The 144,179-nt window shown below is 38.3% G+C and overlaps 1 long non-coding RNA gene across 1 annotated transcript; it reads right to left on the reverse strand.

The window, feature by feature from the left end:
- Positions 1 to 2,005: 2,005 nt before the first annotated feature.
- On the reverse strand, positions 2,006 to 61,257 carry LOC148054797 (uncharacterized). The gene is made up of 4 exons (XR_015706676.1): positions 61,161 to 61,257; positions 17,459 to 17,523; positions 13,899 to 13,963; positions 2,006 to 3,281 (listed from the first exon to the last, which is right to left on the reverse strand). It is a non-coding gene; the product is annotated as an uncharacterized LOC148054797 (long non-coding RNA).
- Positions 61,258 to 144,179: the final 82,922 nt, after the last annotated feature.

Genomic DNA, 144,179 nt, shown 5'->3' on the forward strand with positions numbered 1-144,179 from the left:
ATAATCCAGTTAAAAAAAGTTCAGAACATTAACTGCAATACCACATCACTTAATTCTGGTTCAGAAAAGGTCATATTCATACCTGAGCAATAGTGCATTTAATATTGCTACACTGTGCAAGGACTTTGTGGACCTACACCACAGGGTAACGTGCCTCTGCCATGCTGTTGTGGGGAAATGCAGTGACACACTGTCAGGCAGTCATGGTAAACATAACACTTTGAAAAGTTACTTTCTTCAGCAAGTAGCTTGCCACTAAGCAGTATCCTATTTACCTGGATTTTAAAATTCCATTTTGGCATATATCTGGTTGAAATATTCTGTAGCAGAAAGAGTTACTTATGTGGAACTGTTCTTTAACTGAAATGGAAAGTTTTTTTTCCCCAGGGACAGTAAATATTTACTCAAGGTGGGGGGTGGCAATAAAAAAACAAACAAAAAACCCACAAACAAACAAAAAACCACACAACAAAGAATTTCTCATTTTCCCCCACATTCTAGAAGTATTTTGTCCTGATACATTTTATTTGATAGTCATTTAGAAATGATTCAAGTCTGACATTACAAAAACAAAAGTTATTCCATACTATAAACTATCTTGGGAGGGCAGGTGGGAAAAGAGGATATCATCATGTCTTTGAAAGACACAGCTTATCATTCTAAATGGGAATGAAAACACAACAACAACAAAAAGAGTTCTCAGAATAACAATTTTGCCCTGACTGATAATTAGCTTTTAAGGCCTCTGCGTTTTTTGCTCCATGACTGATCTGCTGAATGGCCTTGTACAAGTCACTTATCCTCTTTATGCCTCAGAGCACATCCAGCTGAGAGAGAGATACACTAGCTATAACCATATGTCATTATGCCAGTGTAACGCAGTGTGTCAACAAGAGTATTATCTTATTCTACCTACATGGAGTACATCCATGCAGATTTTGCTTACCTAGACAAGTCTCTCATTTGCAATTTGTAATAAATGGGGTAAGGAACATTTACTGTAACTGGCCAAAGTTTAGAGGAATAACCCCTCGCTCCCTCCCCCAAACAGCTATCATCATCTTTCGCTCCCTGCCTATATCTCCCATGACTCTGACTCTTGGAGCCAGAGCTGTACACATGCTGCTAAAGGCAAAGGGTAGTTGTTTTCAAATATCCGAGGTACTGCTTTCAGCTGCATAGGATGTGATCTCCTGGTCTGAGACAGCAAGAAAATTCAATACCTGTTTTTATGCAATAGCAGAGAGTTGTGATTGAAATGGCAAATATGCTCTAAAAAAGAACAACCACTTCCTAGGAGGGCAGGGTGCACGAGTATGTGGGCAGCAGCCTCAGGGGGTAGGGGTCTGAGTGGCAAGACCACGTAAATAATGTTTTCAGGTGTATTATTTTCAGCTGCCTCTGAGATTGTGAAGTTGCTACAGCTCTAGTCACTGCAGCTAAAACACACCCTCTAGTTACGATGCTTCCCTTCTGGGGAAGCTGCAGGCTTAGATGAGCTTTCCCGCTTGACTGAAGACCTTTCCTGTTAACTAAAGATCTACATATGCGGTATCAATTGCACCACCCTGGAAGCACTTCATCTATTAACACCAAAGTGTTAGACGATATTACTGTACACAAATGCAAAGTCAGAAAGATTATATTAAGCACACATTAGGATACCTGACATTAACTACGGCATGTTTACACAGTGTATCTTCCCACAGCTTGCCTGCTTTAAATACCTTTGCTGAAGTGGCAGGTTTCCATTCCACAGCTACCTGATAGAGATGTGAGCGGAAAGAGACTCTTGAAGCTGCAGCTCTGTGCTAGCCATATGCTACTTGCAGATGCAGAAGACTTACCTATTAAAATTCAGAGCAGCTGTGTTCAATGATAAAATGATAACTAGTATCAGCTCTTTCTCCTGGGAGCTGAGCCACCATCATCTGTATAAGGGAAAAACAGTGAACTGAATGGAAAGTCATAGGCAGCCAGAGGAAGGACACAGAATCCCAGGAACTGGTTTTGTTTGCAATATTTATTCAGGTCAGCTCAAAAGGTGAGGAATCCTTGAAGGACTTGCTCGCTCCACAAAATCAGACTTATTCTAATAGATCTTCAGCACTTTCTTCACTCTGTGTGCATGGAAAGCTCCCTTTTAAAAGTTGCCATTCCTCTTGGAAGCGCTTTTATAATCTTATCCCTTCCAGCTTCAGCCTCAGCTCAGCACCCACTATTTAACTGGCAGCTGATCCTCTGCAGCTGTATGAGCAGCCAACAAAGGTCTTCCTGCTTTTCTTCTGCTACTTTTTATTACAACTGGAGCTGGAAAATGAGATGAGCCTTCAAAAGATTCTGGCCTGGATTTCAAATCTCTTAGTATTCAGGGTGTTGTTGATTTGCTGGTTTTGGATTCAGACCACTTTAAAAAGTCAGTAGCCAACAGCTCATTTCACATCTGGATTTCAAGTTCCCTCACCCAAACTCCCAGTATGTTTGGATACACAGTCCTTATCCATTTTACTCAGAATCAGCTCTTACACGCTGCCCCTCACCATGATGACAGGTCTCTGGTAGCTTTTGATAGTGACTTCCAGTATTTGCCCTTGCTTTGCTCTCACAATTGCTATTGCCCTTTCCACCGTGGCAACAAGAGGGTGTTGCGTGAGCCAGCTGACCCCTTCATGCTGGGCTGCACATGCTCCACTCCTGATCCATCTTCTCTTGGGTGATACTGTTTTCACTTAGGATTCAAATCCATTAGTGCAAAGAGGCTAGGGACATAATGCATCTTCAACATGTTTCTTTTTGTGAACACTTATTTCCCTCCCCTCTTGTAATCCTTCCATTTACTTTAATTAAGCCCTGAAACAAAAACACTCAGGCTTACTCAGCAAGTGTGACTGGTGTTCCCAAGCTGAATCCTCCCACCAATAAAGCTACTAGCATCCATCCTGGTGGGCTGCCAGGGTTTGATGGGCACGCAAGAAACTCCTTTTTCATGCCACTGCACACAGGCGGCTGAATGCTGTGCTCTCCCCTCTAAGAATTTTAGTGATTCCTTTACTCCTGCTCCTCTTGGGCAGTGAGTCCAGAGTGGGGTAGCAAGAAGGCAGAATGAGTCCTCATTCTTTGTCCCTGCTTTGGGCACAGTAGTCTACATGATCCCAATGTGCAGAGCAGCTCCATCTAGTTTTCTCCAAGATCTATGCTCTTCTGCTGTGGGATGTCTCTGCTGCTCTTGGTTCACTGTGAACTCCAAAAATGCTTCAAACTACACAGCAAGGGATGAATGGCTGCAGTGGAGACAAGACCATTCCCACAAATATATTATAAATGCAGGGCTATTGCTTTTTAAAAATCTCTTCTCCTGTCAGGAGATCAGACTCACAACCCTTACTTCTTTAAAATATGTATTGTTGCCACAGGACTTCTAGAAGACAACCTAGGCCTTCCCCAAATGATATTACCACTCTGACCAAAATATGAAGGTGCCACACCATCCTCTGCATCTCTTTATACAATGATATTTGACATTCATTAGTTTTAGATGAAAGCTGATGTGGCCAGAAACGTTGCTTCATTTTTTGGTCAGTGCCTACTAGTAACTGAGTAGTAATTGGCAACTGGGAATAAACCAACTGACCCAAGCTCTGTGTAGTCCTTGGAATTCACCAAGACAGCAGTCAGCAAGTCATAGCCATCACAAGCAGGTGCATGCTGGAAACTCTACCAGAGCACCCAACGTTCTTGCAATTGCTAGCTCTTAGCAATTTGTATCTTTGATGACAGTTCAAGCATCCTAATAATGTCAGGTTTGTGCTAGAGTTTGCTAACATTTTGTGGCTGTCATCATGAAGAGCAACAACTGCTCCTCCAGTTTATACCTTTAAACTATTCTCCACTCCTACTATCTTTAGTTTCCTCAAGAGCTAGGAGTCAATTATACTACTTTTTCTGCTCTGGAGATTTACATCCCTGGTTTTCATTCATGTAACTGCTCTCTCAGAGTTATCCAGTCCCCTCAGATGTTTCCAACCTACATACCATTTCATTTATTTCCCTCCCCGCCTTGTAAATCAGGAATGTTTTCTGAAGCCTGTCTCTCTTATATGGTCCTGTGCCAACACACAACCTGACTATGTAAACTCCATGGCTTTTTGGTTTTCACAACAAGCTTTATCACTTCACTCTGGCCTTACCAAACAAACAAGCAATGCAAGAAAAGCTTCATTTGTGCCTTCTGAACCAGGGTCCAGTATTGTTGTGCATACAATGAGTCACTATCTGTTCAGAGAAGCCATGGAAAAAAAGAGCAAGACAGAAGAGTTGAAGGGACCAAAATGTGCATTTAAAACCAAGGGAGCAATGAAAAGGCCAACTGAGTGAGTAGTTAGGACTACTCAATACAGAGCCTGACTCATGTTTGTATTCAACACGTATTTAGTGTACTATTCAGGAAAAAAACCCCATCAATTTCTAATGGCCTGAGAAAACTCCACTAACTGTTAAATATTATGTTCACTAGGTCTTTTGCTTTGCAGATTTAGTAATGTTACCTTCTCTTTGGAACACTGAAATCTAAAACCTGACAAATATCAAATTTTTACATACTAACGAATCACTTCAGAGGCAGAAGCACAACGCTTCTCACAACCAAACAAAGCTGTAATAGTTAGAACAAACTGAACACACTTTAAGATTAATAACTGCAAGAGTAGATTACAGTAAACTGTATTTTTTTTTTTAACTAAAATCAGGTTCCATGTAGAAGAATTCCTATTTTCTTTTGAGGCACAGCTAATCTGAAAGTGAAATTTAGAGGCTACAAATTGGGAGGGAAGATGGGACACTAGCCTTACTCCCAGACGATAGTTACACAGAAGAAAGAAGACAGAGAAATATGAAACTCAGTGATTATTTCTGTTTGCTTTTTCTTGTGTTGTACTATTGCTCAGGGACAATCATAGCAGACAATGCTGGAGATAGATACATTTTTAAAAATGATAAACATAAGGTGCAATGAGGCAGCAACCTCACAGTTGCAGAATATAATCACACAGAACAAGGAAAATACATTTTTAAAAATGATAAACATAAGGTGCAATGAGGCAGCAACCTCACAGTTACAGAATATAATCACACAAAACAAGGAAAACACAAATCTAATATAAATTGTCATGTAATCAGTGAAAATGGAAAAGATTAAAATCGTAAATGGGGCAAAGAGTGAAAGAACACAGATTACTAAAGCATTAATGTGTAGTAAACCTGTAGTTAATTACTAGTTTCTGAAGGTGTTTTCACATCAGTTAAACCAAAAGTTGAATGTCTTCAATTGTCATTCTGGTTTTGGGTGTAGATTGGCTAACAGTAGCAATGGCTGCTTTTGAAAAAAACCAAACAAACAAAACCCAAACACAACAAAAACCCAAAACCAAAAAGCCCCCACCCCTCAAAAAAACCCATAAAACTATTTTAGCATGATCCTGTAAAATACAGTCAACTTCTGTAATTGGAAATATGGCCCTTTTGATTATGGTTTCTTTTCTATCTTATAAAGCGTATAGAAAACACTCAAAGTCTTTGGGGAGGAGAGAAAAAGGAGTCAAGTGTTTTCATGATCAGAGAGTTCTGGACATAGTTAAAAGATCTGGCAGTTCAGGCACAGAAGAGTTTGGAGGCGAATGTTTTATTTGCTCCTGGAGATAGTCTGGATTTATTTGCTCCTGGAGATAGTCTGGATTGTTCAGAAGCAGAAATTTAGTACTGGCACAGAGAGGACGCAGCTGATTTTCCATTATCCACTATTACTGGGCAGTGGAGCCACAAGGACATAAAAGCATTCAGGTCTGCCAGATCTCAGGCAAGTTAACCTCAACCTGAGTGCCCAGAATTGCAAACCCTTGAAAAAGATCAACAGCCTCGTGGCTTCACCTAGCCCTGCACCTCCATTTCCTTTCTCAAGCGTCAAGGGCAATAATGAAACAATGCTTCCTTATCACGCAGGGTAAGGAACAGAGGGTGAGGCTTGGCTACAGAGTAGGAAGGGAGACCTGTTTTATGAAATTGTGAAGCCACACACAATGAGCAAAGGATGCAGCATGACTGACTTTGTTTTCCTTTTAAGAAGGAACAAAATTCTTTTGTAAAGAATGTTTGTATCAGCCAGCAGTAATAAACTCACAGAAGGCCCTGATGGATCACCAACACTGCCCTTATTCTCTTAAACAATGGGGCGCACTGCAGACCCTCAGTTGAAAGCAGATCGGATTTGGAGAAAGGCACATGAGCCAGTATCAGGTTCCAAGGCAGTGGTCAGACTCTCAAATCCCAGCCAAATCACATATGTCTGGCTTTTCAGATCTCAGATCTCACTCAGCCAGAAGACTCCCTTCTTCTAGACATCTAGCACTAGCAAAAATAAATCTCCTCCAGACTTAAAGTGAAAGACTAAAGGAATTCTATGCCACCAAACTTCAGCATAGCAAGGAAAAAAACAAAGAAAAACAACAAAAAAAGGTAAGGAAAAACCCCACCACAGGTGAACCTTGGCAACCTGTGTTTTACCCCGGCAGGACTCTAGGTCCCAGTCCTGGCCAACCACCCTGTGATGAGTGCAGGGGAGTCAGTTAACTCACAGCAGCTGACCCAACCCAACAGTTGGTAACCACATGCCAGTTAGTCCTTGTGCGGCTCACAGAGACCATGGTAACTCCTTCCTTGTCAGCTTATGGTCGGAAAACATTATGTCTCACATGGACTTTGCAGCATGTAATTAAATCATTTTTTGAGAGCTTTATTCAATCAGAGATACCTTGCTCAGTAAAATATTGTGGAAGAAGTACCTTAAATTCCAGTTTCTCTGCCATTTGTATTTGATGTTAGTTCAGTGCACTGGCTGAACAGTAGCCTACGTTTGCATTAAATGTGATTGGCAGTTATGTTTGGATTGTCTTGTGCCTCTCTTTGCACAAATTACAGAGCATATAGCCAACCGTTCATTTACCTGACTATGCAGATAGATGCTGTCAGTCACTGAGAAAGTTTTTATTGATTCAGAAATGGATGTATTAACTTACATGACAAAGCCTACGCACACAGCAAAAGATACTAAGGCAACTGACATGTGTCCAGGCAGCAGAGAAAGCACAGAGAGCTCTGTTCCCTAAATAGATGGCTCTAAGTCACAAGTTTGATGTTCCACAGTTCCCAACCTATAATAACATCAATTGCCAAACAGACTAGCTTTACAAGCTTAGAAAGGAGAATTTTAGTTATGAGGAAGTAAAGGGACACTGATATAATTGAAACCCTAAAGGCACACAAGATTAATTTTACTCTTGTATGCAACACCAAAGTTTCTGTAAATTGCAGTTTGCACTAGTGAAATTCATCTTGTACCACAGCAGAACGGTTTGAACTGGTGGGCACAGACTCCAGGTTAACATGTGCACTGATGTGCACAGGTGCAGCAGAACTGCTCCATGAGCACTGCAGGTCAACATCTGCAAAAGGTGAGGCTAATACTGAGTTTTGCTAGCTCTGGGAAAAGGTTGTATATCTGAATTATAGCAACCGTAAGGCTGAACATCAGCTGAAGATGCAATAGCAGTAACATAGCCCTCATTCTATGAGTTCTGGACTCTCTTTTGCACCATCAGTCCTTATGGCGCAAGGTCTGGACAGCTGTACCACCCCAGTGCTCACTCTTACAGACATATCCTGAAGACAGGATGCAAGACTAGCTCCCATCAGGATTAGTACTGTATAACTCAGCACTATACCAGCAAACACTTTTTCATATCTATATTTCAGCTTCTAACATTATTAAAGGTATGAAATCACCGATAAAAAAACAACGAGGTTTAATTTATTTATAACTAAGCATTTAGCCAGTCTTAGGTAAATCTATAGTTAACGGGTTTTTTTCACCCACTTATGGTATCACTTGCTTTACACATCCTACACTGACAGAGCACATGGTGGTTCTGCTGATGTCAGTAAGGATCTCAATGGAGAACAAGAATACATGCAATAAAAGTCTACACATCAGACCTTTGCCTCTCACAGAAAGAGTTCACATCTATTCCCATTGAAATGCATCCACCTAAGAGGGGGCAAACAGCAGCTGTTCAACAAGCAGCTGTTCAAAGCTAAGCAACAGTTTAAGATGAGAAGAGGCTGATTTTCTACCACTTTCCAGTTTACTCAGCCTGATTTCTCTTGTGCTTGAACAAAAAAGGCATATGACAACACAAAGTATTCTACAATAAGTATCACAGCCAAATATATCACCAGTCCTACTGGAAGGGCACCAAATAAAGCAACTGATACAAACAGTGTGATAAGAGATAGAAATCGGATTACTTACAGCCCTAGCAGCTTTCCATCTTCTTCTACAGCACAGTGGTTTCCAATTAAAGTTATATATTTTAGTAAAGTTTGTTGTTTGTGTTAAAAAAAAAAAAAAAGCACAGAAATCTGTTTAGGATTAACCCCTACCCTCAGGGTTGTGGTGACTAAAGTATTCCAATGCCCTGCCTAACACTACAGGGCTCTGAAGAGCAAATGAGCTGTGTCATCTCTCTCACATGCAGGGTAAATTCGCAACATCTGGCTAAGCAATAAGATATTCTCCCACCAGAACCTCATCATGCAAAGCTCTTGCAATTAAGGCAACCTGTTTTACCTCAACACTGCTGTAGCTCAGCCCAACTGTTATAAACCTTTGTGTGGCTCTTTTTTATACAATGTAAATATACATTTTATAGTCAATGAGTACAGCTATTTTTTGAGAAGGGATTAGAACAGTTTCAGATAGCAACAAAAACATGTGAAATGAGCACAGAGGCTGAAAAATTGAAATTACATGTCAAAGCATACATTAGAAAGGCATCCTCAAGGTTGTAAAGCTAAGTACTTGAAAAGTTACAAAATACTAAAATTAAATTTGTTTACGTAACGTTTTTTTCAGTCCTCTTGTGGATATATGGTATGATAAAGTCTTTCATTACATGATCACATACAATTTTCTCTCCTGGACTCCTGTCCCTTTCACTGCATAAAATAAACAATGTTCACTTAACAAGAAGCTGTTCAACCTTATGGTTTTTTTTTTTGCATTACTCAGTATCTGGCCCATGCCTTACAGCACAATAGTATAGCCCTGCAGTAAGGACAGAATTATTCATTTTCTCCTGGGCTGTTCTATCTTGCTTATTATACTGGCATCCAGATATCCCACTGGCAAAGAGGATTTTAATTTTACAACATGCCCCTGGTGTGAGAATGAATGAGTGAGACTGCAGATGCAAAAGTGGGTCAAGAATTGGTAAAGTACAAAATACCCCACACTTTCTGGTGTTTGGTTCAAGATTCGTATATTCTGATTTTTTTTCATTCCCTTCTCTCAATGACTGTTTATACATATTAAAACAGAAGATGATAAGCACAGAAGTCCATTTAGCCGTCTGAATATTGAAAGTGAAGTTTCAAACGAGTTAAATGTTACTGTTGCACCACCCTTATTTTGCAAACACAGAAAGCAAGGTTACATGCCAATTTACATAAACTAGTGCAAACTCCTATGTGGACGTCACCACAGTGGTAAAGTGGCCCACAGTATTTGTACTACTTCTGCAACAGTCAATATAACGTTCTTTGGCATTCACACCTCAGCTTTTATTTCAGACCACAGTAAGGAAAGTTCAAATTGTTGTAAGGATTTCCATAACCAAAATACATTTTTAAAAAATATTGCATAATTGAGCTAGATTGATGTGACTTTGTGTACCCCCTGCAAGACCATTTACTTTCAGAAGTCTCCACTTAGATCATTTACTAGGTTCCCACAAAGTACTCAGACAAAGCTGTTCCACTTCTAGCTTTGATCGTTACTGCCCTATTCAAATCTACATGAGCCTGTAGTTTCTTTATTCTCCTCTTAAAACCAGTTTCTGATATAAGACTGTTGCCAATATATCAGTCACAGTGTTGCTGTTCCAAGTGCTTTTGGAGTAGATGTCATTGGAAGCTCCAGTCTCATGGGATCAGAAGCTCAGTTCGGCATTGCATTATATACCTGCAGACTACTACAGTTCAGCCAAACTGTTTAAGACTTGTGTTTGACACAGCCCTTGATAAATAGGTGGCTGCCAGAAACAGCACAGTGAAAATCAGAACACTGGATGAACACAAAAACTGCTAGTAAGGTAGGAGATTGCAGAGGTTTCTGGGGATATTTTCCAAATGAAATATTTTCATGTCCTCTATGAATTTGGCTCACCTCCCTATCACAGAAGATGGAGACTGGCTTTAGTCATCAGTGAGTTATGTGGTTTTATATTGATCCAAAATCAGTGGCCTGGAGCTTTTCCTTAAAGATCATTTAAGTACCACAACAATGTTTTAATCTCTGCCTTCAGTCCTAGTTCTCACACAGACAGTAACAGCTTTCAAGAAAATGTCCTTTGGGTAATGGAAAAAAGAGGAAATATCCTCTGTTATTAGGGATGGTACAGTTTCAAAGTTGACGATGAATAAAGGAGCTTATCCAATACTTTGAAACCAAAAGATGCTTTGTCTTTTGACCTTGCATGCTTACCTAGGCACCATCTTGATTCAGATACATTTTATTTATTTATTTTTAACTGAAGCAACTGAGCCATGAGAAGTATAATGCGCAAGTATATTGCTAAAGCAGAAGGAATGGTAGGTAGATGAAGCACACGACAAGGGCTCAGGAAACAAAACTGCTGTCTTGCCACGCGCTTCCCAACTATGGGCATGCCACTTCCCCTTCCCTGCTGCTTCCTTTCACATCTCTTGTTTGTCCCAGTCCCTGAGTCTGAATGTTCATTTCAAAGTCAACTGATGCTGGACTCTGATGCAGTTGAAAATGTTTTGGATCCAGCACTTGAGGAATAAACTGCATTTAGGCAAGGTATAATCAGGGATAACTCCATGTAAGCCCACTGTAATTACAGATGAACTTAACTCAGCCAGTTGTCTTTAATTTAATTAATTATGGGCATAAAATGTGAAGTCATGCAATTTCCAGTGCACTGGTTTATTAACAAAGGCAAGCAAGTCAAAGTCCACTAAATGTCATAACAGCTTATTGTTTTAAATATCAAGTGGCAACATCCGCATCCCTCATGGATTCCACATCTGTGTTCAAGTCCTTATATGGTAGTAAGATAAAGCTTATGAGTAGGATTTTAAGAAAACCGTTTAAAGCTGCTAGACTCTGGGAGCTAAACTAGCAAAGAAAATTCACTGATTCTCAGCACAACTTGTTATACAATTAATTTGATCTAGAAACAGAGTATTTACAGGGTAATTTGCAATACATAAACTGTTAAGCACAAAATGGCACTCTAAGTCATTAAACACAATTCACCTTCATTACAGGCACAGTTGGGATCCAGGGATTTCTTTTTTGTGAGTATGAGCAGGAAAAAAGGTTGTTGTCAGGAAGATGACTTCTGTAGAATTTAATCAAGTCTAATACCAACTATAAGTGATCAAAATGATGTTTGATCAACACAACTCACAAAATCCTTCTTCTCAACAAGACTCTGATATAAAGTAAGCTTATTAATGCACCCAGGAATTCACCTTTAAAGTGTAACTCTAGGAGCATAAAGCAGTTAATGTGATCACAGTCAAATAGCAATTAGGTTTCATCAAGACTGATATAATGGTATTTTCCTTCATGCAAGATAAACTGTTAGTTAAGGGACTATATCATTGTTTCACATGCTGTCTGGTTTTAATAAGCATACAGACTTGAAAAAGCCCAGTAGTGGCTGCTTTTTAGCATGTTTTAATCAGCCCAAGTAGTAATTTCTAAACTGAAGTCTAAGGCTACATACAGATTTAACTGTTTCACTGCATGGTTTTAAAGATTTAAATTAAGTTTTGATACCTCTGATTTATATACCTATAAAAGCAAACATTTTCCTAAGGACCCTGGACCCAATTAAGTATAAATTGTCTTCCCTCTTGTGACATCCATGCTGATTTCTACCAGCAGAAAGTCTGGATGCAAGTATCAAACAGTACAGTTTTGCCTATAACTTTGAAAAGGTACACAGGCCAATGGGCAGGTTCATTTGTGTGTGCAGTTTCCAAGAGAGCTCTGCCAGACTGGATAATTGCAACCTATGCATGTGATTTCCTGTCTCTGTCCATGATCTAAAGACTAAATTCAATGTCCCTATGATACTTGTTTTGTACAAGCAATAGAAACAACCCTGGTGTCAGGACTTTTCTAAAGACGGTAGGCCTGAGAGTCCTACTCACGTGGATGACAAGAAGTTTCCAACTACAGGAAACCCTCAAAAACCAGGTCAAGTCAGCCTCCTGTAAGAACTCAAGAGACTTTCACTCAGAAGTGTGAAAGGTGTAATGAGAAAGCAGAATTTCCTTTTCCTGATAAATGTGAAGATGAAGTCACCACTGTCTTACCTTCTTATTTGGAGCAAATATGATCTAGTGAACCTAGAGCAAACAACTCTGACTCAAAAATCATTATTAAACAAAACATTATTTGCAAAAAGAGAGAACTGAAAACTGTCAGCAACTGTGATTAAGTAAAGATGAAGAAATAACTTATTATTTCCCAGCATCCAAGTGAAATACAATTCTTTGCTCCTGGACTTTAAGAAATAACAGTAAGTATTTTGGTATCTTTCTTGTGGGTTTTTTTTTTTTTGTTGTTTTTAATTTTACTTGAAGTAGTCTAACTTCATGATTATGGCAAGAGAGTTTTTAAAAAGTTTTTGTATCCTAGCTTATGGAGTTATTCATGTCTCTAAGATTTTCATTTGATGTATAAAAAATTAATAGAATGACCCAGATTTTTTTTAGAGTTCCATGTAAATTAAAATCACAGAAACACAGGACTAGAAGGGATCTCAAGAGAACATTTAGTCAAACTCCCTGCATGAAAGAAGAATCAAGAATACTTAAATCATCCCTAACATATTAAACAGTTCCTAAAATTGCTGTTTAAAGAGTTTACCAGAATGTTGCTATGTAGTCCATTGCAATTTCTGAACACCCAGAATTCAGAAGTTAAGCATATTTATTTTTGCCATCATTGCAGGCCATTGAGCATAATTATTCTCAACTTAAAAATATCTGGATAATATTTGAAAGATCTGTATTTCCTGTAAGTCTGTTTCTGTGATAATTAAGCAGTGTTTATTCAAACTTTCCTCATATGCTATGCTTCCTAAACCTCTTATCATTGTTGCTGCTTCCCTTACTATTTTTTCTAAATGTATACATCTTTTGTAGAGTGTGGTGTCCAGAATTACATACCAGCTGAAGCCTCAGCCATGCTTATCAGAGCAGTACAGACATCTCTTATTTCTAATGTGACACTTCTAATATACCCCAAAATAAGGGCTGTCTTTTTTTTGCAACAACATCACATTCCTTGCTTATAATTTAGACTGTAATCCATTATAACTCCTATCATGTTTTCTGAACTTTGTAACTGCTCTGTTTTTGGCTTCACCTATTGTTTTTAGTCTTGTTGACACCAAGCCATTTCTCCAATTTATCAAGATGGGTTTGAATTACAATTGTCTCTCAAAGTGCTTGCAGCCAAACTCTTGTGTTTTGGTGTCATCCACAAATGATGTAACTATATTCTATATTTCGTTGTCCAAGATACTAGTGAAAATAACAGAAGAGCTGAGTGTAGAACAGGTCCCTGTAGAGATCCACTTGAAATTCCCTAGTATTTGAGAGAATCTTTTAACAAGCTGTGCATTCCCATTATAGTCATCATATCAGGCCTACAATTTTCCAATACCCTTTGAGAAAGCAATGCTAGAAAATACCAGATTCTTTATGACAGATATATTCCATCTACCACTTTCCTCTGAATCACTTACCACAGTCTGACCAAGAAGAGAATTGGATTGGTTTGATACAACTTCTTTCCCATGTGCACATCCACCTGGAGAAGAGAAGGCTCCTGTGAGACCTTATAGCAGCCTTCCAGTACCTGAAGGGGACCTACAAGAAAGCTGGAGATGGACTTTTTACAAGGGAGCATAGTGATAGGATGAGAGGTAATGGCTACAAACTGAAAGAGGGTAGATTTAGATTAGATATAAGGAAGAAGTTCTTCACTGTGAGGGTGGTGAGGCACTGGAACAGGTTGCCCAGAGAAGTTGTGGATGCCTCCTCCCTGGGAATGTTCAAGGCCAGGTTGGATGGGGCTTTGAGCAACCTGGTCTAGGGGAAGGTGTCTCTGCTCATGGCAGGGGACTTGGAACTAGATGATCTTTAAGGTCCCTTCCAACCCAAATCATTCTATGATTCTATGATCCTATATTTTAATCATATTATTGTCTTCCATGAAGAAAATATGTCCTTATAAATAGATCACTTTAGAATATTTGTGGGGATTGAAGCATCTATAATTACTCATATCTTCATTTTTCCACTTTTCATTTTTGAAAGGGAGGTTCTGTGTTCATTCTTTACTAGTTAGTCTTCCACAAGTTTGCAAAACTACTCGGGGATTATTTGGCAAGTTTCCTTAAGTACTCTAGAATGAACATCCTCTGTTGACTTGAATCTTGCCTAAATAATGTTTAAAGTGCTTGGTCTCTTCTGCTTCTCATATTAAAATGATTTTGTTAAAAATCTGGTCAGAACAGACCTCAGAGAAGATGGAAAAGGTGGTACTGAAGGTTTTACTTGCCTATGCCATTAGCTATTCGCTTTCCTGTTCTGTTAAAGATGTATCTTTCCTTTCTCTTCCAGTTCTCTTTTTTACCTAATACTTTTTAGGCCACTTTCTTTTTACCTTTTAGATCTTTTAAAATTTACATTCATGCTAACAAGTTAATGAATAACACAGGCAGTTCTTCATAAATAGCATTTGCTATTTTCAGGATGCATTGGAGAACTTTTCTTAATGCTAATCTTACTTTCCCCTTGTCTGGTTTTGAATGATTCCTCCTTCCTACAGTTTATATCAAGGCATTTTATAAGATTTCAATTTCTGGTGATGTGCTTTAACTGACTAAACCGAAGAAGCCTAGCTAACTCACACTGTTCCATAGCTCATGGCTCCTTGATCTCAGCTCTGCATCATGCAGTTGCAGTAATATAAGCACTGGTGGGTTTACATACACTGTGTAATACATAGCATTTGTCTTGAAGCCTTATACTCTGCAAGCTAGTGAATATGAGGGCATCTTTTTGTTTTCAGTTATAACACAAATGTTTTGCCCTCTCTGGTTCTGTAGAAAATCACAGTGTAAATAAATATGAAATGGCAAATTTTTCAATACTTACATAGTTTTATATATTTACACTAATGGCTTGTGTGAAGTGATGTAGGAACTCAGGAAAAATATTACTCTTCACTTACTACTGTAGTAATGGAACACTACTTGTCTGGGGGTGAGAGCTAGTTAAAAGAAACTTAAACTAGAAGTCAGGATGACAGACAGTGTAGAACAAAAAAAAGTGTAGATTGTTCTTGCTTTTGCACTGCAGTAAGAGTGAAATTGAAATTTTAAAACATTATTAGTTTTAAGTCCAGTTAATTATTTACTAGCAATAAAAATAGTTTCAGTTGATACATATATGTTTTTGGTCTGCAACCATACTTTTGTTCTCTGTTTAAAAATAGTTTTGTCCTCCTTGCCCCTCTCTCCCCATATTGGACCACAGGGAGTATACTAACTGACTGAACAGGGAGGAAAAAAAGGGGGGGAAATTTGTCATACAGCAGTTGTAAGGAATCTCTTTTTTAACAGCAAACTAGAAACTTCATTAAAAACTGGAAGAACAAGTCTTCTGGTACCATTCCCACTTGCAAAAATTCCCATGGAAATTTCTGGGCTTTCAGTTAAAGGAAAACTATTTTCATTCCTCATGCTTTTTCTCCTGGAAATATATCCTTGATAACTGAAAGTTTAGTCTGAATGTTACAGTATTTCTAAGTGTTACAATGTCCCTTTATTTAAAGACAGCTGAAGTCCCAGAATTTCTCTGTCCGATGAGAAGAGTACAGTGTGCATGAGTAATGAGTGGACTATTTTGTACAAAGAGATTTCTAGAAAGTGGAGGGGATGGAGGAGGAAAGGCAGGGATGATAAGAGGATGGACTGACACTCTCTGCGTTGTGCAGAATGAAAAGAAATAAAACTGCCCCCTTCTTCCTCTCAAAACTACCCCAAACTAACAATAAAATCAGAGACAAAGAAACACTGCCATAAGTGTTTACTAGCAGTTTTTAGTACTTTTTCCAAAAATTATCTGTTCACTTCTTACATATCTGATTCAACAGTCTCTTCTTATACAGTAAACAACATATGTTTAAATTTAGGCCCATATGTAAGGCCTAGTGATATCAAGGAGCTTAAGCTTTTTGCAAAATTGTAGTCATACTACATACACAATATTTTTTTCCAGAGGTTTTCAATTAGGGATGCTTTTTCAAAGTAACCAGCAACTGTTAGCATTTGTCATTAACTGTTAGCATTTTCCACAGCCATAAATATACAGAGTTTAAAGGTCTAATTCCTCATCTACTCAGATGGTCATTCCAGTCATATAATAGCTTGTTGTCCTAGCCCAAACCAAGTCTGTGTAAGCATAAAGTGTGTCTGGCCACATATTCCCTGAAGTTATGAATGGCATGTCCCTGCTTCCAGCCCTGAACTCCTGTGTGATTGGCCATAAAATGGCAAGTTTCACAAACCTAGAAGTGGCTATATTTCAGAGGAAAAAAGTAATATAAATGTAATTCTGTAGGGAAAGTTGGGATCTTGGGAGTACAGAAAGGGATATCAACATTAGGAATGATTTTGAGAGCTAAAGTCACAGTATCACAGACATTGTAGACACTGCAGACTTTATAAATGATTACAACTTCAAAAACCTCTAAATATTTCATGAACTAAATTGTATAATCTGGCCAACATTTACTGTAAACCAAATAAGTAACTAAGCTGCCCATTAATTCAGAGAGCAGAGTGTGATAATAAAAATGCTCTTAAAAATGGGAGTCGTTGTGAATGACTGCTTTTAATGTTTTAATAAGCATCATTAACTTCATATGAAAGGTTTATAAACATTTACTTTGCAAAACTTCTCTACTAGCAATAGCATAGATTTCATTGCTTGTTCTTATAGAGGTTTCTTTCTTAAATAGTGAACTGAAAGTAGGCAATGTGTAGCCCAAAATTCACTGTAAACCTTCAGACTCTATGAAATATTATAAACCTTCTCCCATTCCTGGGATCTAGTTCCAACACATGCCATAAGATTTTCACTTATATTCAATAGAGATCGCTTTGCTTTGGATATTTTCCTTTTTTGTCTGTTGCACATTAGGCAAAACCTTCCTTCTCCCCTTATTTAATGGGATAAACCTATTAGCAGTCAATCATTAACTCCTAGGGGCTCAATTCAGTAAAGGAAAAATTACCTGCACAGTTGCCTGCGGTGAGATCTCCTGATGGCTCTACAGCTGAAGAGTCTGATCAAAATAGCCTATGTGGAATTAATAAAAGGAATACATTGCAGTTATGTCACACTCTTTTACTTTAGAATCTTCAAATATTAATTAATGAAACTTCACAACACCTGACTGAAAGCAGGTAAAGACCATGAACGCTTCATGAAAGGATAACCGAGGTATACAGAGTTGAAAAGCGCTTCCAAGGGAAAACTGTAAATTGTTGCCAGACCTGGGATTAAAGTTACTCAGGAAGTGATTTGGTCTGTCTATGCAGTTTCTGACATGGCACGGCATTTCTGCAGTCAAAGGGTTTAATCATACACAATTCCCCTTTTCTTTTCTGCATGATGAACCTGAGTTCTTCACTACGCTTTCCTATGCCCCTCACCTGCCCACATCTACCTCAGGGTGGACTCAAAGTGCACTGCCCATGAGCAGAGGAATGTCAGCGAGTAGATTTGGCATAGAAGTCTATAGACCATATACCCAGTGTTTCCTGATGAGTGTTATGGAAACAGGAAAATTTCAAGGAACACTGAGTGCTTTGTGTGCTGGCCTGGACTGGAAACAATACAACTAAGTTTACTGTCACAGAATTTCTAATTAAGTCATTGCCTTTATTTGTTCTCTACAGCATGGTCTGTTGCTGCTGGGAAGCCATTTTTATCTGCTAATGAAAATTAGACCAGGAGTGCATTTTTGCCAGTACCAAGGACACGATCCTTTAAGAGATTTAAGAAATACTGGCAGAAGTCTTAGTGCAGACAAACCAGTATCAAATTAAAGGTACTTTTGTCAGTATTGCTTATTTTGCTCACAAACCCCTGTATCAATTACACTGTCAAACCCACTTTTTTTAGCCTGGTTTCTAAGGAAAAAAATAACGCAATCGTGTCACCAGCCTGTCTGTCAGTCCTGACCCTAATGATCTTGAACCTGCCAGCCAATTTCAACCACATCTGACAATGCCTTCAGGATAGAGATCTCAAAAATCTTCCTCTCCTAGGAGTTTAATGAAAATCAGGAGCTGGTAAAGGGGAGAAAATGACCGTATTAATCCTTTCTCTGAGGAAAAGACACGGAGAAAGGAGGCTTTCTTCATTCAGTTGGCAGGAGCTAGCTGGGTAGTCGCATGTGTGTGTGGACTGCCTGATCAGCACAGCTTGCCAGTCAGCACAAATACGCATACTCCAGACTCGTCACAGCAGAAAGCCAAAATGTATATAGAGGGAGGACAGAGAGAGGGTGGGAGGGGTTGCAGAACTGCAGGGAGTAAAGGAAGAACGTGTGGCATCACAATAGGGAGTGATTTTAGGAGCAGGAGATGTGGGGACAGGGATTCTGGAAACGGGGGGGGAATTGTAAGCATCTTGGGGAGAGAGGGAGGAAATGGGGCACTGGGTTTATGGGGGAGACCTGCAGATACTGTAGTCAGAGCTGTCATGGGCTGGCTTACTGAGTGGAGGAGATGTAGGTTAATTAATCCTGCTGCTTCTGGAATCATTTATTAAATTACATGCAGTTTCCGTACTAGAAAGGTTGGCTGGTATATGCCTGGATAGCATATTGTGTAGGACAGGCTTTACACAGGAGTGGCTTTGAAATACAAGAGGGGCATTAAAGGACCTTGCTTTTTTTCTTTTTTTCATGGTGGGCAAATAGGCAATGAGTCTGTTCAGCTAAGGGGAATGATTTAGTGATTGATCTAAGTGTCAGGTTTGAAATCACTGCTGTAGACTCCTTGAAACTACAAGGTCATCTCAGCCCTTCATTGTTCCAAGGAAGAAAAATTAAGTGCCATGCAGTTACCACATCTGGTCCTTTGACTGAAGCCTTTAAAAATGAAGGCCTATTTGTTCTACATGGATTTGAAAGAATCTGAGGTACCTGCTCACGTTTTCACACCCTCTAGTTTTATGTAGCAACCTGCACAACACAGATTTGTGTATTTACCTACATCCAACTGATAAAATATATTACAGATAGATAAAATATATATAGATATATATTACAGTAATATATATGTTACAATATGAATGAGCACATGATTTGCACTGGAAAATGAGACACTGTTAATACCAGTGCTAAACATTAGTTCTCTACACTGTATGTGAATAGATTTTTAGATCATTGACCTGCCCTGATACACACGATATTCCTTCTCTTGCTTCTTTACTAGTACTCAGAGTAACAGTATAATGTTCAAGTCAAATATCAGAATAAACCTACGACAAGCTCTGTGCCACAATGGCCATCATTTCTGAAGTTCATCCAAACCCACACATTTAGCTTTTAATGAACTGCCATGTTCAGAGAGAATACCTTGACTGAAAACACCCAAACAGCATTTGTTCATCAGCTCTGCGCTGACTCTCTGTGTCAAGGTGAGCTGCACACTGGCCAAACGTGGAGTCTAAACAAGTCTCTTATTGCGGAAGGCTACCTCACCACTGTCTATTCTTGCTTTTTGTCTGTACGGTACACAGGGTACAATGGGGTCCTTCTCCATGGGTGAGGTTACAACGTACTGCAGGAACTTTACCTGCACTACGGTACTAATAATAACCATTGGCCTCCGGAATTATCAGTGCATCAGCTTTCCACCCCAGTGGTACATTCACTATTGTCAGATTCTCATTTTAGAGAAAGAAGTCAGGTTCAACCATTTCACACCGAAAACTAATAAAAAAGAAATAACCCAAACTGGAAAAATTAATTTTATGCCACTTAAAAAATAAACTTAACAGAAGAGAGAGTAAAACAAGTAATAGCTACTTGTTGTGTTTTCTGTAAGCTACTTTGACAAGAAATCAAAGCAAGTCAGGGAAGCATGTTTCTCCAATATTGAGAATGTAGCTATAATAACTGTTACATTAGCCAACACAAATTGAGAAAGCCTCAAAATCTGTGACTTGTCTCCACATGTCAAAAGGAGCATCTGGTCCTGTGATTTGCTAAGAATGAAAAATACCGCATATTGTAGGGGGAGGGTTGTAAGTGAATTATGAACAAAGGACACAGCTATCTGAGTGCAGAAGGTGTCTGGTTTAAGTTCAGTTTAATCTTTGCTCTTGTGCCTTCTTTGTTTGAATGTATCCCTGCAGATGGGGGGAGGGGGAAAGAAAGTCTAAAAGAAAGGAACATCAGGTACTGTTGAAACTCATTTAAATTGCAATCTGCAATGGGTATGGACTTAGATTGCTGACACAGTTATAGCATCTGAGGCTCACATAGAGAGGAGCCTTAGCAAAAATGTGTGTGCTTTCAGTCCCAGATAAGGCTTAACTTTTTTTTTCTTACATGGTCTGTACTCTGTATGAAGGCATTGCTCCTGAAAGAGATATACTAATAACAACGAGTTGAGCAAGGCACAGAGCAGACAGGGAATGTGCAAATTCCTCCCCCCCCCCCCCCCCAGCCCCCCAGCCCTACAAGAAACCTGCACTGCTCCTGCTCTTCTAACCCAAAGGCTTATAGAGCTGGTCTGAGCTTCCCAGCTCTCCCTCTAAGGAGATGCATAATAAATACCCTGTGAGAATGTTCACATGGAGATTTACTCTTGAACAGCTAATATGCTTCAAGGTATTGCCAGTTTATCCACAGTTTGCTTATCCTAAAACACATTAGAATTATCTCTCTGGTTTTCAAAACTCATCTTGAACTATCTCTACATCTCCTTTCCAGCTTTGTATCACTTCAAGACTACACGTTAGTGTTGACCTATAATTTCTTTGCCATAGGACTCCCATGGTTCGTGGTTCTTGCTTGCTCTCATCTTGTTTTTTTCACTTATCTGCAAAACACCTTCTCACCTTCCTACTCCAGACCACTGAGCTAGTTCTCATGTAAAACTTTCCTGTTTGCTTCAACCAATGACTGACTGACCCTATTGTATTTCCTTTCCCTTTCCTTTAAACTAGGTTCCAAAAACCCTGCTTGCTTGCATTTTTTGCTATTTGAAATGTTAGTTCTTCTTTCCTTATCCTTGGCTCAAGGATTCTTTTGAGATCTTTCTTTACTTGTGCAAAGTTGAGCTTTGCTGTACCCAGCTCTGCAGAAGCATTTTTATTCATTCACTTACTCTGTGAAGGAATGAGAGATCTCTGTCCCTTACAAAGTTCGTGGGATAAAAGGTGAAAAGCAAGGGAAATGTAGTAACATCCTATATGGAATATGAAGGAGGAACACACTTTGCAAGAAAAGGAGTCTGGAGAGTCTCTACCAAGAAATCAGAACATGTTCAAAGGGCTAAAAAGATAGATGCAGTTGGTTTCTTTAAAAAAGAACACCTTCAGTTTTACAAACATGGACTCTTCTCATGCTATTTTCTAGGAGGGGACAAAAAGGAAAAATGGAGAAAGACATGTCCTTATTAATTTTCAAAAACTTTCAAAAACCTCTTAAAATACAGCTACGTTAAAGCACACAACTCCCTGTCCCTGCATTTCCCAGCATATCCAGTCTTTTCTATTTTGATGTGTTTTTGACTCAAAACTAATGTACAAATAAAATAAATGTATGCATTTCTTTTTTGCTGTCCTCATCTGTCTGGCTGTACTTTTTCACAGGCTCTTAGAGGTCAAACGTCAAGACTTCAACGTTTAGCTGCAGCCTGGCTTCTGATACGTACTTATTCCCTGCAGGATGTGTAAGGGCTAATACTGAAATGCTTTTAGACTGAAAGAGACTTCGAAGAAATTAGAAAGCCTTCAGTGATTTGTACGTATTGTTTTACTCAACTTTGCTCCCAGTATCCATGTTCTTAAATATGCAACTACCTTTATTTAAAAGTGTTTCTGTATTGTTTATCCACGTAGTAATTCATACTGATTTCAAGCAAGAGACTATCCAAAAAAGGGGAGGGAAAGCAATACACCTCAAATCTTTAGCTGATGTATATAGCTATTGCTTTACTGAAGCTTTATGGAAGCTGACAAAGCCACGCTAATTTACTCCACATGAGGATCTAGACCAAAACCATGCTCAGCATTCTCAAGCTGAATGGCACTGAAATCCAGGTGTTTCTGGATGTGCTTTGACATGGATAGGAAACTATTTTATGTGCAGTGCAGTGAAGATATCATGACTTGAGCAAAAAGCACACATACTGCTTTTGAGTTTAGATATGAAACTACTCTGTGGCCTCATTTAGTTAGATTTATTTCACTGCTGCCTCCCTTCCTGTACATTCAATCTAATACTATAAAAATCAAACCCATCTTATTGAAAGAGTTGATGTCCTCCAAAAATACCTGAAAAGATATATGATTAAAAAGATCTCCCCTCCTCCTAAAGCAAAATAGTAAATGGAGCTTATTTTTTAAAATTATTTTTCAGTCAGCTCTACTGGTTGTTTTTATAGCATCCTTTGTGGATAGTAAATTTTATAACAACAGACGGTCGTTAGCCCATGTCTGTTTTAAGGAGAAAAGATAGTGCGATCTAACTACCAGTAGGTTAGTAAACATTACTATGCAGAGAAATAAGACAATGGAAAGTAGACAAATTCAATGGAGTGATGCTTCTTTATGCATTTTAGATATGTATTACTTTGTCTATACATTCATTGCCTTGAAACAGGGCACGAACAATTATCCTAAATATAAGGCACTATGAGTAGTTAATCTTCTTACATGAGCATTTTATTAAGATGTTGATGTAATTTAGAAATAAGGCTATTTCTTCAGATATAGTCCTTTCTTTCTGATACTGCCTGGACAAGGAGCCTCTCACCCAAACAAGTGACCATTGAATAAGCAGTGTCACCGCTCCAATAAAAAGTGCAACGAGCCAGGTTCTTCCAAAATGCAATAGGATATTATACGTGCACCACAAAGTGTTGTTCAGGCTGGGCACAGCTGGTCAGAGCCATGGGAGTCCAGACATCCGAAAGCATCCAAGTGTGACAGAGACCTAAAATAGAGGATTACTCCCCACCCCAGGTACTTGAGCCCTATGTTCCTCGCAGTAATTAGGCACAGAATTATACATTCAGGTGAAATGTCTCTCTTGTCTTGAAGCCAGTGTACGTTTTGCCATTCCCTGAGTAAGAACAATGTTTCACCTTGAAGTATACTTGAAGATTAGTAGATATGGAAACATTTTGCTGAATCCTTGCCTTTTTAGGCAAATATGAATGATGCTTTTTGGATTTTTTCTTCTTTTTTTTTTTTTTTTTTTTTTTTCTTCCCAATAGGAGATCTATTTCTGCAGCCTCACTGTCATGATACTGCTTTTCTCATTTTCAGGAGATAGTTCACATTTATCTGGAAAATAGCTAGCACTGGGACTAATGAGAAACATCTGAGAAATGCTGCTTTCTTATTGCAGTAGTGCCAAAAAACCTGAAAATAAACTAGCTCCTTTTTTGGGTATGGAGTATTCTCCTTTGTAGGAACTGTTTCACATTTTATGTGTTGAATGGAGCCAGTCAAAAAATCAAAACAGATAATTTTCTGCTTTTCTATATATCTCATTATTTGTCATTTGTGAGACATTCAGTTAACTGCTGGTTTATTTGAGATGATCTTGGTAAACCTACCAATATAATTTATTATATAATATAATATAATTTAATTTATTCTAAGTAAGTAATCATTCAAAAATTGGTCCTAAAAATGGCGTAAGAGCTATTTCATCTTTCCTTAATCAGTAACACAGTGTTTAAAATGAGTGATCAAATCAGAAACTAGAAACACAAAACATTTTGACTTATAAGACCAACCAAAAAGAGAAATTTATAAATCACCCCGAGGTAGAAATAAGCTTTATGACCTGCTTAATAAATATAAATAATAAACATATAGAACATAAGATATTTGTTAGAAGTAGAGAGAGCTAGTTTAATATAATAATTTATTTGTAAGCAGTAGTTCAAACACAATGTAAAGAATGCTGATGACAATAAACTTTTTCTTCATTAACCCATTTGATAAATTGAGAGTGAGCTAGTAACAACTGTTTAAATAAGCAAGTAAAAAGCAAAAAAAATTCATACGGGTAGTCACTGTAGCCACCACATTGCCAGAGCAACAAAATCTAATTAAACCTCTAAAATAATGGAAGTTAAAAAAATAAGAAAAATACTATTTTTCTTTGATATTTTAGCACGAGACCTACTGAGATGAATTTAGAAATTAGAATATCTTACAATGGAAAACAGGTTATTTTAAAAGAACAAGGGAAAATATAAGGAAGATACTAAACACTTCCTGATGATAACAGGATCACACTTTACTATTTCCAACCCGCATATTCCTGTTACCTCAGATCAATTCCTGTATCCTTTAATTCCAACAAAGAACATCATTAAGCCATTCCCATACAATTATGATGCTCCAATTATTCTTTTAAAACTGAAGTTCCGCTAGAGCACATCTCAAAATAACCTTCTTAGCCAACAGTGACCCAATGGGATCTTGGAGGCTTGGGTAGACCTGTGCTCCATTCCAGAGGACGGCCAGACCTGCACAGCCTTGCCGTACATTTGAAATGCCAGTGAGGGAGCTGACACACCCCAGTGCAGCAGCAGCAGCACCCTCCTTCCCTGCTCCCCAGCCCCGGGGAGAGTTTGCACACCATGGCTGGGCACAAGGAGGTCTCTGGACTGCACAGGAAGTGGGCAGGAGGAGGCACAGTGTTTCCCCAGCCACCATGTGCCTGTGGCCCCAGTTCCCAGCAGGGGTGAGGACTCCACCCTGGCTTCCTACTCGTTCCCTTTTACTCCTAACTTGGCCACTACAGAACCTGTGCCTTTCATTGTACCAACACTGGTCTGATCTTCTCTGGCAGATTTGTGACATTGTTTATTAATTAGTGAATCATCAGATTCAATATTTTGAGTGGAAGCACTAAATACTTAACGTAGAGGGATCTTTACTGATGTGTACTCAGCATCATTTTCAAATAGGTTTTCAGACATTTACTTTTGTTATTCTAATGAAGAATTTGTATTTTTATATCGTATGCTTTTATTTACACCTCAAAACTGCTCCTGTTCTCAAACCAGTTAATGCTAAAAATAGATGAATTAGGAAAAGCTCAGTGAGCTGTGCTCTGCAGTTTTTAGTGCAAAACCAATGAGGTTCCTACTGAGTTCAGCAGAGATAGTTCTTGCCAGCCTACAAAACTTGTCCTGTGCTAGCGAGTTGTCTTTACATTATAGCCAAGAACAAAGATTGCTCTTTGAAAAAGTCTTAATTTTAGAAAATGTCCAAGATTTTGAAATTATTTATGGGTTTTTTATACTTATTATTAAATTTTTATGTTTATAAAACCCAGCCTTTTTCCCCTCACCCTAGGTTCAAAGGACTCTATCCCACACCATGCATATATGAGCCTAAAGGCTTCCTCCTGAGCATAGCCTGAGGCCATTGCCGTCTATACAGTTGACTGAAGTCAATCAGAGGTTGCGTGATTCCCATTTTTCCATTTTTTCAGTAACTGTATTTAATTTATCTGGAAAACAACAAAGATTTTTATTTTATATCGTCACTCTGCTGCCATTGATTTGTCAGTAGAATGGAATGGAAAATGCTATCAAGCTCTGGCGGCTGAACTGCAGTGGTGATGAAACGTTGCCCTGCTTTTACTCTTTATTGCACCACTCACTACCTTTCCAATGATGATTTGTCTGCACTATCATTTTTACTAGCTGTGGTGCAAAACACAAGAATTCTGTTCTCAGGTTATAGCTGAAGTGGAGAAAAAAGTAATCCTTTCGTTTCCGTCAAGGAGTTTCCATATTAAAACTAGCTGAAAAGGAAAATCCTCCCAATTTAATTTCTATGGAATCTCTTGTCTTGCTATACAGCGCTTAAAATATAAATGATGGCCAAGGTTATGGTTAAATTAAGCAAGCTGAAAACTAGAGACACAGACAGACAAAGGTTAGAGAGAAAAAAAAAATCTATTCACCGTGTTTTTATCAAGATGTTCTGTGCATAAACATTGGGACTATCCCTTAAAACCTGATCGATTTTCAGTAAAATAAAGCTGACATATCCTGAAACTCTCAGTGGTAGAACATATGTTTATATATATTTTTCATACAACAGTAGCAAGAGAAAGAGTTGCGAAATCATTCATAGATGTTGCAAGTAGTCCACGTCCGTAGGGATCAGTAATAGTCTCACTGCCTAGAGCCTGAGCCAAAGCTGCTCTTTATTTCATTCTGCATATCCTCCAGATCGGAGCCTCTTACTGAGCAACTGAGGAACGTAACAAAGACATAGATTTTGGATTGAATTTGTAGTCTAAAATTGCTTCCAACTCTGAAAAGGTCTTTATTTCTTACTATATTTATGGGCTTTTGGGGAGCAGACACTCAGTACGAGAAGGAGGAAAGATGGAAGAAAAGTGTGGCACAGGTATTAACAAAGCGCTCTGTTCTGTTTCATATGCTTGAAACTATGGGTCTGTTGCCTGGGTATTTACTCATGCTGTGAAATAAAGGTATACACATGTGGGTTTAAGGTCTACTAGGCTAACACAGATAAAGGACTCAGTCTTGTCAGGATGAACTCATGGGAATTTTTACTCAGGAGAGCAATCCCAGTAAATGCAATGGACCTGCACAGAGGAGTAAAGCTACCACAACACTGTTGCTGTGATCAGACTCATACAGCAACAAGACTCCCACGTAAAATAGCTGATAGGACAGAGGTGCACGTGCCAAGCAACAACTGATAGTGCTTAACGAATACCATGTGTATTAGTAGGCCTGAGCACAGGAAATGAGAGATTTCCCCCTGCTCTTCTGATGATGTCTAAGAGTGAGTTCTGTGTATAGAAATATTTCTTCAGGAAATAGCTGACTGACTGGAATCCTTAAGAAATAAGGGACAGATTTCCATTACTTTTTTCTTGGATTAGAGGCAGTCTTGGTTTCTGCTGCCTTCCCAGATTTCTTAAAATTGTTTTCCAGACATTCCCACGATGCTAACGTGAGACCAATATCTAATAACTTTTTCCTGAACTGCTTGTATTCTAACACAATATCTTTCAGTTCAAAGGGCATAAACCAGTTATGTTATTCTCCCAGCCAACACTCAGGACATACAGAAAAGCCTTCCTGCTTCTGACTAGTAGCAGATACAGGTCTTATAATGGATTGAGACAAAAGTTTCCAAATGCTAACAAGCTTTCGTGATACGTTACTGATATATATGTTTAAGGTACAGAGCCTAATCCGTACAATACATCTATAATGTAAATTCATGAGCAGTCCAGGTTTGGTAGTACAGAAAATTGTTTGTCACTATTTGCAATTAATTATCGAACAGAAGCTGCAATATTTATTCTTGTAGAATTGTCTATTTTCACAAGTGAAACTTCAAGCATAGTCATAATTTTTTACTATTATTGTTTTATTGCACTATCAACATAACCTGATTTTCTTGAGATGTGTCATTGCCCTACCAGGCATTAGATACAATTACATGAGGAAAAAAAAGCAAGTTATTCCCAACAGCTTGTTTATTAGACGACACATTAACTTTCACTAGTAAATAAGACAACTTATTTTGGTTAAGCAAGGCTGTGTACAATATTTATAACCCTACTACATATGCAATTTTAGCATACCTACTAATAAAGAGATCTTGAGGGAATCCAAAAGCTTGTGTAGCACATTCTTGTATGTAAGTGCCATCTATCTTGGAGTACCATTATCTGCATTAAGATAAAGTCTGATATTTGTTGTCTGCCTTTCATACCACATTAATCAATGTATTTCTAAGAGGTCCAAGAATTTAATATACAATCCCAGCCTAAATCAGGAGTAATGTGGCTTGCTCTTCAAATCATTTTTATGGCTCTTTATACTTTACCTGTTTAATAGTTTGCAAATGATATGAGCCAATTTCTGTGAAAATACCATCCTATCACATGACTTCATAGAACTCAAATTGTAAACTCAACTGCTCATTAAACAAGATGTTTTACGTTATTTTCAGGAGTTAGAATAGATATAAAATGTGTGTAGCAAAACTGACAGAATGCAGTTTATTTTATAATCTGTTAAAAAGCTAATAACTGTCACAAAGAAAAGCTATATCAAATATGGTGATCTTCAATTTTCTGTTGCCAGCCTTTAGAAAAACAAATATAAAAAAAAATCTGAATATTCCTGTAGAACACAGTGATATTTGAACAAAACTACTTAGACCAGCACTCACATAACTGATTCCCAAAGCAGTTTTGAGGCTACTCCATTCAAGTATCTGGCCATGCCAGCTTCAGTCTATATTGCTATGCAAAGTTCCTAATAGCACTTGGCTTGTGTGATCTTGATGCTAGCCCAAATAAATGGTTGCTCAAATGTATTACAGTTATTAATCTGATTTTTCTTCCCTTCATTAAGAGGAGTTTCTGGCCCTTTCTTGATATCTTATCTTCTACATTAGCTCCAGATCTGGGCAGGAAGATATCCAGCTTTCTTTGTAAAAGTGAACCTTCAGAAGCATGCAGATTTGCTCTTTGCTGGACAAATCACTATTTACTTATTTATTAGTTTCAAAAAAAAACATTTAATATGGAATGGCTTGTTGAAATACTGTTTCAAAACCAGTGTTTTCTTAAGAAAAGAAATATTTTTGTCCAATCTTCTTTCCTTTAGTGTGGATCCCCCCCCCCCAATTTCTGAACAGTGGCAGTTTATGCCACTAACAGGAGGACCTCCTCATTTTTGGGACGTTGTTGCCAGATATGGCCAGCTGTTGTTGAACTGTTCACCAGCATGATTCCCAGGTGGATCCTAGAGGAATTTCTTCAGAAAGATTTATGCAATGTGTTCCAAGACTTTTGGAGCTGTTCCTGGAAGTGGGCAAGGCTGGAATAAGCAAAGCCCCAGTTTTCCTGGGTATGATCTTGTAGCCTATCCTCATATTTCTACAAGACTTTAAAAGCATAATAATGCAATAGGTAACATGATCAAAAAAGATGACATGTTTAGTTCAATATATACACACTTTCACTTGAAGGTTCAAAAATAATGCCTTTTTTTAATTTCCTTTTTTAACATTTTTGCAGTTCAGTTACAGCAACTGTTTTAATGTTTTGAAGATACTATGGAAATGACAATACTTTGCTGTGGTCAAAAATCTGTGTTTTCAGTAAAATAAGGACTTCTATGATCATTTTGCTAGCAATGGCATATGATTTCAACTAAGATATCAAAAGAATGCCTATAGAACCTTTTTTTGGTTGATGTTTTTTAGTGAAGATATTCAGTTCTGAATACGAAAATATTTTTTAATGGAAAATGTTTTATTTAAAGTACTACAATTGATTTTCATGACCACTATTTATACACATAAATAGGCCCAAATCTAACATAAAGCAAAATCTCTGTCTTTCCTTTAATTTCAATAGCAAATGGTTTGGATTTTTCATACCTCTCAGAAAAGTCTCCAAATTTTTTAAAGAAAATCTTACCAAGTAAGGCAGGCAGATAGACAGCATCACTGTACCCCTACAATGGGGAAAACCTGTGCATTTTGACACATATTTTTGTGGTAGATTAAACCTGGGTGGCTGAAGTATCAAAATGCTTCCCCCTGCTACTCCCACTGCTTTTCTGGAGCATGCTGGCTCAAAAACTGGGGGTGGGGGGGGAAGATCTGCCCTCGCATCCTGCCTGGTGCTGTGCTGCTTCTCAGGGAGGCTGCGGGCCTCGGTGGGGCACCTCAAAGTGTAACGCAGTGGGATCAATCATTAGATACTTTTGCCAGGGTCACACAGGGCTGGGGAAATCAAAATAATTTTTATTTCAGGAGGCTGGCAGTTTTGTATTTTATAATGCCCACATCAGGCTTCAAACAAATACTTGCCTGTGTTCTTAAAGCAGTTGTAGTGTTCAGTCTAGCAGCAGGCATGAGCTTGTAGCCTGGATTTCAGGAGTAGTTTTAAGAAGTTTAGATCAATTTATGTGTTCACAGTAAGGAGAAAAAACACCCCAAGAATTGTGATTATTGTTATGTCTTTGGAATTACTGGCATCATCATAAATTCTCTACTCAAACTGAGAACATTAATGTTTAAATTAAAATACACCCTAATCCTAATACCGCAATTAAATAAAGAATGACTTTGTTTATGAGAGCTAGAATCAAAGAGCCACTGCAGTTTTTCAGATGGTTTTGCCAAGTGTGATCCTATGGCATAGAACACATAAGATGGTCTGAACACAAAGACTCACAGCTGTGGAGAAATGGGAAAAATACGTAAGTTATGTGTCTGATTTTCTTCCAATGGTCACAATGCTTCCTCATTTCATGTAAATTATTTCATCCGTGCTTGAAAAGGGCATTGAAGGTCATAAATGGAGATTGCAAGGGAGGAGAAATGTTGATTTCCTAATGGGTATTTCCCAGTCTTTTGCTCTCTTCATACCTGCTTAAACTGTAATTTCCTTTTATAGTGAATGTTCCTAACTGCAATCTAGACAGAGAAAATTACTTCAAAGTATGTTTGTTACCTAGAGTATAATCTGCTGAAATGTTCTGGAATTTTTAGTTGTTTTTAAAGCATCCAAGGTTAAACCTCCTGAACAGTCTCTCAGATTCAACTTTCTAACAAGTTATTTATACCACTTATATTCGCATTCTGATTTCTTTAAAAAGTTTAATGAGGTTTGGATAGTTTTATGTGGACTTTTTTTGTTTTTCCTGCACAGGACACATCTCTGGATTTATCTTCTGCAGTGTCCTGGTCTATAACTGAGCAAGCAACTGCAGGTCTAAGTCTGATCACACAGCCCTGTCATTGGGCCCAACTGCAGAAGCTGGTGCAGACAGCGTGTGGGCGAATTGGCTTTAGATGATGCAAAAAGAACGACCAAGGCTTCCTTAATGTAGAAGTGACACATTTTTTCAAATTTCCTAGGTGTCAGACACGTGTATATGTACATACACACACACTAGGGACCCAACAAAGATAATGAGACAGCAGCAGCCCAGAAGTTGCATCTGTCTGTGTCATTTCATTTGCTCTTACTCCAGCTCTGGAGATCTGGCCTGTTCCTCAAACCCATCACAGACCAGAAGGTTACTCTGGGCAGACAGGTGTAATACCTGGAGGCAGCAGGAAGGAAAAGAGTGCCTCCTTCCACACAAAGCCCCCAGCTCTCCTCCATGAGGGTCAGTGCCCTCAGACAGGGCTTTGCAGAGAGTCAGAGGCTGACGCCTTTCAAAATCCTTCATCTCTTAGTCATTTTATTGTAAGAAAACCCAAATAATCTTCAACACGAGGCAGTTCAGCAATTAGCTCACAACCTCATCTAAAGTACAGACAGTTAGTGAAGGAAACCTTTAGGGGCTTCTTCGTTTCTAAATGAGAAAATAGAAGGTATGTAGAAATATTCAGCAGGTTGAAATCAATTTGTACTTTTGCAGAGTAAGTGGAAAAAAAAAGCATCCTCAGATCACCTCCTACACAGGCAATAGAGCTCACGTAAAGCCCTTGGCAGACAAATACTGACGCAGCATGGAAGCAGCAAGGAAGGGCCTTGGGATACTAGGTGCCAGGGAGAATGATTTTCAAGTTTAGATCTCAAGAAATCATCCACTGTTTTTTGGGTGGATGATACTGTCCAGCCTGAAAAATTAAAAACCAGGGCATTCACTGGAAAAAAGGTAATTGCATATAAAACCAGAGAAACTAATGAGAAACAATATGAACTATACCATGTTTGACATGCAAACACTACGATAAAATCACTTAAAGCTGTAGGCCACAGCTCAGCTTCATACCACCAAGTGTTTTGCTCTAGCAAAAAGGCAGAGTAAAGGGTGCACAGAGTAGACAGGAATCTAACACCTACGAATGCCCTGGCATAGGGCAATTTTGATGCTCGCATTTGGGACCTGCCTCCCACAGTCTACACCCACTTCCAAGTGAGCAGCTAACTGAGGAGAGACACACCTTTTTGCCACTTTACACTTCTGAAAGGACCCAAAGGACCACAGAGTTGAGCGGACAATATTTTAGTTGACGCTTCACCCTGTACAGAAGTTTCTCCTGAAATGCCAATCAGCCGGGCTTGTTCCAGGTGCCAGGAGCGGCACGGGCAAAGGAACCCTCGCACCTCGCTGCAGTGGTGTGGTGCATTTTCATATAATTTTCCAGGTATGGCTGCAACAGTAGAAAAGGAAGCAGAACATGCACCTGCACATGTGCCATTGCAAAGCCCAGCAGCTCAGGGTTAGCCTACGACAGCCAGCATTCTCAGCTGAGACGCTGGACTTCCTATTGAAGAGTTAAAATGTGGGCACTAAATTCCTGCTGCTGAAAGTAAAAAGAAGTATCAGGTAGAGAAGCAGACTATATAACTGAGGTCAATATACCTTAAAGTTCCTTGGCAAGATCTCTGAAAGCTTATTGCCAGAGCTAAAGCTAGTCGTATGGCAGCAAGTCATAGAGCTACCTAAAATTCACCTCTAGCGTGTTATTTGTACACTGACTCCATTAATTAAAAACGCAACCCTACCTCCAGTAGGATGCAATGCTCAGAATTAAAACAAGAATATCTGTGATGATATCTGTTTACAATGAGGAAAATTAGTATCATTATGAGTAGTTCAAGAAAGGAATATTAAAAAAATAAAATTGAAAATGTGTTTTCCTGTCAGAAGAATTACATCCTAATATCACCTAGCATTATCACAACAAACTAACATCCAGCTGACATCCTTACACCAACCCTAAACTTCTCATATTCTTCCATATGAACTATAGAATGAACATCAATAATTTTTAAGAAAAAAACCCACAGTATTTCCTAGGATTATACTTAGAAGATACAATCAATATCCTGCAAATTTATACTTCTTTACTGCTTAATAATGTCACACCCTGTAGAGCAAGTACTGTTTCTTATGTACAAAGTCCATCTCTCCTATCAGAGGCAAGATATCTTTATGAGTAGTTTTGAATGCAGTTTTCTTTTTTGCAGGACAAACTACTCTGAATTTATGTGGGGTTTATATGTTTTAAGCAAGCAGACCTTGCTTAAATATGAAACCTTTCACTTTGTTATGGTTCTAAACTAATTAATCAGGCTTCTTAGCCAAAAAAGTATATTTTCAATGATGTTTCAGATTAAGGCAGCCTGTTGTTTGAAAGTGAGCCTGGAAGAGAGCCTGACGTTACTTATTTGCAAGTAACCATTAAATGTAACAACCAGCATCCTAGACGCTTGCCTGCAAGTGAATTTGCCTGTACAGCTGAATGGAAAGTATTATTTGTTCTAACTGCTGCTTGCAGATGCTTTCTTTGTGGTTTCACAGCCTGGTCATAAGGCAAGCCTTTTCAATTTTTATTTTTTTATTTTTACAGCTGTTTAATTGGGACAGTCCCCGCTCTGGTATTTATTTGTGATGTTTGTTTACACAGAAGGTTTGCAAAGGCAGGGTTTTGCTGGTTGGAGGGGCCAGGTAGAGTGTTTGTGCAGCTGGTCACCAGGTAACCCTCCCAAACACTGCTGGAGACCACTAGAACCAAGTGCAAGGATCAGAAATGGTGCTCTCCCTGCGACTATTTGCATTCCAGCACAAGCTCAGATGTTTGCTCAATTTTTTTTTTTTATGTCAGGCAGAATCATAATTCTACTTTGAAAAGATAAAAACTGTGAAGCGGCAATTAACTCTCTTCACTAAGAACATTTTAAGTAGAAGAAAATTAACTGTTTTATTGCTCAGTGTGGCTGGGGAAAACCATGATGGTTTATTAATAAAATTTCAGTGTATGATTGATCCTATGCAGCCAAAAATCCCAAGTCAGATGCCAAATATCAAGAGGCTTAAAAAAGTTTAAAAAAAAAAAAAATCACATTCATTCTCAAATAATGAACCTGAAACTCCTTCTTTGCTATGATTTTAGAGACTTTAGGCTTAAATTACACCATGTTTTTGAGTTTTTCTCTCTCTGGTTGAGGCAGTTAAGAACATGGGCCTGATTCTCAGCACAAAATTTGCCTCCTCTTCCCCAGGATTAGACACAGTATGTGTGTAATCAGCAGCCAGCTCTGTCTGAAAAGTGAAGTCCTACTGTAAAGCAAGGCTTGCTGGTGCTGGCAGAGCTGGAGGAGCCCTTCTGGAAGGCACTGCTTTAGTCCAAGTACCACTGGCTGTTGATAAAGACCTCTAAGGCTGTTTCATTATGCACTTTCTGTGAATATTTGCTTTAATTCTAGTCTGCATGGTTTTAAAATGACTTCAAAAGCTGAAAAAAAAGCTCACGTGGAAAGGACAAGTTCCACCAGTCCTGCTTTTAAAATTTACCAAATGTACCTTACATGTAATTTCAGAAGCAACATTGCAAATCAGCTGAGGCTGCCCTAAAAGTTAATCAAAGTTAGCAATTCCTCCTGAAAATCTGAGATGAAAGAATGTCTAAAAAAAGAGGAAGACCACCTAGATGCATGTATTTGGAGACAGAGATATATATAATGCAAATGAATACACATGCATTTCACACTGCTGATAGAGAAAAACAACTACTGTTTAAAATGTGCACATGAACATCACAGAGTACTTAGTACACATGGTATATATAAAACAGGGTTCTGCAGTTTCATTTAAATTGCAGGCTGTCTAGGACAAATCTTATCTCTTAAAAGTGGGGTTGTTACAAGAGCTGCATTGTCAGGGATTCCCCAATGTCTGATTTCTCCTAAGCATTTCTCACGGTATGTTTTAGATCATGGACTGAGGAAGAAAAGCAGCAAGTCAATGCAGACCAGGAGAGGTGTTAGGATGATGCTGTGGGAGGACAGCCATAGAGTTTTTCTTTGACACTTGTTACTTGCTCAGTCTTGTAAAGAAGATTTTGGGTTCTGTGCCTTTTTGTTTTAAAGGCAAAAAAACGCTTCATAAGTGGCACTTAATCAGAGACTTAAAAAGAAAAATCATATACATTCACATAAGTGCCTTAAAAATAATCTATAATGTAAATATGAAATTCACCTTCTTTGTTCCCTCCTTTGAGCCTGTTAGAATGCGTTCACTCCCAGAATTGCTTCGGGGGTATGTGTGTGCGTGTGTGGTGTTAAAGAAAAATTCTTGAGATTTTCAGGTACTCATGTGCTTTCAGGAGCTGCAAATTTAAAAAAAATATCTCTCACCCTGGTCACCTCTAAAGTAGGTTGGAAATTGGTCAAGCAACAGGTTTATTTGGAATCACAGGGAAGAAAAATAAATGGAAATAATATTTCCTTTTGTGCCTTACAACAACCAAGAAATATCAAGATAGTACAATGCACATTATCAGGTCTCTTATTTTTAACTTCTATATGATTCTGCATTTCATTGTGCTTGACGTGTTTACGTTTTGTACTGCATCTGTAGTATTTCTAGTCATCCCTCTCTGAAATCTGAATTGTCATAATCACACTGCAATTCTGCATTAAGTGCAAGATAACCATTCTGCATATGGAAAACTGATTTAGAACAGTCTTAGTCTTATATGAAATATACTCTATAGAACACGTTTGTGTGCATGTGTGCACTCCCCCCAAGGCAATGAAACAGCAGAAAGACCCTGTCCTTAAGGACTGTGTCAGTTGCACCCCTCACCCTGAATAACCTAGATAGTGAATGCTATTGGGTCTAAATTTTTATTTTCCTTTACCTGGATCAATCACTGTGAGCATTTTTCCCTTTTATCTTACAGTTACCTTCTGTGCTTTCATCCAGATATAACTTCAAATAGTGGTTTCCACCAGGGATTTTTTCCTTTCTCCTTTTCAATGTAGAGAAAGAAGTTAAACAAGAAAAAAGGGTTCTGGGCAAATCAATGAAGCTGAGGTTAGTGGCTTTTAAAAACAACCCCCCCTGTAGTACTGATACTAGTGGGTAATGGTAACTTACCAATTTGTTTCCATTCCCTTAGAAACTATTCTAAGTACCATGGTAACAAACCTAAACAAACATAAATATTATCTTTCCTTCTGGTCCCAAAATTTTCACATTTAATGCTATCCTAATAAATAGCTACAGCAGCAGTTCCCCAGCTATTCACAAAAACATGCTACAGTAAATAGATTCTCAGTGTGCCCACCAGAACATGCAAGCAGTTGCAGTGCTTAATAAATGTGATTATACATACATAATTGATTTTATTTAGCAATATAGGTACATGTAACAGCAAGTAGCATATGTCAATGAAACAGCATGTTAAGTAAGACGGGATTGGTGAACTTACTGGCATGGCTTATCAGTTTGTTTGACAGTCTGAAAAACTAGAGCTATTTTCCACGTTCATAATACCTGTCAGAAGCATATTATGTGATTAACTTATGATTGTAAGGAAAATAGATGCCTTTAAAGATTATTATTCTAGTGGAAACTCATCTCAGAGCTCAGGTAGGCACTTGGCTCTTTTATTCTTGATCTGTTTCACAGTGTTATATACTTTACTATTTACCCACAGTTCAATTTTTGTTTGGTAGTTTGATCGTGTCAAATCTTAGTTTTCTAATACAAATATACCCTGCTTCTATCTGCCAACTGAGCTTTCCAGTATATATATCCTAAAGGCTTTGCGAGCAGATAGAGCTCCTGCCTCGGGAGGCCAGTCTTTACCATACGGTGACCAAGTGAGGATTATCCACTCTGCTGTGACCAAGCCTCAGGCTACTCTTAGCAGCCAAACTGTCTCCAAGCAGTGCCTCACCTGGGGGTGCTGCATTGTCCTTCTCAAAGGACGTGGATCAGCACTGCCAACTTTAGGTAGCTGTCAGCATATTACAGATGCAGCTCATCTCACATGCATATTTTGCACAGGATTCTGACCATACAACTTGCCTTTTAAATAAAGAAGGCACCCCAAAATAGTGATTCTTTAGAAAAGCAGTTTGAATGCAATAGTTCTCTCTCTCACGCATCTTTCTCTTAGAGATTCAGTCAGTCTAACTGCGTTCAAAAAGATAGGGATATACCCTGTTTTATGAAGCTGCTGGAATATCTCCACTATAAAACAGTAAAATTGTCCTCCAGAGGTGGGAGGCTCTTGCCCTTTTGTCATGTAACAGTCTGCCATCATGCAGGCTTGCTCAGCATCTCAAAGCAAGCACAGACCTGAGTGCACAACCTTGTTCATAGGTGACGTCTTCCTATACATATTTGTTTTCCAAGGTAAGATCTTGTCTATTCTTCAACTTATTTAAGGGGTAGCTGTCAACTCAACGTCATGAGTTTTCTGTCTCTGGCCTTTAGTATTCCATCACAGAGATAAAACAAAGAGCTGAATATTCACAGTGGAGTGTGGGATCTGATTAAAACACATGCAGAGACCTCATAGGCTCAGACAGATTTACACTCACTGAGGAAAATAGTTCCAAACCTGCACAAAGGGAAAGGGCAGAAAAGACTAGCTAAAGTATATAAGTGCAGGCTCATGTCTGCAATGTTTCCAACAGGATAGCTGAAGCTACACAAACACATTGGCCCTTGACCCTAGGCTTGTTTGAGTTGGAGGTCTAACGCAAAAGCTGTTCTCAGCTCTAGTCAGCTGCTCCTTGGCTTTGGGCATGACCACAGCTTTGCATGACCTCATTTCATCTGGAAAACACTGAGTTCTGGACAAAAACAGTTAGTCTTGAAATGATAGATTTTCTGCTTTAGATTTATACACTTTTTGCAATGTCTGGTTCACCAAATGTCAGCAGGGCTACCCAGGAGAGCTGAACTTGTTGCCTGTCTTGCTTGAGACAGTTCAAAGCTATTGGAGTTGCAATGGGAAATAAATTTCCAGTGAGGCAAACTATTATTTTTGCATAACGTTAGCAAAAAACTGTTTACTGATAGTCAATAGTTAACGGTTGGACTCGATGATCTTAAGGGTCTTTTCCAACCTTAACGATTCTATGATTCTAGTCGGTGGTGCTCACAAACACAAGAGGCAATGGGCACAAACTGATACACATGGATTTCCATCTAATTAAAAAAACAACCAAACAACCCACATTTTTACTCTGAGGATGGAACAGGTTGTCCAGAGTGGTTGTAGAATCTCCATCATTGGAGATACTCAGAACCTGACTGGACAGAGTCATGGGCAACCTGCTCTAGGTGACCCTGCTTGAGCAGGGGTGTTGGACCAATGATCTCAAAAGGTCCTTGCCAAACTCAACTATTCTGTGGTTCCTATTCCTATGCTAGATACTGTGCGAAGGTAAACCAGGGAAGGAGTGATCAACCTTCAGAGAGACTTTCTCTCTTTAATTTTCTGAGGTCAAAAGCCAGCTAAAATCCCTGTTATTTGGTGAGTCACAGAGTAGCACTTCTCAATCCTATTCTCAATTTGTTGATAGAGAAGCCAAAATCCACTGACTTCCAAGACAGATATTTGCACTGAAAAGCATACGAGCATCTCTAGACAATTATTTTTCTTTCAAAAGATTCTTAACTCCCCCCACCAAAAGACAGGTATCGTCACCAAAAACATCTGCTCTTTGCAGATGTTTTCAGACTTAGAACCATAAATTACATCTGGAATGTCAAAATTTCTCAAGAGTGGGTTCCATCCCACAGGGATACAACTGGAGGTTCTATTTGCTTTTCTTTGAAGCCTGATGCTCAGTTACTTCAGCAATACAACTTAGATTGCATTTGGGAAACTTTCCCTTAGTTTGTCAGCTTTTGTTTTTATTACCATTTGTCTTTGTTGGTCTTTGTCAGCTAACACCTCAAGAAAGTTTCAACATCTAAACATAAAATAAAATTTACCTTTTCTCAAATCCAAGTTAATAGGTGTGAAGATAAAATCCTAGACAGACCAGCAGATAGTTGATGTTCAATCCATATACACATTTGAATAATTCATAACCCTTTTTTCCTTTAATCTAGAAATTAAGAAAATTATTTTCAAGTGCCTTAGCTAAGGTCTCCAGATATTTGGCAGAAAAACGCATGTGTTTGATTTGTCTCTAATGCAAGCAGTCTTGTTTTTCTGGATTCTAGACTACACACACGCTCAAGAGAGTGCTCTGAGGAGCACAAAGACAGGAACTGAATTATTTGTTTAACAAAATGCTTTAAAATAAACAAGGAAATCTGACATACATGTGCAGAAGTTTGTTCTCCAAGTTTATCTTTCAGACTCGTAAAGAACAGAAATCTCGTTACAAAGGTGTTTAAGTGTCCGTATCTGCAGTTTGAAGGAAAGAAGAGTGTCTTTTATGGAGTGGGACACTCCAAAGAATTAAAAGTATTTTATTTCATTCTGCAAATGAAGAACAATCCACATTTTACACAACTTGGCCATAAAGAATTAATTTTTATTAGACTCTAATGTACTGTCACATCAGTTAAGTGCAGTCTGTTCTGGTGATTTTACTAGGACTAAGTTGCTACTAAAACTATGAAACTAAAAACCTAATCTGAAAAACTTCCTGTCAACTGATGCTGGCAGACAGCACTAACTACAGCAGCTACTGTTTAATTTGCAAATCCCTGACCAAATTCACATTGTTTTGAGCCAGCAAGAAGTGGAAGGACCAGTTCTGCTCAGGCTGCAAGTGTGTGATGGAGAGAAAAGGGCCCCACGGTTCTAAAGCCTTATAGCTCGAAAACTGTACAATCAATAATCCTGTAACTCCCAGACAATGCCTCAGATTATCTTATTTTTCTTAATAGCCTGGTGAACATATTAGAGCCAGCTTTGAGCAATGTACCCCACCATTTACTATCTTTGTACTATCTCTTTCTATTAGCCATTAATATTCTCACCTAAACTGTGTGATATCAGAAAAATCATTAACCATCCTCAAAAATAATAATAAATGTGAAACTGAGATGAAATTCACAAATTGTACTTCATAAAAAGCTCAGACATTAAAGAATTAAGGTATTTTGAACAAAGAGAACTTGAGAGTAAGTAAGACTTACTTACTTATGGTGGTTTGTATTTTATGTACAAATATGTACCCACCATACTACTGAGAACTAAAAGAACTGTACTCTCTCTTACCCAGAACTGGATGTACAAGAAGAATCCTGTTAGTGGGAGCAGGATGCACGAAGCTTGTTTCTGCTGACAAGGTACAAGGTATTACAGTCTGACCCCTCATAGAAACACATTTCTACAGCAAATACACAAACTGTTTACAATGGCAGTGACAAAGCGTTTTATGCTCTTGTCTCCTGCCTTCCTGCTTAGACCAGCAGCCAAGAGAAAAGCTGAGGCTCCTGGATATTGTGATAGTCTGGAAAAAACAGACTGTAGTAGGCAGAGGTCCACTTTAATAAACTGACTCAAAGGCTGGGTTGGAAATTTTTGTCTTGTCAAACTTGTACTTCGTAATAGTTAGGGGATTTGAGATATACTGGTATGTATTTATTCGTGGTGATCGCTGCATTCATTCTAATTAGTGCTGCTGGAGAGGGGCAGAAAGCAGCAGCAGCTACATGAGGGATAGTTTCATTGCAGGAGGCACGATGACAAGCACAGAGCGAGAGCAAGCTCTGCCTCGAAGATCTAGCCAGACAGGTCTGGGAATGAGCATGCTGAAGCACAGAGAAAGATAGCAATTTGCCTAAGGTGAGCTAAACATACAGCCTTGTAAACAGTGAATAAGACAAGGGATAACATAAGCTCTGATAGCAGCTCTCTCTGCTGCTCATGCAGCAGCCACAGGTCTACATTTACATGTCTGTTACTTGCATGAAGGCAAAGGAAAAAGTAATTTTCATAATTATGAGGCAAACTCTCCCACTCAGTTAGCGGCCTCATCTCATCCTGGCACAGTACCCCACTTATCACATCAATAAATACAAAAAAATGGAACAGTAGATGTAGCTGAACATATTCATATATATTGGAAACTTTTAGCTTTGCTTTTTTTTTTTTCCCTATTTTACATTGCTGCAACAACTCACATCCCTGCTGGGCTTTGATTGCAGCTTTAGCTAATTATATTAGTCGAGACATTTTGTCATACAGTGAATCAGATCCTCAACTAATTTAAATGAATGCAGCTGCACTGATGTTAGTGGAGATTTGCCTGTTCTTACCAATTATTCATTATCTCCCCAAAAATGAAAATGCAAACTGCCATACCCTAAAATACAGTTTTTAAAGCAAAGGGATATGCCTTTACTAGCTCTTTCGAATTTATTTCCTAGAACACATTGAAAACTCCATTTGCACTCTAGAAAACACAAAGAAAGTGTGCTGGCTAACAAAGAAAAAATGAACTGTGCCTTCAGTACATTCTCCAGATGTATCTTCCCATAGAAATAAAACCTCAAGACTATTGTTACATCCAAATCTATTACATATATCCAAGAAACCAACAAGCATGGAAGACTACTAGATGACTGTTCTTATATATAGGATAAGAGAAACCAGAACAGAGAAGATTGCCTCACAGTTATGCTCCAGACTAGAATTCATCATGGATTGTCACATAGGAACAACTGTAAAAATACTATTTTTCTTTGTCTTATACCAGTTCTATTTGGTCTGGAAATGGTCATAAGTTCTGGCATATCAAAACATTTACAAAGCTAATGAATAAATCCAGCTAGAAGCAAACTAGCTTTGAAAGGCTCCAGTGTTCTGCAGCTATTGGTGTTTAGCGCACTGGATTTGCTTTTTCAAATACTGTGGCACAAGATAAAAGCAGATGACTTTCCTCAACCAGCTACAGATTTTCTCAGTCTTTTTGCACAGATGACTGTACAAATTCTTTAGCCATCAGCACCTAAACATTCAAATTCTTTCTGGCAACATTAACTCAGGTTAAATTTCAGCTGTCACTCTGACTTGTCCCTGATGCCTAGAGATGCATCTTTATAGACCCACTCATTTTCCATAGCGTTAAACCTTTTGGGGAGGAAAAAAAAAAAAAAAAAAAAGGCAGCCTAACAGAGGTTTATTTCTGCTTTGGCATGTAGCTTAAACTTCATATATCAGATATTTAATGACTTGTTTTCCACAGCATTGCTGGCACCAGTCTTGCTGCTGCTGTTTCTGTGTTTGTGCAGAGGTTCCTTAGAAATGCATGGCTGCTTTGTAACTGGCAAAGTTGCAGGAGGCGGCATGTGAATCTTGCAGAAGGAACACAACTCCCACCCTGCATGCAGCCCAAGCCTGGCCCGGGGCTGCTCTTGGCATGAACACAGGCTCAGCGTGTGTGTTCTCCCCCTGGGAGCACAGAAACAGCTCAGAGAGATGCTGTGGCTTTTACAGTCCTGGCATGGACACTACAGTTTGCTCGTGCGTGCTGCCGCTGCCCGCTGTTTTGGAGAGGAATCTCTTGGCCCTCACCTTTAGTGGGAGGGAGAGCAGCCCCTTCAGCAGCCCAGGCTCCTCACCCCGCGGGGTCTGCAAGAGCACAGGAGTGGGCGACGTCTCTGTCACAGGGGCCTTATAACTTGGGAGGGACAGGAGGCTGCACCTGCTGCTCCAGTTACTGCTTCATTAGCACAAAAAATTGTCAAATGTTTGGGAATGAATCCTTCTGCCTGTGCTGGCTCTGGCTCTTTCTAGATACAAATAAAAAAACTGCAAATTATTCAGGTGACTAGTACACTTTTCTTCCCTTTCCTTTCAATTTTGTCTATCCCAGTGTTCACAGCCCTTCTCAGGCACAACAAATAAATTAATGACAACCCATAATAGCCATCTATACCTTTTCCGCAACTTTTCCCTTTCTCAAGGGAAACCATTAAAACCAATCCTTCCTACTGTATCTAAGCCGAGAAAATGTTTTCCTCTATTCTTTCCTCTGACATTCTTACACTCTTATCCCCCACTGAGGAAGACTACATTTATGAGACTGCTATTTTTTTTAATGGTGATTTTGCTGATTTTTTCACCATAAATGCAAATGATTTTGAACAGTGCAGTGTTCAATTGCCTGATTGTGAAGCTCTAATGTTAATAGGATTATTCATGCAAGCACTCTCTGTATTATGCAACAATTGCATAATCACTGTCTGAATATTGCCTTAGGTTCCAGCTCCAGAGTCTCCAGATCTCATCCTCCCACCCTGTTACAAGTTTTTGTGCTGCATGCACCTAAGGCAAAAATTCCCTCCAATAAGTACTGGAGATAAAGCATTTAAATGTGGATTCTCCCAACTTTCTAATGCACTTCTTAACACTAGAGCCCTAGAAACCGCTTGACGGAATTTTGGGGGTTTTCTCATTTGGTTGTGTGGTTGGTTTTGTTTGGTTTTTTGTTGTTGTTGCTTGCTGAAAGGAACAGAAATGGCAAAGAAAAAACAGTTTCCCCCAGTTTCTTCTTGCAAGTGAAACAGTTTTGTTTTATAGCAAACACAAATGGAAGTGCAGCTGTTCAAAATGAATTTCTAGACTTTGCCATTCTGAAGTGGAAAGAGGAAAACAAGGTGATCGTTGCTGCCTTTTCTTTGCTTCTCACTCTCAGACTTTCCTTTTAGCCACTGCTCTAATCATTTTACTACTCTTCTAATAATTACATTGTTTCTACGGTCAAAAGGTGAATAAAAATGTTCAGCGTTTGGAAGGCATATTGCTCTGTAGGGACCAAGACTCATCATCCATACTAGAAACAGTAGTAAAATTAGAGACCATCTGGCCTATTTACCTGCTCATGGAGAAGCAACAGTCCCCAGGCCAGCTGGAGCTGTGTTTGCCAGCATTTTGGAAGTCCCCAAAGCTGAAATTAATGACCAGATGTTAGTGGAAGCTCAGCATCACCACCTCCACTTCACATGCCCTACACCTTTTTGTCACAGTTTCAGTTGCCTTTGGGTGCATGGAGCATGGAAGAACTGGCCTTAGATACTCTTTGAGCCCCGTTTCAAGTCAACTTAGAATAAGCTGATTTTGCACAGTGGTAGGGAAGGGATGGAGTGTGTCCATGAAACAATATCTGTGACAGTAAATCCAATCTGAACCTCATAAATATGCTTGGTACTTTGAGAGCTGCATGTTTGAAAAGATGATCAAAATTCATATGCTGTATACTCTCAGGCTCTATCAGTACTAACATATTTTCAGTTTTTCCATACAGTATCGGTAGCAAGTGTCCTGAGCCTAGGCTCTCCTGTTTCTTTATACTGCTATGTCTGGCTCCCCCCCCCCCCTTTTTTTTTTTTCTTCTGTCATCTATATCACGGAGCTAGGAAAATACAGAGGATTTCAGTGTATGCAGTCACTATATGCTGGCTCAGTGACACAGATTCCTTCAAGGGACAATAATATCAAACATATTATAGCACTTTGAGAATGCACTTGGCATACAGTACAAGCTGTTGAGATGGGGACCTTGAAGCAGGGCTTGAATGTACCTGATGCTGGAACCAAACCCCTCAAATCTGCTGATCTTTGGCAAACAGGATGGTAATCGTTGCCTGATGTATCAGAAGGCTGCAACTACCAAATGTACAATTACGGGGAATCTTCATGGCACAGACAGAATTGGAAGCTGCATGGTATTGCCTTCCCCCAGTCAGCCTCTTCTGCCACCTGACATCTGGGTAAAGGCTAAGGAAAATTAGACTGTTAACAGGTACTGCAGACATTAACATGGACTACAGATTTACATTACAGATGTTTTCCATATTATTTTCTGAACAAACTGTACACTTCAAATATCCAGTAATGTTAATTTGAACTCTTTGCAGAATTTTTTTCTCTTATATCCTCATTAAAGTCAGGATAAAAGACATCCATTTCTTTCCTAGTCCACAGAACCAGTTATTTCATTCTAGTAGGCATACTGCTAGATTGGTCAGGCACAGTTTGCCCTTGGTAAATCTATTCTGGCTGTTCCCAGTCATCATCTTGTCCTAGATGGAACTGAAGATGGAAAATGCAAAATGGTATACTGGTGACAGACTGCAGCCCACACAGATTCCTGAGGACTGTACATAATTATTACAATGACAAGGGTAAAGACGACAAATGCAAGATATGAAATTACAAGTATAACACTCCTGGGGTCCATTAACTTCCCCCAACACACTCAAATCCCAGGAAATTGTCAGTATGCATGCCTTTTTTGTACATGTAGAATAATACAGATGATCATATATTTCCTATAGCAACCACTGTTTGTTAGAGTAATACGTTCCCAATCTCAGAAATTCCATCCTAATATAAACCAGACCATATCAGTAAATGCCAATAGAAACCCCGCCTTCTCTCCATTTCAATTACTTCCAAATGTGCACAGTTTATCTGAAGGTACAAGGGGCATCTCTGCATGTCCCCATTTGGTAGTGCTTATGCAAGAAAAACATGAAATGCTGGCAGCTGCATCGTTTTAATAGGGAAAATGCATTAGTAACTCCAGAGCAGCTTGTCTGTGTTTAAGTCTTGACTTTACTCCTTTCTCAATACTTACAGCTTCCTTTGCTCAGGCACATTTCTTGATTTAAAATGAAGAGTGAGGTATTTCAGAAGCTGGCCAGTAACTCAGCAAATTAAAAAGGATTCTATGTATCAAGTCATATTGCCCTTTTTTCTTCATAATTGAGCTGGTAGGTTTTTAAAAATATTAAAGCTGGTGGTTGGGCTTACCTAAGGACTGATCGAAAGCTCTTTAGAATCAGTGGGAAGGATCCCATCAACAGGCATAGGACTAAGCCCCTCCTGCTCAAGCAGTGACTTCTGTGCATTGCAGGGTTTAGGCATACCTCAACTGTGGGTGTTAAAGTTATAGATCTTCTAACACAGAAATGTCTGCAAAACCTTCAACTGGCTAAAACAGAGGGACCCCATGTGGAAAGAAAGTCTGTAACGGGGTAGATGAATGGCTTTTTCCCCATCTTCTTACCCCCTACTCCAGAAGAAGAAAAAAAAAAAAAAAAGTATGTGGTCCCCATAAAGAGATGTGGGTTTTATTCTCTGCATGTTAAGAAGCTCTTAAAGGTATTTTCCTCTCTTACTGGTTTTGCATCTCCTAGAACTGTTCCTCTCTATACTTGGTCAAAGGGGCTCTGTTCTAAAGAGACTTCAGTTCTGGAAAAAAAATAACATGCTGAACTGGAAAAGTGAAGGAGGACAGCAAAAATTAGAGAGAAAAAAATCATGGTTATAACTATAAGGGGAACTAGTGAAAAAGTAGTTTCCAGTTTCCAGGAAACATGCCTGTTCTAGAGTTTGGGTTTGGACATATTTGAGTTGACAGCAAGAGGTTTCCAAAAACATGTTGTTTCCGTAGAAAAAAAGTTCTCAGGACCCGGCAGTTGCAACAACTGACTCATTTACTCTAAGCTCTGCGATTCTCAAAACTGATGGATTCTAGACAGACCTGCTGGGAGGTCAGCCCTGAAGTCACAGGTGCTGGACAACTATTCCCATGTTTTCAAGTCTTCACCTCTGCTTTGCAGTGGGAATCTGCACAGTGGTGGAGTTAGGTGCACTGACCACTAGCCGCCATGCCATGGGGTTGAACCTGCTGGGACTGCCGTGGGGGCTTCCCACTCTGGACAGAGCTTGGAGTTTCTGCCATGGCGTCCTCAGAGACAAATCTTGCAGGCCTATGCCCAACCTCGGACAAATCTGCCTAGACTCCAAAGACTTCACTTTTGGGGCAAAATCGTAGGACAGCCAGTTTTCCAAAGGTAAGTATCAAGTCCTTTAAAGATTGTTGGTTCTGGGGTAACCTGGATGGGATGCCCCTGGCTTCTGTGGTCCTAGCTTCAGAAAGGTTTCATTGGACTCACAATCAACTGGGCAACCTTTGTGAACATGGGAAGTATTTTGGTTTCCACAAACTCTCTTTTGGCATTTGTATGTGTAAGAAAACTCCTTTTGCCTGAAACACCTCTAGCTTTATTTCTTACTTTCCTCCATGAACCAGGTATAAATAAGGTAAAGCTTTACCCATCATCCTTGTCAGCTGACGGATCACAAGCAAAAGCCACATACATCTAATTTAAGATCTATTCCATCAGTTCTAGTACAATTGTTTTGTCTTTTATGTATGTATTGTACTGCATTTATATTAAATTTATTTCAGTTCATGAAATGAATTTATAAGACATCTACTGAATGGCTATGCTTTGCTCCCAAGATTTAATTAAGACCCGATCAGATAGCAGGTTGCACCTTCCACACAAATATAACTACTGACCAGCAAACTAATTTATGAATATAAATGCGTCTTTCTACTAAAATGTGTTCTTTCTAACAGGTACTACTGTGGTCTCTGAAACCCAGTTAATAAATATGCCACTAGATTCTATCTCCACTTTACACATACAAGTACGTGACAGTACTCTTGTGTATTAGTAGCAAAGCCATAAAAGCAGGGCATAGGAAAGTTTATACATGAATTAAATGCTTTACCAGGAACAGATGAGAAAATGGAGTCAAAGGGAAAGTTTTCAGTAATAAGAAAATGCTTAGAGGAAAAACATTTTATGTAGAATGTTTAATTATTTCTTCTGAGTAAAGATTTGGTCCTGTGCTCACCTGTGCAAAACATATGGTATGTACTGTAAATAATTATTCAGAAGTGTAGAAATTTGTTCAGTTTCTCAAAATTTAACCTCTGGTGCTTGTTCCTTATTTTCAGTTTACACCAAAAACCATTATGAATTTTACAATGGGTGAAACCTTAAGTTCTGTCTCATTATGATAGTCCATTCCTAGAATAAATCCAAGTATAAAATTTCTATAGGCTATAAAAGCTTTAATGAAGCTGTTCTAGTGCTAGTATGTTTGTTTCAGACATACATACTGAGATTATTCTCCAACTAAACAAAGCTGAAAACATGGATGAAAAAGACTAGAAGCCTTTGAAACAGCACTGGTCTACTGAAGTGACCAGGGCATCACACCATTGTAGAACTGAGATTTTTCTGAAGTATGCTGCAAAATTTGTACAACTTTCAATAATGCTAATAGATACTATGTGGCTACAAGCTCCATTTGTCACTCAAAAAGCCTGAGTTTGTCTCAAGATTCTTACTTTATTTTTAAAATAAATGTTTTTAATTCTTTTAAAATCTAAAAGAAGGCAAAGGCAAAACACACCTATTCCTATTTTCAAACCATTATTTTCTGTTCATTACTATTTCTTTTTTTCAGAATTGCATAAAACAAAGTCCATAATATAGTCACAGCTACTTTTCTTAGTCTCTGCAACTGGGACGAGAGCACAGAGAAGACAGATGAAATACCGCAGCACTGAGGCTGACTGCATTCCCCACCTATGGCATAGTTCAGAGTAGTTTACAAGCTGCTTTAACACCACTGATTGAAAGACCTCAAACTACTGCCTGCCTCCTAACAGTATACAGCTGAGGGTTTGTTTATAGCAATGGATATCTCAGATAAGATTCGATCTGTTTTTTTACTATAAAGGACCTAGAGAATCTGATCCATTGTCTTTCCATTGTAAAGACAAATTTAATTGGTAGCTATTCTGCCAAAGCTAAACACTCAGAGTTTTACTTTGAATTGATAATTTGGACTAGATGTGTTAGTATTCCCTTGTTGTCACTCATCTGAAACCTCTAGGAGGAATATAATAGTTCCAGCTCTGTCTTTCTTCAACCATCAAACTAGCCAAACTATCAACTATTGGTGCAAGTTAATGATCTGACAAACATATCCATAGTGTACACAGTTGTCCACAGAAAAATGGATTGAAATTCAGCTTTGTCACATAGGTCATCATGTATTCAACAGTTTCTATCTAATTACAAAAAACAGCCAGAGAAGAGCCTGAAGATTAAAAGTTCTGATGTGCCTCATTTTGAGGTCTGTGTACTTATATCCAATACTCAGCATTTGTCGTGGCACCTGAAAGCTGCAGCTTATTCTGACATATGTACTATCTTAGAAGATGGCCAGTCTGGACAAGAAAGGTCTGTTCATTTCTTTAAGTAAATAAATAGAAAAAACAGTAGATTGACTTTAGAGCAATGGAGCCATGATATACAGTTATCTACAGAAAGTTAGTGAACCTGGTAAATGCTTGGTCACTAAGAGGATGGGCATTAAAAATTGCACCATATAGACAAAATGAAATAACAAAGCTTTTACTTTTAATGGAATACCCTTTTGCCAATTATATAAGTGAGGTCAGCATGTAATGGGATAAAACCCTAGATACACAGGAAAGAATAAAATTTTTACCATCAGGATAACAGTTACCTACTTCAATTTAATAAAATTGAATGAATGCTTAAAGTCTAATTCTGACCTTCTTAGAGTGTAGCCACTATTGACTTCAACCCACAGTATTTGGGTGGTAAAATGCTTTTTTCCTTTATACACACCTGGTTTTGCTGTATGTATATACTCTGCCTGGGTTTGCAGTGACATACTGCGGGTACTACAATAGCGTTACACATGGATTACGGAACTGCACTGGAATTCCTGTTTTCTCTGCTGCAGGTACTAACAGAATTTTTTCTCTTATGTATGCCAGGCATTTTCTTCTATTCATGCAGTGATTGATATGCAGCTCAATTATCTGATTCAATGGTAAAACTTGAGAAGTCTCTTTCTAAAAAGAGAAAAAAATCTGGATATCCTCCAGAAAATACATTATCCTCTTTTCTGTTCATCAAGATCTTATTCCTCACCAACACTCTTACAATTCATTGTTGTACTGTTTAGCATCTCTGAAAGAAGTGTCTAAACCTTTGTGTTTATATATCACAGGAAAGATCTGTACCTTTCTGTATCCTTTTTTTTTTTTTTTTTTTCAGTTTGTAAAGCTAGAATGAATTGGTTTGAGGTTGAAATGTTTCAACCTCATTGTCATTTACATTTTCTTGACCCTAAACAAAACAAACCCAAAAAACAAATGGTTTCCAGTTTAGATCCCTTCAAAGGGAGAAAGAAGAACCTCATTAAGTTTACAAAGTTTAACCTCCTTGCTTTAAAGAACCATGCAATAGTTTCTTGAGATTTGTTACAAGGACTTTACAAAGATGTGTTAATTATCTGATCTAAGTCTACATTTGTTTTATCTTCATTTTGTGCAGACTGTAGCATATTCATTTCATGCTGTCTCCTTAAAAATGGTTATTAAAGCTGCAGTTGAGTTTCAAACCAACTCAAGTCAACTTTACACTGAACACATGCATCAATAGCATAGCACTGTCCAGCATACTCCATATGAAGGAAAAACGAGCCCAATGACAAAGAAGGAGAAAGAAAATAATTCATCCAATCTTGGAGATTCCTTTTAGAGTAATTGCTAATATCTGTCTGCAATAATTGTCTAAGGAGAGAATTTTCTACGGAGTACAAATCTTGTTGATTTTCAGTAAGATCTATGTGTATAGCTCCCTGGGGTGTTTTGAAAGTTATCCATTTCGGTGCCAACAAAAATCTTTGTACATTTTCTGTTAGCTTAAATAGCAAGCTATGAGTTTGTTTAAAGGGGTATTGGGCTTAACAGAAATTTAGAGAGATCGTACTTGTACTCCCAGCATCCAGACGTTACAGTACCACAGAAGGCAAGTGGCCATGTCAGCAGGTTTTCGGGTATTAGTCTACCTCTGAGAAAAATTATTGCATTGCAGGAGGCTAGAGACAGCTGCGAATGTTTTCCTTCATATGAGGTAAGGACAACTGAGGAAAATGGATGAGATTTTTCTTCATTTCTGTCAAAGTCCATACACAAAGAAAACATTTCATTTCTGAACAGGGTATGAAGCAACCTGTCTAAAATAAACAAGTCTGGCTTAAAAAAAAAAATCAGGTATGAGATGGCAAGGACTGCTGCTAGCATCTATAAGAAATGACTCCACAGAGTGGGTAAGGTACATTTGAAACGACAGGACAAGATAAATATAGCTGTGTGTTACCAACTTCCACTGACTCACAGAATATGAAATCCAAGTGTAATGTTTTCTTCTGCTGCAGTTGGTCTAAAACAAGCCCTTCTATGACCAAATATTTAGAGGAAAGGGCTTGGAAAAGGTATAATTCTACTTATGAATAACTCACTTGTTTTTCAACCCTGGTGATCTCAATTAAAATTCCTGCCTTATGAAGGAGTTAATTGTTTTAACTTTCCTGACCAACAAACCTGACCTGTGCTTTAATATTTCTATGGCAGGGAACCCTTATTTCAGGGTTAATGGAAAATATACGCACAAATAAGTTCCCTTTGCACATCAGGAGGACAGTAGATTCCAGAACGACCCTTCTAGGGATACTTGGTGTGTTGTTGCAGATACGCACCCCCTCACGAAACCGGTGTTTTTGTTGTATCTGGACTTCGCATTCTGTCAACGCTGAACATTTTGCTCATTTTCAACAGTAGCTCATATCTGAATGCCGTCAGCTATGACCTGGGGCTCTGCAGCTCAAAAGCAGCCTCTAGGCACAAAATCTACTTTTGGGGTAGTGAATCACCTAGGCTAAGAGCTCATTGGTGGCACAATGAAATTCCGGTTCTATCTCCCTATACCACATCCAAATGTAAAGAGCTTATGAAGAGGAACAAACCTGATAATTAGCTATAGAAGTATTATCAATATTAACTTGTAATACCCTTCTATTTTATGGACCACGCCAGAAACTTGTGAAGATGAACTAAAGAAGTTTCAGCTCACAAGGATTTTCCAGGTGGATATTCCAAAGTGCTTGAAATTCCAGGTTTAGGCATGGAGTTCAGAAAACTGAGAAGGTGAGTAAATCGAGGTTTGTATGTACCTACACAGGTAAAAGGCTCTCTGATGCAACAAACAAAAGCACAATAAAATCCACTGCAAGATATGCTGGGGCAGAGTCTCACTTGTGGTAAAATAGCATGCATTTCCCACAAAGGTGGCAAAAATGAAGGTACTGAAACAGATGTCATGAGAAGACTCTTCTGACAGATTGCACCAGCTTCAGACTAACAACAACTAAATGGAAAGGGATGCTACAATTTGAGGCTCTTTTCTAAATAGTAATCTATGAAATATCTATGAACCAAATCCTTATTTATTCCAAACTTGAGGGTGACTGGCTTTGTACAGGAGTTGCTCTGAAGTCTGTGGAGCCTGTGAACAACTTGTTTGAAATAGCACAATAATCTGAGGGGACAGCTCACATCTGGAAAAGAAATGACAAGGAATCTGTGGAGAAGTTGTTCCATGAGCACTGGAGCTATCTACATCTCATTTCCACTGGACTCATATCTTGTAGTTGGTTGCTTTTTTAGCTGAATATTACTGCAGTTTAAGCTCACCCTAATTAAATATCCAGTAGGTGTTAGTTGGGGAAAAAAAAAAAATCTTCTATTGCTCCTTGTTTGAAAATAGATAATTCACACAGGAAAGAAGCTTTAGTTGAGGAGGGGATTCTCTAATGTCTGAAATAGCAAAAACTCCACAAGATGCTTCTTTTTTTCCAAGCAGTTAAGCATTCATAAAGTGGTAGCCTGTGTAAATTTTTTACTTTAGTAAGAACTTAAATTGAACTTATTTTTCCACTCTGTCCAGTAGGTGTACTAATAGGATATTTGCTTTCCAGGAGAGCTTTCTTCATTACTTATTAGGAATTTAATATGATTAAGAACTGTATTCACAAACATGTCTGGTTCAAAAAGGGAAGATAGGTAAAGATGCTTACATAAACCTTATTTCCTTAGGAAATCAGGATTCAAATAATTCAGATATGCATAGAGGTGAAAATAACCTGAGGAACTGGGTAAACTTGGAATTCACAGTGGTTTCCCAGCTGATTAGTGAATCTTATTTCAACATTCCTCTCGGTGGAAGAATGATTGTCCTGGGACAATCCAAATATTATTTGTGATTACCACACCACCATCTACTCCTTAAGGAGTCTGTGATCCATGTGAACAAAGAAGGGAGGAAATATTATTTCTATTTTACAAACAGGCAATTTTGACACTGTTGTTGCCATTTATGGTACAGATTTCTCTCCATGTTTGGGCACATGTGGCTTAATTTCCGAGCTTAGATTTCTAGATCTCCATGCTAATGCCTTAAGCACAGAACCATTTTTCCTCCTGGACATACTCAGGGATATGCAAACTCTTCCATGTGAGTAATCTCAGCAGGGAAAGGTGATGCACCTGTGCAGTGGAACATAGTATCTGGCAGACTGCCAGCAAATCCAGCACTGGGGATTCTGGATGTTGTTTATAAGAGAGAAGTTAGGCTGCCTGGTTAGGTTCCAGATTTTTCTTATTGTGGACTGCAATGAGATAGAGAGACTAAGCAAAGACACTGCTATGCAGAAATTGGGAATATTGGGTGAAAGATAAAAGCACAATTACTCTTTGCATGATTGAAACACTGCTCCACTACATCGATAATAACAATGAAAAACTATTGGCAGGAAAATTTTGCTATATTCATGTTTTAATTTAAGGAACTGTCAACAGAATAAACTTAAGGCTTTACTATGGGCGTATTCACAGGAGTACCAATGTGCTTTTTTTTTTTTTTTACATGCGTAACAACTACTGTGATCTATTTTAGAGAATGACTCAGCTTTAAGATAAAGTGAGAGCGTGCCTTCTAATAGTTGCCACTCTTTTCAAGTGAAAACCTTTTTTATATACCTCTTCAGTAGAGATTCCTGGCCATGTAGTATTTCCACTAAACTTGGGTTCTTTCTTTTTTACCAACTCGCAAGTGGGTTTGTTTCTTTTAAAATAAGTACAAGTGCTAAATCTACAATGAAACTATAAAGTCTACTAGAAAGACTTCCACTGATTTCAAAGGGATCCAAATCAGACCCTGTTTGACTATCAGGCAAAAGGTACTTTGCTATTTACACCAGAGAATACAAATTAAAAATGACTAACCAGTAGAGAAGAATGAAAGTGTTTCCTGTCCTGCCTTTTATACAGTCAGAGATATGTGTAAACAGAACAGAAAAAGGAAGGTGGTGTTTCATTCTGAACAGAAAAAAGCAGAATTAACTCAGGGTGGCTCCACTAATTATCTGCTTCAAAAGGAGTGGGAATTATGTAGCCCTAGGAATTTTCCAAGGTATGAGCCCTAGAAAAAACTACAGTAGTTAATTAGCCAGCCCCATAAGCTGCAACCAACAATCAGTTAGGAGGGACACTAAATTTAACGTTAATAGCTTATTTTGTTGCCTCTGTATTTTTATCACTTAATTGCATTAACCTTAACCTGTTTTTAAGTAAACACCTCCTAAAAATATCATCTGTGGCTTAAATGGCTTCTAAATGATCTATCCCAGCACAGTATATCCCAGTTCCACCAGGCAGCTGGAGAGGGAGTAGCTCCACCCTTCCAGTGCTCTGCATCCTGACACAAGGTACAGGGAAGAGGGAAGGGCAACTCCGTATTCTTCAAAGCTTCATTGGCAGCTTTGGAGATTACAGACAATACTGGACATTAGCTTGGGACTGCCCTTTGGGTGGTGGCGAGGAAACTTGCCAATAATCACAAGCACAATCCAAATGGCACGAAAACACCAGTGCAGTGCCTTCATCTTCACCTATGTGGCGATAAGCTGCTTTTCCAGGTTATCAAGCCAGTGTAAAAGCAGTCCCCCTCTTTCCCAGTACTGCTGTTGTGATTGGAAGCAGGAAACTTATTATTACAAAATAGTATCGATTATAGAGAGCACATGCAGGAATTTAAGAACGGTAGCTCTCATAGCATAGGGAACAAGGAATATGCAAGGAAGTCACTCTTACTCCTAGTCCCAATTATAGGGTACTTTCTTCCCACTTTTTCTCCAGTGAGAAATGTCTTCCTTAGTTCCTACAGTTTTATGCAGAATGAGTGCAATTTTCAAAAAAATTATTAAGAATTGTATGAAGAGATAACAGATATTCAAACACTACCTTTGGTCCTTAAATCTGTTACTTTGTAATGGGGGAAGAGTGAAAACAGACAGTTGGCCCTATTAAGACCACCAGTGGAGACTGCAGAGCAGAAATGAAGAAAATCCTTTATCTGCTTTTTCCATTTTTGAAGCGGCATTGGCCAGCTTCCATCACATTAGTAACAGCAAAAAGTGATGTCATTTTGCACTGTCTCCACCCTTCTATCCCAGCCTTCAGGGAGGATGCTCTGCTACTGGGAATTCACAGATCAGTTTTAGAAACCTGCCATCCCCAAGAGCTGAAAACCACAATTTTCTATTTTTATCTCTTTTGTGTCTGGAAGAGGAGGAAGATGCAGATGCCCTCTATAGTTAAAAAAGTCTTTTCCATGCAGTCTGTCAAAGCTTCTCTAGGGACCCACTCCCTGACACAAATAACTTCCATAGGTACAGAAGGAAGCTGATGCACGTTTTCTGTCTGTTCCACACAATCCTTGCAACAGCTGCTGTTTTCCAGTGGAAACAAAAAGCTATTAGGTGTCTCTAAGTAAAATAGACAGGGAAATCCCAGAGCCAATCTTTAACAAGATGCATTAGACACAGTTAATCATGCTCTCTGGAAGCTATATAAGCAAGTAAATATATGCAGAACAGGCTGAGCATTTGATCCTCACTCTGTGCATCTGCTTTTACACATTTTAGGGAAAACTCCAGAAAAGATCTCCGTGAGTCACAGTCCTGAATCCTTTCTGCCTTCTTAGGACAGTATCCTGATCTTGAATATGTTTTTACTCAGTTTTAGAGGATCCTAAAAGAAATTACAATTTTATGGCGCCACTGTGCAATACAGAGTCAACACTGTGGCACTTGGTCCAAGCACGAGCATAAGAACCGGCAATTCATTTGTAAACTTGGTGAACCCAATTAAAACCTCTAATGCAAGTCCTTTCTTTGCAGTCACACCTAGGACACATTATTTCTATTAGTGATGCATTCTGGGACATAGGTTTCCACAAAGACATCCATTTTTAGGCCCGTCTGAACGGCTGTCTGTCCTTTTTAAACAAGATCTTCTCACTCCTGATTCAGGACGAGTGCCACCTACCGACGGCAAGGGCTGTTCTATTTGCTTAGTTAAATTCATCAAGAATTCTAACCTGAGTTGCTGTTGTTTCAGGCAGCTTTGCTTCAAGTCCTGATGGTGAAAATAGGCCTCAAAGAAAATGGAATGTTTCAAAAATCTGGAATGGTACGTGCCAGATTCTCATGAAAGCCTGCCTGCCCATGATGCTGCTGACTGATGAAGAATTCCCTAGCACCACCACCACCAGTCACTCTACTAACATTTTCTGCAAAAAAAAAAAAGCAAGTCAGACAAAGATATTCACCCTCTATGGATAATCACATATTGAATTCAAAAGGTGAATTAGAAAGAAAAGAAATCAAACACAGGAGCCAAAAATCTCTAGAAATATGTCTAAATTTGGACAAAACCAACAAACCTCTATATAAAGAAAACTGAGTGTTACAGGATGAATAAAAATACCACTGCATTGTAAAAAGTCAGCTGCATGGCTTCATCAAAAAGTCTTCTGGAAAAGATTTACTATAAATTACACCTCTGCTCTATATACAAGCTTCATAAATGAAGTATAGGATTTTAAGAGACATTTTCTCTTTCTTTTGTCAGGTCTGGAGTCATTAAACAGAGATTAGCTGGATAAATAGAGGAAGTGATTTTTAAACTGTTTGCAAACTTAATGTGAAGAGCCCAGCCTTGCAAATTATCACATCTAATCAGAGATGCACGCTTCACTGCTCCAGTAATTGTACTAGTATTAGTCAAATTCTTGTTGTCTCCTCATTAGCCATGAAAAGGAGACTCAAGATGTACTTCATTAGAGTATCCTGAATATAAATTGTTAGGGTAAGGAGGAAGAGATGTATTACATACTGTACTGTCTATAGAAAGAAAAATATTAAGATCATAAAACATATTGAATCATTCTGGAGTTACACTGAACATATGACTTTAACAACCAAACCCCTCTTCTCCCTTTTTGTTTTTACTGTCTCGATCCCCTCTTTTATTTGCAGTGAGAGCATAGTACTTGAAAATGTAATTTACAACCAATGCCATAAAAAAAAAAAAAGCGGTGTATTATGCAGCCGTTCCTATTTCCACAGCCAGAATAACACAGCTTAATCAAGAACTGTATCTTTAATAGAGACACTTGGTAAATTCTTGGCTACTGGATAACAGGTAAAGGTGATCTAACTCGCATTAAATGTAGATCAAATCAAAAGGTTTGTTCCTTTGATCAGCAAAGCATTTAAGCACATGCTCATGCCCTTCTTTATTCAGCAATGCCCTTAAGTACATGCCTCTAAATCAAGAGAATTTAAACACATGCCTAACATATGAAGCATGTGCTTAAGGGAATTGGGGTTTGAAAAATCCAGCTTGAATAGGATTTCCAAACAGGTCTATTAGAAGGGTAAAAGTAAAAACATTTCCAAGAATTTCAGTAGAAGCAGAAGCAAAGCAAATTTTCATGTTTGTTTTTTTCATAGCTATTTTTGTTGGTGTTAATCCGAGTTTGAAATATTTGCATTACTCAACAACAGTCAAGGGAAGCCGCAAATGAACTAGGCAGGTCACCAAAATGCTACCAAATGTCTTCTACCTCTCTACTTTATCACATATTAAAAAGAACCAAAAAGCAAATAACATGCAAAAACATACCCTCTCACCCCTTGAACTACAACACCAAATCATCCTGAAATCAAATGTCTGAAGACTAAAATCCATGCCAAATCTGGTCTAGCATTTGTTTGTGTGGAAGACTTGGTGTGAGGGCAGTAACTAATTCAAGAGGGGAGTTAAGTCCATACTGTATTCCAGGTACTCTGCTTACTGCAAGAAAATGAACTGGATTTCTAGGCCTGAGGTTTGATCCCCATTCAGTTGCATCCTCTCAGAACACAGCAATATCCTCACCCAACTTCAGCTCTATCCCTCAATAAAAGACTAGAATCTTCATTTTATTATTTACTATAATTTACACATCATGCAGGAGCTCATCATGGAAAGGACCCCATCTTGCTTGGTCAAGATATCCTGGACAACAAAAAAAAATATTTCTGAAATACTTCCTGGTGCCTCTTTGAACAATATTAAAAACACTTCAGCAACCTTTCATACAGAATTAATTAACATAAAAACCAGCCTCCACAATGCAGCAGAGCCCTAAAGTGGTTTCTGGAATTTAATTAGGCTAACCTTCTTTTCTCTACATTGGTACCACTCTATAATAAGTGCAAATCATTATTAATTCCTTTGGTGTTCACTGTAATAACATTAATCATGATGAACTCTTTTGGTAGTAAAGAGTATGTAATATGTAATTCCATAATAATTTAGCATTAACTTGAAATTAATTTATAAAATACACTATTTGTCACCACACACTTAACATTTATAAAATTCCTCCTCATCATTAGCATTAGGGTAACTTGCATAAAAAAATACATTGGCTACAGACTTAAAAAGTTCATAAATACATTTGAGAAATTGAGTGGGAGATGTTAATGATCATTTATTTAGCAACTTTTCCTTTAAAAACTATAGTAGGGTCATTTTAAGAAGTAATAAAATATCATCTATTGTGGAACACACTTGAATCCTTTTTCGTTACTAATATTTGTGCAACACAGATTCTAGTTTAAAGCTGATTAAAGTCTGGAATTTAAAAAGAGAGTTCAACGATGTGTAGTAAAGGACAACTTAGCCAATTAAACGATAAGAGAAACACAGATAGAAAGAATTTTAACTGTAATTTGGATGTGTTGAAACAACTAAGTGACATGCAAGCATACTGCTCTGTACCCAAGAACTGACCAGATAATTTACGATAGTGGGAGACAACAGAGTTTGAATTTGTTAGCTTTGAGTAAATTATTCTTAGTTTATGGAGTGACCATGAGATTGAGAGTTGGTTTGTTTCATCAGGAAACATTAGCAACATGGTGTTACAGGCCAGATCACACCTTGTTGAAGTTAATAGCTTTGATCACTCTCTTTCACCAAAGATATTACAACTTAGATCCCTGTCTCAAAGCAAGAACAAATAGGAAGCTGTCCACTGCTTAAAATTATCTGTATAGAATAGTTTGGTTATACATAATTTTGGGAAGAGTTGTGGAGAAGAGGCACTTCAGTGCAGCAAACAGAAAATGAAAGCAAGGTCAAGCCCAGTCAGAGTGATTGTTGGTATTGGATCTCCAAAAGAGCTGTAATACGGAGTTTTTTGGTTCAGTACTAGTTGAAAAATCTGATTATTTGAAGCAAGAAAATTGTTTCCCAATTTCTTTGATTGCTCTGGAATTTAAAATAAATCCAGAACTTGTGTATTGTTTGTAAATAAACAATTTTGCAACAGAGAACTTCACTTGATCATCAATTCTCTTTCCCTATCAGACTAGCCTAAAGGACACTAAATTTTAGCCAGTGTCCTCAGGCAGGGATTTCTATGATTGCTTGAAAAATACAGCATGACAATTTCCAATAGATGGGCTTTGGAGCTTGCAAAAAAAGGAGAGGAAGATACAAAACAAAAGTGCTTGTCAAGTGACATATCTTGTTGCTACAAATGGCAAAGTGATTAAGTTTAAGATGCAATCAGACACTGAACGTGTACAAACATCCACAGTGAGTGATACTAATGGAAGAACAGTTTTGTCTTTCCACAGATGATTTGTTTTCATCACTGGACAATGCAAAATCTCTGTATTAAAAATTCACAAAGGATGCATTTGGAATCCTTTTATCTGTCTGTCTTAAGTATTTCTAAGGTGCCAATCACTATATTATCTAAATACATTAACAGAGTAGCTGTCTTTTACTAAATATAAAAAGAGATTCCAAAAGAATTCAAGATCGAAACACCTTCTTACCCAGCCACAGAAAACCCTTCTCAGTGCTGGGAAAGGCTTTGTACAACAGCTCTGAGGAGCTCTCTGGGACAGAGTCTAGAGGCAAGTGACACTTGCATGCCATTTGCAGGGCCCAGCAGCCGATGGAATACATTTACTTACACAGTCTACAGCTCTGCATACATTCTGAAATTACTTACATTATAGTTTTTGGACTATACTATAGCTGATATAAACTGTGTGTGGTAGTGAAGCAACAGAACATGTAAGCATATGCTATAAGTGGGAATGAATTTAAGCATGTGTTTATACGTTTGGCTGAATCAGGCCCCTCATCACTTGGGCAGATCTTCAGTTTATTTTATATCAGCATTACCTCAGCAGAGTCGCCTCTCCTTTAAATTGGTACCAGTAAAAAGCAAGAATTATGCCCCATAAATTTTAGATGTATTGACAGGTCTTTCCCACCTTAAATGAAAAATACTGGGCATGTCTTTTACTCTATGTAATTACTTTTCCATAATACTAGGTATTCATTGTGAAAAACGGTTATTTAAACAATTTCTTCTAGCTTAATATTTAAAACTGTATTTTGCTCTTAAAAATGTATTAACTTAATTTACACAAAAAGAGACTCTGCTTTGGAAAAAGTCAAGGATCTTTTGTCTCAGCTATTTCCTGCAATGATTTAATGTTGGATAAAATAGAGAAGAAGGATCTGATCTGCTCCTGGTATAAATCGCTAGCTGCAGACCTTGTATCATAAATATCTTCCTCTTTTATATTATCGTTAATGTTAATTACAGTAGACCAAGAAGTTACTTCTTAAAGAAGTATCAGTCATGATCTTGTGGTTCAGCCTGCACTAAGATTTGTATTTAAAAATGTACATTCAGCTATTTAGTTATGTACAATGAATTCAGTTTATTTCTCCCCAAATATTAACATTTATTTTTTGAATGCAGAAAGAATTTTTAATAACACATATTCATACCCAAATGGCTTACATTTCAGAAGTCTCCTCAGGCCTGCTGTTTAAAGTTGGAACTTGACTGAATTCCATTTATGTTCAGTGTCAGTGATAATTTGGTGATAATTCACCATATGCTGGAAAAAAAAGAAAAAACTTACAGCTTGGAAACATTATTTAAATATCAAATATACAAGGAGAAGAATATAAGTGTTTTCCTAGTAATACAAGAGAGCTCTTTCTCATTCTGCACTTCTCTGTGTGTTTCCTTCATCAGTACTGGAATTTAACCATTGGAATTGGAGAGGGACAAATTTCAATTAGTCTGACCGTCATTGCAAGAGCTATCAGGGTTCTTTTGTGAACTGCCACAGCTCAGCACTGGCCTAATTCCAACACTGCTTCTTATGCTTTTTCTTTTGCTTGCTCTGCTCTTTCTCTTAATCTCATTCTCCATTTTTCACGTGCTCTTTTCTGTATCATTTTTCCCCTCGCAATTTGCATCATTTTTGTATCCTCCCTCTATCCTTTTCTTTCCTCCTGGATCCAGTATCTAGCCTTCAAACCTCACTTCTTTTTTTTTCCCCTCCCTTTTATTTTTCTTTTCTCTTCAAGTTTTCCTCTTTGATGAAGACCCTTCTTGTTCTATCAATCAGCACTTAAAAAAGAAACCCCGGCAAATTTTGTCTCTGTACAAACTGAGACTTTCTTTAAAGAGACCATTTTTTATTGCAACTCAAAATATGCTCCCACTGATACTACAACTTCTCTCAACTCAAGGTCAGAAAAAGCTTATATATTTTACCAACCTAGTGATTTTAAGTGTTTATTCTCAACAGATGTGAGCCTGAATTAAAATTTCCAGCACATGCTAGAAATCACAGGTATTGCTCCAAACAAATTACTACTCAAACAACTTCATGATACTGTCATTCCAGGAAAATGGTATTTCTAGGTATTGTATCAAAGCCCCAGACAAGCAACATTTGAAGCCCTAGTCATAATGCTTTATGTACTCTATAAAAGTACCTTTCATCCCCAAGCGTTCTTTCTTTTTTATGAACTATCCCTATGTAGATGCCTTTGGGGTGGAGTTGTTGGACAAAAGTATCCCAAGTAGAAATTTTAGTCAAGTATATGGGGTTAGATTCTTACGGAAAAAGTGATGTAGGATCTCTGACATTTCTGCATTAAACAGAAAGCTTATGATTTCAAGGCTCAGTAGAAAAATACAACCTTGCTTGTTTAAAAACTTTACAATTGTATAATGTGGAAATAAATGAAAATGGAAGTATTTAGGATTTTTTTTTAACGAAATATTCCTTGGAAGGCATTCTCAACAATTGGCTGTGATTTGAAACATCCTTTTGTGTGTGGAATTGCATGCAGAGAAAAAAAACTAAGTCAATTAATCACATGCAGAAATTGGGCCAGGTAACATTCACGCCACAATCTCTTTACATAATACAGAACTCTTGTGTACATGAAAGAAACAGGAAGCTTCCCAAAATTATTATATCAAACTCTTGGCTGGGGTAAATGAACACAGTTCTTTTGTGCATTGAAAGTGGTAGGAATTTATGTAGCTAAACTCTTATTTAATCATGGATTAATAACAAGAATCATGGCTTAAAGTAAGATATTATCCTTCCATCTAATTTGCCCCTGCAGTTTATAGGTCTGCCTTCCAAAGTAGAGGCTAGCCAGCAGTTTTCTACAACTTCCACCTCTACTCCGTGCTCATAAATAGCAGACTCTCCAGCCAACACCTAAGTTATTGTAGCTGGGGCCATTTATTCCACTAGAAAAAAAACACCTGGACATCTCCCACCTCAATGAAACATTACCACAAGCTCCTCCTCTCTGTTTCCCTATTGCACAGTAGCAGGGTGACTAGGCTCTGTATTTGCTCTGTTCAGGAATCAGTTTCTTTTACCCGAGATCAAGAGGATCACTTGCAAGACCATGCACGTGTAACACACTGACTTAGCTCTACAGAGCAACACGGTCCTTCAGGGAGCTATGACTTATTGCTCTTTGTGCCCAGAAGACACTTCCCACAGCAGGACTGCATCCCACACCTGGGTTGCTAGATAAACTTGCCTGGGAAACTGCAGGTTTACTACTGGCAAGGTAAATACTTCTGCCAATAAGTCTTCACATTATGATTTCATAAACACACATTGCTCCTTGCTCCTAACCAACCTGTGTTTTTTCCTTTACAAACTGTTTGATTGCCTGCCTAAGCTTTTTTTTTTTTTTAGTGTTACATATACTAATTCATTAGCAGCATTTCCATGTAATCCCCATCTATTTATACATTCCCAGCTAGACCAAAATGAAACTCAGCAGGTTGTTAGCTAAAAATTACTTAAAAAAAGCAAATAGGTTGCTATCAGCATCAGGGAGATGGGGGAGGAGAGATTAATAGGGGTTTGCCCCAGCTTTGGCTCATCTTTTAATAATAAACTAATTCAGATAGCAAACATACTCAGATTAGCAATGAAGCTGGAGTACCAATGTGTAACAAAGATTAATGTAAGTCAGTTTGATGCTGTCAATTCATATTTTTTAAAGAGCCATGATGGAATCAGGGGCTTAGAGCCACTTGCAGTTCCAAAACACAAACACAAAAGCTGCTGGATACTTCACAGGTCTCTGTGTGGTGGCTCTTCTAGGTGGGAACTACAAACTGAAATTTGAGCTTCACCTATATTCTAGTGAAGCAGCAGTTTCACCCATGTCTCCTGCAAAGTTCATGGCAAGTCTACTGTGCCTGTATAACACAATAAGGGGACTACTAGCTTCTGCCATCAGAAGAACATTGTTGTAAAGGCTAGGGTTGATTCACTGAATCTAGTATTGCCTTATGGAGAGAAGGCTGTCTATGCCCTTCCATTATATTTGTCCATTGCATTAAAGGATGTTAAATCACGGTCTTGTCTAACTTTCTCAGGCTGCTTTTGAGGATGAAGTTAACAGTTTACTGCATTTTCCAAAATCATTGGGTTTAGAGTAAATTTTGCCACTCTGGGAAGCTTCAGGAAAATTGTCTTGACAGGAGGACGTTTCATTCTGCATTTTGGGCTCACATAATGTTACAGCATCTCAGCACACCTCTACAAACGAAACCAAAGTTCAGATACAATTGTGCTTTTCAGAATTAAAGATACAAAACTCTCTTCCCAGATCCTCACCTGCCTGGCAAATCCCAGCTCTCCCTCTTGCTGCTGCTATAGAGAAGCTATGCACTCACAACTCCAAGGGTCTGAACAGCGTTTGTGAGGATAAAAAAGTTTTTTGTGCATTCACAGCACTCTTGCTTTACAGGCATGTATAGAGAATTTTTCCAAAAATTTGTAAAGGATAACATGCAACCAGTTTGCTATTAGTACTGCATCTGGTAGGAAAAAAAAAAAAAAAATGCTGGGTTTAAATTGCCATTTCTTTGATGTGTAGAAACAGGCCAGACAGAAATTGCCAGAGCAGTTCTGACCAATACACCAACTGACACCTATAGTCTTATCATGAAAATCATCACATTTCCTCCTATCAAAGCTTTTCTTCTTCTCCAAAACATTAGAGCTTAGCTCCTGTTCAAAGCTCTTGCTTATGATCGGATATTTGTTGATACTCTACCTATGTCCACTACTCATGCCTCTTGGAACATGTTAAATTACAGCAGCACAACATGCCATTACTCCTATTTCCAGCCATGTGAGGAGAGAACTACACAAACCAAGAAAAAGTACCAGAGCTTACTAAGGAAAGCAAAGAGCAACCTGAAGCTGGTGCAAGCCAGCTACTTAGAAGAAAATATGAAAATTTTTTGGAATTTTATCCTACATTATAAAAAAAACCCAAAACCAAACAAAATAAAAACCAACAAAGGTTTAGAAAGAGTTTAGTTATCTTTCCTCTCTCATTATTTCAGGAGCCCCTACTTACCTGAATCCTGAGAAAAGATATGGAGAGCTTGCCTTTCCTTTTCACTGTTTCTATTATCTCTTGCACCTGCTCAGAGCAGGTGTTAAGGGTTCCCATTTCAGCACAGGTGTGAATACTTACACAAGGCTCAGGCAAGGAGCTTGTGTAAGGTAAGGTTTGTTAGGTCTACGAGAGCCCTAGATTTCTTTCTAAAGACAGTCTTTCTTTGGATTTAAGTAGTTCAGATGTATCTCAGAAAATCTGACTCAGCAGGCAAGTTGTCGAAACTAGAACCCTAGCTCTGAACTCCTGATGCAAATGACTTAGAAGAAATGAAAAGAAACTTCATAATATTACAGAGGTGCCAAAATTATCGATAAATTCCTTCTTTTTTCAAATAAGGAATTCTGCAAGTGTTTCAAACAGGCAGGGTGAAAACAGCCCCTACCAAACTATCTCATCCTAAAAGTACAGAGTATTTTTTGCAGTCACTATTATGCTTTTGCAAGATAGCAGCATTACTTGGAGGTTTCTCATCCAAAGGTTGAACAGGATCCCAGAGAAAGGACTGAGGCGTTCAACTCAGTGAAACTCATTTCAGTTCCTCTTTGTTTCTTTTAAGTTGCACCTTCGTAATCCCTTCTTGCTGCTGCTGAGGATTTCCCAGCCCCTTGGTGCTGCTGATTCTCTTTCCCCTCTGCTGTCCTCTACCCTACCTGTCTCGGTGGCAGCTTCACACAGCCCCATCTGCCACACCGGTCTTCTCTTCCCTTCCAAAGCTGCCCGCTTCTCTCTGCAGTCTGCACCTAGCCTGAGCAGGAATAAAGCCGCCTGTAGGAATAAACTCCAGCGTATAATAAATAATCTAATGGGTGACAAAATTAATCTTAAAATTGTTAAGCCCTCATCTTAACTCTTTTATATTAGGTATTTTTGAACAGGGAAGGGAGGACAAAGGTAGAGGTTTCCTTAATTTTATTGCAGGTTTTTTTCTTCCAGTCCAGTGCTTTAGACAAATTATTTCCCACAGTGCATGTGAGATGGAAAAAAAAAATAGCCACCCTACAGTGAAATTATAGGCAGTGCCTTTCTTTGTGATCAGATAAATTATTGCCAGCTGACTGATGAATCCACATTCCGGAGAGGGCAACATGACACAGTTTACAACCTCAAGGATTACAGTAGTCCAGATGCTATCATCTCAATTGGAAAAACACAGTGTTGCCAACTGTCCATGTTAGAAAATGGAAGGTTGCATTATTATTATTTTTAGTTTGCCTCCACCCCTTTCTTTTCCTCCAAATAGCCAGGAACTATTAGATTCTTTGCATGGTTTTCCTTATTGAAGTCTTTTTATCAGCTCATAAAGACAGCCATTTTGAGACACCGTAAGTCCCACTGCATGGGAGCTGTGTTTTCGTTCACAACACTCATTTTCCTATCAAAAAGGGGAAGATAACAGAAATGCCTTTTCAAACATTCAAGTTTGCCCTCAGAAAGTGCCTGAGCTTAAGCCCTCGTGTTAATAAAACAGTAATTACATCATATGTGATCGCTCACAAACAGCAATTAGAGCGAGGGAAGGGAAGAGGGATAACTAAGTAGCTAAGGTAATCATCCCTGAGTTACAAACTTCCTGGTCTGACTTCTCTTGTACTCCTCTTAGCTGCGTGCCCAGAACACCAGCACAACAGTCTAGAGCACTTCAGAACTTTTTTGTAATTACCCCGTACTACTGTGAAAAAAATATAATTTTCTATTTAAAGCACACAGGGACTTTCAGTAGCACCTGACGAGGCACTGAATTAAACCAGCGAGGCTCAAGCTAATGCTCTAGCCATTGTTCCTTTTTTCTGTCCTTGGGTGAACCACTTAAATCACACTATGTCTCAATTTCCCATCTAGAAAAAATCCTCTTAGATTGTAGACTGTGTCTCACCAGGTTTGATCCTTTTGTGGGGAAGATACAGTCACAATGCTTAACTACATAATGTAAAATAATTCCAGTTACTTTTATGCATGTGAAGCAGCTGGTGAAAACCTTCCTTAGCTCTGTCCTTCCTTGAAGTATCCAGCATCAGTTTTCCCTTGTGCTGTGGCCAGTTTGGGAAGGAAGAGGGAGGAGGAAGAGGGGGCTTGAGACAATCTTTTGATGCAGGCAGTGATTTAAGGGAGTCTGTTCACACACAGTTCAAATGCGGTTCTCTCCTGCAAGATCACTAAACAGAACAACACACTCCCACTGCTGGAGTGTACTTATAATCCTGCCTCAGAGGGCAGGCAGCTAGGACAAGCTTTGAGGATGGGAGTTTCAGAAGCATCCAAGGGAGTTAAGGACAAACCTCTTTGATGTCTTAGTGGGATTTCTGCTCCCAAATTCCCTAGATACTTTGAAAAAAACTTTTGCTTTATATTTTTAACTCTTTTTAGAATATGTGGAAGGAAGGTTGCTTCTAGTACATCTTCTGTGAGATCAGAATTATCTCACAGTATTTCCTAACAGGAGACCTGTCAGTCACAACTGTCTAATTCCAGCTAATTGAATTGCACAGGTTTCTTTGTAGAGCAAACAGTAAGGGTAGGAAAAAACAGTGAGATGCTCTGGGGTTGGTGGGGCCTTTATGGGCTGATGGAATTTTTGCTGCTTCTGATAGGAAGAAAGGAGACAAAGCTGTCAGTGCTGGAGGTACTCTGGAGCCGTGCTTGTAGTGTAAAATGGAGTGCGAAACATATGTGAAAATAAAAAAAATAGGTACTAGAGCAATTAACAGGAGATATGAGCTATTAGAAGGGTAGAAAAGGCTTAGTTTAAACAGCATAAATTTACACAATTAACACAACATAGCATAAAAAACCAAATTAACAAGGCCAAGATGTAATGGTCTGTGGGTTTATCCCAGGAATCATAACACTAGATTACTCACGCCTACTGCAACCTTCATGTCTGATTTTGTGTTATGGTCGTTATAGTTTGTATGTAATATGACTGTGGATGTAAAACAAGTCACTCTTTTTAACCTTTCAAGTTCTTATGTCCTCATCTCAAAACCAGACACAGAGTAGAATAGAAAAAGAGAGAAAGATGATTTAAGGGATAGAATGGTTTTCATAGAAGTAATGACTACAGCTCTTTAACCTGGAAGAGAGACAGCTGAGTGGGTGTATGACAGAGATATTTAAAACATTAGTGGAATGGAGCCAGTAAATAGACAATCAGTATTCATTGTTTTTTTCCAACACAAGGATTACAGTGCATCAAATGAAACTTGCAGATAAAAGGTTTAGAAGAAAGAAAAGATACTACTTTGTCGCACAACATAGTTAAGTTGTGGAAACCCTAACAACAGGGCACTATTGGTGCTAAAATTTACATTTGTTCAACAAATGATAAACTCGCAGAAGAAAAATCCATAAAGAGCTATTGAACAGGAAAGCAATACATTTAATCTCAGAAAGACTGAACCTCAAATTGCTGAAGGCTGGGAGAGTACGTGGACAGTATTTGCTTGCTCTGTTCTTACGAACTTCTGTGGGTGCTAATGGTGTTGAGGGTGACAATTGAAAATCCAAGCTAGTCCTGTCTAGTATCCTGGATCAGCACAACTCTTCCCAGGTTTCTGTTTCTGAATTTTCAACATGTGAAGTCATTTGACCGCTCTAGAGCCAGGCGTGCCTTCAGCTGCAGTTCAGTGCTGTGGCCCATCCTTCCAGTGGTCTCCATCCCACTTGTCTGGTGTCAGGATGCCAAGCTGCATCTAGCACATGAACCCTCGAAGAGAGAGATGCTACTGTCTGGCAAACGCCCTGAGATGTGAATGTAGCACCAGAGGAACATAAGACCAGTCAAACATGAAACTGAAACAGAAGCTCTGAGATTTGACAGAATTGCTGTCCATGTGCAGAAGTGGGGTTTGGGTCTGAAGGATGAGAAATGAAGCTGCAGAAAAAAAGATGATGATCATGATAGATGATTATGCTCTGTTCCTCTCCTTATTGAGGGACTTAGAAGTAAACTAATATATATTCCTTAATATTTCCATTTGTAAAATGTAGCTAATGTTATTTAAGCTTTCGTGGTCCTTTTTTCTTTAATTCTCCCCACCTCTCCATATGTGGTCAAAAACCATATTGTGTGTGTTCTAATTAACCTTTTCCTTAATCACTGAAAATATGTTTTAAAATTTCACCCCTGTTGGCACTACAAGATTGGACAGAAAGGTCACTGGGTTACAATGCTGAAAACAAGGAGTCAGTGTGAAATGGAATGGGGGACATTGTGCTCACCGGGAGAAGGATGAACTCATGATAACATAATCAGTTCAGTGCGACTGTTTAGCTGGGAGGTACATTCAAATCAACTGTCTATCCTACAGCCAAACAATTTTCCCTTTTTTTGCTGCACTGTGTTGCCAAGTAAATCATACTACAGCATGTTGGTTCTCTTCACAAGAGGTCTGACATCTGCGTCTGCATTAAAGATGCCAGCTTGGTTTTCTGTGAGTATGAAAAGCTGCAATAAATCCAACACTTCACACCTTTGCTTGCTGAATGATGCTATACTGTGTAACTACTGGGTTTTCCTTCACTTTCTTATTAAATATCCCAAAGAAAACAAGAAAAAAAAATAGTAGAACTTCCCTGTACAGATTTAAAATAAACCCCACAACTTTAATTTTATGTCTTTGAGTTAGGTAGATGATTATGAAGACCAATCATAGGTCATACACTCCTTCTGTCATTAGCTGGAAAGGAAAATATTCTAATTAAAACTTCCATAAGAAAGCCTTTTACAAGTTTTCAAAGTTCAGCAGACTTGGGATCTTATGAAGTGCTTAATAACGAAAAAATTCTATGGAGAATTTTAAGTCAAAGAAGAAGAAACATGCCATTTCTTAATTAGTCTGTAGCCTGTTTCCCCATTGGGCAACCCCGCCTCTCAGAGCACTTCAAGTAAAGCAATCTGCAAGTGGCTTCTTCTGCTACATACATACCTTTGCATATTCACTGGATGGTGTTTGATTTGGCATTTGAAAACCATTTAAATTCAAGAGACAAGGAGGAAGAAATCACCCATCACCATTAAAAATGGAGAGTAACCAGTAGACATTTTCATTGTATTACAGCCAGTAAACACAACCAGTAGTCTTTGATTCATCTGCAGCGTTCTGTAAAGACCTTCTTCACTTACTGAGATACGAATATTTGAAGCTCTTACTATTGAGATAGCTCTTACTATTATTTTCTTGAAGCATGTGTGTTTTCCAACTCTCCGACCATCTAAATAAGTCACCATATTATTTTCTGTATTTTCCATTTTCTTGTGTAGTCTCTTCCACCCATCATCTCTGGAGCAGAACTGATTGCAAAAGGGAATCAACATAGATCAGGCTTTGCTAAGGCTTACTAAGACCAATCCAGATTAAAACTCAGCCACTTTTCGTAATCAAAGGGGGGTCTCTGAATAAATCCTCATGATCTCAGTATCTTTTGCTCTGCTATTTATCTTTCAGCCTTTTGTTTCCCCATTTCTTTTTTCTCACTGTCTACCTTTTGTCTTTCTTATATATCCCTATTTTCCCTTGCTTTTCTTCCTTCATGTTCATCCTGCAAAAATAAAGTAGAAATGTCAAAAAAATAATCTGCAGTAAGCATCATTAAAAGGGACTTAAGAGCTATTAACTAGTTCACTGGCAGTGGGACCAACAGCACACAACCAGGGCAGACACTAAGAAACAATGGACCTGTGCCACTGTGATGATTCTCAGTTATTGATGGCAGTCCAGCCAGGATTTTCCATCTGATGGCTGTGTCCAAAGGTATCTGATAAACAAAAACTTTACTATATAAAGGAAGTTTAGACCCTTTTAACTTTTCTTACATCTAAGACCAGGTCCCCAGCTGCTGTAAATTGGCCTGCTTTAGTGGACTATGTATAATACTCAGGAGATGCATGGTATCTTTGGTACATGGTGACATGAAGCCTTATTCTACAAGAAACAGGAATGATGACATATATTCTTCAATGCCATCTGCTGGCACTTTATTTAATAGTGAATTCTTAACAAATATCTACATTTAACATTCTTATAAAAGCATGTGTCTGAAGATTCATATTGTTTATCTTTCCATGGCTGGACATAGAGAAACATGAATCCAGATTGCTTGTGACCACTGCTCCAATTCCCCCTCTTACCTTACGAGCTATCTGAGGGATGCCACAGATGTTTTTCAGTGGCAGGAATGACTGAGCTATTTAAAGGGTCTATTCCATCTTAGAGGATCTAACTTTTTTCATTTTATTCACAAAACTTTCATGCTAGCAAGCATTTCATACGCTAGCCATACAGTAAAAATATTCTTTAACTGGTGAGCAAGGTGTCCAAGATGCTAAAATTTACAGGGGATTTCCTAAATCTATTTGCATATAAAAACAATGAGAGTACTAATAATTACAACTACCGTGCTTGCAGTCAGTGTTTCACACACAGCCGTTAACTAGATCGTTTCCTTGCTCTTCCCTGTGTCTGTAAGCACAGTGCACAGAACGAACGCTGAGAAGGCCTAACAGGCTTTCTGCGTAGAGAGGAGTTGGTTGTGACGTTACAAAGCAGAGATAGATTTGTAACAGGACCAACAGCTGAAAAATACAGAAGACACATAAGAAGCTTACAGTGCAATAGAGCTTGATGCTAGGGGTGAAAGGGAGGGCACTGGGACAACTAGCGCTTCTGCTCTCTGCCTAGTCTCCCTTTAACACAATGATAGATGATCCTCAATGAATTCTACATTATGGACTCCTGATTATACTTAAATTATTTTGAAAGCTTAGATTTATGTTAAATTAACACTTTCTCATGATTTCTAGAATGAGGCCGTCCAGTGCTGTCACAGACTGTAAATGAGCTTTTGCAGTATTTGGGGTTAGTCTTGTCTGGTCCATATTCTGTAAGAAATTCATCAAAAAGCTATGCTGTTAAGATTGTTTTCATACTTCTTCCACCTGAGAGGAGCAGCAAGGAGGTTACTTTAATATTGTTGGCACTTATTGTATTCACCCTTTTGTGTATTATTTTAATTAATCTAGGACAGATGTAATTCAGAAGACCTTCTTCAAAGTAATCTGACTATATAAGTCAATGCAAATTACTAACCTATTAATATTTTACATTTTACTGAAACACTTCAAACACCATACATCAAATTCTGCATTCACTTACCATCACCCCTTTTTAGAGAAGCTTTTTTTTTTTAAAGTCAGCAGAGTTAATCCAGGAGGAAGATGTGGCCCCAAGTCACAAGCGACATGACCAGACTGAAATTGCTTAAATAGCACAAGAAGACTGGAATAGTTTGTGACATGTAGCATGTCATTCCCCATTGTCTTGCACTTTTTGTAGTCATTTATATCAATACATTTATACCAACGTCTGCAGATGGCAGACACATACATGATTGTATTCCCAGGAAACCCCATGATACCACACCCCATTCTTACAGATAGTGCACAAAGAAATGGATTACAATTCATACCCAGTTATTCAGCTATGAAAGACTAATGTGAAGTTCAGACCTACACAATATTCATATCCTTTTCAGTTATGAGAAAGCTGCTCCTTTTTAATAATAGTGCCTCTTACCCATATAATATATAAAAAAATTACTTGCATTTTTAAAAATCTATTTGGTCTTTCTCTACAATTACTTTCTTAATTTTGTGAGGGTGCATTGACTCTTTAATTTCAGGGCTGAATTCAGTATGAAACTAATGCATAAGTCTTTTCAGGAAATGGGCATGTTAAGACACACAGGTAATCATTAAGCTCCAAAGAGGAAGAAAAAGAAAAGAGAAGAAATTTGAAGATAAAGTCAAATGTTTGTTTGTCAGCCTACCAATGACCCTGACCATATTTTACAAGCTCAATTCCTCCAATTAAAAAAAACCAAACCAAACTATATTTTCTGAATGCATTGGATATATTTCCTGTACTCTCACCAGTGAAAGACCTGCAGAAGTTCAGTAACTGAGTTTCTGAAGAAAGAGCACAGGCACTTGTTGTTGTTGATTGGAAAGACTGAAACTTGTACTCATAGATTTGTATCATGGATAAAACTGTCAAGCTTTGGTACAGTATTCAACGGTGCTAGTCAGATTTTTTCCAGCTGGGACCTGGCTCTAGCTGTGATATAGCTATTAAGGCAAAAATGAGGACTGAACAATCCTTGATCTGGCTACCTAATAAGCTCAAAGATAAAATCAATCAAAGTTCAAGCTATTGGAAAATCAACTCCTATTTAGGAACCTCTAATTTAAAACCTGTTTGCAATTATTTTCAGGCATGAAGCTTTCAAGAGGGAGCAGGAAAGGATATATCTGCCTTAGAGATAATAATAGAAAATGAATCAGAGCTGTCAAGTCTACCAGCAGAACCACCAAGGGAAAGTACCAGATGTGGCCACTGGCAGAAACGGTGCATGATCTGGCAAAGTGCTATATCGTCAACAATTTGGCACAACTTTATTTTGCTCTGTCAAACACTCCTTGTGATGGCAAGTGAACTGTCCCACTAGAATTCAAAGCAGGTAAAATAAAGGGGAAAAGGAGGAAATACATAGCATTCCTCACGACTCAAGTGGTAAACCAATCTACTCTAGAAACATACAGGCTGAAATCTGCTGTTAGTATAAATCCATAGGATTTAATTCAAGGATGAATTCAGGGTGAAGATTGCTACCTAGCCTCAAATTAGAATGAAGATTCTTAAAAACAGAAAGTACAACCACCTCATTTCATTTCATGAAGCTACACAGATTTACATGCACCTATCATTTATTCCCTTCTCTTGATTAGAAACTGTTTAACTTTTTTGTGTCATTCCAAACTCATTTGGGCTTTGCAGTTCAGGAGATGAGCTAAAATGTGTGCATCAATTTTTATGCAATCCATAAAGATGAAAATGAAAAAAAAAGGGAAATAAAAAACTAGGAGTGAAAAAACAGAGAAAGCATCAGGGAAAGTAAAACTAATCCAGTAAAGATGTAAAAAGTAGGCTGAGGTATTAGGATAAGAAAAAGAGCACACCTTCCTTCTGGGTCAGGCTTCACCTTCCCAAGAGCCCAAGTCCCTCATAAATGGGTACTTCATTTTAGCTGGATTTTTTTTTTTCCTGCCAGTACAGTTACACTGAAAATTTAATGTTCATGAAATGAACACTTGGAATCAATGGCAACTAGAGTCATTAACTTGAAATAGTTACTCTGAAATGGGTTGCAAACAGCTTGTTGATCTTTTGGTTTTGATCAAAATTATCAGTATTTTTAGCAAGCCAGTAAACTATTTTGAACTCTCCCTTTCTCTCTGCTGACAGACAAAAGAAATATGAAATTACAAGTGAATGAGGAAAAAAAAAAGGCTTTTCGTTTGTGAGAATTAAAAAAAAAAAAAATCACTTAGAGGCTAAGATAAAAAGGACTCCAGTACAGCGGTTAGGTTACCAGACAGAGAATTCCTTGAACTAAATGACAAGGAATACCCTGCCCAGAGGGGTTATTCTGTTGCAGAACAGTGGCACCATGTACCATGGAGAAAAGCACTCCTGCACTGCAGTCAGGAAAGTGATAGGGACTATTTCCAAAAGTGCCCACTATATGGATAAAGTCCGTTCTCACTAATGTCAGTCAAAACTTCCAGTAGGATTAAGTTTTTAAGACTTCTAAAATGGAAACTAATACTGGACTTTTAAAAAGAGAAAAAAAAAATCAAGGCTGAGGGAGGGCACCGAGAGAACCACAGTATGGAGGGCCCTAGAATTACTAAATGGTTTTCACAATCTGAATTAATTTGCTCTAACAACACAAAAGTTAGCACAGGTGGGTTAGAAATAATACCTTAATATTGTGATATTGCAATAAAAATTACTATCCTAGTAAGAACCACTGCATCTCTATAGCATCACAGAAGTGTAATACGAAAAAAAAGTCAACATTTTCAAATTACTTAAGATATTGTTCCGGTTCATGAATATCAGAAAAAAAATCCTAACAGAAGAACTTACTAGCCTTTAAGTCTAGTCTCTCTTAAGAGAAGTGAAATAATCCACTATGATTTATTAATTTAGGATGGATAGGACAAAGCGCTGTAAGATGTCCTGTACCGAACACCCTTGCATTGCCAGTGAGCTGCACAAGATGATCTAATATGTCTTTTCCATAAGCCTGTGATTTAGCCAGATCCTTATAACTAAAAATATTCATCTGAGGGTGACTGATTACTAATTAGAGCTGCAAGTCTTTGGGAAAACCTGTCTCATGAACAGTCCCATTTTTAAAAAGAAAAATAGAGCTCAGTGAGTGCACCATATCAAAAAGTCAAATTAAAGTCAGTGGAGACAAGCCACGAAAAATAATCAAAGTAATCAGAACAACCAGTTGTTAGGAGATGGACTTTTTCCTTTCCTTGAAAACAATTCAAGTTTCTTTCCAGTGTCCCACTTAAGGTAAGGCTTTTGGATCCCTTCTTGCTCCTGGGCTTTCTACTTGATGTTACTCTTGAAAACTAGTTGGAAATTCTTGGCTAGAGCAGAAACAAGCTCTTCTTCATGGACTGTAGGGGGGGTTTCAGTACAATTATACAGAACTATATGTAAGTTGGATCATACTGGCTACCTCAGAGTCAGTATATAAGAGTCCTGTTGCTGATGTGTGGGCTTCTCTCTTTTACCTTACACGTAGGATCCTTTAGTAAGGGTAGGCACTGCACGTCGTGTTGCATTGACCCAAACTGTTATGAGGTATACTACAGCATTGACACAAAGTTTCTAGCAGAAACGTATATCATTGCTCTAAAAAACATAGCTTGGATGTGACATGCAACCTTCTCTGAATGTACCATTTCACAGGCTGAAATATTTTTTGATGCTGTTGTTAAATCCAAAGCACAAAATTTGGTTTGCTCAGAGCAGATGTTTTCAGTTTTCAGTCAGGCACACACACTTCTATCACCAACCCAAGCAAAGCCTGGATTCATTAATTTTCAAGCATTTTTGACCTTTCTTAACTCCATTTCTGTGAGCAGACAGCCCACACTTACAGTGTTTGGGTGAAGTCACGTGTTTGAAGCAAAGGCTAGAAGTGCCTTTAAACTGATTTGTCTTTATCATTTTCTGTTGTTTAATGTGTTCCCCTTATATGGGGCTACTTCCAGAGATTACCTGCAGTTACATTTTGCACACAGCAAACGCTATATATAGGGAAATTGCAAGAGGTATAGCCACGCCACACCGCGGGGACATGACTTGCACCTTGTGTGTGCAGGTGCAGCATGCTGTCTGAGCACTTCATGGACTCAGGCAAAGGTGCTGGGTGCTTCTGAACCAGCCAAGCCTGCCTAACTGGGCCAAACTGCAAGAGAAAGGCTGGGGTTCTTCGAGGGTGCTGTTCAGCAAGACAAGTGAAGAATCCTTCGAGCAGCTGAGGGAGATATCACTAGAAATAATTTGATGGAATTAATAAAGGGGAAATTTCAGTCTAATATTGTGACGCTCTCATCAGTGTCACCAGGACTGGTGAGACTTGTTCAACTGTGTAATAATCATCCAGAAAAACAGATGAAGTTTTGTCACATGAAAAATGGAAGAATAATTTGACACATCATTCAGATGTATACTTTCTGAAATAGTTCTGCACCAGCAGGTGGATAGGACAAACCAGCTCTTTTCCAGATCTAGGGCCAGCTCCTTATCAGCTGTATATCAGCATCTCTTCTCTAGAATCAGGAGAGCAATCCTACCTTACATCTGCCAGCTTGGCACTGAATTTATGTGAGGCTTAATGTCTACCTACAAAGCAACTCCACTGAAGTCTCATAGGGATTTTGACTCTGCAATTGTGTGACACAAAAATTTCCAAAATAGTAATAGAAAACTCAAATGCACCATAGGAATAAGTGATTATTTCCTGCTAAGATATCTCTATGACAGTGCAAGAGACCCGATGCCCGTGAAAACTCCATGTCAGTAGTGGAGGGCAGAACACAATCTAGTCCTTAATGGAGTTAGGAGGAGGACGGATGTTTAAAATCATGTTGAAACATTCCTTTTCTTAAATGCAAAGCAGATTTCAGAAAAAAGTTTTTTCCCATTTCAAAGTATTTTGCCTGTGAGCTTAATTCTTTTCCCTTTAAGAGAAAAGACAGCTCTGTGCAAAAGGAGTTGATATTAGAATACTCATTACAGGGCAATTACAGTCTACAGCAAAGGCAGTTCTGGAACTTCCATGAAAATCTTCTGCCACTTTTCCACTGGTCATAGATCACATTTTCCAGGCTCAGACATCAGAAGCCTGGTAAGTGAGTAATCCTTAAAGAGTTTGCCTTCATCTTTGGCAACCTGCAGGGAAAGGGCTTCTCTGAGATCCAAAAGCTCACTGATGGTAAATGGTTCAGGTGAGACCATTTTCTCCAGCAGTTTTATCCTCACTGAAGTTAAACCCACTGCACTGAGTACTCAGTTGCTGTTTGAAGGGGAAGGGAAGAAAGAAAAAAGAATAAAATGCAATCTTTCTCCAGTTCAATCCAAATGCCTTTTCTGTAGACCTTGGAAACTGATGGCAATTTCAGTCAAAAGAGCTTATCTAGGGGGGGCTACCTTTTGCTCACAAAGCATCTTGACCAAGGGATTATGTACAAAATGCACCCCAGGAGGATTAAATCCAAGTGGGAGGCTCACTTCTCTCTGTCACTTGGTTTGCTCCAGAATGGGAGGGTGTAGTATGTTGCAGTCCGTTATCAGCAAGGGCAGGATCCACCATCTTAAAACCTTGCTTCACCTAGTCTGTGAGAAGTGAGAAATGAGTCTGGAGCTCTCGCCATTTCCCTGCTTGGGCACATGCTTGACAGCTCAGCCAGGCGTTTCACCCACGGCTTTTCTTCAAAGCTTCCATGTCCCCCACAACTCCAAACACACACACACACAAACATCCACAGAGTTTAGGAAATAATAGCAGTGTGCTGACAAAGGTTCATTGTGAGGCATGCTGTCATAGCAGCAAAGACCTTTCTAAATCCCCACAAATGTTTTCCATTAGCAAGAGCTAACTGATGATGTTTACTCAGAGGGGGCAAAACTGACAGTAAAGGAAGACAAGGTAAAAAGAGATCATGGTTAGACTATATGATATTGCCAAGGAGAAAGGAATCACCCTCTATTTGGGAATAACAATACATTTATGTATTTGGGTAAATTGTTTTTCCACCACTATGTTTCCACTTGACTGTGGAAGAAAGGAGACTGACATCTGTGGTCTTTGCATTGTACTTTTCTAACAGCAGGACATGTCCAATAAGATATGTTTATTTTACTTGCTGCTCACTTATCACCTCAACTAGAAATATTCCTAATGAATAGCACTTGCATTTTAGCAGCTGACTAAAGGTTTTCCACAGAAGAGAAGTATGAATCCTCACTTTCCCCCAGCACTGAGCTCTGCAGAGCCACTGTCAGTCAGGAGCTGTGCGTGGCATGCCTGCATGGAAGTAAGGAATACCTTCATCAGAGCCACGGGAGGCCTTTTCACCCTCCTGCACACGTGAGAGGCAGAAAGGGGAGCTGGAACGCATGTCCTAACTGAAGGACCAAATGTATGAATTTCAAATGCTTCTTTTCCTAGAGCCCTTGAGAGAGATCTTAAGGGACAGCTTGGGTTAGAACTAAACAGCTCTTTTATAAATCCAGACAAAATAAGAAGAAAATAAGGTATGACTGGTCTTTGCAGGATACAGGTTACTTGTCTGGCTGGACAGTGGGTCTGACGCTGTGCGATTATTCCTTTACAGTGTACATTCTGACAGGTATTTAAATGTATGCTCTCCCACGGCTAGGGGAGACAACCTCTTGAATTTTGTTCCATTATAAACAGACCAAATAAAATTTTTTGTCATTCATTAACTCTCTAATATTTTCTTAATTTAATCTCTTCCACTTTCAATTATGAAAGCCTTGGAGATTGGAGTTGTTAGTCAGGCATGGGGGTGCTTCATTTAAGGGCTTTTTGCAACGGTTTAATTAGCAATCAGAGGCTTAGCTGCTTTGCTCAGAGACACTGTCAGAAGAAATAGTGATCCTTTGATATTAAGTCTGGAGAAGCAGATTTCTACTGATGTTTCATGAGCTGGGATAGTTCTCTTTTTTAATTTTTTCATTCTCAACACCACTATCGTAAATATCTCAATTTTCTAGTTTTCCTCCAAACAAGTATTCCTTCTCTCCAACCGTGGATAAGCAAAACTTGAAATTTTCCTTACTAAAACAAAAAAATTCATAAATTCTTGAGGTCAGAGATGACCACTTTATCGCGTAATACAACACTGTAGGAGACATTCACATTCAGGTCTGTATATAAAAATTACGTTGTAACTTACATTGCAATAACCAGAGCCATATTTTACAACCTCACGGCACCGGGACATACAGTTAGCTGCTTGAACGCTTATGATCAACTGCACATGCCAATTAACTGCACATGTATTTTTCTGCCTAGATTTCCAAACACATTTTGAAAGACTTATGTACCTGATGCACTTTAAAGCACCTTTTTCTCTGTTGTAGAAAACAGTTTTCATTACGTAAAAATCTTTATATTTCAAACTTTTCATTTTAACACATAGAGCCCTTCTCCTATGGGAGGATAGCGATCAAAGTTCACGGTATATCCACGGACTGGATGAAGTTGCTTTGTTTCATCGTGGAAGACTTGACAGTAGAGTTGTCAATTGAATATTGTAGATTTTAATACAGGCTACATGTACATTCTGAATTTTAAACAAGGTTGTGTATACTATGGAAACATAATTCATCAAGCTAGTTAATTAATGCTTAGAGATAGCTGAAAAACAAATGTTAGCTTACTTCCTGCAGTAAAGTTGACATTCAGAATTATTTTCTGTTGTGGGCCTTTTAATGTAAAGCTAGAATCTGAAAGGCTGTTGAGAAATATTTCAAGAAAATTCCAGAAATCTCCAAATGAGAAGTTTTGAAGTACCTCATTGCAATATTTAGTTTCAATATTTTCATCCGAATATAACTGGCTTTTTCTTAAGGAAAACTTTCTTTTAGGGGATCCTTATTTGCTGCTGGGAAAACTTTCTGCCTAAAATATTTTAAACTCTGATACTTCTCATTATTTAAAGTTTGAATATGCTATAGATACTGTGAAGTATCATACATAGAACAGATATAATCTGTACTTATATAAAAAGTATAATCCACATCATATGGCTTTAAGGCCTATTTTTCATGAACCACTAAAGCTGTTAAAAACTGCTTTACTTCAGTGGAAATGAAGCCTCTGGGATAGCATTTGTTCTGTGCCCAAGTGGCCCAGAGGAAATTGTCACTAGGATTTCAGATGAAGCTAAGATAGCTTAAGGCCATTACAGGTCACTTTTCTAGACAGGCCAGGATGCTTTCAGCGTCTCAAGCATTATGGGGTACCAGGTACTGAACTAACCCTTCCCTTTGCTGCTTTGGCAAGATGGCTGAAGAGGGGATGGGAGGGAAAGATGAACTGCTGCACTGGCTCTCTTCCTTACATCTTTGTAGCTGGGAGGAGACAGTAACTGGTATGTCAGCTATTTTCCCAAGGACAGCTTGCTGAAGAGGGGGGTAAATGAAGTGGGAAAACATCTACAAGATGGCCACATCCTCAGCTGCAGGACATCAGTATGCTCCCACTGAAATTTGAATGATTCTGCATGATACTAGCTAAGCATCTGTCTTCTTTTGGTCTGGTCAGCTTCAGGAAGCTAAATTGATAGATCTAAAGCACATTATCAGAGCAAGAGTAGAAGACAATGTCAGTGATTAAAACCACAATGATCCACATTGTGCCTTTTATATTTTAAATAGGGTGAGCTAGGTCATAAAATTTAAGCACTTCTGGTGTATAAAACAGAAAAAAGTTTTAAGGCAGCACCATAAAATGCCATAAGAGAGAGCCTCTCAAACCTAGGAGAAATACAAGTAACCTAAAAGGCACTGGCTATGATTATATACATTACTGCAATTCAGTCTTTGGGCTCCCTGCTAGGAATGCTTGAAAGAGTGGCAGTGATGGTCAGTTGCTGATTTATGTACTAGAAGCATGCTATCAGGGGAAAAAAGAAGTATATTCTGCCCTTTGTATAAGGCCTCAGCATTACATCAAAGTATTTTTAATAAAAACTACGCTGACAGGATTGTGGAAGAGGTTAATATCAGTGGTTCTTCTAATGGAGGCAAAGTAAATATCTGGGCATCTGAGCTAGATTATTGCTGGCTAGTGTGCGTGCACGTGTGAATGTGCATGCGTGTGACTAAAATGACCGGTTTCCCCTGCAGAATGCACCACTGGGGATAGAATGATACAGGGAATGGCTTATGGTCTGTGTGGCTGATGGTAAAAATCAATGACTTGCCTTATTGAAAGGTGCCCTCAGGGGCAAAAAGCAGTGAATAGCTTATTAGTTTGTGTGTGCATGCTGGCAGATGATAAAGCAGCATTGAAATCAGTCATAGACCATAATAAAGTACCCATCCCCATCTTAAAGCTAGTGTGTACTTCTGTCTCGGGGGAATATGCCTCCATTAACCCAAACTGTGCAGTAACTCATCTTTAACCACAGTACAAATATGCAGTAGAAGAGGAACCAATAATGATTTCTTATGGTTACTGATGCAAAAAATGTAGCGGATAATATACTGGTGTGCAGGGCAAGATTCTTTTTGGTGCAATATTCCATAATTCTATTTTACTGCTATCTGGAATGGTGTGGATGAACTCCAGCTGAGGATCTGGCCCGATACCAGACATATTTTACTCATTTCCAAAATAAAAGAGGAAAACATGGAGTGATGTAACAAAGAAAAGATGCAAGAGACAAAATGTTCTGACCTTTTTTCCTGTCAGTGAACTCTGTTTCGCAGTATATTCGGGTCATCCATTCAGATACATAAGAGCCACATACAACCACCTTGTCACTGAAGTATTTATTGACCTTAAAATGTTGTCATGCTAGGCATTACGTGTCATGCCCTGGGATGCTTTTCTTTGATGGCATACATCTGATTAATGTCAACAATGCATTCAGCAAATAAAATAGCCATTTAATGTGAAGCTTTCCCATAAGATCATTAGGGTAGATCCGGCCTAAGAGGTAGAGGTGATGATTTCTCTTAGTTGCAAGGTGAAAGTACCAACTTCAGTAACTATTTTCATGCTTTAATTATTTCCTAAGAGATACTGACAGCATCTGTGCTTGTATCCATGGATATCCAAAACTAGTACAAAGTGTGTCTTTTTTAAAGGACTTGACACTTCAAATATGTAGTATTTTGTCTTGAAATATGTCATAGTGATGGCCATATGGGGCAGAATAATTCCCCTAGCTGGAGTAACTGATGTGTAGCATTTATTAAACAGATGGATAGGCACGTGTACACTCGCACACAGATCTGCTAACATTATGTTAGTTGTGGCATTCCCTGAAGGACATGCCTCTGGAAACCACAGGCAGAAATCCTGTCATCATATTGTTATGTAGAAAGGTGCTAATGGCTTCCATAATGGAGCTTCTAATAAAATGCTGTACCAAAAGTGTTAGGCATATAGTATAGCAGTTACACCCAGAAAGTCAATAGGGCTATTGCACCACTTAAGCACTTGTCTTAGAAACTTCTAAACTTCCCTTTGTAGCAGCCGCTGAAGGAAGAGTGATCGGGCTATCTTTGCAACCCCGCTGGTCCCAAAGGAGCGTTGCAGCAGGAGTTTCCCATGTGTAAAGTCAAGGGAAGCAAGAGGGAAAGTCTGTCTAAGCAGCTGGATTCAACTGAGATTTGTAAATGCCCTGGAAAGAAGTGACGGAAGTATTGGTGGGTAGGCTAGAGATACGCCAGCTGCGAAATCTTAAGGAAGCAGGCCTTATCAGATACAAAATGTATGCCTCTTACATTTAGGATAATCCTTCACGCTTCATCACAATGTGAAAGACTATTCCTTTTCTACTATGGCATTGTGTCTAGGGCTTTACTGACTGTACAGAGTAATTCAAAAGAAAAACAAGAAACAGCAACAAAAATCCCCATCAAAACCACTATTGACAAACGAAACTTGTGAAAAACAAATGGTGATCGCTCTCTATTACCTACTCACAAATTTGAATTTAAGAGAGACAACACATGATGCAACCTGAAAAAATTTTGCAAAATATAGCAGCAGTTGTGAAAGAAATGTGATACATCAGATGGAAATGAGTGGCTGAAATTTTTCATTCTGCTTTGCAGAATAGCAGTTGCACAGCCTGATACAAATTTAATGTTTCCCGCCCCCCCCCGCCAGGTATGCATGCAGCATGCTGCAAAGTACTGCTGAAGAAATAGAGCACTTGTGCTCTTCTCTTACTTTGTCTTCTTCAGAACAAGTCTTATGTGATATTAAGCTGTAAATGTTTTCAGTTGTTCATGACTTCATTCCACTGTATAAAGCACTCTTTTGCGGGTGGTCTACATGTGTGAACTTTGACAAGCCACTCCTTCTATGGCATGACCTGGCAACGTGCACTTGCAACCCAGAAGGCCAACCGTACCCTGGGCTGCATCAAAAGAAGCATGACCAGCAGGTTGAGGGAGGTGATTCTCCCCCTCTACTCTGCTCTTGTGAGGCCCCACCTAGAGTACTGCACTGAGCTCTGGGGTCCCCAAACATAAGAAGGACATGGACCTGTTGGAGCAAGTCCAGAGGAGGGCCACAAAGATGATCAGTGGGCTGGAGCACCTCTCCTATGAGGACAGGCTGAGAGAGCTGAGGTTGTTCAGCCTGGACAAGAGAAGGCTCCAGGGAGAACTTATAGCAGTCTTCCAGTACCTGAAGGGGACCTACAAGAAAGCTGGAGAGGGACTTTTTACAAGGGACCAAAGCGATAGGACAAGGGGTAATGGCTACAAACTGAAAGAGGGTAGATTTAGATTAGATATAAGGAAGAAGTTCTTCACTATGGGGGTGGTGAGGCACTGGAACAGGTTGCCCAGAGAAGCTGTGGATGCCCCATCCCTGGAAGTGTTCAAGGCCAGGTTGGATGGGGCTTTGAGCAACCTGGTCTAGTGAAATGTGTCTCTGCCCATGGCAGGGGGCTTGGAACTAGATGATCTTTTAGGTCCCTTCCAACCCAAACCATTCTATATGATTCTATGATTTTCCCACCAGCTATGTAGGGATAAAAGCATTTATAGCACCTGCATGTTGTGAGGACTGGTTATGAAGAAAGATTGGAAACTGGCTAGTATCTCTGGTAATATGGAGCACACATGTATCTAAGACAGATTAATAATGATATGCTTTATGTGATATATTATATAAAACATGTTTGAAATTTGTCAACATTGGACTGCTCCATTATGGATCAATATTTTCCTTATCACTGCATTCTGGGCTTTCAACACAACCATGAAATGATTTCAAATAACACTAGGAGAATATGCAGATGAACAGAAATGAAGGAATGGGAATTGCACTTGGAAAAGGAAGTGGGGTCTTTCTGTAAAGAAAACCGGCTTTTATCTCCTCACAGCTGACCATTTGCTGAGGAATGCAGGCTATTCCCCAGCTAAACGTGCAGCAGCAAGTAGCAGACAGAAAGGCAAAAATGAATCCATTATTACTGCTAATTTTTTATAGGGGAAACACAACTTCCTTGTACTAGTCCACAGTTTCTATAGTTCTTTAAAGGATACGCAGTGGTTTTGGACTTGTTGCACTACAGGTTGAGAGAGAGAATTAGGACAACAGATGGCCTCATCTGAGGACTGATCCAAAGCCTGCTGAATTCAATGTGTGCATTTATGTTAGCATTTCAGATGAGATAAGGCTTGTCCTTTTAAAACAAATCTTCCAGTTTCCCCCATTTACTGTGCTTTGGTTTGCTCTTGGAGAGCACTGGATTCCTTTCAAATGAAACTAAATGGGAAACGCACTCCAGGAGCATACATATGCATGCCAGTTCATGATAGGAGGTCAGTCCATGAAATTTGACTAGAGCTAATCTAAAGTAACCCTCCTTTCCCAAACACACACACTGTAGGTACAAGGTCCTTAGCAGCCACTGTTTCAAGCTGCAGGTATGCACCTATTGTGCTGCCCTCCTTGTGAACGCAGATAAAACCAAAGAGATTCTCTTCTGGACACCTGACCTGTGCACAGCCTTGTAAAATTGAAGAGAACCCTGCACAAAAGAAGGGGAAGATTGGGTAGCATTATAAGTCATGGCATAAGTTTCCAGCTAAAATGAGAAAATACATTTTGTTTTTCTCTAGTTGGGTCTTTCCTCAGGAGCTGCAATTTCACACACAGCAAAAGAAAATAAATGCAAAAATTACTGTGGACACTAACACATCTTTTTTTTTTTCTTTCCTAGGAATCTTATAATAAGACTCTCCTGATTCCCTAAGGATGTAAATTTGATATTTCTCCAGTGTGAATCTAGACCCCTTCTGGATATTAATCCACTTCACAAAGTCATTACGAATAATTTAGCATAAAAGCAGCCTTTTTCCTCACAAGACAAAGCGCTGAGGCTGAAGCATTTGTAGAGCAGTGTGAAAAACATACTGTAGCTGCCTTGGCTCCATTTGGATAGCGTATAAATAAGGAATTTTGGCTGCAAATCGTGTCAGTCTCTTAGTCTTATTTAGCACAAATATTCAGGAAAAACAATGATAATGTCATTTGGCTTTCTTTTTTTTTCTTTTTCTTTTTTTTTTATAGTGCTAAGTCAATGCATAATTACTGGAAAGCATTTCTGACTGAATTTTAGATGAGCATTTTGACAAAATATAATATTGGAAACAATCTTTATCAAACATTCATGTGTAGTGTGAGAGATAAAAACAGGAATCCATAATTCATACGGCAGAGTGTATTACCAAGTGTGAATAAGAGGCTGAATTTAAATGAGGAGGTCTGAACAATATTTTCTGCGAGGCATCTGCTTTAATCATTTACATTATTCACTAGGTTTTCCAGAACTGTAAATCTTAAATATATATTTGTGTTTGTGAGAATGTGTATGTAAATACACACATATATGGACACATACACAAAGCATTATACACATCCACACATCAGAACATATTCATGCAGATATAGAAATGTGTTTGTATACAGAGACACAACAGCTTAGGGCCTGATTCTGAAATCATTCTACATGAATGGGAAGACTCCTATTGACAATGACGGATTTGGGGACCAAGACCTTAGTGCCTTGGTTTTTCCCCTCTTACCCTGAGTTTGCAGTGCTATGAATCGGATTAAGGGAAAAGGAAAGACAAGTCTTTATTCACCCTAAAATAACTGAAACATTTACTTAGTTGACAACACACATTACAGAAAAGCAAAAAACTCACAGTGAATCCCCCTACACTGAGATGAAATCCTAAAGACCTTTCTGTCAACTGCTGTATCCGACTGACATTCTTACCCAAACTGCGTTTTCAGGACTGGGTCCCTATGCTTCAGGGTACAATGACAAGAGACACCCTTGGGTGAGCAGCTGTGTGAGGCTTGATTGCAGCCTGCATCCAAGGCTGCATCTGCTCCCTCATCCAGATCCAAGGCTTCTCTTACCCCACTGACCCACCTTAACTCAGACGGGAAGGAATTTTAATCCTCCTCCCAGTAGTTGTCCCAGCCTAGTTTGACTCTGCCTATGCCACTTAGATGTTAACTCTTGCCAAGGTAGCAAAAGGAGTCACCTAATGATTGCTGAGTGCTTCACTAAGCCCTAAAAAGATTTTTGGTCCTTCATGATTAAGCAGGCCCTCTTCTCATTGGGCTTTCAAATCCCAGAGTGTTGTTTGGTTTTTTTTCATAACGTAATAACACTTAGATTTCACATAAATTTATCTGCTTGCTAATCATACTTAACACTTTCATACAGGTATGGTTTATGCATATAGCAGTTACTGGCTCATTTTTGACTTGTAGGAAGGCAAGCGAGACTGATAATGAGTTTGATGGCTTGCTGTCCCCACCCGTGTTTTGGAGGGACATCAAGATAGTCTTTCTTTTTCCAGTTGTGGTTATTGCACAGAGTACAGCCCTCTTATTGAGAATCCCTTTTCAGAGACTTACTTAGGACAGTGTAGTACTTGAGGAAGATTCATGATGGCAAATAACAAAAGACAAAGGACAGCACTAACCCAGGTTCAGGGTCTGATGCTCACATATCGATTCTGACATTATATCCTACATAAGGAGCATCCTCTGTGCCAGCTTCTGTGTAACTATGTCATCTGCATAACTAATCCTTTTATTTCCATGTCCCAGTTTAGTGGCTGGTAAAGCAATGTCACAAAGCTGTAGCTGTCACTTTGTTTCAGGAGAAGGCCAGAAGACTAGAAACAGCTGAGCTCCACTGCAGGGACAAGGTCCACCTCCTCTGACAGGGCTCAGAGCGTGCCTGTTTAAAGGAATCTGTCTCCACTCCTTCTACTACTGTTCATTTGTTACAAACAACTCACATTTTTTTTTTCCAGTAGAACTCCGGGTGCTGCTTTTTTATCCCTTCCACTTCTCACTCCCTTTCTATTTCATAAGAATGTGTTTCTTGATTCTAGCAGATCTGTTTGCCAGGTCAGGAACAGCTGGTATTTCTGCACAGGAGGTTGTCTTACTCTGGTATGTATGTGTTTATTTAAATAATTCTTACTTCCTTGGAGGGCAACAGTGAACAAATGATAGAAGAAAAAGACCAAAACAGTGCAAATCTTTCTCAATACAGCATTCACTGAATTATATAGGGCATAGTAAAAAAAAATCACAAAGTTTTTAATTATGTACAGCAGACAAGTTGGTGAGGAATCATGCATGAAATCCATGCACTCTGAAGACCAATGAAAAGGAATTTCACCTCTTTTTATGAAGCTGAGCCCAAGTGATTAAAATGATTGCGCCCTATTATTTTAATTCTCTTTCCTCTAAGCTTTCTTTAATGGTGCCCTCTTCCATGCTTAAGCAAAATGATGAATTAATTCAGTTTCTCCCCTGTGGGGCAGAAGAAAAGCAAGATTCAACACATCCCATTCTGCCAATATTTCATGCACAAGACACATTACATTTACCCATTTTTCCCCTCCTTGATTGTTTTATATTGTTATCCTGAGGAATGTACACAGATCATAGAATTTGTGACTGTGAGACATTCTGATAAGATGAAAAGTCAGATGTACTGCAAATTGTGCAACACAATTTGGAACAAAGCACTGCTGAGATGATGGGGAAGAAGGGCAGGCACAGATTTGCTAGAAGAGAAAAAGGGGCAGCACTCCCCCTCTATTAATACTGTCCTGTCAAGGGTATGTACTATTGAAGCAGCTGTATAGCTCTTACAGCTTCCACTATCCTGGTCACAGCTGCGTCCAGTGATCTTCCTTTGGGATATTTGGCTAGTCACTTGGGAGTACTTGACATCACACAGCTTTAGCCCATTAACTGAAATGGGAACCTAGGCTCTGGCTGTTTCCCAGCTGCCCCTTTATAGCATCTATGATGGTATCCTCAAGGCAAAATGCCCTAATCGTATCTAGTCTGTGGAATGGTCGTCAGGATTCTTGTGTGCTTCCTAGCTGGAAATCCAGGAAATGTAACTCAGGGCCTTTAAACAATGCTCCAGGGGTTGGATGAACCATATCCCAGAATGTCCCTGGTGGAGGTTGCCTGAATCCACCAGTCCATGTCCCACAGGGCTTTGTGGCATGGCCCTCACCACCAGGTCTTCACAAAATGTCCTGCCACTCCAGATCACACAGTCTTTTCAGTGGCTCTATGGCACAGGCAGAACATGCATTCTTTTCACACACCTGATTGTCCCATCAGCATCTAGGTCCACTGTCAGCTTCTTGTCCACGAGATGGGGATAGGAGGCAGTTTTGAGGCAGTAGGCGGTGTAGGTACTTCTCTTCAACAAGGTGTATTACTCCTGAGAACGTATTTTGGAGAGTTTTTCTGAAACAACCATTTTCACTCATGGACTAACTTGGTTTAGAGTCTTAGATGAAAAACAGTTTTGTATCAGAGTTAGAGTAAAATTGACAATAAGGCTACCAAATAGTCACTCCTACTTAGATTTGGATGAATTCCTGCCTCAGGAATCAGCAACCACTGTAGATCCTTACCAGGGAAGTTGCTGAAGAGCTTATGATGGTACATGATGCCAAAAAAAGAGAACAGCTATCCTGTATTTTGACCCCAATATTTCCAGGGAAGAGAATACTGAAACATCCAGCATACTGATGTGGCTGTGGGCCTCCTCTAACCAAAGAATGCCCACTAGCCCAAAGAAAGCTTTCGATAGCCTGGCCCATGCCCAGTTTATGTAGCCTCTGTAGTACATATGGCCTCCCAAGGATGACCATAGACCTCACTCCAGTAAAAGCTGCTATTTAGCACTATATATTTGGCCAATAGGGCACTTCATCAGTCAGTCTCTGGTCCCTTTAATGACCAGGACTCCTTCAGGTGGAAGTAGGTCATCCCCTGTAGAAGGCAAGACAGTGCTTCCTTGTGTCTGAGTGACAGCTGGTGCTGTAAGCTGGAAGTCTTGATTAAAGCTCCTTTGTGGTATCCTCTCTGAGTAATATCTTCCTTGTGGAAAAGCCCTTCCATCTTCTTAGAAGAACCTCAGTAGCAATTAAAGAGTAATGCAGGATGTCAGTGAATTTTCTGGGTTATTCTCTCAAAAAGGGAAAGATTAGAAATGGGATTTGATTTTGTACTAAATATTGGTTACAGAAAAGCCGGTAGGGTAAGGGACCTCTGTGTTTGGGTCCAAACTGCAGCATCATCTGTCATTCAGACTCTTGGCACAGGGCAAAATGTTTTCACTTGATGCAGACTTTGTCATAGTAATTGACGACTATATTGTCACATCTTTTCAGTAAATCACATCTTTTCAGAAACTGCCAACAAGGTCTGGGTTGACTGCAGCAGGGTCATGGAAGTCATCAAGCAGGGAGAGAATAGATTATGACAATGGCATAGGGCACCCATACGTTCCTGAAAAACATCTGTTTGAGTGCCCTTATTGGGAGGGTAAATCAGTGTAGGAAAATGAAGCATAGAAGTGGGTAGGCACTTTTAGATGTCACAAAGCATGTATTAGGCAGATGACTGAAGTAGAGGTGAATCCTAGAGGGGCCTTGCTGAGGGAGCTTAAAGAACTGAGCCATTGAAAGGTTTGTCTACCCATGTGATATTTAGATGGGATTCACTTTGGGGGAGAGAATTGGAAGAGTAAAAGTGAGAAAACTCGTGGGTTGAGATAACGACAGTTTAATAGGTAAAGGAAAAGCTGTGCATGCAAGCAAAGCAAACCAAGGAATTCATGCACTACTTCCCATTGGCAGGCAGGTGTTCAGCCATCTCCAGGAAAGCAGGGCTCCATCACACGTAACGGTTACTTGGGAAGACAAATGCCATCACTTGGAACATCCTCCTCTTCCTTCTTCTTCCCCCAGCTTTATATGCTGAGCATGACGTCATATGGTATGGGATAGCCCTTTGGTCAGTTGGGGTCAGCTGTCCCGGCTGTGTCCCCTCCTAACTTCTTGTGCACCCCCAGCCTGCTCGCTGGTGGGATGGTGTGAGAGGCAGAAAAGGCCTTGACTCTGTGTAACCACTGCTCAGCAGTAACTAAAACACCCCTGTGTTATCAACACTGTTTCCATCACAAATCCAAAATATAGCCCCATACCAGCTACTGTAAAGAAAACTGACTCTATCCCAGGCAAAACCAGCACATAGCCAGTGGACCTCTTTCACTGATTTGCCACTTTTACCTTGGAGAAGATGAGAGGTAGCTTGAGGGCAGCAAGAAAATCCTTTTTTTTGTGCTATAAGGCTCAGGTAGGCAACATGAAAAGAAACAAAATGCCTCCATATGTTGACCAACAAAACAAAGGAGTTGCCCTTAATTATGTTTCTCAGTCTTAACAGTAGCACCGTAAAAGGAAGCATTTTAATGTTTTGAGCAATTGAAAAATGATCCAGCACAACTCAATCCATAACAGTGAAGATTAAAGAAAGTACATGCCATTTTTTTTGTATGGCAAATTTCTCCTTAAGGAAAATAATTCAAGCCTATATATATGGTCATGAAAGAACAGATTTAGATGAGATATTCTGCTACAACTTGAACAAGAGCAATGTTAAAAGGTAGTTTTCTAATAAAGATTCCACCAGCATAAATAATGGCTTACTGTAGCCTAATAAACCTACCCCTCCTACATAATTATCTAGGAAGTGTAATATTGTGTTGCCCTGGTCCAACATTCTCCTCCCCGTCACACACTCAAACACATACAGATTCCGTTTGTAATTAACAGGAAAATTCTCTGTATTAGTTTTCCTTGCACTTTATAGAATAACAGAGAAATTAATTAAGAGGTCTGTATTTCTATTTCAAGGTTCAAATACTTTCACTGAGCACATTGTGCTTTCAGAATCTGTAGTGTCAGCAAAATTCCTTACTTCAAAACACAGACATTTCTCTTCCTTAAATTTTCCTTTTATATATGCAATTACTAAATGATTGTGGGTAGTTAGGAGGCCCAGACCACATCCTCACCTGTTATAAATCTACGGCCGGAATATGCTGTGCTATGGATGTATGCAAGGGAGGCTGCATAAACATTATAAGACCGGGTGACGCTGACTGAAGAGGCCCTTAGATCTTAGCTGCCACCCTCTAAGCTGTCCTGGAAAATCTGAGCTTTGTAAAACCACCTATATCTTCATTGAATCCAGTGGAACATCCCCACACCAGCTCACAGACCTGTGCTTTCCATAGCACAGCCTTCAGGAGTACTACTATAATTTAGACGTGTGCTGTATCAGAGACATTACTCCCGCTGCAGCCCTTGATGTTAGTCATCTTCGCATGCTGCACTTGTAGACATAGACTTGGACAAGGTAATGAAACCTCCTGCAGTAACCTAAAACCTTCTATCTTTTGTTTTCCTTTTTACAATTTTAAAATAATTTTTCTAGTCAATATTGAGGCTCACCCACACATGTAAAATGTTATCAAATTTTGCTCTACTGACTCAAACCAATTATTTCATTAACTTTAGAAACTGCTTAAAAGCACTCCTATACATGCAGTTAAAATTTGCTTGGCACACACACATACACAGAGCAAAAAAAGCTTTAAACAATCCTCATACCTAATTGAAGCACACTGTTGTCTTTAAATATAGCCTTTCATTAGCAAACCAGGCAAATGAATGGAAAAGCACTCTTTTCCCTCTAATTATTATTTTCTATGACACCTTTTTCTACTTTTTTCCAGTGGGTGAACAGTCCTATTGAGAGGACTATGTACGTAGGTCCTAATCCTAAAAAATATTCTTTTTGTGCCCAGTTTCTGTACAGAAGTAGTGCCACTAGGTGTGAGAGTGAGACTGAACAAGGGCTTTGATATAAACCATTCAGTCCTGTCTGGCAGAAATCTTCGAGTTTTGCTGACTAAATTTACATCTTTCCTTAAAGACAGAGATTTAAATGACCACCCTGAAGAGGAGCCTTGGTGTCTGCAAATGAATATACAAAAAGCAGAAAACAGCAGAATTATACTCTCTTCCACTTGTCCCTAGAAAAATATTTCTCTGCTGTTGTGCCATAATTGTAGTTCTGTGAAATGGGAAGTGATCTCTCTGGAATGAGCGAAATGTTATCTTGTGACAGAATTGGATTGAGACCATGGGCCTGACTTCTGCTTATTTAGTTCCTAAGCAGCTGAGTATTTTCAGTGACTCCCATGGAGATTTGTAGGCATCAAGAACACTCACTTACGAATAAAGGCACTGGCAATCAGGTGTTAAGGAGCAACGTTGTTCAGTGGACTCTTGTAACCAAGAATTTAAACTCAAGGCCAGAGTTAAAATGAAGAAAGGAAGGGAACAATTTTCCAGCAAGGCAGGGGCCGAGGAGTTGCTCTTTGAAGTTGCAACAGTTCTTTCATGAAGACTTTATTGTTGACACCATCAACATACAGAGTTCTCAGGAGTCGTAAAACCACTACCATTAAAAAAAGAGGAGTGCCAGAGGCAACTGATCATTCTGGGATGTGCTTGCAAGGGCACCAATTTTGTCCATTGAGGTTAGCTACAGGCCTACTTTATATGATCTTGCATGATGTTTAATATATAGTTATGGCAAATAAAAGACTAAGCAGCATATAATAATTGACAGACCTAGATCCAACCATTTACTTTTCAGTATGTCACTTAAAAGTTCTTGAGAAATAAGGAATGTTTGTATTTTTAAAATAGATTGCAGTGAAGTGTAATAAAGTCAATGTAAACTGTGAAGAAAGTTGTAGCTAATATGCAGCATATAAAAACATCTGGGATCAGACTCCGAGATGAGTTCAGCACCTACCCACCTTCCGTTTCATGGCCATGTATGGCATTGCTTAAAAGCTGAGAAAAGGAATGTGGTTGACATGTATTAGCAAATATGTTGTAAAAATGTTTTAAAGGCCTAATGCAACAGAGTGTATGATAAAATATTCACTGAGTGCTCCACGCTAGATGGTGTGAATATATTGGAATACACTGATTATCATATGATAACACCATAGCTTTAGACAAAGCCTGGATGGTAAAGGTAACCCAACAGCCTAGCTCTCATTCAAGAAAATGCAGTGGATGTTATTTCCCAAAAATTTGGAAAGCAGCTGGAAAGTTGTGAACATTTTTTCAATTTCAGTACACCAGAAAATTAAAAGACAAGCACTAAATAAAAGAAAATTTAAGAATCATAGAAATGAGGCCTTGCAAAAGAAAAGTCTTGTTTCTGTGACAGAAGCTGCCATGATGCTGACAGATTCCTCTCTTGCTCAGCCCCTGTGCTACATTACCATAGTCAGTCTTGGGCTGACTCGGGCATTCGCAGGTGATACATTTCAGACAGAGAATCCAACCCGGAGAGGAGAACAGCAAAATAAAGTAACCAAGCTAGAAATATCAAAATACAATTTTTTTTGAACTATGGGTAGATTTTTGTGAAATGAGACTTTTTTTTTTTATAGAACATTTGCTTAAATATTTTCCAATCAAAAGTAATTTCCAATCCAAAATAATTTTTAAAACAAAAATTTTTGATCATCCTTATCTGACGTGCATTGGAATAGCTCAATTATTTTGTCAAGATGTATTCTGTTTGAAGCTTACTTGCTCTGCTTGAGAAAGGTCCCAATGAGATAAAGTTCTTCAGGCCTTTTTCCAATTTCCAGTTGTCTTCTCAAAGATCAGAGAACCACTTGGCAGTGCTTTCCCTCGTTATTGAGAGAAGGAGCCAGAAAGCATTATTATGAAAACATTTTTTTTTAAATTAGTAATAATAATATTGCCATTATTTATATAGATTGACTTTAAATAAACATGTATTAAAGTAAGATTTGATGCCTACACCAAAGAACTGTTATAACATTTGTAATTTACAGAAAATAATTAATGATAATTTAATTAGCTCTTTGTTTCCCTTTGATTCACCACTGAACTGTGAGACACTTTGTCACTGATCTGCAGAGAATGAAAAAAGTCAGAGATGTAGTGAAACATGTATTTTGGAAAGTAATGAAAATTTTGTGCTTTCTAAGTAGACTTTAACAGCCTGTCATCCAAGGGAAAATCCCCATGGGTCTTCTAATCCCAAACAATATTTTGGGAAAATCCTGTCATCTCTTCCCACTATCCTTCTGTAGTTGAGACTGAGAACTGTATTCAGTTAATCTTTGGCTCCACCTAAGTATTTATCACCCTTCTAAGTTTTGAAAGGTGGCTATGTAATGCTCACTGAGTAGACTGTTAAATCATGCTCTACTGAAGATTTCTTTATGCAAACAAAGTCTCTCTTAAAAAGCGAAAATAAAACAGAAAACAGAAGTATTTATTCCAAGTAAGGGAAACTCTGTCTGCCTTTAATCAGTACACAGACAGCAAAGAGACGGTGCAGATTTTCAGACGTGTGCTTTTGCACAGATGTGTAAACCAGAGATTGTGGGTGTGTAGGACACAGGCACGTACATATCCCTGTGCATACGTTTATCCCCATGCACCTCATAAATGACACACACACAGAGAAATCTCCTTCCTCACCAGTTTGTGTCCACAGGTTTGCATGGCCATTAGATTTTTTTTGTTTAAGCCAGAGTTTTTCTGGCATATATCATAAGAAATATTGTTTCATGTTCTTTTTTTAAGATGACTGAGAGAAAAAATGATCTTTTAAAAAACCATCATGACAGTGACAGTATTTAGGAGGTTAGCCTATTGCTAACATGACCTCAAACTGAGAAAGCTTTTCATCACCACCTCAGATGGTAGCAAACAAAAATTGTTACCTATCTGATGGTTGTTCAGAAATCTCGGAGGGCATGAGCAGAGTATCTCGTTCCATTTCTTAGTGGATAAATACGGATTCACAGCATGCAAATGCTTCTTGTGCTGTCAAAAGTCACTAAATTAGCTGTGATCAAGAGTTGATTAGGAATCATAAAGGATAATCGTGTTTTTTCCTCATCCAAAAAACTGCTCTCTACAGAACAGGGCAGCAGTTAAAGGATGATGCTAGCTTTTTTATGTGTTCAATAGAATTCAATAAAATACACTATGAGCCTAATCTAAGGCTGTTTTATCTGGCATCTTTCTCACAATTGCATTTGTACTTCACTAAAACTTTGTAAATTAAAGTGTCTTAAACCATAGCTGGTTACAGCTCGTGTTTAACCAAACTTCACTCCTGAATGACATTTAGTATAAAAAAAGAAAACAACTTGTTTCCTGAAGCTTTATCAAGCGTCACTCAGACCTATCAGGCCTATACTATCTGTTCATAATTACCTGGCGGGCTAATGAAACATGTACCAGCCATGCAATCTCCTGTATTGATTTCACCTCTCCTCCTCCCTCTACTCCCTTTCTCTCTGCCCTTGTGCACTCTCTGTTCTTTCAGGAGCATGCCTGGATTGCTCTGTGTCTCTAGAAGCATTTTAGTTACAGGACTAGCCTATAACAATATGAATCCCACCCTGTACCCCAGAATTTCCCTTATATTGGCACAGGCTTATTTTTAAAGTGTCTTTTAGATGTTATATTGAGTGCATTTTTTCAATGGGGAGTGGGGAACGAGAGAGCAGTGCTAGTAAAATGGTTTTGTTTACATTTATTTTGAAACTTTGGTATTCCAGGAGGTAGGAAAATAGGGTGGTTTCGTTTTTTGTTGGTTTTTTTGGGGGGGGGGTAGAAGGGGAAGAGATCACTCCTCAGAAGATCCTATCTTCTGGCTGTATCCTTGGGACTGTGCCCAGTGTTTCTGCACATTGCTCAATTAACATACTTCATGTTTTACGAGGTATAAAGTTGCACCTCATGAGTTCCATGACCCAAAGCCCAGTGGGACGTGGCCAAACTTGTCACATTTGTGGGCTTTCGGAAAACAGTGCTAAATTCATTGCTTTTTTTGCTGTAAAACTGCTTCAAACTCAGGTCTCAAGCTGAGAGGCTGGTGTATTAACCTAATGTGCCCACTTGACTCTCTCCTAAGTATCATGATAGATTTCTTTTAATCTGCTGCAGAAAATAAATTGCTGGAGAAAAAAAAAATAAAGATTTGTACTCTTTAAAGACTAATCACTTTCAGGCACTGTATGGCAAACAGCAAGATTCAGAATGAATCCTTTTACTGCATTACTCATGACAACTTACAACCCAGACTATTAAACATTCATCAATAAAAATTTAACATCCCATCTTCCCTTTGATATCCTCAACTGCTCCCTACATAAGACAACAAGAAGGCTTTCCACAGCTCAGTGTGATGGCGGGACATCAAAGCAGCCTCCACAGCTAGCGTGCTTCGAACAGTTTCTTATATTTAGAAAGTAGAGTTGTCACATGGGAGGGGAAAAAGCAATGCAGGAGATTCTCTCTGGTTTGAATACATATAATCCCTCCCAAGGGGTGCAGTATGTCCATGTTGCAGCTGAGCAGCAAGTTGCAATTCACTTCAGATAAGTATCTGAGAGACCACACAGAAGCAGGAAAGAAGAGCTGGATATTTCCCTTTGTTAAACAATGAGCACTGCATGCCAGGACTTTAACTGCTAGAAAAAAGGAAAGGCTTTTGCTTAAAAAATTACGAGGTTTTATTATATCCTGGATTGAACAACTTGTTTTAGCTGCTGTTTGCTGGAGAAGTGAAGTTTGTAAACAAATAAATCTATTTGCTTTCTTGCCGCCTTAAGAAGATTTGTGCTTGACTTTGAAAAGCCAAGCAGGAAATTTTCAATGGGCAAGTCCAGTTCAGATCAGCAACTTCCATTTTCAGCTATTTAACAGAAAAGAGCTGGAAAATTAGAGCCTGAAATTAAATCTAGAAATCTCAGGGACAAGTTCACAGGAGAAGATTTGGGGCAGTTTCTGTACCTCCAACCATGCTCAAATGTCATTCTCTAGCGATTTTCTGTTTCTCTCATGACTATTCTGGCCTAAAGGACAGTTCTGCATGAATTTGAGGGAGAAAATAAACAGCTTAAATTTTAAAAAATTCAGTCTAGACTGAAGGTTCAGCTCAGTAATGTGTTATCCATTTAGCCACTTCAAATTTAGGTAACAGATTTCATCTGTTCACAGTCCCAATCTGGAACACCATCAGGTGAGTTTACCTACTTTGTATGTACCATTACACCAGTGCATAAGCTGGAAATAAAGTTGATATTAAAAATAACTATTTCTTATTTCATCCATTTGCAATGTTTGCTATAAAGCTTTAGCTTCAGAGGGCAAAAAGATGAAATTTGTGGAACAGCTGCTTGAATACATACTGTTCTCAGGCACTGAACCACATTTGGTTCCACTTCCTTGGAAATATCCCCCTCCAGTTCCCTTTCTCTCTATATACATCCCTCTCACCCAAATGACGCAGGTTCCCTTTAATCTATTTTTTTTTCAGGGAACTGAAGAGCTGTTTGATCTAGTTCAAAAAGCACACCCTTTGGCCAAACTAGGCCTGAGCGCAGCTTATCCCTTATCCTGAAATTAGGTCCATTCATCTTGCAAATAAATTCATTGTCACTAGACAGACTGTATGCCAGCAGCTCCACCAGACCACCTGGCTATATCTTCTGCACAAAACTGCTGGGCCTCAGTCATATTTATTCTCCTGAACCTGACTCAAATCCCCATGTAATTGGAAGACTTCTGTGATGCAGGTGGATTTTGGATCAGGTGCTAATCTGAAAGGGACCTTAGGGTTGACTGGAGTTCTTACTTAAGTTTTGTCCCATCTGCCTTTCTCTGGCTTCTACATCCTGACACTGGTCATTTTGACTGCCTGCTGCCCACCTGTGGTGGCCTGGGGTTTCAGGAGCAATGCTCATGTGGGAAGTCTGTCTGCTCCAGGAGGAGTGAGGGGTCAGAAGCTGGAAAACAAATCCTACAGTGCACATCTTTTCAAACAGTTATTATTCTCTCAGTCACAGCTGCACTAGGATGAGGGAGGTACCAGGGTAAAAAGGAAGACAGCAAAGGAAAGAAAACAATGTTCTCTTGGTGGAAGAAATCTATTTTTCAAAACTCTTGGATTCCTTCAGTTTTCTTTTATTAGGTGACTGATAACTTCCAGAAGTTGTCATTCAGCATAGTTTTTGATAGCATGTTACAGTATCAGCTTGCTAAATAAATTTAATTTATTTCAGCAAAGGGCGTGGAAAGAAGAGGAAGTATTGCTCACAATTAGGCGTTAATTGACCTGGCTTTGCTTCGTTTTTAGTGATTTGTTTGGGAGGCAGAGTGCTGCTAAGGAAGCTCAGAAAGAACACCTTCCCTGTTAGCCTCTCTGTCTTGCTGCATTATTAGTAGAGAACAAAAGTTCTTCAGAATCCACATGAATTGTAATCACATCAGATGCAAGTGTTTTGCTGTAGCCTTTTACTTAGCTGTAGTTTCTCTCACCTAAAATCCTTTGCACTCTGCTCAATTATAGCACTGAAATATTTGCAGATTATTAACATGAAACTAAGTTTAGAAAAATGTGATAAAGGCAATAAATATTTTTTCTTGCTCTTATACTGAAAATCAATTTCCAGTATTTTAAAATTTTCTCTAGCAATAGCAGTAGTGACCAATATCTTTTGTGGAGCTGCACAGGTGTCTCAGGCTTGGCATAAAGTCACAAGTATGTTTTAGAACAATTATTAGGCCAAAAAATCATGGAAATTGATACATTCTCCTGTTTGTTTCTATTCTTTAAGAAGCAGGGTTTTTTGGTGGTGGTGGTTGCTTTCTTTTTTTTCCCCAATTTGGACATAATTCTGTATTCCACCACCCAGGATGTGTCTGCAATTCTCCTAAGGGCTTTCTGTTGACTTTCAGTCACTAGCAGTGAAATGAAATGGGGAATGAAATGATCTAGATGGGACAAGAGATTTCATTTGTTTTTAAGAGTCAAGAAGGACCAAAATAGGAAAATCACAGTTTCCACTACACCTCTTTGTGTTGCTTCAGAGATGTAAAAGTGTGTCAATAATATGAGCGCAGCTGCAGTGCTGAAATCCCACAGCTGGTAGTGCAACCAGTACTGCAACCAGTGGCTATGAAAACAGTGCAGTGCCTTGGATGTCTCAGAGTACACTGTGATTTCTGTTTTAATGCCAATTCATCCTACACTAGGTTTACCTCTGGAATAGGCAAATATCTGAACAAAGATTATTCAGAATGAAAATTACTTATTTTATGAAAATTTTGGACATTTCCTAGTGTCACTCTTGTTTTCATAAAAATGATATTGCTAAGCATACATTCACTCCCAAGACCCATTTCAAGGAAATTTAAACAGGTAGGACACAATTCATCCAACCGCAGTTTTGTCAGGATAGTGAGACTAGCACCTTTCATTTCTCTGAAGTTCCATGGGAATTTTAAAGACAGCGACACAGTAGCATCTGCCAAAACACAGCCATCCTTTCAAGCAGTCTCTCTTTCTTGCTCTTTCACTCAGTTTCCATTACATTCCTAAGCAAACACAGTGCAAATACTCATCAGGATTTTTGGTTCTTCCAATATGCTAATACTCACTGCTTAAAGGGGTGTGGTATGTGGGTTCAAGTCATGTGGATTTGATTAGTGAAACATAATCGACTGAAAATTGTATGATAAACATTCATAATAATAATGACTTTTACTTCTTTACTACCAAAACTGTGCAGCAGCCATTTCTATTTTTAAGCAGGATATAATCCTAATATAACAATCACATGATATGCAGCATAAGGCTTTGCTGCAGGGCAGTGCTGCATCTGTTATCTCAAACATGTAAGCTGTGACTATCATCTTAAAAGCAAAATTATCTCGATGTACTAGCTGTGCATACAATTTTCCTTCTCTTGAAGTAGATTCCAGATGACTATCTAACTGCAAAGCAATTTGAGCAAATTCTCAGCACTTTGGTCAAAATTCACACCTGTGCAGAGAGACTGCACAGACCAATGTGTCATTCAAGTCCCACTCAGATTCTGCGAATCTTGCCTCTACTCGGTTCCTAAAAGAGAGGGGAAGGTGCTCAGCATGTCAGAAAAGCAGGCACGTTCTTTTATGGTGGGAGTTCGCTGTTTTCAAGTGGCTAGGCTAGATGTTTTGCACAGTGATGAAAGAATTGTCTGGTTTAAAACCAAAAGCTTCAAATTTGGAAAAATCTTTAAAGCTACTGAGGCACAAGTCTAGTTAGTTATAATTCTGCCTTGAACGAATTTTAGCTCTAAATTTGTAGGATCTTCTCAAATTCACACAATCTTTTCAAATTTGCACCAAGCCATAAGTATCAGCAGACGTATATTTTACTAGCACAATTAGTAATTTTAAGCTCAAGTGGTGTTAGTGGCAGTATTATAGCAATATAATAACAGTGAAACTGCAAGCTGCTAATATTAATGTACAACAGTCAGTCAACACTGACATTTGTGTAGCAGAAGCAGAATATAAAAATAACTCATGACAGTAGTAGAATAAGAAAAACATCAATGATAGCAAGACAGCTGGTAGATTTCATCACTTTGCATCAGTTCTATAGGAAACAGGAGGGAAAAAAAGCATGTTAATACATAGGACCTGTTTGCCATGCTGGTAAAGAAATTCAGGGTTGTGCGGTCTCTCAAACATCAGCCACCTATCTACCCCTGGTCCCAATGTTTCAGTGAAAAAGTCCTGTGCATAGAACAAATAGATGTGTAAAATTATGTACTCTTTCATACTGCAAATCTGAACTAAGAAGAAAATGGAAAGAGTTAAGTATAAAATTTTCCCATCCATTTGATTACCAACCACTTTCTTCCAACAGCTGACAATCAAAAGCACATTAGCTGCTGTCAGTCACCATCACGATTTTTATGATGTTGATATCTGTATAGCAGGAATTCAATCAACATATCAACTCAGTTCACGTATGTAAACACACAGAAGTTGTTTCAGTCATGATAACCCTAACTGTACTAGGGTATTACTATACTATTTTAAAATAACTTCATTTTTCCTCCTCCAGCTGTTACTGAAATATATTATGAATGAGAGTATTTAAAATAACTCAAATAGCATCCTCAGTCTATAGGTAGTGAAGTAAAAGAACAATCTGCAGGATTAAACAAGCATCACACTGAGAAAACCACTATTGCCTAATTTATAGTGCCTGCCCCTAGCAAGAAAGGAGGCCAGAGAATACAGCATTGACACTTAAACCAGTTCATCTCAGAGAAGTCAGCACTAACAGCACTGATGAAATGCAGTTCCCACAAAGAATGCCTCCCTCAGATAACTCTGAAGTGAAAACTACTAACACACACTGCTGCATAAGATAAGAGAGGTTTTGTTTAATTACAGCAGTGGTCCCACAAGGCCATGCTTGCAGGCACAGTTGGTCTGAAACTGGTCTGCCTGGGAGTGATCACTGGAGTGGTACAATAATCCATAAATTGTCCTGAGTTATTACTAACCACCTGCGTAATACCAAAAGTGCCAAGTCCTGTGCCAACTCTGCATTCCTTAAATGTTTGAATATTTCTGTGTGTTCATTTCAAACTGAGACAAACAGCTTGAGATTCAAATGTCTCTGTTAAAGAGTTACAGCACAGTTGCTTAACCCTGTATTTGAGCTCATCATTCATTCACAAGCTTCTCCTCCCAGGATGAATTTGGCACACAACATGCTGGTCCAGGGATTTCTCACCACTCCCTCCGCTCACATACACACATTTCACACGAAAGCACTTGGCTGGTGTTGAGCTCTAGACTGCCGTGCATACCACTGCACTTGCTGGTCTGCAAACGTGCCAGTAAGGAAGAAATTCTAAAGAGCAGAAATGGAGAGATAGCAGGCATTTAACATAAAATATCTGACCAGCATACGTTTATATATATAATGAGCTGTCAGCAACAAAAGTTAAAAAGTCGGCAATACGTTCAATAGTTCATTTTAGTGCATTTCAGTTGTTTTGAAGAAATAACGGTGGAGCTGGTGGTTAACCACTGCTCTTGACATGTTACAGATGTAACCAAGGGCTTGTAATAAAGCCATGAAGTCTCCTGCTGTGAATGTTGTCCATTATTTGTTGAAGCATCACTTCTCATATAGCTGGAAGAGGGAAAGACAGGCAGTACACAAATAATGATCTTAAGGCACAAAATTACAAAGAGTCACAGCTCTGTCTCTATATCTGTTTAAGACCAATGACATATTGGTCTTAAAGACACACTGTCAATATAAGACAATCCAGTCAAGAGCTTAAAATCAGAACCTGGAGCTTAAGTTAGTCACACTTCACATTAAGAATCCATTCAAAATGGTTTATAGAGGGTTAACAAGCGGTTAACAGATTCTTTAATGCATATTGCAAGCCCTTGCAGGTTTTGTGGTGGTTGTAGATGGTTGCAGATGATTCCATGCACATCAGTAGTAAGTGATAAAGATGGTTGTAAGTCACATTTGACGCTTCTAAACATATTAACATTCTAAACAACCTATAACTATTTATTAAAACATTCGCTAACCACTTAGTAATTTTTCATACACTATAAATTGAACTCTTGGTTCCACTGCTGACTTGCTGTCATTTCTCAGACATTCAACTTACACAACTATAAAACAAATAAAACAAAATCGGAAGTTATGGACCTTATAAAAATACTATCTAAAGTTAAGGTTCTATGGCACGAGTTATGCAAATCAACTTGAGTTACACAGTTCAGTCACTGTACGATTCCTTCTACCCTTGTTACAATTATACACATTTATTTGTCACAGAAGAGTTCCATGATACTTTGCTTTTGTGAAATAAATTCACAATCCTGATTAAAGAGTCACCTTCATATGTGGTTATAAAGTATCCACACAACTTATATATTATGCATCAAAAGTAGACAGGCAGTACCATCCCACAAGTGGAAAGGATTATGCTTATCTCTCTTTTATGTATAGGGAATTGAGATGTGCAAAGATAAAGGACTAACTTTTCCTGAGAGATCATTGTCTTCACCTGCAGAGTGTACACCACTGTGGAAAATGCCTGGCTTGATTTTTAAAAGATGAGAAGCAGAATAAAACCCAGTGCTCCAGTTTCCCAGTGCTATGGAACATAGCTGTGCTTTTACAACAGGATCATCCTGTCACTCCTTGTGAATATCAGAGATATATTTAGAAAAAATCATCAGCCATTTGGGGCTGAGGACACCTGGGACATATTTAATCCCATCCTCTCTGTAGATTTCTCTTCCTACTTCTGCCAATCCCAAATATTAAAAATAATAACAATGTGAGCCAGCTCTCAAAATGGTGGGGTTTTTTTCAGTTGTTCTTTTTGAATTATCTTAAAAACCATTAGTTTTTATCGACAGGTAATCACATTTTCCAGGCTTTCCAATCACATCTTCCAAACGTAGGAATTAGAACCTTGCTTTTTAAGTTTTTGAATGAAAGCTAAGTTACTTCTGAAAAAACAGGATCTGCCTCAAGACTTGCTAGAAAATCGAAGAAGGTGGAAATACTGTATTTCTTACCATTTCTGAACATATAATTTTCCTCCTAATTAAACCAGACTTGCGATCTAGCAGATAAGTCTGAGTTATACCTGACTGCAAGGGAATTCAGGGACCACACATTCCAGCCTTTCTTGTGTCAAAAAAAGTTAAAGTAATTTCTACAAATTCCTGTATGCCATCAGACAAAGATCCATCCTAGCATTTTCATCACTTTTATTTTTGGTTCTAAGAAGACCCAAGAAGTATACAAAAAGAAAGAGAAAAGAAAACAAGCTGAACTATGTTTAACTCAAAATGGCTTGACTGAATTTGATTGAAGCACTGGGCAATGTTCCAGTGGTGAAGTGTGCATTTTAAACTATCCAGACTGCTTTGCCCTTTGCTTCGCATAGTGCTAATGAGTAACAGAGCAACTTGAAAATCTGAGCACTGAGGTGTGCATGCATTTGGGTTAGTCTATTCCAGTCTTAAGAAGGATTACGAATTGGGAACTACAGCTCTATTGAGGTGTGGAGCTGCATTAATGGTTTTATATGTAATACTAAATCACTAGACCTGTTCCTGGGATTCTTAAGTAGCAGACTACATTTGATTCCCCCCTCAAACAATTAGACTAAGCATCTACAATTCAGCAGAACACAAAAGAGCAAAGGTGAGTTATCAGGTGTTAAGCAAGAAAATGCCTGTATACTCTAGCTACACTATGTAAACAGCCCAATTTTTGCAAACTGTCCAAGAAGGAAATCAATGCTGAGTAAATTCCTAGTACTCCTTACAAGCCAAACAATATTTTTATCTCTTGTCTTCTGAGGAAAGTCGGTAAAACAATTGTTCTGGAATAATTATCCATGGAGATGTTATATTAAGAATTTATAGTATTCTGGAGTAACTCTTCTAAGATGACAGTGATTTCTACTTTGGAACAGGAAGGCCATGTAGTTAACTCTTCCAGAGCATTTTATTCTGCAGTAGCTCTACTGGTATCCTCATGTAAACATGGATTTTGATGGATTCTCATCAGATGATTAAATCCTATTTATACTTCTCTTAACCAAGGGAATATTTTCATTCTCAATTAAAATTTACCCGAGTCCATGCTTCTGTCAAAAGAGACAGTCCCTTCTTGTCCTTCAGTTGCATAAGCCTGCTACTTTTCTTCTGTAAACACTTGCGTTTTTATGATTGCCCAGGGATCCAAAAGAAAGAATGAAAATTAATCCAAGAAATGAAAAAGGAATAGTTTTCATCAGGATCAATACCTGATCTGGCTGCCCACAAAGCTCTGTAAGATGTGTGCTGACAGAAGAAGACATTGCACATGCAATGAGAGTGGAGATATCCCATTTGGTATCTGTGTGAATTTATATTGGTTGAAAGTAATTACGAAAGTGCACCCTGGCATAATTTCCCCTTCCTTCTTCCCTTGAGATCTGCTTTTCTTTTAAAATTATAACATAAAACCTGGGGAATTCACAATTATAAAACAAGCAAGATACATGGAACATAGAATTCATGTGAGGGTTTTTTTTTTCTCATGGGTGGTAACTTTTCGCTACCAAGATGAGTTCTTATAAAATGCAAAAACTTTGATTTATGGATTAGTTCCAAAATATAGATTATCTAATGTTGTTGTTTGCAAGACAAAGGATGACTGCTGGGTTACATAATGCTAATACTTTGTTTTAATTTACCAGTGGACACCTACTGAGTGACAGGTTGTTGTCAGGTCGTCTTAGTCAGTTATTTTAATACAACTTAAGGTTGCACTTCTGTAAAATTGTGACAGTCAGGGAGCATGCATAGAACTTTACTTTGGGCTTCTAACTTAGGTGATGAAGTGAGAAATGACTTTGTAGATCCCTATAGAGTCAGTAGAGGGAGAGAAGCTTCTCTAGAGTTCAAGTCAAAGCAGGTGCTTAATGAGGGTACTGTATTGACCAAAGCAATCTCTCACTTTTGCTTGTGACTCTACAGAGAAAGACTTCACTTAAAGGAAAAAAAAATTAAAGCTTGACTTTATCATGTTAATAAAAATAAGAAATGATGTCTCTTAGACCTTAGTGGATAGTCCCAGGTTTCACACTTGATTTGTTTGAAGTGATTGGCTGGAAATACAATAAGACAGAGAGAGTGATACTCTCAAATCATAGGAGTTAAGGATAAGGAGGAGAAGCTTTGCTTTTCAGTTCAACAAGCTATATGAAGGAAAATGGAATTTCCAGAAATCTGAGACCAAATTGACATAGAACAAAGTAATCATTTTATCGAGAAAGATTCTTCCTTAGCCTTTGACCAGTGTCTCTCTCTACTGAAAGAAGAGCACTAGCTAAAAGCATTGTACCAGCACTTTCTGGCTTCTTGAATATTGTTCTAGGTCATCAGGAATTCTGAGATTACGATCTTGAAAGTTAGCCAACACCTGGTTATGCTTTGTATCTTTCTTTTTTTTACTATTTTTGTCTTGTATTTTTTATTATCTGAGAGATGGATAAGGCTTTTATCCTTTGATTATAGAATATGAAAGTGTGTTGTATGTATGTATGTCTGAACGATCCTATAGGATCTACACAAGGAAGATGTCAGACAAAGGTTTAAGTATTCTTGAAACAATCTCATAAAAATACTCAGTAAAATGGGTCCGGTATACTGAGTTTAACATTTCTAAAAAATATAAAATAAAATGCATAAAAGGGAGTTTGTGTTTCTTTCCATCAGTAATGTGTTCAGGGGATCTTACAGACTCTAGCTAGATATAAACCAGTTGACCTGAAAGCCATGACCAACTGTGGACTCTCATGCAGAATTAACATCCATTCTGTTATGCTGACTACATCTTCAGGATAGGCCTTGTAACTAATGCTCAAGCATGACAAACAGAAATTAAAATTCAGACTTGTATTCCTGCTCTGTTGAAAATGTACAGGAAACTTTTATCTTGCATTACACTGGCCCCAGTCCAAGTATTATCTCAAATACAGCAGATATAAATACATATTTAACCTATGTGTAGCTAAAAAAGAAAAGCCATGGGTGCTAGCAGTATTTGTATTTTGCATACAACCAGTTGCCTCAGGCCACTAGAGGCTACTGCAGGCTAGTAGTAATAAACGTTTTCCAGACTATTCTGCCATTTATTGTTTAGAAAGAGAGGACATGGACACAGGGGTTAACACACTTGATATGTTGAAGTAACTTGAAAAAAACTAAAATTAAGGACATGTCTGTAAGAAATGTCTTTTTCTACTCCAAAAGATTTCTGCCAAGAATCTGAACAGTGGCATTAATTAAAGACTTAAATTGTTTTTTACTAAATAGATTAATCAAACCTTGAACCACCTTGCACTCAGGGTCTTAGAGCAAAATTTAGAATTTCTCTTTCCTAACCCTCAAAAACCTCACAAAAAGTTCTGTTTTGTTCCCAAGCAAGTTTCTAAACAAATACAGTAGAAACAGCTCACTGTTGCTGCCGTGGGCTTTGATGAATCCTTTAAACCAAGGCAAATGATATTAGGTTTGAATTGGAACCCCTCACATCTATTTTATATTCTCTCTCATTTTCATAAAGGTCATAGAGACTCAGGGCTATATGTCCTCTGTATGCTTTAGAAATTTTTTGTTTTGTTTTACCTCAGATGTTTCTGCACTAACGTAACTTGTTATTTACAAAGAAAAAGTGCATCTACACTAAGCAAACGTATTCTGACCTACAGAAGTTCAGCTTATTTCTCATGCACATTGGCACAAACACTCCTCATTTCTGAGCTGCACAGTAGTTTATAACAAACAAGAAGTGAGAAAATATATCATGACACTTTGGATGTTTGATATTCTTATCTGGGCTATGATTTCAGGCCTTTGGCAAGTGAATAATAAGCATAATATAAAAGTAATCATTTGCAGCATTATGTAGAACTGTTCATCAGTTCATGAACATATTTAACATTAGCTCTTAAAGGAGACTTAAAATGACACATGAGCTGCTGCAAAGGGAAATTAAAGGGCACATGGCAAAAAAAGGATTAGGAACTCTAAAGCTAAAGAATTAACATCAAATTGTCGCTGCAAATTTACTAGTTACCTGATGCTTAAAGAATTTGCAACAGATTCACTTCGTAAAATAGTTTCAGAAATTTAACCATATTCTATATATTGAAAATGTTCATGTTGATGTTCACTCCAAAACCAGATTTTCTCCCTACATTGTGTTTGAACAGTAGCCAGCACAATAGGGATACAATCATAAGCTGGGTTTTTGAACACTACCAAGTGAGTAATTCAGGAAAGATTATAGTACAAGTGCACTAGTACAAGGGAAACTGAGTCAGGTTGTGCGAACTTTTAGGTCATTGGTCCAACTGACAGAAATTACCAGATTTTATTTATGATATTTTCTAAAAACTACCTGTTCTCAGTTAGTTAGTTAGTTAGCTGCTGTTTCAGAGGTTTTCAATTCCACTCTCTGAAGCAAGTGAGTTTTTTCACCCCAGGATGGCTTTATCTTATCTTGTTTTACTCCCTGTTTTCCAGATAGGCTGTGTAGATACCACTGGCAAAATAATCATATTAGTATACTTTGAGGTACGAAGGTTATCAACATCATAACACAGATCAGGAGAGAAACTGGACCACAGCTTGCACAGGGATTTATCACCAGCTGGGACTGTTAGCAATGAACTAAGGATCTGCATCTTCCTCCTGGTGAACTCCTGCTAGCACAGGGTGATGAAAACCTTATTCGAGTCCACGGCCCATGCCCTGCTCTGCACTAACAGGCGCTGCCTTGGTGCTCTGCCCACTTTGGGCTGCAGGAGCAGACAAGTCCAGAGAGGTGGACACCAGATGCTACTGCCAGCATTAGTCTGGAGAAGATCCAGAGACAGCTGATGGCTGAGCTGTTCAGGATCCAAATGGAAAAATCCTACTGAATGGAACAGATGTTAGTGGTGCAAGAGATTCAAAACAAAGGCTATGTCTGAATCTAAGTCAAGTTTTGAGTTACACATGCTCTGATTAGGACAATAATGAATTGGTAGGCTTCAGGGCAGAGAAGTAATCCTGGATTGTTTGATCAAAAATTGTTTTTCAGATATCCATGAACTATCATTTTAGCACGTTTCAAGAACATCGTGGACCATAATCTCTGTTCCTATGAATGAAAAACCACCAAAAGAAAAGGAGGTGCATGACATTTTACTAGTAATGAGTTTGGCTTTAAAACATCGTTAACATAAATTACTGACACAAGTTTCATAAGGGCTTTCCAAGCCTTGACACTGCTGAAGAGCAAAGAAATGAACATAAAGTTAATATGCCTCATTCTCAGAGTATAATAGTAGTAGTTTGCTACTCTCTTGGGCTCTCACTCCTGAATCTTTGGGTGAAGTAGGCTGGGCTGGGCTGGCCAGACAGTGTCTTACTGCCATTGCAATCTACTTTTTGAAGTGTAGGCTGTAACTATATTACACTGGTGTCTTCCAGAGAAGGTACAAAAGGGGAATAGTAGAATCGGTAGGTTGTTTTATTTTAAACTAAGTTAATGAAAAAAAACCCAAAAAACCAGACAATGAGACAGAATGGCATGGCCAGCAGGTCTGTAGAAGAGGCAGGGACAGAACCTGAACTACTCAGATGTCTGTCCTGGCCCAAAACAAGGCATGCTGATGGAAGAAGCGTTTTGAAATTTTCATTTTCCTTGCTTTGAATTAGCAAAGCTGTCCATGAAAGTCACTGTTACGCAGTAACAGTCAGTCACAGAATAGAGAAGAATGGATTTTTCAGTCTGAATTTGTGACTGAGTTTGAAGTTTGCATTTTTTTGTCATTTCAAGTTGTATGAAATTCTGTTCTGCTCTGAACATTTTAGCATGTCACTCATTACAATTAACCTGGGAAAAAAGGCCACATACCATGGTCTGCACTTTCTTGTTTGCTTCAGATAAAAAAACTTGTCGACAAAAATTGTATTTTTAATGCAAATGTATTCTTGTACAACTCCATTGCAACAGAGATGAGACATTCTTCCACAAGAAAAAGAGGAGCTTGCCAGTAGATAAAAAGAACAAGACATTATCTTAAAAAAAGAAAAATAAGTAAAGTATCTGGAAGGATTAAAACATGCAGAGAAACTCTCCAGTCAAAACAAAGTTGTCCTTTTGTAAGTTATATTGTTAAATTTAAAAACAGAGCTTATGTTGTCTCAATTCTTGTTGTTGTTGTTTTAAATACCAACTTCAAAGAGCATTAAATATAAAGTATATCTTTTGATTTCAGTTACTGAACATAAATTGTACATGGAAATTAGCAAGAAGATTGGGCTGAAGGGAAATGTAATTTCAAAGATCTAATGTACTCCAGCATGAATCTAGAAGACTTCTGTTTTCTTCATATGGGTTACTGAGAATAGGATTCTATTCTGTGGCTTCCTTTCAGTTTATATAGAACTGGTACAAGCTGGAAATGCATTTTTCAACTCAGGGGAATGACAGAGGCATTTCATTCTACATCATTCACTTCAGAAGTCCACCTCTATTCTGCAGGGTACTCAGGCACAAACATAACTTTCAAATGTAGCCATTAGCACATAACTAATGTCTCCCTGCCCTCACGGAGCCCTAAGCATGTCCTGAAACACTTTGCTGAAGAGAGACAAACTTAAACATGTGCCTAACAGATTTTTCAAGTTGGCATAAATTAAAATGTAATCTGTTATACCTCCCTGAAGGCTGATTTGTAGTAAATTTGAGAGATAACCTTCATATTATAAATAGAAAACAGATCTAAGTTAAAAATTTTGTGATCACTTAAACTTTGCAGTGTTGTATTGTGTCAAAATAGTAGGAATTATTACAGGCAAAACTGGAAAACTGCTGATGAAATTAATTTTTATTTCTTCTTGAATCTCAAAATATAATACCTTAGTTCTTGCTAGAATATATGCCGGTGGAAAGAAAATTTCCAGTGTTGGCACTGGAGTTTTCAATAGAAGATCACATAAAGGATGGTAGTAATAACTCTGATTTCAAACATCTTAACAAGCAAATCTCACAGACTGTTACAACGATTCATTCTAGGGTCTCAATAAGGAGGAAAAAAATTGAAATAAAACACCTCAATCATAAGTCATTCAAACGGCAAATGTGAAACAGATTCAAAACCTTATATCCATTTATTTTTGGTGTTATGTGAACAATCCTCTAATCTGGAGAGGTTCCTGATACAGCAGCTATGATAATTGTGTAAGTCATGGACATGTTAATAACTGTAACTGCATAGTCAGCCATTAAGAGCAGCTCATATTTTAAGAGGTGACAAATGGGTTTGAGTGTCTTAGTATTCACAAAGAGGATGTTTCTCAAAACCACTAATAACTTTTTAAAATGCAGATGGATAATCATAATGCATTTATAGTCGTACTACATAGCTAAAATTTATATTATATTTATGCTGACAAGGTTATCAAAAAACCTATGTGAACTGACTTTTAGTGAGAGCTGGTTAAGGGCTAGATATTTACATTCTGAAATGATTTCATTTTCACCCATATAGACCTACGTGTGTAGCTTTAAGCAGCCATTTCCAAGAAATCTTATCCATCATTTACAAAGCTCACCACACCCTTTGATGACTTTAATCCCTGAGAGGGTCAGGGAGAAAAGCTTTTACTGCATAATACAACAAAAGGAAAATAAAGAATTTGTAAAATTCTTCCACATTCATGGAAGAAAAGTTCCTGCTGAGATTGTGGCTGCCAATTCACTCTGGTTTTCCAATGTCATTCCCCAGCCTCTACCCACTTTCAAGTGGCTTTCAGAATTCACTGTTTCTAATATTGGTATTAGTGCTGTCAGTTAGTGATTTTTACCTTGCTGCTACATTGGTGATGAAAATAACTGCAAAATCCAACTGTAGGGAAGGTCTTCATAGGCCATTAATGTTTATCACCTTTATAAGTCAGTACTTCTTACCACTCAAATGCTAACTATGTATATCCCTACAGTGAACCTGTAGGATCTGAAAGGAAAAAAAAAATCAGCGTTGCAGAGCAACCTATCTCTTATAACATTCACTGACTAAATCCCATGTTTTTATTAATACTAAAGAAAAATATGAATACAATGCAATGTGCCAGGTTAGCATAACCTCAGTGCCACGTATTGAGGTTAGCTTTTTGGCTTTCACTAAAATCAGATGAATGAGGAAACTGAAACTGCTTCTTCAGTACAATCCCCTAGTTAAGCCAAAAGCCACTGAGAGGCAAAGAATTTAAAATAATGTACTGTTGTAGCAGAAAAAACATACAGTAACGAAGTAAACCAACCCTTTGTTAACAGTGATCCTTGTTTACACACTTGGGTCAACATAAAGGAATTGTTAGTAATTTGTATGAACATGTTACTCTATATCATTAGGTTTCAGAGACAGTTTCCAACCCAATAGAAAGAGCAAAACTTTAATCAAAGTCAGCGCAATGCAGGAGGAAAATTTCATGATTAATTCTGTTGGCCCAGGCACAGGTGCCTGGAAAACAGATTAAACAGGTCCACTAAAACATCATTTGCCCTTATTAATGCTGCAGTCCCATACTGCATATTCTCTAATCACCAATATTTTCCACAGTTTAAGTTAGATAACTAAAGGTCTTATATACCTTTAAAATCTTAGTTCTTTATTCTACTTTTTACTTCCTCAGAGCAAACCTCTCCCTCTCATTGCTGAAATTCACAATATAAAAAATTTCTCATACTCTAAAAATTTGTTCTACTTAGTCAGTTGTCAAGAATTTATTTTAGTACTTCCTGATTTCCTTCAAATACTATCATGAATAGTGAATGCCCATATTCCTTTTTGAAATGTCATTATTGTTCATATAAAATTAAAAAAATCTATTTTTTGGAGACTATTGCATTTTCTGGTCAATTTGTACTGTCTCATTTTCCATCATTTGTCCCCAGTAATCACATTGCTCAGCTCTGATTAACTTGATTCATAGCTTTTAACATATTTTAATTGTTTATAATTGATTTTCATGTCTTATTAATCATGAAAGTTATCTTCTATATATTGATCTCCAACCTCTGTTCTTCACTAGTTTTCTGCCTTAGTTCAAGGATTTGAATGCTTTACAAAAGATGGCAGTGTCTTCTCTGGGACAGATGGCCCTGCTACTTGGAAATGATTTAGCTCTTTTTTTCCTTTAGAATGAAAATTCCTTGATTATTTGCTTTGTGTTTTGTTGATGGGTGGATTTGGTCTTCTGGAGAGTCTTCCAGAATGTGGGAAGTTTGTGGTTTGTATAGATGGCCTGGAAAAAGTAATGTGGCAGAAAAGTTACAAAGACCCCTGGGGGCTAAAATGAAGTCTTATGGCAAGACGTGAGCTAGAGCAGTTCTGATGCTTGTCTAAAGTACTTTGGGATTCAAAGTGGCCCTGGAACAGCTTGAATACCAGAAATTACATGTATGATTAACAGGTGTATTTTCTACCCTCCCCCCAGCTGTGCTAAGTGCAGCTGATGCTCTTTTCCAAGGAATCTGAAGAACAGATTTCTCTAAATTGAAGATGATGCCTCTGTTTTTATCTATTGTCTCTGGAAAAAACATGATTTTCAGAGATTATTATAGAATCAGAGAATCGTTTAGGTTGGAAAAGACCTTTAAGATCATCATGTCCAACTGTTAACCTAGCACTGTCAAGTCCACCACTAAACCATGTCCCTAAGCACCACATCTACAGGTCTTTTAAATACCTTCAGGGATGAGGACTCAATCAGGTCCCTGGGTAGCCTGTTCCAATGCTTGACAACCCTTTCAGTGAAGAATTTTTTCCTAGTATCCAACCTAAACCTCCCCTGGCACAACTTGAAGCCATTTCCTCTTGTCCTATCGCTTGTTACTTGGCAGAAGAGACCGGAGGCTGACCCCCACCTCACTACAACCTCCTTTCAGGTAGTTGTAGAGAGTGATAAGGTCTCCCCTCAACCTGCTTTTCTCCAGGCTAAACAACCCCAGCTCCCTCAGCCGCTCCTCACAAGACTTGTGCTCTAGACCCTTCACCAACTTTGTTGCCCTTCTTTGGACATGCTCCTGCACCTCAATGTCCTTCTTGTAGTGAGGGGCCCAAAACTGAACACAGTACTTGAGGTGCGGCCTCACCAATGCCGAGTACAGCGGGACGATCACTTCCCTAGTTCGGCTGGCCACACTATTCCTGATACAAGCTAGGATGCTATTGGCCTTCTTGGCCACCTGGGCCCAGTGCCAGCTCATATTCAGCTGGCTGTCGACCACCACCCCCCGGTCCTTTTCCACTGGGCAACTCTCCAGCCACTCTTCCCCAAGCCTATAGCATTGCACGGGGTTGTTGTGACCCAAGTGCAGGACCATACAATTGGCCTTGGCCCTTCGATCCAGCCTGTCCAGATCCCTCTGTAGAGCCTTCCTACCCTCCAGCAGATCAACACTCCTGTCCAACTTTGTGTCATCTGCGAACTTACTGAGAGTGCACTCGATCCCCTCATCCAGATCATTGATAAAGATATTAAACAGATATTATTAAGTTATTTTATCTTAATATTTAAGACAAATATTATCTGAAGATTTAAGATATTTTTATCTTAATATTTAAGATATTATTATTGAAGATCATTCAATGAATCCTTAATCTAAACATTGTTTGTTTACAAATGCTTCATACATTCTCTATGAGATTCAGAACTGGGACATATTCTCTGTGCCTTAATTGAATGGCCCCCACTTTCTGCTTTCACTCAGAACTTGTTCTATTTGTCACAAATGCATTTTATTTTCTTACTAAAAGTAATTTTGATGCTGGCCTGCTACAGTTATTTATGAAACCTGTCCTTTAGAAAGTCCATGGACGACATAGATTCAAAGGAGTCCATAGCTGAATTCATGAAGGACAAATGTACAAATGTTTTCCCTTTCTATTTCTCTACCCCTTGATAATAACCCCTTTTCCTGAATAATCAAGAACAGCTTATTTGCGTTGCACACGGAAGAGTTAATACAGAACTGCTAAGCTTTTTTCCCTAAATATTCCATAGCACTCTAATGCCTCTTACACTTGGATTTCTTTTTCAAAGCTTTTCTAAAAAAGAAGTCTGTGACAAGTAGTATTTTCAAAAAGGAATAGTTGTTGCATACCCAGATCAGTTGCAGGCAGCAATGTTCAAACACGCTGTGGCTTTAATGTCCACTTGATTTATACACCTTTCCTCAAGGACTCTACCTCTTGTGCATTGAATAAGCAAAGTTTCTAGTGTTTTCATTCCACTTGTGAAGATAATCATGAGGCAGAGGGCAAGCACTAACCAATCACAAGCAATATGATTACTGTATAATTACTGGGTTTCTAATAAACAGACTTCAGATTTGCTCTCTTGAAATAAAATAGCATGATTTAAATAAACAAACGTAACGAAACAATAGTAATTGATATAAAAGGAGCACATTCTCTGTCTTACACTAGACTGAAGCATTCCATTAGTGAAATCAATATAACAAGTCTTTTGTTTTCTTTGTGTCTGTCATTTTGCAGTTTTGACAAGTAAACATTGTTTAAGTAAAGAAATGTAAATATTAAGAGGTCAGGATTTGCTGTTGAGGCTGGGAAATAATCAGATTTACTAAAACAGGATACAATCACAGATACTACATTGCATAGTGTCTGCACTATAGGCCTTGAAAACAAAAAAGGCTGTTGTAATTAAATGTGACACTTGTTCACTGGAAAAAATCATGCCTGTGAACACAAGGGCTATCCAAAGAAGAGGATAAGAACATGCTAGTGTAGCAGAGACAGCTAACTGAGAGCCAGCAGGGTCCACCCAAAGAGAGATTTTGCAAGTGGGAGAATGACTCACAGAGCAGTTACACAACGTGAATTTGCATACTGGCCCAAAAGGAAGAGTAAGTGAGAGAGACTTGAAAATAGCTTATAAATACAGAAGAAAACCCAGTGCAGCTAGAAGTTAAACAAAAGCTTTTACTGCACAGTATTGGAGTAGAAAGATAATACAAAATTTCAAAGTCACATGGGGACTAACCTATGGTCAGTTAGTGGCACTAAAGAGAGAAAATTAGGCAGGTAGCAATTCAGTAGGATAGCCCAGCAGTAGCTGTGTGGGCTCAAGTAAAACACCTCCCAGATTACTAGAACAGCATGTCTAGCAGCAGCTTGCTACACCCTTGGAGAATATGCTTGTAATATGGCACTGTTTGACACTACAGACTGTCGGATTTAAGGACATGGTGTGCCTCCTTCTCTCTCCAGGCTTTTTTGCGACTCTGACATAGCTGTTCACTCTGGCCTGGGACAGCTCGGTGGGATATCAACTCTGACTGGTGTGTGCCTACAAGGAGGTTTCAGTCCTGTGTCTCACTATCCGCTTTGGACATACCTATGTAGAAGCAGGCACAGTCGTACACGTCAGGTTCAAGTGGATTAAAAAAATACACTTTCTTATTTATCTTTTTTTTTAAAAAAGCAATACCACAGAGAATTTCTCTTTTGTGTAGGAAAGCTATTGTCTCTGCTGCATAAATATTTTTAACACAGTCACAAACCAGTTAGATCTACAAATTAGATTTTCTTTGCAGGGAGACACCAAAGTATTCAGTGGCCTGATCAGCACTGTACCTAAATGTCATTTTCAGCTGCTCCTTGCTGTGCCACTACGAATTTTTTTGAACCCCACTTTCATAAAAATATGATGAGATGATGTTCATTTTTAATTCCTGTGGGTAAAACATAATAGGTCATGCATTTTTACTTTCTATATACTTGTTATTATCTTTACATCATTTCACAATGCAGTAATGTCACAAAATGCTTTATTACTGTCATTATAACGAAAGAAGAGTTGGAAAATTGCTATTTCATGCTGAGTGAAACAATTACCTTTTTTTTAGACTCAAGGGGCTTTTTTGTTGTGGTTTTTTTTTTTAATTAGTTTGGCATTTCCTTAATAATCAGTTTAATTTATACTGTAAAGTAAAAATTAACATTAAAATATTAAATGTAAAATTATATTTTTCTGAAAATTTCAAATTTTTTATCCAAATTGGAACTTTAAAATGGTGATATTTCTTGTAGAATAAAAAACTGATGTTTTGGTCAGTCTTACAGTTCCATTTATCAAAGAATGACACAGTAACTGAATGGTACAGCCACTGACTGTCCCCATGAATGTAAGTTTTATACAACTCCCTGCAGAGCACTGGCTGTTTCAGCTCAGCTGACACATATGTTCATACTTTTAACTTTGCAGGTCCCTAGTTTGAATTCACATCAAATGCCGGTTAGACCAGGTTACACCTGGACTTGTAGCAAGGGAGGAGAAAAATGACACTTGCTCCAAGCTTCCTTCTAACTTGGATTTGGAATGAGAGTGAACACCTGTTAACACTACTAGCTTTTCTTAATGCGGCATCATCAAGGCTCTCTAGAAATGCGGTATCATGTGTGGGTCAGGCTTTTTTCTTTGCTATTTCTATCACTGAATTGCTTTTGTACAGATTTCCACATTCTAGACTGTATTAATTATTCATTACATAGTTTCTGTGAACAATTCTTGGTATCTCAATCACTGTTCATTTTGACTGGACATATGGGTCACAAGCATCCTTGATTAAGTAACCATGTCGCTTAGTATCAGCTACTTTGAATAAACATGATTCTGAATTAGGAATTCACCCTCCATGACTCTTCTGTGATATTTCTTTTAAAACTGTAGGAACAATAAACACACTTGTTCCTGAAAACAAATACTGGAGAATCCTTAAAAGTCAAAGTTTCTAATATTCAAACAAACAAATAGCCAAGGAAAAAACTGAAGTATTCCTACAGCACTGTGTTCAGACTGCTGCTGTGCTTATGATAAAAGTATTTGTCCAGAGTTCAGAATTCTAACCATTAACTTCTGTTACGTACAAATAATATCAGATTCTGAATAGGTTTTCCTATATAAAATAAGATTTAGGAGAAAAATGAGTATCGGTTGGACTCATGAAAATATCTGAAATGTGACAAATACTAAATGGTGTGTCACTAACTTTTATATGACATGCTAAATTTTGAAAAAAATTATTTGATTACTTAGTGATAGTTTTTAAGATTTTGACATGATTTTTTACTTGTAAAGACGTTCTAATGGCTCATTCACTTTGGATATCTTATCACATACTTTATTTGATTTGTAATACAAATAATCAGGTCACAACTACATGACAAAGGAATGATGTTAAATAAATATATATGTCACACGAGACAAAAAAAAAGATATTACAGAGCAGTACTCAAGAAGAGAATGATGGCACTGCATACATGAATGATACTAGGCTTGGGGATGCACAAAGGGGACAGCAACCCTACTCTCGCTGCATGGAACGATGACTGGAATTGACCCTGATCCAAGATTAGCAGTCAGGCCTGTCATCGGAAACTTTTACATAACCGTATGACAGATGTCAAAGAGCATACAAGGGATGAGTGCATCCTAAGAATCAGGATAAGCTGCAGTTATAACTGATGTGCAGTCCTTATGCTTCCTAGGATTAAATAAAATGAGTTGCAGGGTGTGCTCAGTTGTTGCAGCATACGTTTGAATGGGGTCTCTGATCTTTATTCTCCTTTCATGCAATTTAAGACTGGAGCTCTTACTGTGTGTACTGTCAACTGGAGAAAAACTGTTCTCCATTCCAGATTTTAAGATCTTTTTTTGATTGATTCGCTTTGATTGTTTTTACCACAAAACACCAATGTAACAGGGAATCAGTCACCTGCAATAAAATATTGCCATCTCCAGGAAGCAGTTATTCTGCACTCGCATAGCTTCCCATCAGCATTCTAAAAATCAAAAAAAACCCTGATGAACTTGGGACCATAAAAAAGTAATGATATAGACAAGATCCTAGGAATTGTATCCTATATCATGAGAAATGCTTGGAAATCTTTTACAAATAAGGATTGTTTTACAGCTTATACAAAATTATGGTATTTCCTAAACCTGTTCCAAATGTAAAATTTGTGGATGAGATTATAATTAATATTGACTTAATTTCAAGATAGAATTTGAAGCTCTATCTTGCTTTTACACTCTGTCAATAGCAAATTGATCAAGAAACAATAACTTCAAAATGAATTGGCCAGTTTTTTGCATTGGCCAGTGATTTAACCTATACTACCACCCAGAATTTTTTGTGGACCAAATTTTTCTCATCCATAATAGGAACGAATAAGAAGAGACAATGTGGCAACAGAGCAGTAAAGGACTGGCTGCTTGTAGCAGGAGTAGTTAAAAGAATGCAGTAGAATACAATATGAAGTTTAAAACGGCTTAGTCTAATACTTTTACTAGTTCACATCCTATCAGTTAGCTTCTGTCTTTTTTACTTTAATGTTGCATTTCACAAATGAAGTATTGTGGACTTTTTAGCTTTGCAAGAAAAGTTAGACTTGATTTACTTATGCCATTTAAACAGCTCACAAGATAAAGCAGTAACTAACATTTCCTTATTTGAATTCCATGTAGGCTCTTTCCCACGTCTAGTAATAGACATATGATAATAATAACAGAACAAACGGAGAACTATGAGGAGCCCAATCTTAGTACAAAACAGGAATCTACCATTTTAAATACATGGATTTATGCCAGTGCAAAACTGATTTCTCAAGAATGGTATCAACGCAACCATCTACTTGACAAATGAGCTCATAATCATATAAAAAGTCCATAAACAAAGTTCTGTGATAAACCCTCAGCATAACAATTATAATTTCTTGTCTGGAAAAAAATATATGACATTGCTTCTGCTATTCCTTTAGGAGATTTCCTTTAGGTAAAGGAGATGTGCTACAGAATATTTAATACAAGAAAGAGCTAGGCATATTTGTAGGATGAAGGATTTCCACCAACACAGGCCCAGCTGAATCAGTCATGCTAACTAAATCAGGGGACAGAAAACTTGAGCACTGATAACAACTGTAACTGTAATGGTCTAGCTAAGGAAGGAGAGGGAATCCCTTATGAAGTCTCTCAGAAAAGGATTGCATGAATAAAAGAACACTTTAGAAGCAATATCTACTTTTCCATCCACACACCTCATCAGAAGTCAATAAGCAGATGTTGTCTCTGTAGGAGGCTCCACTGAATGAGTAAGTGAACAGCCATATTCTGTAGTATATTTCTGAATCACTGGTTTGTTTGATAGTACTCACCAAACCCTTAGACAAATTTAGAGCCCTTGGTTGAGAACTTGAATTACAAGGCGAACAAAATAGAAACAGAATCAGAGGTACCTAGTTAAACTATTTAGTATAATCCAACATTACACAGCATAAAAGCCTCTAATATCTTTTACTGAAAATTCAATTTTCAACTAATGTTGTGGTTTAACCCCAGCCAGCAACTGAGCACCACGCTGCCGCTCGCTCACTCCCCACCAGTGGGATGGGGGAGAGAATCAGAAGGGTAAAAGGGAGAAAACTCGTGGGTTGAGATAAGAACAGTTTAATAATTGAAGTAAAATAAATTAGAACAGTTAAATAGGCAAAGCAAAAACCGTGCACGCAAACAAAGCAAAACAAGGAATTCATTCACTACTTCCCATTGGCAGGCAGGTGTTCAGCCATCTCCAGGAAAGCAGGGCTCCATCATACGCCATCATACCCAATGTCTCGTCCCGTGTCCCGCCCCCCCCCCCCCCCCCCTTCCCCCAGTTTATATGCTGAGCATGACAGCACATGGTATGGAATAGCCCTGTGGCCAGTCTGGGTCAGCTGTCCCGGCTGTGCCCCCTCCCAGCTTCTTGTGCACCCGGCAGAGCAGGGGAAGCTGAAAAGTCCTTGACCAGTGTGAGCGCCACCTAGCACCTATCTAGCAACAGCTTAGCACTGCTTAGCAAGAACCAAAGCATCAGGGTATCATCGACATTGTTCTCATCCTAAACCCAAAACACAGCCCCATACCGGCTACCAAGACAAAAATTAACTCTATCCCAGCTGAAACCAGGACAACTAAGAAAAAAAAATTTCCTTTAAAGCTGTCAACAATGTTTTTCATTTGAGATGGTAGAAAATCCCAGTATTGCTGTCTTGAACACTGGACCTGGACACTTGGAGCAAGTCTTGGAAGCAGTCCCACTAACAACTGTTTTTTAAGACTCCCCAAAGACTCAGACACATGCAAGGATACCTAGGAAAAATGTCTGAAGCCCTCATACAAGTGGCAGATGAATAATTTCACTGTGTGAAAATCTAAGTCTCATTGAGAGATGCAGAGCTGGGCTAAGTAAATGCCCCCATCCTTGCTAAATTCCACTGAGATCACTGTCTCAGTTTGAAAAAAAGTTATACAACAGAAAAACAGGTAGGCTTGTAGGAAACAAATGTTTCTTTCTTAGGTTCAAAGTTAAAAGTTTAGCATGGGCTGAAATACAGGAGGTTTTTTAATTCTAGCCCAAACTCCTACTTGTTCTCTAGGTTATTGACCACGTTTCTCCACTTGCACTCCTGTTATGGTCAATGACGGTTCATAATAAAGTAATACTAAAATAATCAGCAAGAACCCCTGAATTTTCATCACCTTTCCATCAACTGTAACAAATTGAGGTGGTCTTAAGTTTGTTCAGGGCTGAAACTAAACTGACTATTTATATGCACTTTTTTTCCTACCAATGTGCTACATCAGGAAGCCTCAAATTAGCCTTTTTGCCCTCCCATCCAATTCATGCATATGCTGAGCAGCCTGTAGCTCAGTCTTTACCATTGCCCCATGTGTTACATGTTCTCTGTCACACAGCAGGAGACAGACTGAATTGTTGCATACTTCCCCAACAGCATTGTTATTTCAGGCAGTCCTGTGTATGGCAAATTATGTTTATTAGGCTTGTGGGTTGCAGCAACATCTAAAGCCTTCAATGCCCTTGAGAAACATGGAAGAGAAAGTGCCTTCTTGTGAAACTGATATTACATGAAAATAAGCAAGAGTGGCCAATTTGAAATCCAAAGGAATTCTGCTATCTGCTCCAGTGGAGCTGGAATTTCAGCAATGGCCTACAAATGTAAATCATATAAACTGTTATATTCCTAGGCTGTATACTCTCCCTCTGTGATGACACTCATGGTGGAGATGAAACAATGCTAAATTACTTAGGGCTCTTCCTTCTTTAACAAACATATACACATCCCTCCCTGTGAGCCTTCCCCAACAAGGAAAGGAAAAAAATCAATGTTGTGGATGTGGCCTTATATATATTGCTTCTCAGTGCTTTGATGATCAAAGATACATCAAGGTATGACCTTCCTGGCCCATCATACTCGACTTGACGTCACTATTGTTACAATAGCTGCATAACATCCTTTGTGCCTCCACAGACATTTGTCTTCTACTACACAAATCCATGCAAAGCTATGTGAACAGCTGAAAGGAGCTTCTTTTGGACTTTACCTTAGAAAACCCTGTTATTCAGTGAGAGTGTGAAGCTATCAAGATCTCCTCACTTCACTATAACTTAACTTTGCCTCCCAAAGGAGACACCAAGCACCTTACAAGAAAGGTCTCTATGACCTTGGGGGAGAAAGAAGGGTTGTAATGTTCTAATTGTAATGCCAAAAACCAGAGGGGTAGATTTGTCTCCTTCTTATCTGTGAAGATAAAGATGAGATGAGATTAACTTGCCTTGGCATCTTTTATATTTTTTAAAGCACTTACCCCTCCACACTTCAGCTGGATTGTTATTCCCAACAGAGTGTTGTGAAACTATTCATATAAAATATTTAAAAGTTAGATCTGGTAATTTTATATTGTGAGTTACAAAATCTTTATTTAGGTTCTACCTTTTATTAACCTCCAGGGTTCTCCTACTGTCCCTAATGACATCATATTGCATCAAAATAAAACCAGTGCTTTTTACTGGGAGCTGTGCTATTTCTCACGACTTGGTAATGCTAATGTTTAAATTCTGAGTCCTCTTACTGCTGATTAAACCTCCAAAGACTACAGCAGAATTTCCGCTTCACTGCTAGAAAAGAAGAAAACCAGCTCAGTTTGTACCAAAGAGATCACTTGAAGAATGTACGTAAGGTTACTGCATTTATGAATAAAGCAAAGCATTATCATTTTTAATAGGAATTAAACAGCTAGAGGGAGAAGTAGGGCAATGCTGTGATCAGTGCAAAGGAAAACAATCTAACCATTTTAATTAACTGTATTTTAATAGCTTTAGTTATAATTGAATAATTTAAATACCAAGGGAAATAGTTAAATCTCTTAAAAGCCTTCTTTTTATTTACATTTTAAATACAGTTCATGGGGAAGGGATGGCACTGTGAAGGCTTAAAACAAATGGGTGGGGAAAACCTTACTAATTTCTGCAGCTGCTGGACCAACAGGAAATATTTATGAGAACTTAGTCATTGGTCTCTGCAGGAGCTCCACTCCCAATCCTAATATATTTTCTACTTTTCTCCCCACTTTCTCAAAATATTACACAATTTCTGGTGCTATTGCCCTTGACTGTTATAACCATAAAATGCACAGGAAGATAAATGTGAAGCAAGGATCATCTAGTCCAATTTTTTTACATATGCACCAGTGAAGAGGATCACTACAGAAAATAAAACTATTGGTCAAGGCAGAGTTTCATTTAGACAGATTATAATAAACTGACACACACACATTTATCTCATATATAAAAATCAATACCACTCATAAGCAGAGCCCTTCCCTACTCTACTTTTCACGTCACCTGTAATGATAGAGATCATTAACGTATGTGGACAACATTGTGGAGACCTACTATTTTGCAGAGTTAATCTGTTATGAGGCTCATGCTTCCTCTCACACAGACTTTACGTCTTCATGGTTTCAATTACTCAGTTGCATTACACTAGTTTAAGTGAGAGGGGCAGGAGTCCATGTCTCTCTGTCACTCCCTCAGTCTCTGAGACATACCATACCATCTACTGAGCCCACTGTCCTTCCTGCCATAGTGGCCAAAGGCAAATGCCTTTGCAGGGTAAACACATAGTGATATCTCTGTGATATAACCTCTTGGCGTTCAGCAATTTTTGCAGTTTAGGGACCTTCTGAGGTAGAGGAAAAATTTCTATGTTTAAATAATACAAACCAGAGTTTTCTTCCAGTAGTGTATCTACACGACTTTTTAAAATGATGTAAACTTCTAATGTCCAAAGTATCCTACAGTGAAGCCTCTCTGTCACATCTCCTACAGTAAGAAACATCATCTTTTGCTGTTTTGACCCTGCCATTACTTGAGGCCAGTTAGTTCATGTATTAGAAGAGACAGTAAAGGATAATTTTCCAGTCACTTCTCCACACTGGTTGGGATTTAATAGACCTCTGTCATATCCCCCCTCAGTGATTTCTTTTCCAAACTGAAGAATCCTAGTCTATTTAATCTTTTTTTTGAAAGCTCTTCCAGACCTTTGATCATCCTTTCACATACCTCTACTTCTCTAGTTCTCCTAAAACCTTTTCAAAAACAGAGAAACTGTAACTGCAGACAGTATTCTGTTCACACATTTTTACCTCAGCAAAATAATATTTCTAGTTTGCTTTCTCTGCTCTTTTTTTTTTTTTGATTGCATGTAAGATACAGAATGTATTATGCATGTACAGCATTTGGTAAGGACAGAGACAAAAGGTGTCAGTAACACTATGCTTGGAAAGAATTAAAATATATGTATAAATTAAAATACCTGTATATTCTTCATCAAAATACGTAAATTCAAACACAATCAACTTAGGAACAGATTTTACTACTTTTTTTACCAAGTGCCATTAATGACAATATTGATTAAACGAGATTTCCGTCAGAATAGAGTATTACTTAATGGAATTATTTAGTAAGTGTTCAAAAATCCTTATCCAAATGCCACCCTATAAATTTTGATAGGCTCAGATTTCTAATTCTGGCTCACATGTTTCTGGAAATATAAAGAGAAGGATATTGAATATCAGGGTTATTATTTTTACTGGGTGCCTGAAGCGCATTAGGTGCCTCACAGGCAAGTAAAGAGATTGGAGTCTGTCCCAAAATGCTTCCAATCTAAACATGCAAATTTGATTAAGAGGTTGGAGGGTGGATCCAATGTAAAAACAAGATGATCAGTCTGGTGTGGTTGACATTTTTCATTAGAGGACATTTGGTAATACTGTAACTTTTAGAATTCAGTTCTTCTAGACGTTCTCACATCTTTGACTCCTAAAGACATTAATCGCTCTTAATCATCAAGGTTAACATTATCCTCAGGTTTATTTTTCTTTCCCTTATTGTTGGAAAAGTCATGACACACCACCTTGCTGTTACATGCTGTATGTTTGAGGAAAACCAGGGAATAAGATGCTTTTGTTGCCCTGGATGACAAGCTGAAGAATCCCACAACTGGGAACTCTGACAGGATTCCAGAGGACGTTTGACTGTCCCAGCGTACAGAATATGATGTGAACATCTAATCTAATTTGCATCTTATGCCTAGCTATTACTGAAATACAAAATAAAAAAAAACCATAACATGCTTCCAGAGTTTTAATCCTGGCTTGAATTTCTCACTGATTTCACTGGAAGCTTTACTGATTTTTATGAAACACTGGAAAATTTAAGAACACAACTGAGCTTTTGGGCAACCAGTTGCAACACCATCTGTTGACTCAAACTCACATGGAGTTAGGTTTGCATATATTCAACATGGAGTATAATGACAATTATGACCTTGTTCTCATCAGTTTCCTGAAATTCACAATTCACAGTAAAAACCAGAATCATGAAAAAAAAAGAGAAACTTTTTAGTAAACCCTAAAGAATTTTCATTCCTACATTTTAATATGGTCTAAGTGAAGTTTCATTGCTGTTCCTGTTTCATGTTTAACAAGAAATATTTTATGTATCAATTCCAAATTCCACTTAGAAACAATGCACTCATGCTACTTATTTTTAAATTCTAAATTCATTCATTATGGTTTTTTTTGTCTTTTAATTCCAAGTTAGGCTTTGTTTCTGAGAGGTTGAGAGAGAATGCCAACAGTGGATAATTATTATAACTTGATAATACCATATATGACAGAAATAAACATCTAGGATTAAGTCCTTTCCATAGCTGGACAGCACCAAGAAGATCAAGGATGTTCAGCTGGTCATTGGATGGGGAATTTTCACATTTACAAAAGATGATCAGTAAGCCCCTGCCAGAGGGGGAAAGCAATTTTAAAGGACAATATCACTTTGGAGTTATCGCAGTGAGAAGAAGAAGACACCATGAAAAATGGCAGCAGGAAGAAATTCCATGTTCTGGAAGTGAGAAAGTAGGGAGGGGGAAATCTTGAATTCCTCAAAAGGGTCTAATATTTGTCAAAATACTATTAAACACCAATAAGTAAGTTGAGGCAAGAAAAAGGATAATAACACTTTATTGTTTAGTGTCTGCCTATGTATATTAAAATAATTTTGATAGAAAACCTGTGCAAACCCCAGCTATGCATATGAACTGAAGACAAGGCTGCCTCCACATTTGGAGCTTTAGGAAAATACATGTTTATGCTGCTGAGGAATATGGAAATGACAAGTCAGCAGTGATCCTGGGGGCCAAGGATTTCTAAGGATATGACAACGTGTAGCCCACATCTCTCAATCAGATCATGACATTCTGCCAATTACATTATGCATATAAAGACATACACAGCCAAAAAGTGAAGCAGAGGATGCAGTCTAGCTAAATAGCTACTGTTGACTTATACGATTAGGAGCACAAACTAAGTCTGACATTTTAATATGGGTGCCATAGGTCTCTGATCCATTTTGCAAACCTGCAGCCCACTGTCTTATTGATTAAAGTTCTGCAGTCTTCCCCTTCTTTCCCTCCTTCAAGTTGCTTTGGGTGTCAAACAATACACTTGTTAGGGATCTGGCCTAATCCCCAATGACACATCTGGTAGGTGTGGGTGGCACTCATTAGAATATGCTCTCCAATAAATGATCTGCTGAGGTTCTGACAAAATAAATGCTTATTTTCATTATCAGTCACTTACTCGCTGCCACTTCAAATGCACATCCTCCAAGGAATGGCTTCAATCCAAACTGACATCTGAATTACAGTCAAGCGTGATGCCAGATTTTAGTTGTTAACATGAAAGTGCACACGTAAAAGTGGAAAACAGAAATAGCTATTTACAATATAGAAACAGCATCAAAGGTGAGGGCAACCAAAAGAAGGGAATAGTGTAATTAGTTACATAAATGCAGGTTTTACAAGAAAAAGACCAGAAGAGGAAAAGGAGTAAGAATAAATAGCAGCAGCAGTTTGAAGAGCCTAGCTAGGGACCATTTAACAGAGTCCCATCTATCAGTGCGAGCAAAGAATAGAAATAGAGTGATAAGAGCTAACTGGCTTCATTATCAGATTGTCCAGCAATCTGTTAGCAATATGTACACCTGATTTCATGCAAAGTCTACATCTGTCTCTCTGAAGCTTGTCGGTAACCAGGAAAGGGATGCAAAGAAAGGATAATCAGGGAGTGTGTTTGTAGAATTGTAGTTACCATTAGTAGGGGAAGCTGGACATGCCGAAAATAAGTATATGATTCCTTTTGACATGAGACCAAAAGTAATGAAAGAATGTTTACAGTATGACTCTTTCTCATAAGGGAGAAAAAGATATATGTGATCTAAGCTGTATGACAGATGTCAGGAAGACTGATGTGTGGGTTAGGAAGATCCTTTTAATGACATGCTTGCAGCAGTTGGAAACAACTTGTCAGATTCATAGGAATTCTTTTTACTGCAGACCAGCCCAAGGAAATGGAAGTTCTGCCTTGGAAAGTACAGAGGGGACAAAGATTTGCCTGATCACAAGCAAACAAATCACTTTATTAACATGAGAGCAAAATTTACCGAGTGAAAGTTTTAATTTTTATCATCTTCAGAGTTCAGTGTGCAGTGGTACATATTAAACTGTATCAGTCAAATGCTTTGGACCATGATATTTTACTCTTCAGCAATAGCCATGCACCGCACCTGTGCTTCAAATTCCCCAGTGAGTAGATAGGTAATACTAGATCCTACAGTTTAGAAAGCAAGGCATAGAGAGACTAAAGGACTTGCCAAGGTCATGCACCAATTTAACCAAGTCTCCTGAGTCTCATTCAATGCCCTAGTTACAAGATCTTCCATTTCTCTTTGTAGTGAAACATAAGATTTACCTGGTGTGCTGTTGTGTTTGAATTAAGAAGCCACACAGTGTTTCTTATGATGTAGGCCAAAAACATGGGAGGGAAGAAAGCAGAGGAGAAGGGGTTTTGTACTATGCTCCTTCATGAGCCAGGGTATGATGTTCAGAGAAATTACTTAAAGGCACTTAAAGGAATAAATTTAAGTAGGACTATAGCAATGTCTAGAGAGTATTCACAATAGGGTAGCAATCGGACCATCTGACTCAGATACAGCATGAAAACTGAGGTCTTTCTTCACATTTTAACTGTTCTTTTTTAATAAGAACTTAGACTATCTACCATGGTACACAGACTAAAATTCTAAGTCCTTAGTTAATGCTGCTTACTTATGTTTTTCCACCGTTCCAGCTGCAGTTGCTGTTTTACTCAGTTTCCTTTCCGACTTGATAATTTAATGTTGCAATGCAATCTTAAACAGATGGCTGCACTTCAGAGACAGGTGACTTCCCCAGAAAGGTCGGCAGTAACACACAATCCTTGGAGATGGAAACAATTATTTAAATGTATTCTTTTCTTTAAAAGAAAACAAATGCATGATTTCTGCAGACCCTTTTGCAGCAGTTTTATTCTAAAGTCTCTTCTCACCTCGTATTTCAGGAGCATTGCTTTCCTTCAGAAAGCAAAGTTTCCATTCCTTTCTCACAACATATTTTTTATTTTTCAGTAGATGCTGGAGCATTCAGTAGAGATCAAGGCCCTCTTACGCTGCTCTCTGCACAGGCCTGTCTCTAAAGAAAGACAAGTAATAGGTAAATAGATCTTGAGAGTTAAAGGATTTGGTCAAGGCAATGTAACAAATCAGCAGTGGAAGAAATAGGACCTGAAATACCTCAATTTAGGCAATGAGTTATGGACACAGATACTAGAGATATGTAGTCAGTATATCCATATTGTAGACCTGAGATGAAGTCTGGAATGCAGTTTTCTCCTCATTTTCTCTCTCTCTCTCTCTCTTTTTTTTTTTTTTTTTTTTTTTTTAAAGAGGACATATAATAATGTAATGCATTTTTTCCAAAGAACCCTTTTTTTGCAAATTAGTATCTTCAGCAATTTAAGGACTAGTTTAGCTTGGGGAAAGTAAATAAAAGCTCTGTGCTTAGATCTGCATTTTAATGGCAGTCTCTGTACCACAAATGAGTCTCAGATCATAGCTATGATCTATTATTATGTACCACTGAAAGTTCATTACTTTAATGTGTAAAACATGGATTAAAATGTGACAGGAAGTGACTACAAAGTACTTAATGAATCAGGTCAAACTGGACTAAATATTAGTGTAAACAGCATAAAAATACATCTTCTGAAAATTAAAACCTACTTTCTTACTTAGCTTTTGGGTTTATTTTAGTTTGTTGTCATTTCCATGTAGTGTACATTTCTTTCAGGGCAAAATCCATTCCCTAGTAAGTTTATATAATGTATATTTGCAATAAGAGAATGATAATGCAGAATGACTTTTACTATTTAAGAAATTGAGTCCTTCTAGCTGGCTATCATTTCTGATGTAAAATTTTCTTGACCTCAGGCAAAATATCTCATTTATAGATTGCAGCAAGTGGAAGATGAGTCCTGTGGTCAAAGTACAAGATGTAAGTTATGAAGCTGAAGGTCTTATTCCAAGCTATATCATACTATTCGCATGTGAAAATAAACAAGTCACAAACTCACACGTTTAAGGACTAATATTAATTACCATTATAAGCTGAAGTTTTCCAAACTGGAACATGAAGACTAGAAAGACACTGTATATTTTAAATAGGTCTCACAGTAACTGGGAACCACTTAATGCTCCATTTTTATGAAAAAGGTAAATGTGTCTGGGATATTTTAGTCTTAGTATTTCCAGCAGAAGTGGGGAAGTATAAATTGCATTGTGCAAAGTATAAAGTATAGGTACAACTTCCTCTGCTTTGCTGCATCAACCATGTTCAACAAAGATTAATTCACATGCAGAAAGTATGCAGAAAGATATTGGCATCACTAGGAAGATCCTGTCTTCCAAGGAAGTTGAAGAGAGCTTGGCTTGCTTATTTTTTTTAAAATTAACAGCTATGATTATGGTCTATAAACATACCAAAGGAGTCAAATTGGTCAACAGCAGACCTTTCAGTGCTTAAGTACAAAGCTGGTATAAGAACAAGCAGTAGTAAACTGACCAGAAAAGCTTTGGCAGAAAGTTAGATGTTTCAGTAAATAGTGGAATGAAGTTTTCTAATGCAGCAAAAGAGTTGGTTTAAAGATGGAGTTTGATAAGTCTGCGAACAGGGTTTTATGCTGCTGCTGCTGTAATAGCAGCAGAGTGGACTTGATGACCCAGAAGTTCTTTTCCTGCCAATGCTGTAATATCTCTGTAAATCATCTCAAGTCCTATGAAATTAGAATAATGTTCTGCAGTTTCCTCTTTGAGTAAAACTGTCACCAACATCTGAGAAGTGTTCGGATCCTGTAGTGTTGGCTACCAAAGGTTACACATAATCATACCCTACCTCATTAAACCATAAATCAGATTTGCAATAACTCAGCAATACTAAGGTACACAAACTCGTCAGACTGTTTATTAGGCACTTATTTATTTAATTCAGACAGATTTTCTAGTTCTGAATCATCTACCAACACACAGAAATTCACTAAATTCATTATGGCAGCACAAGTATTTTCCTAAATCATTATTTAAGAGGATTAAGGTAAATTTGTGATGTAACGTGAAGTTTGCATTGCCAGTACTTCATCACTTTTATGGACAGATATGTAATAAAACTTCTAGGACACTCATTCTTATTATTCCACAAAAAAACTAACTTCACTACTAATAGTTAAAATTTTACTCTCAAATAGGTTTGTAAGGATTTTATCTAATATAAAAATGACTGAAGTCAATAGGAAGACTCCCAAACTTCAGAAGCATCAGCATAATACAAGGAAGAGCTTTTATTCGCATTCTTTTTTCTTTTTTTTTTTACCACATGTAGAGGAAAATAGCCATTAACTTAAGCCTCATTATACTAGCTGATATATTGAGGCAAGAAATAGTGACATGCAGTTTTGAGCATGATGATTATTTGATGGGATTGTTCTACATTGTTTATGTTAAGCTTTTGGTTGAAGCTTGCAGATTTAATTTATGGAAAATGCCTAGAGTGTTTGACAGATGCTATAAAATCAAAATGAAATAATTAACTTGAGATGAGAATAATAGGTCTAAGGACAAAGGCATGAAAAGAACAACAAAGTGATCCAAGGTGGGGGAGCAGGGAAAAGCAAAAGCAGTGGGCTCCATCTAATTAGAGTTTTCAAAAGATGACTGAAGAGAGGACTCATTGCAAAGGCTTTGTAAAGGCAAAGAAAAGGCTTTACCGAGCTAGAAGATGGAGATGCCAATATTTAGTTGGCTAAAAGTCAAAAACTTGACCACTGATGAAAATTTACCATTGGAACAAACTATCATGGCCAAAAAAGACTCACTTAATATATTCAAATGAAGACAGGAAGTCTTTCTTGAACAGACATACTGCTGAAGTACCAGTTAAAGTAAACAAATTACTCCACTGACTACACTTAACCATGTAAAGCACAATGGTCTGTGAAATACAAGAGGTGAGGTTATGATGTAATACTAGAAGGGAGCACTGCAATCACTGCCTGTGTGAGATAGGTATTGTGTGAATCAGCCAACTGACAGTCCTTCAGATTAAGGTGCTAATAAATTAGTATATGATCTACTCAATTTACATGCCTCTTGAAATGTAGGACTGCCCTTCTAACAGGATCTGGGCATTAAATTGCACCACTATATAATATTTTTTCCTTCTGCATCATGGACAACAGTCCCATGCTATTTTGATGGCAGCAGTAAACTCAAACAGGAGGTGAACTGCTGATGCAGTCAGTATTGCAGATATTTGAGTTTCTTTACAATAACTGCAAGGCAGATCTTGAAGACAATGTAGTGAAATTTGTTAAATAATATAAAATGACAGGGAGGCTACCATCGCACAGCAACTGCACCCTACGGTTCTTATGAGGCATGAGGCAGAACCAAATGCCTCCCTGATCCCTGTGGGCATGATTATTTTATAATCACCATGCCCACACCCTGCAGCTGCTGTTTACCTTATAAAATATATTTCATTGTCCTGTGGCGAAGTAGGGATTTGTCATTCTTTACTAATTAAAAATATGAAAGGTGGCAGTTTAAGCTTGTAAGTAACAGCTATAGTAGACCTAACATTTAACATGAGTAGTCCAGTAAAGCCTGCTGGTCCTTCCACCTCATATGGTTCTCAGACATTAGTGCTTGTTACAACTTACAGCCTAGTAATACGTGAGACATAGTCTTAGTCTGGCCTTCTAAAACTAGGTCCTGTGGCTTTGTGAGGTGCCTGAGGTTCTTTTCAATAAAAGGCCTCTTCACACCTTATAAAGAAACTTAAAAAAAAAAAAAAAAAAGACCTGTTTTATTGTATCCTTAAAGCATGGAAGGATAAGTCTCTACAGTGTAAGAAAAAAAAATTAATTGAATCATCATAAGCAAGAGAGACAAAATGCTGTCAAGTGCTGCTTGACTTTCCTGGGCAGATTCACTCCTCTGGAAATATTACCATACCCTTGCTGTTTTACCAAGTTCATTAAAGGGATGTTGATTTGAACAAGGACCAGCTAGCGAGCAGCAGGCAACTGCGAGTGTTCCTAGTCAACCAACAGCTTGCACGTGCGCCATGCACGGAGGAGCCACTTTCCATACATCAGTGGCTTAGTAACTTCTGTGGTTTGCACAGCTTCCCTTGCCCATTTTGGCTGCTTATTCAAGACATTTAAAAAAAATATTGTGTCAGATGCCGTTTTCCTCCTGAACCTGCTGTACAATCAAAGTGGACTTCTGGTATCAAACATTTACCCAGCAAAAGAAAGTGAGGCTGTAGTTGCAGGATTATGATGTCTGTGTTGCACAGGACAAAGCAGAAAATACACTGAATCCAAGAAAAACTTTCCATATTCACCTAGACACATATAATAGCAAAATGAATATAGACATCAAGCCATAAAACATCAGGATATATGAAGATGGGGAGGGGGCATAGACATTCTCTTTTGCCCCAAAGTCTTGTCTCAAAACAAGTATAAGAGATGCACTTCTTATTGCGATGAAAAAAAACCTGACAGAACAACAGTTTGGGGAAAAACAGACTTGTGTAAACAGAGTTGCTTGAGGGTATCCTTACTATTCCCTAGCATATGGTTGCCCACTATTTCTTATAAAATAATTAAGCTCACAGAGTTGATACAAATCTGTTACCCCCAATAAATAAATTCTTACTTTCATAACTACTGAGTTATGTGATTGCCCATTTGGGAAGATCCAGACTCAGCACAGCTGAAGCTATTTGTTCAGGTAGCATGGTACAAAGCCAAATAATGCCAGAGCACAAAAGGAACTAAAAGGACTGCTTTCTAATGCTGTTTTTCAAAATACCCTTGATCAAATAATGGTAAAACTTCTGTACTACTAGAGTTTGTTACAGGCTATATATAACCTCTCTATGGAGCCTGAAAGCTGCTTTTAATTCATCAGACAGATTTAATCTTTCAAATGACTACCAAGTTCTCCCCCTCCTCAGCCTTTCTTGTAGTTTCTTAGATAACTTACTGCCTCTAATGGAACATTGCATAATAGAGCAGCAGCTTTCTCTCTAATCAAGTTTTAGAAAATTGTGCCTGACACCATTTAGACCTAAAGGAGAAGAGGAGTAACTTTACTTGATAGAAAGAACATTCAATTTTATACCACCCTAGCATGAAGTTTCATGACAAGTCATGGTCACCAAAGGTAAACCTGAGACTAACTTCCCCAGCTTTTAAGAGGACAATTGGCTGGGATCCCTTTACTCCCTAATAGAAGCAAGACCTGAGAAAAACACTCTTTGCTTAATACTGCTAACAGGCTAACTCAAACATACACCCTATCTGCCTATATAGAGAAGCTTAAAAGGAAAATCTGAAAGAACTTTGTGTAAAGTTTGAATCTAATAAAGTGAGAAAAAAGCAAAAAAAGGAAGGTGTTGGTTGTGGTTTTTTTTGTTTTTAGCTCATGTTTTCCCCTGCTGTCCCTCACAAAGCATCTAACCCCTAATAGGAGCCAAAGGGGCCCCTTGGAGCACCTCCCTTTTACAGAGTGCTGAGGAACTACTTAATTCTTGACAGCTGGGTCAGCCCAGGGGCTGGAAATCCCTGTGCTTAGGGGATGCAGCTGTGGACTTCCCCCCAGTCAGGGGGAGCATTAACTCTTTCCAGGCCCATCTCTGGCCAGAATCCTCCACACAAGGTATCTGCTCGTAAAGCAAGATGGCACTGTGCACATGTCTAAATGCTAGACTTCTCTGCAAATACTCTGTTAGGAAAGTATTTCTTCAATCTATGTCACTGGAAATCTTCTTCACAGAAGATCTGTCACATTTTGTCCCCTGCAAAGTAAACAGATTTTCTGAGAGATTGGTTTATGCTTTTTTCTCTCAGCTGATATTCAGCTGAAATCCAGCCATGCTGATTAATAAATTAGTCAAATATGTAATAGTAAAGTCTCTGTACTAGTCACATTTGGAGAAGAAAAGAAACTATTTAAATCCATAAAACTCAGAGGAGTTAATGACAAAGTAATATTGAATCAAATTAGCAACCTAGGGGCTCAATTTGCCTACCTCCATTGCTCCATTAAACTTTTTGACTGTGTGGGGTTACATGTCAATTAAGCAGTCCAGCCTATTCAGTATTATGAAAAGCAAAATCGGATTGGGAAACCAGCAGCTGAGATGAGATGTATGATGCAAAGTCCTTTAGTTTAGTCATTTGGTCACAGCACAAGAGCAGCAGGAGGAATGCCTCACCCTCCTCACATCTTTGTATGCGCCTAGGCTGGCTCCAACCACCCCAAGAACGTTTTTCCACCATGCGCTGCATACTGCATATACTTTCCACAATGCTGGTCCAGAGGAACCTCTGTATATGTTCATTATGATGGGTTCTCTAAACCATTAGGAGGCTGGACAGCTAGCCAGAGGTGCACAGACATAGTGGTCATTACCCATTACACGCATCATTACTCACGCTGCAGGAATCATACCGGGCTGCTTGGCCCGCTCCTCCCACTGGTTGTCCCCTCCCTCTGACTAGCGCAGTTACAGAACCTGCTACAAGTTATGAGTATGAAGCCGTGGGTCTAGATTTTGCCATTTACTGTGTTCAGGCAAAACTTACTTCCATGCCTGTATACATTGAGGTATGAGACTGGGATATAACAGTATAGGTACGCAACGGGTATTTTTTATATATACATATTTCATATATAATTTAAATACAGTGCATGACAACTCAGCATCTATTAATCAAATTATAGATATTTTAACTGCCTCTATAACCAACAATGATTGCAAGCTATGCTGTTTGAGTATCACTTCAATACCATATATGCTGGACATGAAGCTCATGAAAATGGCTTCCTGGGCCATCAAATCATGTTTCTCCGGAATACAAGCACCCATTTCATATTGCCCCTTTCATAAAGGTATCAACCTCTGACAAAGTTTATTAGACGTCTGATCAGTTTTATTCCATCTACAAGGCTATTCCAAGACCTCTCCCTTAGGTAGTAAAAGCATCTTCAAATTTCCAACCTATTTTAATTCATAGCAAGCTTAATTTAGTTAGCTCTTTTGTCTCCATGATGTTTACTCCTATGAAGTATTTATATAGTGCAATCATGTCACCCAAGGGGAGAGAATGGACTAAGACTAAACTTTTCAAAAAGTGTTCAAAGCTATATTCTTGTTCATTGTATTGACTCTTGGCCTTGAATAAAATACACACACACACAAACAGTTCCCACAGTTTTTAAGGCTAACACAGCTCAGCCTCACGGGCTACCAGCTGTAGCTCCTTGTCTGTGTACAAGCCTTGAGAAATTTGAAGCTGCCAAGACCTTAATGGTAAAAATAATCCCTGGTGTACAGGTCCTTTTTGGAAAAGTTGATCTTACATTGGTAAAGGCAGAAGAGAGACGCTGTTCAGGAAAGGTCCAATTAATCAAATATTTCATAAGGAAAAAAGTAAATCAACTCTCAGCCACAATTAAAATCTTTGTTATTTAGAAACATGCAGTGGTATTTCACTAACAGACAGCAGAAACCCTGCTATGCCATACCTGCTTTAGAGCTAGGGAATCTGCCACTAGTTCATTAGGGGCTTTCCCTGCTGATTAATAGTGGTAAATTGGTGCAGATCAAATCAGAATAGCCAAATTGTCTCATACTGTTCTAAAAAATATCAAAGGTTACCCCCTTCCTAAAGGCCCTCCAGTTACGTTGGTGTGTAAGCTCATGAAAAGAAATGCTCTTATGATTGCCCTACTCACCAGGAGACAAAGCACAGAGTATGAAGCTTTTATTCAGATGTAAAAAGAAGGCTGTATTACCCAACAGTCAGCCATTTGCATGATGATGGAGAAAATGAGAGAGACCCGTGGAAAGCAGTTCAACAGCTTGCACTAGAAAATTGTTGTCTGATACTGTGCATCTAAGCTTCAGTTGCAGATTTATGCTTTGGGTGGATTGTGTTATATCTCTGAATCTCCTTCTCTTGGGAGGGGGTAAAAATGGAATTGGATTTATATCGCTGTGTTTTCTGAACCAGCCACTGGATAATAATATAGGAGTCTAGGTACAGAATGACATTAAAGGTTGTGAGTATTTGATGTTAATCAATGGATGGCTGTCTCAGTGGGAGTTTGCTCATTTCTGCCTTAAGAGAGCTAAATTGCTACATCTAGCTATGCTGGGCAGTATTGAAACAAGCAGTCAATACTTTCTTCCAGAATCAATATATAAAAAAGTAACTCAATGGAAGCGACCTGAGAAATGTGCTAGGAGGAGGAAAGTGAGAAGCAGTCTGTCTCATGCACTATATCTCATGCTGGTTAACCAGACAAAAACATACATACACCTGGAAGAGGATACAGTATTTCAAAGAGAGGTTGCTTGACCCAGAATTGTCTATGTAAACTCCTGACCAGTAAGACTGAAGATTAAAAGCAGAGCAGGCAAATATTCCCCCTTCCATTGACACCTGATACAGAAAAGCACTTAATCATTTGCTTAAGTCTACCCCAATTCAGTCAAGCTGTTAAGCATATGTTTAAGTGCTAGAAAGTCAATAGGATATAAGCATGTATTTAACTGCTTTGCTGAAAGGGGCAGTTTTTTGCTCAGGATGTGAAAGATGTGACATGAAACACTGCTTTCTGCATTGGCCTTTGCCCAGTGCCAAATCCAGCTTTCATGGGGGGCAGGTGAATCCCTTTCCATCCTTAAAAGGAAGAATGTTAAAGATGTCACAAGTTGTCCCCCCGAGAGCTGCCGAGCACTGTGAGTCTTCGTGATCTGTCTCCAAAGGAGTAAGATCTCTCCATAGGAAAGCGAGGGAACAGGGAAAAGTCCCTAAGAAATACCAATAGCCAAATTCCTGACCCAAAATGGAAGATTGGCTTGCTGGGTCTGCTTACCTCTACTGACCCTCACCATTAATTTTAGATTTGAGGCACCATTAATCCAATATTTGGGGAGCACCGGAAGGGATTTACTACTGTTTGGATGGGGGAATAAATAATCTTCCTGATATGCTATGATGCATTTCCATGAAGCAGCTGAAGTACAAGTGAGAGCTGCAGAATTTGATAGACTGAGTACAAAAAGACAGCAATAATATGCAGTGACATGATAACACTGAAAGCATGCGATATGGGTGTGTGTCTGTATGCTTGGGCTTGTGTGTTTATGTGTAGGAGGAGAGGTGCACCTGTGCCTCAGTCCCAACATCTGTTTTATTAATGGGTCATATGTGGTCTTTATAAAAACAATTCTGTTATGTGATTTGCAATACGTAAGTCCCAGGAGTTTTTTAGTGGAAGAGTAGAGATGCACCCCACTGATTTCCTGATCAAAAAGTAAACATGGGTAAAAAAAAAAAAAAAAGTAGTACTTTCTGAAGAATACTTCAGAAGTAACACTGTCTTCTTATACAAGCCTAAAGGAAATTCCATTCATTTCTCATGGTCTCAAAAGAGCCAATTAAAGTTGCTGTATCATAGGTTCCTACAAATTAGGAAGGAAATGGAGGGTTGTCATGATGTGCTTTTAACATCATATCTTCCAACTTTTTGTAAAAGCTCTCTTTATACAAACAGAGAGGCAAGACCAAAGTGTACTCTGAGAGGCAGCATCCTGGAGATGAAGAGCACCTCAGTCCTTCTGTCAGCCTGCATTGTTGTGATATGTGTCAGAGATCTGAAGTGACAGCTAGAATTTGGGGTCAGATTTACTCTTAAACTGATATTGCTTTATTTTTTCTGTAGTTTTTTTCTAATATAGTAGCCAAAATAATGGTTTGTTGGAATAAATCTTGTTGGTTTGGGTTTTGGTTTTTTTTTCCTTAGGCTTATCCATTATGAAAAGCATAAGTGCATGGAGCAAATGCATTTTGGTTATTGCTGTTTCTCTGGAAGTGATTAATCTCTATTGGACAGTACGTGCAGGCAACTCTTCACCTGAACCAGCAACACAAAAATAAGCTTAGGAATCTCATGAACAGGAATACGTCTTCTCAAAACCTTCAAGGACTATTTCGGGTGCTAATATTCTCAGGCAGCATGTCCTAGGAGAAAACCATTCTCTAGGCATAAACCATTATGCTTCCGACAAGAAGCAGCGACAAAAAGAGCCTCAAAAGTTGCCCATGGCAGCTGAAAAGAAGTGAGTGTTACTGGACATGACAGAAAGTGAAGGGGAGCTGGTTGCTAACCAGGTATATAGGCTGGAAATAGATGATTAAAAACACTGTGAGCCTTAAGCATTGGATCAAAGGAATAGCTGACTTTTTTTCAGCATCTTTTTAAGTAGAGGAGACACAGTTTTTGCAATGTAACAATAACAAAGACAAATTTATTTTTGTTAGATCCTGCTTTAGCAGTAGTCTTTAGTTAGGACTATAAGATGACAGCGACACCATTTTCTGTCTCCAGATCATCAGTTGTATAGATAGCCCCAGTTTGATGCCCTCCTTTATGAAAAATCTAGCTCAGCTGATGTTTTTATGCTTCTCCTGCAGAAGGTGCCTGTCATTCACCTGGGATACAGGCTGAAAGCAACCGGAATAAATCATGCTCTGGTTGGGATGAGCAATCTACCAGTTTAGGAAAACTTTAAAAAAAAAAAAAAACAACTTTATATGTATTTTTTTCCCCAGTCTTTATTATATGAGTCTTCTGCAGCTTTTCAATTAGTCTTCAACTCAGCATAGTATTTAAAGAACTAGCTTAACTTTAGGATCATACTAAAATAACATCAGAGTAAGGCATATACTTAAAAGTTCATTTTACACCATCTATTGAACTGTTGGACTCCGTAAAAATCTATAATAATAAAGTAATCATTTATCAAAACATCTATAAGAATTTTGCTAACACTTTAGAAACCATTTATAAACTTAAATTTAACATAAAATTAAAAAAATGTGACCGAATTTCAACAGCATGGTCAACATGGTTACAGTGAACGTTTAGCAAAATATGTTCTTTTTTATGCCTTGTATGTCTATACACAAACATGCTCGAAATAAAAATATGTGGTGTTTTCTGAAGCAATGTTAAACTTGTTTTGCAGATTTTTATGTTAATTCTGCAGCTGTGAATTCAAACTTTTATTTAATGCATATCATATTTTGAAAATGGCATTTACACTAAAAATACAGCTCGTAAATTAAAATTTACTGTAAAATATATATCTTCATTAACTTCATAACTGTTTTCCAGTTCACAGTAATTAATCTCTTTTCCAATTCACATTAGTTCCTGTCTGGCCCTTGTTCTCATAGACGCTGACAACGAGGACACAGACAGTGTTTACTTTTGATTATTTAGGTGCTTTTAAGAGTTTAAAATTTGGACCCTGAATTACCTGTGCAATATATCTGCAATTCTACATGACAATTCACAGCATCTGAATTAGACACTTAAAATATAAAATGGCAAGTAGTCCCAAAAGTTTCAAACATAATTCAAAAAGTTAAGTGAAATTTTCTCTTCTTTTCATATCCAAGATTGCATATAACTATTTCATTCAGAGAAAAAGTTTTCAGACCTCATAATGAACAATTTTTTTTTTCTTTACTTGGGGGAGAAACTCTAATAGTAAATAAAAAATGGTAAATAAATCCAGCCATAAATCAAAAGGTGTGGTAACATCAGGGTTGTGGTGATTATGTGAAGATTTTGGGGAAAATCAGGGAAGATGAGTTGTGTAAAAGGACATATAGCCCAGCTTTCTACCAATTTGACACATGCCTCTCTAAACTGAGTTGTGTTGATAAACAAAGCTACCTGGGTTCAGTTTCACTCTCAGTATACCAAAATGAGAACCCGGTATTTGACAGAAACTGACTTTCCACTGTTAAAATCTTGTAACACTTTAACTATATCACATCTGATCATTATTCTTATATCCTAGACACGTGATCAGTAATACTTCTTTCATACTTCTAGAGGCCTCTACAAAGAATCAATTAAAAAAAAAAATCCACAGCTACCTGAGAAACAAGTCTTTGTCGTATGCCTCAGGGCATATAATTGATAATACTTACCCCAAATGGCACTTATTGCAGAAAAATGTAATCAGCTGCACGGCAGTTAAAAATCATGATAGGACTTTCTCTTACATACCAGTGCAGCCAGAAACATAACCTGCAAGGTCCCATTGGCCATTAAAAACTGTTCTGACTGTAGTGAGGTCATGTTAGGTCAGCATAGATGCATATATTACTGACTTTTGTATTATAAGTAGACATTAACTTGAAATCAGATAGCTATAACACACTGGAGATTAGAATATGTGTCTACGCTTCATACGGCTGGAAAGGAGAATGCAAGGAAGTGGTGCACAGAGCTATAGTTCCCCATCCAAGAGGAACAGATAGCAACTGGATCAGAAACCAAGAAATACTAAAAGAAATGTCAACATGGAGATGCAAGGAGTCTAGCATCCTCCTTCTGGAAAGGCATTAGGAAAGACAAATAAAGCCAGCCGCTAAATTTAATGGCATTTTTCTTCTTTGACTGCACATCACACAATCACTATCAGATATTAAAACACAGCAATTTCAAAAATTTCAAAATTATATCCTGGTGCCACTGAGAAGGATTCAACTAATTCAAGTGAAAATATACCCAAACTGAGAAAATCTTCATGAAAAATGATTATTCAGTCATAGTACCATTAAATCAGATTAACTAATGGTTAATAGAATTAAATTAATCATGGCTAATTGATTAAAATATATGTATAAAATTTTGCAGAATTGTACCTTCATTTGAAAAGTAACTTGGTCTCAGTATGTATGAGTGGGAAACGGGGAAAGGTTAGGAGAAGGTGAAATTAAAACAGTACAATGTATTGAAGGAAGCCAGTAAAGCCTGAGAAGTAAATGCAACTAAAATTTGGGGGACTTAATGTTTTAAAATGGGAACATTGTACCATGTAAATCCAAGAGGATGTTCCCAGCCTCCGAGTGAGAATCATATTATTTTGGGACTGGCTAGCGTAAACACAGGATATTCTGCAAACTATGTCTCATTTTGGTTGCAGTGCACCTGTTATCACAGACTGTTTGGAAGTAGCTGCTCTTTGAGCATTTAATAGTAATTGGAAACTTTCAAAAAACCAAAAGCAATATGGGTATAATAATATATTGATTTTAGCATTTTATAGTGCCCCATTTGGTTTCATTTTCTTGAAAATGGAAACACAGATTTAATATCCTAATTCAGCTAAAAATAAAAGAAACCATTTAATTAATTAAAGTTCATGTCACTCAATTAAAGAGTGAGTTTAGAAATCAGCAGACCATTTTTATAGGTTTATAAAGCGATCATAAATACTTGCTGTAGGCTGATTTTTTTGCAATTTTTAGCTTAAACTTTTTTTTTGTAACTCCAAGAAATCCATTTTCCATTTTGATGTTAGGAATAAAAAAGGAAAAAGCATCTCAACAAAACTTTTAAAATGTCAATTTTTGAAAAGAGAAAGTTATGAAACTGGCTTAGAAATACTAACAGTACACCAGTGTTGTATAATCTACAGTAGGTTTAATTTATTCATATCTTCAAGAGCTAAATATATCTCATTCTGCACTCAGGCCACTGACCCCTTACGCATTTCAATTACAGTGTTTATCTATCCCAGTTTCCCACTTTCTGTGTAGAAAACATGTTGTCTATGCAATGGAAGCACAGAAAATAGTAGTGGAAAGGAGCCTGGGAAAAAGAGCTATACTTACGTAATACCTGACAAATACATCTAACTTCCTATAAGGCATCCATCTCATTCATTGATTCAAAGCCACTAGCACTAGCAAGAAGTTTGCATTATGTATAGAACATAATGCAAGCTGTTTACATTAGTGGTTTGTTTCAGAGCAGTAGTACAGTTTTCAAGTCAATGTCATGTGTTATTGCAGTCCTCGGAGCATTTTTGGTGCTCATAAGTTAGAATCCATTTGGAGAAAGCTAATCGGAAAGATCCGTTACAGGTGCACATCAAATGTACACCAACACCTATGGGTAAAATATGGGTTTGAACCAATGATTCATTCTTCCTACAGTTTCAAACTTCAAGAATAGTCGGGATGTTCACTCTAGAGGACCAGATTAAATTTAGTCCAGAGGAAAGCAGCAAAGTGCGCTAGTGTAGACATAAAGGCTTTAGTACCAACTGTTTGGATCTACTGCCAAGCTCCTATTGTGCCTAATTACCTGCTAACATAGTTACAGCCTAAAACCCTTTTGCTTTAATTTAGGCCCATTACTTCTCCTTCCAGACAGTAAAACAAATTATTCTCTGAAAAACAAATCATTGCCTTTCTCTTTTAAAATAACATTTACATACCAGAACACTGTATCCATGTCTTCATTCAGTCTTCTACAGACATCACAACCTAATCCTTCACTCTTTCAAGACTTTTCCCCTTGCTTTCATCTGGAGCTGCTCTAAGTACTCCACGCCTTCCCAGAGGTGCGGTGCCCAGCCGTTATTGGCACAGTGTGAAATGCAAGGTTTATTTCATGTATTTTATGGAAGATGCTCCTCTTACACCTTTCAATACAAGATCTGTATTTTTCCAATGTAGGAAATGGACATAATGCTGATTCATACTTGCTTAAGATCTACTAGAACGCATGGATCCTTTTCTACAAAATCGGCATACAACAAATTGTTCTCCAGTGCATGTCTGTGAAGCTGATTATTGCTGTCTAAGCACATAGTCTCACACTGAGTTGCCTACAAAGTTCACCAGTAGAGCTCTGTGAAATCTGGATTTTCCATTTTATGAGAATTTTTGCTTAGATTTCCTACAATATTTCATTAGTGCTTCATTTTGTAGGAAATATCATATTTAGACTTTATAAACATAAGAAAAATTCTCGTGTTGATAAACTCAATACATTTCATTCTTATTTTCACTGATAAAATTTTATATCTTAGTCTATACATAAATGATTGAAATACTTATTTCAAGGTGAAACATGCTTTTTAAAAAGTCTAAATGGTATGCTTTTAGTAGTATGTTTACCAACTTTCAAAGAAATGCCATCAAAATTGATGTGCTTCAGCAAAATGCTTAAATGAGCTGACATTTTCCTATATAAAAATGTATTATGTCAAATAATT

The sequence above is a fragment of the Nipponia nippon genome, unplaced genomic scaffold (assembly GCF_047370975.1).
Source record: "Nipponia nippon isolate SJK-2023a ecotype South Korea unplaced genomic scaffold, ASM4737097v1 scaffold_3, whole genome shotgun sequence".
In the NCBI taxonomy this organism is placed as follows: Eukaryota; Metazoa; Chordata; class Aves; order Pelecaniformes; family Threskiornithidae; genus Nipponia; species Nipponia nippon.